This window comes from Marmota marmota, unplaced genomic scaffold, assembly GCF_001458135.2.
Source record: "Marmota marmota marmota unplaced genomic scaffold, marMar, whole genome shotgun sequence".
In the NCBI taxonomy this organism is placed as follows: domain Eukaryota; kingdom Metazoa; phylum Chordata; class Mammalia; order Rodentia; family Sciuridae; genus Marmota; species Marmota marmota.
This window is the reverse complement of record NW_026000026.1, coordinates 17942325-18081606: the sequence shown is the minus strand read 5'-3', so window position 1 is coordinate 18081606 and position 139282 is coordinate 17942325. Positions and strand designations below refer to the sequence as shown.

The window sequence follows — 139282 nt, the reverse complement described above, 5'->3', positions numbered from 1 at the left end:
GAACTCGGGCGCCCCGCGCTCGGCGTTCGCTCCGATAGGCTCAGGTTCTTAGAAGCACCCAGGCGCAGAACCCTAGCAATCTGTTTGCAAGCCACAGGCGAATTGTAGCCTGGAATTACCTGATCTATGGCTGAATGAGTTGCGGTCAGTCGAAAACAGGGGACGTGACGTCAGTTTACCAAGATGGTGGCTGCTGGCCTCCTCTGTGGACTGACCGGTGTGTAGAACCGAGCAGGACCGCTTCCTTACCCCGTCTGGAACCCAGAATTCAGCCCTGAGTACGGTGCTTGCGCGGCTGGCAGAAACTGCAGCGCTGTAACCCTGCGTCTCTATCCCAGCGCACACTGCAGACTCTAGCCGCGGGGCGATTTGCTGAATAAGCAGTTACCCTCCGTGCGACAAACCTCTCGCGTTTGAGTCCCCGTAGCCGATCCTCGTGCGATGGAAATCCTTCCTCCAGGTTCCGGAGCACCCCACTATTGCTGGAAATTCCTAACAAGATATCCTTTAGCCGTCCTGACTTGTCATACTCCCACACAGTGAAGCAGCACACGGGGGTAATGCACTCCCCTCGCCGCCATCTTCCAAATCTTGTCTACACTTTAGTTAGGATGCTTGTCTCCCTTTTACCTTTCTGCCTGCTCTGATAAACCAAGGGCCATTTCTAAAGTGCCTAGCACACTGTAGGGCCCCAGGGAATGCTGGTTGCCTCTCCTCTAGGTTTCCTTCAACCTCATCTCACCAAACGCCAGCACAGGGCATGAGACACAGAAGTGTTTTATTGAGTTGCAAGAAAGAACAAAGTGACTCTAGAAATAAAACTGCGCTCAGTGTCCACACCACAGAGGAACAAAGAGTTAGTCTAGGTCTTAGTGCACGAGAAGGAAAGAGGCAGGAAGTCAGCACCGAGATGGTGTTCTTGGCAGGGCAACTTGGTTGTCAAAGTCACAAGGAGATTCCACATGATGCATGTACAAGTGGCCAGAGAGGTAAACCCTCTGGAAGACTGTGCAAGTTCCCAAGCCATGGAATGGCACTGCCATAACACCAACGGGAAAGACTCTTCCAGAAGCTTCAACAAGCTTAGATGAGCCAACAGGACTTTGAGTGGGACAGAATGCTTCTGGCCAGAGCAAAGTCACTGAGGCTCAGACGAGCCACAGTGCTGGATTCCTGAGCAGATAACAAGCCCAAAGCTGGAGGAATTAGAACCACCTGTGAACACCCAAGACTCAGATCAGGAACCAAGGACCAGTGAAACAGGACCTCTTAACGGAGGGACAGGGAAAATCAGCTCTCTACATCAGGTCTCTCAACATGGGGTCAATGGTCCAAATCAGCTTTTTCCTAAATTTGATATCCGTAAATGGCAACATCATATCAAAAGTACTGGAAGAACACAATTTTTTTTAATAAAAGGTTACACTGACTTTATATTTTCAACAACTAGGTGTACATATATCCATTGTAGAAGATTTGGAATCTACAGGAAAACACATCAAAGGAAAAAAGATCACATAATTCTATCAGATTTTCTTCTAGTTTTAATCACCCTGAATAGCACATAAATTTTCCCTGAAAGCAGGATGATGACCCAAACAGTTTTTTTTTACTGCTTTTGCCATATAACAATATATCATAAGCATTTGTCCAGGTCACAAATTATTAGTCTATATGAATTTAATAGTTGTACCATTTCCATAATCAAATATGGTACCCATAGGGATTTTCTCAATTCCCTCTGACCAGACCTTTGGAGTATTTCCAGTTTTTCACTATTGTCATAACAGTGCAGAGTGAACATTCTTCCACACCCACAATTGTCCTTAGGATCCTTGAAAGCAAGATTACAGGGTCAAAGTGTTTGAATATTTCCAAGGTTTAGGATGATGCTTCTGAATTACCCTCCAGAAGATCCTGCCCACGTGGAACCAAGTCTTGCCCATGCTATTCAATATGGCAACCACTGGTCACATGTGACTCTTTAAATTTACCGCCTACATTTAAATTAATTAAGCTCAAATCCAACTACAGACTCAGTTCCTCAGTTTCAACTGGCCAAATGTCAAGTGTTTGCAAACCACATGTACCAGAGGCCAGTATAGGGGACAGCACAGATAGATAACATTTCCCCTACAGAAAGCAACTGGCCACATCTGCTCTAAATTACAGACAGGCAGAAAAGAGAATCTACAAGCAAGTAGGTAGATAGACATGTTAGAGGGAAACACATGTCATTGAGAAAGGTAAGGCAGAGTTAGGAGAACTGGGGTGGGGGACTTTACCATCTGGATAAGATGGAAAGGTGTCTGAGAAAGTGATATTTTAACACTGACTCACAGGAAGAAAGGAAGCAAACCATCTCTCTTCTAGCTATCCTGAAATATATAATATACCTTGAAATATATAATTGTTATAAATGATATTCTCCCTACTGTGCTCTAGAACACATGAACTTATTCTTCTTTCCTAGCTACCTTTATCCAACCTTTCTCCATCACCTGTCCCCTCTTCCCAGCCTCTGGTCTGAGAAAAGAGAGTTACAGGCAGAGGGACCCGCAATGGAAACGCCTTAAGCTAAGAGCGTGCCTGTCTGTGCTCAAGAAAGAGTATGGGGCCAGGTGCAGTGGTACACACCTGTAGTTGTCCCAGCTACTCAACAGACTGATGCAGGAGGATCACTTGAGACTCTGTCTCCAAAGAGAGAGAGAGAGAGAGAGAGAGAGAGAGAGAGAGAGAGAGAGAGAAATTTGGCTCCAGTTAGAGTAAAGTGAGAAGATTACAAAGAAATAGGAGATGAGACCCGAGAGGCGACACTATGAGATCATGTGGGACCTTATAAAAACCATTCCAAGGACTTTGGCTTTCACTCTGAGTAAAAGTTTACTCTGATGAGAAATGAGGGCAAGATTTTTTCTGATTGACACTTTTTAAAAGTACTTTGTCTTTATATGTGGAAGCTATGAAAGTAGATTTTATAGAAGCTGAGAGTATAATAGTAGTCACCAGAGACTGGAAAGAGGGGACAGGTGATAGAGTTGGATAAAGGTAGCCAAAATATGGCTGAGAAAGAAGAATATGTTCTAGTGTTCTAGAGCACAGTAGGGTGAATATAGTTTATAACAATTATATATTTCAAGATATATATTTCAGGATAGCTAGAAGAGAGAATTTTGACATGAAGAAATGATAAATGTTTGATGTAACAAGGACATTAATTACCATGATTTTATCATAACACAATATATGAATTGAAACGTCACACTGTACCCCATGAATATGTGCAATTATTATGTCGATGAAAAAAACTTTAAAATCCAGAAGAGATGATTGTGGAACTACAGAAGAAAAAGCACTTTGCTAAACTGAGGGTGGAACACAGGGAGGCTGTGGAAGATGGGCGGAAGCCTCGAGGCCAGCAAGGAGAGGGAGCAGTAATCCAGGACACAGATGTTGGAGCAGGAGCCCGTGATGGAGGCAGGGACAAGCTGCAGGGTTCAGAATGGGGATTTGCAAGTATAGATGCTAACAATTCAACTTGCTAGAAAGAAAAAGCACAGGGTTACTGTATCCCTGGTGAATCTGGAGAGGCAGCTAATGAAACCCACTTGGAGCCAAGCCCTGAGAACAGAGTAGAAGTTAATTTGGTAAAGATTCCTTATCCTGTCATCTCTGGCTGACGGTGAGAAGCGGGGAGGAAGTGCATGGGGAGGAGGAAGCTGTCTGTCTTCTCCAGGGACAGGGGGAGACTTCCCTGCAAAGAGCCTGAAGAGTCATATTCTATGTATGTATCGTCAACCCAAACAGCTTTGCTGAGATGGGCCTGTTTGTCATAGATCAGTTAGTGGGTAGATTGCTTCGGCTGCAAATGGAGATTTAGACAATGCCATAGCGGATAATGGTATCCGAACGCTGTCAGGCGCTAATCAGGACTCGGCAATGACTCTGTCGTGCAGATTGAAGTGCGAGCATTTGGAGTTATTACTCAAGGCTTGTCTCTGCAATTAGATGATTGCATAACCTTAATATGACCAATCTTGCCGGATGTGAATTGTGCAGCTGTAACCACAAAATAAGGTGGCATTTCTGTTTTCTTGTTGAACACAAACATTATATATGTGCAAGTCATAATTTTATAACAGTCGCTTTTGGCAAGAAAGAGCTTTGTTAGTCACAAGATGTAGTTGAGAAGAAAAAAATATGTACATATATATATGCAATGTAAGTGCTTAAAGAGACGGTCATAATGTCAGGCTTCGTTTGGGAAATATTGCTTTGCGGGTTTTGCTTTTTTTTTTTTTTTTTCTTCCTTCGTACACATCAATTTTGAGGCCAGGAAGTTGGGAAACTTGGAGCCCATATTGAACCCTCCCGGGACAACACAGTCTTGCTGTCACACATGCACCAAGTTGAGAGTCAGAGGGAATCAGCTTGATATTCATCAGCAACTGCACATCACACCCCGTTCATCAAGCCTCATTGTTCAGTGGGGACGTGAGCTACGACTCCGGCTCTTCAGATCCGACATCCTTGCAGAAATCTTCACCCGCCCCTCAAGGCCCGGCTTGAGGGACTCCAAGGACACAGCCCTCAAATGCCCTCTCTTGCTTCTCAGGCTCAGGGTCCCTCGAACAGGAGACAACAAAGAGATCAGGGCTAAGGAGCTGAAGTTTCTCCTCTGTCTCTGACTCAATTTTCAAGGGAATCAGAACTATGAAAAAGGGAAAAAAAAAAAAAAACTGGAAATGAGGAATTATTTTGTTATGGTCAGAGCCCACTCTCATGAAAGAGGAGGCAGGGAAAGAAGGAGGTTGGGTCAGAGGAAGGGAAAGAGATTCATTTACAAATAGCACAGAGTGATGGGGTGTCCGAAGATGGAGTCTGGGGGGGCCAAATGAGTGAATGCCTAAGATTGTGTGAGTGTGTGTGTGTGTGTGCACCAACAGCATGTAGCCAGGGCTATAATCTCATGGCTAGAAGTGAGGACAAAGCCAAGATGGCAGACAAGCTCCCCCGGAGGCAGACACCAAGGCGGAGATTGGGATGCTGGAGGTTTACTGGGGCGTGTCCTCATAGTCCACACCGTGGAGGAGGAAAGGCAGCAGGAGAGGGAGAGAGAGGCTACCCCAGCTGACCAAGTGGAACTCTGAAGCTGGGACAGCCCTTCAAGGTCAGCCCAAGTTGGAGCCGGAGGCCAGGCCTTCACACTCTGTGTTGACCGGTCATTGGATGGGGTGGGGCTGCCCTGTTGGGATGTGACCTTAGCTAAAAGGCCTCTCTTCAGCTAAGGTAGTTTCTGGAGAATGCTGACAGCTGAGAAGCAGCAGCTGACCACCCCCAAGCAGCTGATCCTGTGGTCCTGAATAAAGGGTCTAGACAGTGCACCAGAGTATCACCAACACCAAGTAAAGAATCTAAGGATGGGCTGGGGACGTAGCTCAGTGGTATATAGCATTGGTTTGGCATGCACAAGGCCCAAGTTTCAATTTCCAGTCCTGCAAAAAAAATAAATTAAATTAAAATAAGGACAAATAAAAACTAAAATTATGTGAGAGCCAGAGAATGCCCTGATATGCCGAAGAACAGGGTGTGGGCCAGAGGCAGGTATTCATGATGGGTGAGCCCTGGCTACCAGTTCCTGAGACAGAGGCAGGCTCAGTTTAAGTGCCTTCGCTCCAGCCACTATCCCTGCTCTCTGGTCATCTGTCTTAGACCTTTTCCAGAAGGTCCAGCTGCAGGAAAGCAGAAGTCTGAACACAAGGGGCCAAACACCACCAGCCATCTAACAATTCACACTTGCAGAGTGCTCAGCCAGCACCAGGCTCTGAGCTCCACACTGCAAGGGAGCTCGACTGCCAATCAGCAAGACAGGCACAGGAAGCAGAAACCCTGAGCAGGGCCCGGGAGCCAGAGGCTTGGGTGGGCCTCCCCACTAGCCTCCTTCTCCAGACCCTGCCTCTGTCCAGGAGTTCATTTTCCTGGTGGAAATCTCTGCCTGCATCTCCACAGGACTCTCAATCCATTCACATGAACTTAACCACCCTCATCATCTTCTACCCTCAAACATGGGTGTCCCCTTCTGCGGTGTATTTTGGTAAATGTTCCAGAATCCACTTAGCTGTACAGGGTGGAATATGTCATTCTTGATTCCTGGCCCCCTCCCTCACACTCCTACATCCAACCAGCTCTGTGGGTTCTGCCTCCTCAAGTCTAGAACCCATCCACCTCTCTCCTTGACTGTTAAGCCCCTCCCCTTATCTCCAGGAAGTGACTTTAAATCTTCCTACCTCCAAATTTACTCCTTCCAGTATCTTCTCTTTGTACAGCCAGAGGATCTTTCTTAAATATGAATCTGGTCAAAACTCTCCTCCACTAAAACCCTTCTACAACTGCCCTATTTTCTTCAGGGTCAAGTCCAGACACTTTCTCAACTCTCTGAAGCCTCATCTGTAGATGTTCTTTTCCTCTTTTCCTCCCTCCACCCCATACACACACACACACACACACACACACACACACATACACACACACACACTTACATGTGCATTGACTCTCTGTTTGTGTTCTTTCAGTGCTGTGACCACAGGCCACACATAGCTATTAGGCACTTTGAAATGTGTTGTGCTATTAGAATAAAATGTACACAGGATTTCCAACACTTGTCTGCAAAGACAGAATGTGAAATATCTCACTGATTTTCCTTTTATCAGTTACATATTAAAATGATCATATTTTGGCTGATTGATACTATTTAGTTAATTAGTTTCACCTAGTTCTGTTTATCTTTTTAATGGGTCCACTAGAAAATTGACAATTACATGTGTGCCCATATTTATTTCTGTTGGATGGTGCTGCCCTGGACAGTTGGGGAGGGAAGACCATTCTGCCATCCCAACAATTCCTGGGCATTGGCTTGTGTCAGGGCTCAGGGAACATGTCTTGTCCAAGAATTCCAACAGTCCTAAAGAAAATTATATTTCAGAGCATTAGCCAAGTGTGGTGCAATTAAGAGGTGGTGAGCAATGGGGACACCATTTGTTGGGTTCTGCAAGCTCTGGACAGTCAAAAAGCAGGAGTAACCAAGAGGGACAGCAAAGTTCTGCTTGACAATGTCAAGGTCCATCCCCACTGTGAGCTGGGAGGCCAGCAGGCTACAGTGGGAAAAACCAACTATTTGTGTCTCTGATGTTTGTTCAGGAGGATGAGAGTTCTGTGGGTGTGGCCTGGATTTCACAGGGAGGGGCAGGGATCAAGGAGAGATGGAGTTGCAGAAATATAGAGTATAGCAGATATAAGGTTCCACAGAGGTTTAAAGAGAATGACATTTTCTCTTAAGAAGAATAAAAAAAGGAGCAACGAAACTTAAGAGAGGGAAAAGGCTCAGAAATCCCTTCAGAGTACCTTTTTTAAATTATCCGTCTCTTTAGACAGCAAAACTTTCCAAAGTTTTAAATAGTTTCTCCTACATTGTAATTCCTATCGGGTACTATCAGTGCTTCAATAAAGTCTACTGCATTCTGAAAGCCTCGTGCAGTGGGCTGGCAGGGAATGGAGAGGTGGAGACAGGTCTGCCACTCAGGATGCGTCCAAGCAGCAGCCTCGGGTGGATGGGGCAGATCTTCAGGACTCTGGGGTGAGCGGGGGTGCAAGGTGCAGCCAGGGAAGCAGCAGAGGAAGCTCTGGGCAGGGAGCTGCAAGCTGAGGGGAGACTCAGGGGACTACTCCCAGATGTGCCCCCACTTTTCTGAGCTACCATGGTGGAAGGTGACAGGATACCAGAGTGGCTGTCCCCTGTCCTCACTGCCTCTTCTGCCCAGGCTGTCCTTGGTTCCACCACCAAACCCTCCCTAACTCATCTTCTGGATTGAGTTCAGGCATCACCTCTTCCAGGAAGTCCTCACCGATGCCCTCAGTCCCCATAATGTCCATTCCTGACTGCACACTAACCGCACTTTCTCAACAGTAGGCACCTGGAAGGTGGGAAACAGAGATGATTAACCTTCATCATCCCAGCGCCCAGCTCAGCTTTCACACACAGCAGATGCACCATAACCACATGGCGGGTAAATGAAAGATCCTAGGCGGCTCTTGAATACAAGAGAAATGCCCTACACTTGACCTCTGTTCAAGCTCCATCTGAAGTTCAGCTTATTTCTGGCTCCAAAAAAAACTTCTGGTTTCCAGCTTGATCATGTTCAGTTTCAAGAAAAAAAAAAAAAAACCCTGATCTCTCCAGAGCTTTAGGTCAGAAGGAGCTGATGGGCATATGTTTGCAAGCCCTCTGATGAGAGAGTTTTTCCTAATTCTCCCATCATTTAAACAAACCGGGATTCTGATTGATAGAAGAGCCATTTTTACAAAGACTGGGAAAAATGGCTTTTAATATCAGTTTTTAAGAAAGAAAGTATGGCCCCTATAAACTGTTAAACTTCACTTTATTGACCATAAATCTGTATTTTGCTCAATGCAAAAGTTTTTCATCTTGTACAGAAAAATGCTGAAACAGCGACAACGGCTGAAAACAAGAAGTTTTCTCTTACGGACAATTTATATGAAAAAGTTATTGAATTTCTGGTTAGGGAGGCCAGGCCAGGCATCCCGCAGCTCCCCCCGAGGGCCAGGCCAGTGGTGCCAGACGCGACCCGTTGCTGATCAATGTCAAGAGAAAATTAACCAATTGTAAGTCTATTAAGTTGTGGGCACCAGGGATTTCAGAGCTCAGAGCAAAGACATGTTTCTCCCTGGGGACCTTAAACTGAGCCTCTCTTTGCTGAAAGTGCAGCCAGTCTTGCTGCCAAGGAAAGGACAGAAAGAGCTGACTTCAGAGAGCATCTACTAGCTACTAGGTGCTTTCACAATTATTGTCTCATTTAATCCTTGCAACAGCCCCAGACAGCGGGCGCCCTAGGTCACATTTTGCAAATGAACAAATGCAAAATTAGAGAGATTAAGAATTGATCCAAAGTCTCACGGCTTGGAAATTGCTAACTTCCCTGAATCTCAGTTTCCCCTCTATTGAATAAAGCTGAAAGGACTTTAGCCCAGGCCTGGCATGAAGCAGGGGCTCAGGAACTGCTTGCTTTGTGACTGAAGTCAGAGAAGTGCCAAACAGAGATTTGGAGCAGGATATGAGTGAGTCAAAGCTCTGTACTTTTTCCCCTGCAGAAATTGTCTCCTTATCAATCTCCCTGAAACCAGTTGCCTTAAGGAGGCAGGACAGTTGGGCCTCCTGTGTGCACACGGAGCAAAGGAGAAATCTTCTGCCCAAAGAAAGTCAGCACACCATCAAGAATTTATGTTCTGACAAGGACCTGGCAGCTACTTTCAAAGTATCTCCTCCCTCTGTGCAAGTGACAGAAATTTCGCCAGTAGAGCTGAACCCTGAGTTATCAACCACATCAAAAACAAAATATTCTTGATGGGGTTACATACTTTTAAAATCATAGTATCCAAGTTGGAAAGAGTCCCCAGAAGAGTGTAGTCCAAGAAGAACACACAGGCTATGTCTAGTGAGGCAAGTCCACTGAGGGGTTTTATCTGCCTGCAGGAATGTGTTGAGAAGGATTCTGAGGTGGAGTCCAGTGTACCCTTCTATGATAAGGTCAGCTCTGGGCAGGAAAGTCAGTTGACAGAAAGGCTTATGAAAATCTCTTCAGTGGTCTCCTAGCCTCCAGCCTCCCCTTCCCTTTACCCCTCAATAAACCTGCCAGAGCAATCTTCCTAACACAGAGATCTGATCCCATTAACCCCTCAATTCAACACCCTTCAACTTGCCACTGCTTACCTCATCTATCCCTCCACTCACATGTTACACTCACATGCACTGAACCACTTTAATCCCCCCCCCCAATACTTTAAATTTTCTCTCATCACCACACTTTTCTACACCACTCTTCATGGAACAGCTTCTCTCAGTCCACTGAAACAGCAAACTCCTACGCATCCCTCAAAACCTAACTCCCGAGTCAACCTTTGAAACTTTGAGACTTAGTGGGACTGTGAGTCACTTAAGGTCATGAGCACAACATCTCATATTCTTCTGTGACCTAACCACACATCTCAGAGCCTAGCACAACAGACAGACAATAAATATTCGAATGTGTATGTGAATGAGTGGATTAATCAGCACCTCCCTCCCCAGTGCATGTGCTTATTCATTAACCTCCGAACCAGATTAACCTTTCAAATATGCACTGCCGATCAATGTTTATGGGGGCAGCGGCAGGTGCAAAGGAAGATGGAAGTCAGCACCGTCTGCGTCCTCATGGTGATGATGGTCTGCTGGAAAAGTTGGTCATACCCAGGAGAAAACTCATACACAGGAGAAAGATGGGGTGAGGAGGGACGCAGTGATGCCAACAAGGGGGACCACCTAGCTGGAAGTTTGGAGGCAATAACAAGATCAGAGTTGCAGGGTAAAAAGGAGCCAGCGGTGGAATCTAGGGGAAAGAGAATGGAAGCAGAGAGAAGAGACCTCCAGTGTTGCCAAGGCACTGAGCGCTTGATGTGTCTAAGAGGTGAAAGGAAAGTGAGAGGCTGCGGGGAGGAAAGGAAGGGAAGAGCAGCTTGAGATGAGGCTGGAGACAGAGGCAGAAGCCCGATCATTCGAGTTCTTATCAAAGTGAGGACTTTAGATTTTATGCCGAGAGCAATGGGGAGCCACGGGAGAGACGTGAGCCAGGGGGATGACAAGATCTGATTCCATTTTTGGAAGCCTTCACTCTGGCTGCTGTGTTGGGAGGCAGGAGATGGTGTTGACTTGACCATGGAAGGTGGAAAGCAGTGGGCGGATCTGCAGAAGAGTTTGGAGGAAAAGGTGAAGGGACATGGTGTTAGCTTCACAAACACCTGGAGCTCTTTAAAAGCGAATCTGAACAAAGGCCCCAAACACAGTCGTTCCTCCCTTGATTCTAAGCCTAATTGGCTCCTCTGTTCTTCTGACTCTGGTTGAGAAAATTGGCTTCACCCAGAACGGACACGAAGGCTGGAAGCATCCAACACGCCAACTGATGTGTGAGAATGTAGGGGCGAAGGTCACTCGGTTGCTGGGAATCCCTGCCCGACATGAACAAGTGACCAAGACAGAGATGGCACGATTCCAGAGTGAGCCCAAGCGACATTTGTCACCTCCCTGCTGGAAGATGTCCTCCTTTCTTCCCATACTTGCTAGAAGCTGAACTCAAATGCCAAAGATAATGTAAAGAGTGGGCTTTAAGATCTAAAGAGGATGTGCGGGGAGAGGGGGAGAGCAAAGGGAATGGGCCAAATTTGGGGTGGCCTGTGCCTCTTTCAAGACGTCAGAAAGACCTTGAGGTCTAGTTTTGAAATGGGAAGTGAGTTCATAGGTGTCCCTTTGATGATCTTGTCTTATAACTTAGTTTTACATTCATTTGTCTGTCTCAATTGAATCCTTATTGAAAACAGAAGAAAAGATAGCTCTTAAGGGGAAAAAGTAAAACTCCTTCTATCTACTCAGTATCCAATGGGCAAATGACGTAAAAGCTGGAGAAATGTTGGCAGAGGCAGGAGAGAACAAAGATTCAGATTATGTTGTAGTTTAGATGTGGAATAGCCCCCCAAAGGCCACATGCTAGCAATTTGGTCACCATCCAGTAACACTATTGGGAGAGTGTGTAACCTGCAGGAGGTGGGCCTAGTTAGAGGAAGAAGGTTACTAAGGGCAGAACTTTGGGTGGCATATTTTATCCCTGGCCCCTTTTCTCTCTCTTACTCTCTGCTTTCTGGCCACCATGAGGTGAGGAGTTTTGCCCTGTAACATCCTTCCACTGTCATGTTCTGCCTCACCAGCAGTTCATAGCAATGTAACCATGAACCATGAACTGAAACTTCTGGAATCGTGAGCCAAAATGAATCTTTCCTCTTTTACATTGATTTTCTCAAGTATTTTGTCACAGTAATGAAAAGCTGACTAACACAGATTAGAATCTCTGGTTCATTTATTTATTTAATACCATTGGTTGATCTATGCTCTGTGCTGGGAGTCGTGCTGGGAGCTGCCCTTGCAGAACTCTCAGGCCAGGGGGAAAGGCAGAGCAGAAAACCATCACTGGAGGACCTAGTGTTAAGTGCTGATTAAAGTCTATTTATTGTAAGTCAGCAGGGAGGGATTAGAGGCTTCCCAGAGCAGATGACAAAAGCCCTGGTTTTACAGAATGAGCATAAGCATTTCAAATAGACAAAGCAGTGGTAAGCTGGTGTGGTGGGCACCAGCTTGAGAGAGCCAATTATGTGTCTCTCTGCATCTCTTCTTAAGAACATCAAGTTGGTAGCTTGAAATTGACCATGGTGGGAGCATTTAACCATGGAAATTGGCAAATGCTGCAAATCAGAGTGGGTTTATTTGTTTATTGTTTGTTTTTTCCAGTATACCATGGGGGCTGAGCATGAAGGGAAGAGTTTTGATGTGCATAATACAGGGGCATTAAACAGGGTGGGGATAAAGTCAAAGGAACTAGGAATATACAGTTTGTTCCCAGCCTGTGCCAAGAAAGACCTTTTGGGTAACAGGCAGTCTGGAGTTTGAAGTTCTTCTTGGAGTATGTTGAGTTTCATGGATCTGGGGGGAAGTGTTGGTCATCATTTCCAATATTTTTTTTCCTCCTTTTGTTCCCCTGAGATTCCAGACACATACATGGAATTATGTGTCCATATATTAGAAAGGTTTTTATTGCCCCACAAGTCACTACTTATGTCCTTTTTCCCCCACTCTGCTTCATTTTGAATATTTCTAGTCTGTTTTTAAGCTAACTCACCTTTTCTTCCATGGTGTCAATTCTGCTATTAATCCTACATAGTGTGTTTTGCATTTCAGTAATCATGTGTTTCATCCCTAGAAGTTTGATTGTTATATTTTCAGGTCTTCTGTTTCTCTGTGCCTCCAATCACTTTTGACTGTTTGGGGTATATCCATAAGGGCCACCCATGGCTACCTGACCATCCATGTCTGCTAGTTTCATCAACTCTGTCATTACTGGGTCTTCTGATGATTTATTTTTCTCTTCATTATGAATACTATTTTTCTGCTTCTTTACATGCTTCAAAAGGCTTATCAGATGCTGGACATTGTGAATTTTACCTAGTTGGGTGCCTGATTTTGTTATATTCATTTGGGTGCTTTGCATATGGTCACAGTTAAATTGTATGAAATAAGTTCAATCCTTTTGTAGCATCCTTTTAAACTGCCCACACAGATCCAGGGCAACCTTTCATCTAGGGTTAATTTGGCAATAGTACATTTTGAAGATTATACCCAGTGCCCTATACATTAGGATCTCTTTTTTTTTCTACGGCTGCTCATACAATTCCCAGCCATGTATGAACTATAAAGTTTATTATACCTATTGCTCCCAACAGTTTGTTCCCAGCCACAGGGAGTTTCCTCATATGCATTTTCAGATCAATCAAATATTCAAGGAGATCCTTCTGCAATGAAAACTAATACCCCCCATCTCCCTCCCTCCCTACCTCTATTGCCCTCATTCTCCAATATTTTCTCCCTGATATTTTTAGCACACTTGGCCTCTCTGCAGAATCAACTCTTCTCCTCCACTGAGTGAGTTGGCTGGGCTCTGTCCAGGTCCCACCCCTCTGCACTCACATGGAATTCTCTCCAGAAGTGTCCTGGAGCAACTATAAGGCTCACCTCATTTGCTGCCCTGCACTATCTGACATTCAAAGTCTGAAAACTTTGGATTTATTTGGGTATTTAATTATTCAAGGCAAAAAGATAAATTCAGTCCCATAATAACCAAAAGCAAAAATCTCCAGGAGAATATTTTGAAGCTACACGAATTAAGATGAAAAATAAAGATTAAAAAAGATGAATAATGTAGAGATGAGATGCAAAGAACACAAAATAAATAACTATTAAACATGTATTGAGTTCAAAGGACCCACTCATTGACTAAAGGCAATTTAAATTTTTTATCGGAAGAGAGAGCTCTGCCGAAAACAGAACAAGAGGGGATCACAGCCATGCAGTAGGTATTGCTAAGCTTCCAAGCACATCACAGCAAGGCTGTTCAGAAGCCCATCAGCTAAGATTACAAAGAAAAGGTAAGTTAATGAGCTCCAACAATCAAAAAAAAATAGAGATGTAGGATGCTCAATTATGGGGGTGGGGGAGAAAGTAAGAAGGCAGAGAATCATGACTTAGGATAAAGTCTTTCAAGGGAAGTAGAAATGCCCCACACTTCTGAATGAAATCAAGACTCTGAGATCAGACCACAAGGTACAACCCAGTACACAATAAAGCTGGTTAAAGTGAGGAGGGAAAGCAGTGTCAATTTAAACATGTTCAGTCATCAGACTAGAGATACCAACTATGGAGCATTCTCACCCCACTTCTCTCTCCCATACTCAGGACAGATGTCACTCATCAACTATAACTCTCATATCACCAAGCCCTGAGGCTGCCCTAGACTGTCTACACAACATGACAGGCAACTTCTACCAGCCGATTATGGTTGGCATCTTCATGTAAGCCAGTTTCTTACCCATTTTAAATACTTACATGCCATTTTGAAGGCAGTCTTGATGGCTTGGTAGTGGGGAAAAAATGTAAATATAATCTGTAGGTAATGAAGCATAAGTGTGGATATTCTTCAATAGTAAATATACACACTATTTACATATGTTTGCATACATATTTATTTATACATATAAAATACTTTTTATAATTAAAAACCTATTAGGATCCCATGAGATAAGAGGTAGAAGAATGCCCTGAAAACTATAAGGTTCTATATTTTAGAAGGTGAAAGCATGAGACCTCTGTCATCTGTCCCTGGTTTCCTGTTGGGATTTGGGAAATCCATTGTCTCTGATCCAGAATTCCTGTTGAAATTTGGCATCTTCTCCATTTCTAACCCCACACACAGCGTACATAGAATAATCAATATCTCTGGGCTTCCTGGATGAGGAGTGGTGGGATGGGGGGATTTGAATGCAAACTGGGAAAATCTGGAGTAAACCAGGACAAATTGTATAACCCAATTGTGTAGATGGAACAAATCCAACCATCCTCACCTCCCTGAGGTACAGGCCGGAGAAAAGGTGGGATCTCAAAGGGCACTGATTTTTAACACTGTCCAAACCTCTACCTTGATTCATGGGGACCAGGCCCCCAGGTCCCTTTTTTTCTTACAAGATCTCAGAAGAGATTTCACACCATCCCCTCTCAACTGCTGCATCCACCCTTCTTCTCCACCCACCCAGGTCAAGAGTGTTTCCCCTCAACCTGTGAACATTGCCCTTCTCAGCCTCCAAAGTTCAGCCTGGCTCTTCCTATTTAGACAGCTCTCTTTCATTTTCTATTGACCTCTTCCTCTGCAACACTTTCATAGCAAAGCAGAGAAGAAATGAATGAAAATGTTAAACCTGAAGAACTATTTTATAACAGTTCCTGCACTTAAATGCAGAGCACAAATTACAACTCAACCCTAAGGAGCTCAGAGTTGGGAGCATAAGGGAGAGGAGAAGATGGATGGCATATAAATATTATAATATGGTATCTTAATAGCTGATGTTTATTGAGAGCACTCTGCACAATGGCTTAAATACTTGTTTTGTTTTTTTTTTTGTTTGTTTGTTTTGTTTGTTTTTTTTTTTTTTTGGTGTTGTTGTTGTTGTTTTAAGTGATTCTGGGGATTGAACCCAGAACATTCTAAGCAAGTGTTCTACCACTGAGCTATATCCACAGTCTTTAATACATCTTTTTTTTTCATCCCAAGGAGATAGGTACTACTATCATTATTTCTCATTTTCCACCTATTGTCAGTTAGGACTTAGCTAGTTAAATAATTAGTTTATCCTCAGCAATGTTAGCATGATGGCACTGGATTCAACTCAACTCATTACAAAATTCATTCTGTTAACCACTGTGTTCTACCATGATGCAATTCAAACAAACTGCTATGTAAACTCAAGGAGTTCGCTCTTCATGGGTGGGGAGTTCACCAGGTGAAAAGAGGGGGAGACAAAGGGCTCTTGAGTCACAGAAGGACTGACAACATTCAGAGTACAAGTGATTTTCTGGCATACTAGTGTTAGCTATGAATGTCTGGGGAAGACATGTGTGACAGGGCTTGGGAGGGAGACAGAAGTCAGATCCTGGGTACTGTGTTGTTAAGATGCTTACTCCGGAAGCAATGTGGGAGGCTTTGAAGGTTTTTAGGTAAAAGAGTCACATGATAAAATCTGTACTTTAGAAAAATCACTGTGTCAGTGATGGATTTGGGCTGGGGTACTCTGAAGACTGATACAGTTATCTGAGGAAGAAGAGATGGAGAATTGAACTCAGGAAAGCCCAATAAGATAAATGAGAACAAACAGATTCAAGAGAGATTTTGAAAACCATGGGACTGGCCTCATGTCTATTTGGACTTGGAGAATGAAAGGGAAGCTAGAATAGCAGACTATAGCAAATAAGAACATGCTCAGCTTAAGAAAATAAGTAGATGGTGGTGCCATTTGCTATGAGATGAAGAGAGGAGGAAAAGCCAGCTTAGAGAGAAGGGTGACCCTGGTTTGAGATACCTGTGAGCCATGTCTCTGGAGATGTCCAATAGGCAGTAGGGCGAGAGCTCGGGGGAGAGAGTGGAACTAAAAGCACCTCCTAGGTTAAGATTCCTGGGGATATTTGAGTGGTACACTCCTGTGTCCCACGTAAAAGTGCCTGTCTATGAAATAACAAGTGGGACTCCAAAAACCTGCTCTCACCACATTTTCCTCATCCTTCCAAAGGTGCATCAGAGATTGGAGTGTGTTTACTAAAGCCATAACATATTATTAAGAAATTGGTGCACCAATTTTTAAAAAATGGGAAAAAAAGAAATTGATAGAGATATAGAATTCTAGTGACTATACCTGTGTACCTTCACTTCCTTACATCCTCACACACATTTCTAGTCATTTTTTTATTAAAAAAAAAAGTCAAAGGGATTTGACTTTTTAAAGTTTATAAAGTTTACATGAATTCAGCAATATCATATGCAGGGGACCATCCTGAGCACTTTATAGGAGCTAACTCCTTCAGTCCTGACCACAGTCATGAGATCGTATTTTCTCCATTGCACAAAGGAGGACTTTAAGGCTCAGAGACATCATGAGGTCACAAAGCAACTAAACTAACTGTTCAGGATGTTTTGAATCCAGATCTACCTACTCCCCCCTCCCATGACATCATGGCTTCCAAATGTGCTGCAGATCTGTGGTGACATTTTCACTAATCCACAATGAAATGAGCCAACTGTTCTGTATCCTTGCATGCTGGTTTGCTTTTTCTTGAAATGAGCTGTTCTTTAAAATCATGCCCTTCCTACTTGCAGAGAGGTGTTAACATGATTCTACAACAAAATGATTGCTGGGTTTTTTTTTTTTTCTTGCTTTATGTGCTTATTTGGCAAAATTAAAAGTTGTCAGCCTAGTGTTGGTCCCCAAAATATTCTTTTTAACATTTCCTAGTCTATGAAATCCAAAACATTGGAAATGACTGTAGGACCCCATGCTAAAAACTTGCCTTTAAAAGGCAGATGCAGATATGATTTAGCCCACTCTCATGACTGCACATGGAAGTAGCGGAGACACATGGGGACCCTTGCTCTACCCACAAGGGCCACTTCACACCTGCCATTCCAGGACTGGCACCAGGAATGAATAAGAAAAAGCCTTTTTTAGCCCTGTAGTTTGCTGTACATCTCAAACTGGGAGAGAGGGTGGCTTATCTTCCAAAGATCATTGTGCAAACTCCATTCTTGATTGTTAAAACAGGATGGAGAGAATTAAGAGATGAATGTTAAAAATGGACTCTCAGACCTTTTATATCCTTGCTTCCCCAGACAAGTACTCTACCCAGAGCCCAGGGGAGGAGAGGTTTTCTCTAAAATCTTTGAGGTCAACACACAGGACTATTTTGGGACTCCAGGACCAAAGCCTGCTCTTCTTCCCAGTCCGTCAGGCAGGAGCCCACGATGCTCTGATTTCTTCTCCTCTGTCTGGCTGCGGCTTTCTGTGCCCCAAAGGAGGTTCTTCTTCCCCCCTCCCTCCCTAGAGAAGAGATTTACTATGTGCCAGGCACTACACTACGAAATTTTAAGCATGCCCCTTAATTTTATTTTTAATTTTTTTATTTGATTTGCTTTTCTGGTTTCAAATGTAAGACTCATTGTAACCAAAAAAGAAAGAAAAGAAACCCACCCATCACTGTCGACAAGTCTCATAACCTCTATGAGCTTCAATGTCTTTGAATATTAAATAGAGACAAGAAGTAGGTAATGCTGTGGGTGAAATGCCCTGATTACACACAAAGACCATCACTACGAACACTCTGGTATATATACTCCAGACAGCTTTCTATGTTTATTAGCATTTATTAGTCGTAATAATCTATTTCAGAAAAGGAATCACATCATACAATTGCTTTGTAGCTTGTTCTTCAGGAAATCTTTGCACATTAAGGTATATGGGCCTAAGAATCAGCTATTATAAGGAAATCTGTAGGGAGCAAAGTTAAGCAACCTGCTCTAAGTCCAGAGATTTTGATAATAGAGGCAAAACTCAAATCTCATTCCTTTTGCTACACCTCAGTTCCCTAGATAAAAAAAAAAAAATCACAGTGAGGAGAAATGTCATACTCAGACAAAATGAGATCCTAGAGGCAAACTTACACCGTGTGGGATGGCACCCTGTGGTAGCAGTGAGCTCTAGATTAAAGATTAATGTCAGAATTAGAGTCAGAAAGCCCAGGTACCCTTAGTGACTTACACTAGTTTATGGCATCAGACAGTTGAACAACCTCTCTGGCCCAGAGGGCTGTGGCAGGTAAGTGTCTAGAGGGTGGGGTAGTCAGAATTTCTAGAAATGGTTCCCAAGATTGCACACCCTCTAATCCCCAGATCCATGAGCTTGAGAGATAACTCACTGTTACATTTTATGGCACTGTTGACCTTAAAAGGGAAATCATCCAGGTGGACCTAGTTTAATTGTATAATTCCTTAAAACAGGGAATTTTCTCCAGCCAATGGCAAAAGACAAAATCAGATTTAAATTCCTTTACTGCCTTGAAAATGGAGAGGACCACAGGATAAAGAATGTGGGGAATGCTGGGAGCAGAAAGCAGACCTCAGCAGCCAGTAAAACCCAAAAGCTTCAGGCTGATACCCATAAGGAGCTGAACTTTGTCAAGAACCTAAATGACCTTGAAAACTCTTGAGATTCTCAGAGCTTTCAGATTCTTACCTGGCCCAAACCAACCCAGCCCTGTGATACCTGAGCACAGAACCCAGTCAAGGCTATATAAACCTCTCCCATAGAGAATGAAGAACTAGTAAATGGATGTTGGGATGTTGCTCTAAGCTACTAAATATGTGGTCTTTTGTTATGCAGCAATAGATGGCTGATACAGAGGGCCTCCTGTCTTCCCCATTCACCATCCATGCTGCTGCCTTGATACATAAAGCATGCTCAGAAATGCATATGAATCTTGAATAAAACCTAGGTAGTATACTCAAACGTTGTAAATGAAAGTCTATTCCCAGAGAGCTAAAACATTTATGAAATGTTGAGAGCCACAGCCGAAGGGGCCCCAGCAAACTTCCAGCTGCCAGCAAACTTCCAGCTGCCGGCTGATGATTGGCTCACAGCGGCCCCAGCAACATCTAGCTGATTGGCTCCTCTGCGGTGATGCTCATTGGGCTGTTTCCCTGCCCTTTCAGACCACGGAGCTGCTCATTGGGGGACTTTTTTGGCTCCGCCCACGTGACCCAGCCAATCAGCCTCAAGAGCAGGAGGATTGTGGGAGGGGAAGAGAAGCTTGTGTGGGAGAGAGAGGCTTGTGGAAAGCCGGTGGTGGCAGTTGAGGCTCTGAGGATTTTTCCTGAGAGGCTGTTTTGTTTGGCGTGTGTGGTTCTAAAAATAAAGTTAGTTTCTTTTGACAAGTGGCTCCTGATTGTGCCCAGCCAGACTGCGGCAATAAAATCCTAATTATACCTTACCATCAGACGTGGTCCTCAGAAATCCATTCATTCTGTGCATAGTTCTTTCATTTTTGCTCTTTTCTTTCCCATTTCAACCCACAGTCAGCCTCCCTCAGTCAAATGCACATCCAGTGAAGCTGAATATTTTGCCATTCAGCACAGGGTTAAGTTTGCGAAACCTACGTATCTTGTCTGTAGCCTCAAGTTCTCATTTTTCTATTTATTCCTATAAAGTAATAAAGACAAAATGAAAGCAATGTACAAATAATGATATAAACACTGATATGCAAAATATGGCACGATTGCGAGAACTGGAATTTCGAAGGGCAGGCAGTGCCGACACATGATAGCTCAAATGACTCGTTGGCTGGCTGACACATGGAGGTCCTACCTCAGCCTACAGCAAGCCATTGACAGGTGCCAGTGGGTGGGATTCAGAGTGAAGAGGTGCATATCAGGCTGTAGAAGCCAAAGATCCTGTGTTAGCCCAGTACTGGTCCTTTTGGGGTCCTTTTCTTTGTCTCCCTGGTTCTGCTTCCTTCCTTAACTCCTTGTCTGTGATGGTCATCTGTGTCGGGATGGTCACATTTTGGTCACCTCTGCTTATGCAAGATTTTCATCAATTACATCATCCTTAGCATTAGGCCCTGGTGTTCTCAACTTGCCAAAGTAAAGATCTACAGTGCTAGAACTTAAAAAAATTTTCTTTCCTCTGAGGTTAAATTAGTTCCCTAGGGCTGTTGTAAAAAGTGCTAGAGCCTGGCTGGCTTGAACAACAGACATTTATTTTCTCACCATTCTGGAGACCGGGAGTCTGAGATTGAGGTGTTGGCTTCTTTGGTTTGGTTCTTTCTTGGGCTTTTTTCTGCTAACCCATAGCTGGCTATTTTCTCCCTACCTCTTCCCATCATCTTCATCTTCTCTCTGCCTGTGTCTGTGTCCAAAAGTCCTCTACTAATCGTATTGGATTAAAGCCCACTCTTATGGCCTCATTTTAACTTAATTTGCTCTGTAAAAGACCCTGACTCTAATACAATTATATTCTGAGGTACTAGAAGTTAGGATACTACCATAATAATTTTGGGAGACACAATTCACCCCAACCAAAGGCACATGGCAAAGGGCTTTGGCTACGTGCCTTGGAAAATGGTCAACGCTATGGCCTTCTCTCAACCACACATCTCGCAATCTGTTGTCACCCTCTCTGCCCTCCTCTCCCAATTGAGGCAATAAAGGAATCCTTGAAGGCTTTCAATCTAGACTAGAAGGGGTCAGATTCCAGGCTCTGTATCCACCAGCTTTATGGCCCTTCCTGGGTCTTCCTAGCACACACCACAGTCAAATCCCACAAATAACTCCAGGGACTCATGTCAAGACCCCTTTTGAGGTTACACTCTCAGGCAGGAACATGGACCCAGAAAAGGCACTTCCACAGAACCAAAGAGATGCTGTAGGGGGTTCAAGAGCCCTAAAGTCAGATTCATCAGGTGAGGGATGAGGTGTCACCCCTGCCAGTAGCAGAGTCCTAAGTCTACAGGTACAGGCAAAAGCCTGCAGATGAATCCTGGCCTGACCCAAGTGGGGGAACTAAAGACAGCTGAGGAGCTGACAGCAGGCTCCAAATCTCATGCCTCCAGACCCAGCATTCTGGGGGTGGAAGGAAAGAAAGGAGGAGTCTCCAGCAGATTTTCCAAGCCCCACCTCATGTGACCCTTCCCATAGCCCCACTTATAAAGAAGGACTCAAGGAAGCCAAGGGATCTGCCCCATGTCACAAGCTTGGACATTGATGGAGCAGGACCCATATCCGTGTCTATCTGCCTTTAAAGCCTGTGCTATTTACTTTATCTTCCTTGAAGAACCCCTGTTCTTAGTCCCCAAGAGATGCAGGCGAACAGCAGAGCTTGCAGATGTCTGGTGCATGAAATTCCATGTCCTCCAAATAAGTGTAGGTTTGGAAAACTACAGACCAAAGAGTCTGGTCAATCCGTTTTGGAAAAACTCACTGAGATATTTCTGTTTTACAGCATCTTCTTGGCCACACCCCAACTAAGTCCCCAGTATTCCCTAAGACAAGGAAGTTGCAAAGACTGGCCCCATACTTCGATTAGAGGAAAGGAGAGTGCTTCATGAGCAAACACAGATGTAACAAGGGGCTTCTTAATTGGTCCCCCTATCGCTCACTCTGATGTTCCTTCTACAGAGCAGACAAGGGGTTTTTCATAAGTGTAGTTCTGAACAAGGCATAGACCAGGCTCCCTCTGCTCCCTCCTCATGCTCACCCCCAAGGCAGTGATCTTAGTCCATTGAGGCTGCCATGACAAAATATCATAAATGAGGTGGCTCATTACAGAAAATTTCTTAAGAGTCCTGGTGGCTGAGAAGTTCAAGGCACCAGCAAATTTGGTGTCTGATGAGGGTGCACTTCCTCACGGAGAACACCTTCTTGCTGTTTCTTCATGTGGTGAGAGTCAGAGTAGCTCTCTGGGGCCTCTTTTATAAAGGCACTAATATTCATGAGGGTACCACCCTGGTCACCATATCTCCTTCCAAATGTTCCCTCTTCCCCATAACCTCACCATGGCGGGGGGGCGGGGGGGTTGAGGATTGCAGCATGTGAATTTGGGAGGCACAAAGGTCCAGAGCACAGCAGCAGCTGAGAAGAGGGCTGGCCACACCAGGGAGTTCTCTGCAGCCTTCCTCACACCAAGATCCAGATGCATCACCAGATAGGCCTTGGCAGCATAGATGGGATTTTGCACAAGAATATCCATTTTCTACCAAGAAGCCCATGAGGTCGCCTGACACCCTCTCCATGTGTCCTGAGAGCCCAGCTGATAAGGGAAAGTGGAGGGACTGAAATTTCACTTTCTCAGAAACAGCAGATTCAGCAAGTGTGGCTGCGACAGGAGACACAGATCCGCACCAGCTTAATTTCTCAGCCTTCCTCACCACACACGAAGCAAGAGCCATTACACCCTGTCAGGTGGCCAAGGACTCGCCTCATCTGGCCTTGGTGAAGTGACACCCCAGCCTCCAGGGTCACCAGACTGCTCCTTTCCCCAACACTCTCATGGTTGGGATACTCACTTGCACTGGAAAGCTGTTCCTGGTCAGGACAGACACCCACAGTCCGTACCAACCAGAGCTCTAGGAAAACCAAGTCCTTTCCAGAAACTGAGTCAGGTGTGGGAACACCTGCAATGGAGTCCGAGTGTTCTGGGTACCGAAGCTCCTTCCAAATTCACCTGAGCGCTCAAAAGCACAAGAAGCCTTTTCCAGAGTCTCTGGAAAGGTTGAACCGCAGCTGAGAAGGAACAGCTGCCCTGGAGGAGGAGTGGTTGCCTTACAGAGGGAGAACCAGGCTTAAGACTTAGAATTCTTTTGTCAATGTCTGAAATTCCAGAATCCAGCCGGATCCCATTCGGAGTCTCCCATGCCCTCCTGGCCTTGCTTGGGAGCCTAAAGCTAAACCAAAAAAAGGTAATAGAAATCAGGGAAAAGGGGAAAGAGGTCCTGCCAGCCCCTCTCTCCACAGCTGGTCTCCTGGCCTCGGGACCCATCTCAGCCTAGGGTGACTTACTGGTCCCCACTGTTGGGGACCTCTGTACAGCCATATACTGGGTCTGGCTTACCTTTGCCCCAGGCCCTCTTCATCCCCATAATATGCCCTTTGCCTACTCCAGAGTTCTTCTTCAACCTAAGAAAGGACCCTCAGCTCCCCTGGGGCTAAGCATTCTCCTTCCTATAGCCCATTCTCTGTTCAACCATTTACCAAGTCCCCTGAACATTCCGGGATGTTTTTCCTTCCTGCCCATCTTTGACAAACCCTCCCTGAACTCCTTATTTGTTCACAGCCTGGTGCTTGGCTCTGGTGGTAAAATCTGACCAGCACTGGCTCTGTGACCTCCAAGAGCTCTTAAACTCAGAGAAGGGAGGTAAGTGAAAAAATGGCAGCCATGAGGAGGAAAGGTTCCATTTTTGCAGCACCTATGACATCTGAGTCCAGACCCTGTGGAATATGCACGGTAAGGGCAAATATCACCCCATACCTAGAAGAGGAAAAGAGACCAACACATTTCTCACTCTGCTTCACTATTGAGAACAAAGACCCTTGCTCCAAAATTTGGTAGATGCATTGAAAACAAGTTTTCTGAAGGTTGGGAGTTTTTAGTAGGTGTTTTCAGGGTGCCACTGTGTCTATAAACATCAAAGCACTTTAGTGCTCTCTGCAAGCATCTTCTGTGGCCCCAGGAGCCCACTGAAGCCCCTGGGCCCTGGTAGCACACCCTAGATGTAGGAAGGAATGAAAGCCCTCCCATCCTCCGAAGCCCCCAGACCATGAGGAGGGGAGATGACAGCTAGGTGCACTCCAGCTGGTGAGAGTAGAAACCCTGAGGTGAGCTCCACGTGGCTTCCCAGCAGTCCCAGTAGGATGTCCCTCCAGCGGCGCAAAGAAGCTCGCTGCTCATGAACTCAGCCTATGTTGCCTCCCAGCCAATGCTTTGGGGAGTCACTTCCCAAATAAACCACTTGCACTAGAATCCTTTCAAGAGCTGCTTTGGGAGGAGCCACATCTAAGGCAGCGTTCAAAGACCTCTCCACACCTTGATCTGCCCACAAGTTCCTCCTGCCCAAGCCACTGAATTCTCCTCCATCCAGTCAATGCCCACCCCTACCTTGGCCTCTGCTGTAGACCAGACCTGGAGCCTCCACCCACCCTAATCTCTCCCCACTCCACTCCCAAACACTGCTCCAAACAATCCTTTATGTCCTGCTCCTTGATCTGCACAAAGCCATCCCGCCATTCCTGGGCTGGAGCAGCTAATGCACGTGTGTAGTGCGTATGTGTGTCTGTCCTTCATCCCTGCCCACTGAGGACACCTGTGCCAACCAACCAGTCCTGGTCCCCAGTGTGGCCTGAGGAAGTACATGAAAGGAGGTGAAAATGCTGAGAAACCATACGACTTAGAGATGGGGTGAGGATCAGAAGGGGCTCCATTTGTGAGCACTGAGAGGCGGTGGGGATGGTGGAGTGTGTGTGTGTGTGTGTGTGTGTGTGTGTGTGAGACTAAAAGAAAGACAGAGTCAGAGAGAAAGAAGAAATGGGGCGGGGCAGGGGAAGGAGCCGGGGACCACTCTCTGCTTGAAATGATGGGGAGAAAAATGGATCATTCTTTTTTTTTTTTTAAATATTTATTTTTTAATTTTCGGCAGACACAACATCCTTATCTGCATGTGGTGCTGAGGATCGAACCCAGGCCGCACGCATGGCAGGCGAGCGAGCTACTGCTTGAGCCACATCCCCAGCCCTCATTCTTTTTTTTAAATTTTAAAGTTTCGCCTCTTGCAAAACCTTCCCTCTCTTTGTTATATTTTGAGGCTTCTATAAAAAAGATTCACATTATTTGTGGCAATAGGCAGGGCCGTGGCTACGTAATGGGCCTCTATCCCACGCCATATCTTGGAATCTTAAAAAAAGGAGGTTAAAATCTATTTTAAATCAGAGACCAAGGCCCACATCTGGGTCCTTCCCTCAGTCTCTGACGACTTCAACCACCCAACTGTCCCACCTCTCCCCGTCCCCAAATCAAGGAAGCAGAGGGGGCCGTGGGGGTGCTGGTCCTAGGGGCATGCTCCTCAGGCTGGCACAAGCAACCCCCTACCCTCAGCCCCGTGGTCCCAGCCCTCTCCCACCTCGCCCTGGGTCTGACAAGCCACCCTAATGGATCGACCGTGGCCTTTGCTGGAGGGGCTAAATATAAAACTTTCCTGCGCGCCTCTTGTCAAAGTTAAAAGCTTTTCATGTCTGTGTTAATGTTTTTTTTTCTGTCTGCGGCTCCAGTGACAGATGCAGCATCTTGTGCTGAGTAACTGGAGAGTGAATGGCTGGCAGGGGCTGGGGAGGTGGAGGCAATTTATCTCGGAGAGTTTAAGCAGGATGACATGGCTGGGAACAGGAGGGGGGTGAGGCTGTCACCTGATTACTAATTCCAAGATTTCTCCTCCGAGAGGGAGAAGGAGTGAGCGAGGATGAAAGGTACAAAAAGCAAATCAATAAACAGGTTAGCGTCCGCGTCATTATTAACTCTCAGCCTGTCAGCGCCCCATTGAAGTGATCGCTCGAGGCGCCCTCGGATTTAATGGTCAGTGCAATGGATTTACTGTAAATGTTATCAGAGACAGGGGTGGGGGCAGAGGGCGCGAGAGGCCTTCATTGACAAATTATTGGGTTGCGCCTGGATGCATGATGCCATGCGTGCATAAATAACCCTGGGCTTGGGTGCTGGGTGGCATTTCCTCCCTCTGGTTTAAATGCTGCCACCCTCCTTTCCCTACATCCTTTGCTTCCGGAAGGTTCCAGTAGCCAGCTTTCCCCTAAATCTGTCTAAGGGATCCTTCCTAATCTGGCCCTCAGCAAACCTGAAAAAGGTCAGGCAGCAGATTTGCACCAGGAGCTGGAGGTATCCAGAGAGAGTCAGAGCCAGGAAGGAGCCCAGATCCCAGGAGGTGGCTGGGAGTTCCAAGCCTGAATCCATGATGGCAGCTGAGGTTCCTCTCGAAGGTCAGTTCTATAAGGAGCATCGCTCAGCTCTGGATCTAGACACTGGACATGGCTTCTTGATGTCACTCCTGATCACTCTCCAGGACCTGCTTCTTCTGAGCCTCCCACCTCCTATGTCTATTAAGAGCAAATGCTAGTGGAAGGACTTTTCACTAAGTCTGTTCATCAGAATGTCGGCTGCTGTCCTACCGTCATCCTTCCTCAGTCATGAGAGCAAGAATCCAGAAGAAAGTAGAAAAGGTCGTCAGAGGACACAGGCAGGGAGCCTGCTGTTTTAAGAGCAAGGCCACTGTGTACGGTTGGTCAGATTGTACTCTGCACACCTTGAAGATGCCACTCACATCATGACCTACATGAATAGCATTCTCTGGAGCTGTGCAGCACAAGAATGTCACAAGCATACACAAAAGTCTCAACAAAGAGGCAGAAACAGGTGAATGATGGAGTAGAGCAGCCATCCATGTGAGTGAACACTGAGAACCTTTCCAGAAGTTCCAACCAAAATCAGAAGGGATAGCCCAACAAACCAGGCATGGGTTGTCTAAAGAGTTGGGAAGGGTTTTTAGAGGCCCCTGGGAATTTGGATCATAGAAAACTATTTCTACTGACACTTGGATGAGAAAAGCCTGTGAAGACCTCAGGGGATGCAGATTTTTTCTTAACTTCTCTGGCTATACTTCTTTTCAAATCAAGCATGCAGACTCAAGCCCTAGCAAAGGGATTTTCTTCTCCCAATGGGGATGAAAAGCTTGGATGCAAAAATATTCTGCTTTCCTGATTGTTTGGTCAGGAGTAGAGTACTTAGCATCTGGCCTCCCCAGAGTCACACAAGGAGATGGAAAGGGAGGCTCGAGGCCTGGCTCTGGTCACCTGAGACCTGTGGATCAGGTGGGTGTTAGCTGAGGTCCCCCAACTAAAGTCTCTAAGACAAGGACTTAGGTGGTCTTTTATCTGAGAAGCAAAAGAGAAGGAGACACGATGGCTAATTGCAGATCCTTGAGCAAGTTACTACAGAGGGCACCTGGGGCACAGTCTCCCCAGGGACTCTTAAGAGACCATGGAGAACATTCCTCAGAATCACCCCTCTGGAGGACAGGTTGAGGGTGGCCTGGGGCGTCATCCCGATGCACACTTTGGAGGGGTGCCTGTTGAAGCCTGAACCAATTCCTGTGGAACCAGAGAGCATCATCAGGCTTGAGAAGAAAGGAACTGGAGGCTCCAGAGACAACAGGAGCGATCTGCAGCAGCCACAGGGGTCTGGGACAGGACATCAGCAGCATCCCCTAAGGCCCAACCCCAACCCCCCACTCCCCTCCCTCTACTGCAGAAACAATGCCTCCAAAAACCACTGCAGCTGTCAGAACCCCTGGGGAGAGCCAGGTGACTCTGGAATAACAGCTGAGTGTCCCCTGAACACCTTCCACCTAAAGCAATGCTGAGGAGGTCCTTTGTCCAGAACCGGCCCAGGGTGGTAGGTTTGGGGCTCTTTCTCTGAGGCCGGGTCACCTGCCCTGCTTAAATGCAAGCACACTGAAGGCTGGTTTTGATTTTTCCCTGGGGCATCCTTGGTGGCTGGCTGAGAGAACAGATCTAAATTCTGTGCAGAGCAGACCCCATGCTGCCACTCACATTTCACCGTCACCTTTAGAGGTCAGCCTCCTGAGCCACATTTTCCCTAAAATCTTCAGTCAGATGAAAGTCATCTGCAGAGCAGGACCCTGGAAAGGCACCTGGGGGTGGCCACAGTGCTGAGCACAGCCCTCTGCACCCAGAAGCCGTGGCCATGTTCCTCCGTGGAAAACCCCCAGGGCACCCCAGCCCTTCCTTCAGTGAAACTGACTCCGGACTTAGGTTCCACTATGAGTTCTGAACCAGTGTCCAAAATAGCTGAACAGATTCTGTGCACCTGTCTGGCTCCTTGACTAAACGCTTACCCCCATGTTTCCAGCCCCACCTCCCACCTGGATTGTCCTCATACTGTCTGATTTCTCTCACTTACTGTCTATGTCCCACACTAAAACAGGACCAGGACCAGGACCACCCCCACCTCGTTGCTAAGTGCAGAACAAACCAGACCCAGGTGGGGACCAGGAACCTCCCTGTAGGTCCAGCTGCTGCCCCACTGTGCAGCCCAGCTGCCCTCTATCTGCAGCCTGGGCCCCATGCCCTGTGCCAGCATCCCTGACAGGCTCCCGAGATGGCCAATGGGCATGTGGGCCCAGAGAAGCTGGTTGCACAGTCACAAACCAGGTACACATAGGGAGACACCAGTGACCTCACCACCCTTTCCTGAAGGGACTACAAATAGTGAGGCAGAGAAGCAGGGCCTGTGAGGGAGCATCGACTGCCGATCTGCTCTGGTCCCCAAGGGGCTTGGTGTGTCAGAGGATGTACGAATCTTCCGCATATGGGTGACATACAGAATTCACATGCAGGATGTCCCACCTCTGGGTGATGGTAGTAGGAGGTGGGGCTTGTGGGCTCCACCCTCTCCAGTGGGATTAGTTTCCTGTGAAAGAAGTTTCCAAAGCTGCCTGGCCCTTCCATCTCTCTTGCCACCTGAGATGGATCACAGCATCTTTAAGAAGTGGGCCCCAACCAGACACTGGGGTTGCCTCCGCCAGCATCTTGACTTTGGATTTCCCGCCTCCAGAACTGTGATAAATAGATTTCTGTGGTTTATAAACTACACAGCCTACAGCCCATGCACACACCAACACGTGTGCCTATTCTATGCATGCACGCACTTCCATGTGTGCAATAAACACACACCTATGTGCATGTGTGTACATGGGCACATGCACACACATGCATATGTACATGCCTGCATGTGTATGTGTGTTCACTGCTACAAGTGTGCATGGTGTGTACATGGATGTAGGTACACACACGTGGATGCACACACACATGCACACACAGAAGCCTGTCAGGCTCCTTCCTCCCCACTCCCCTGCACCCCATCCCTTTGGAGGCTGAGAAGAGCTCTACCCAGCCTCCTGCTTTCATCTCGGTCTGGAGGCAGCTTGACTTCTTGTCCCCTCCCTCAGAGCGAGGGCTCTGCAGCCATCCCAGTGCTTCACCTCGTCTGCCAGAAGAAGTGTCTGTGAAGTGACACTCGCCCCAGGGGCAAGCCCACCCTCACCCAGCAGTCCTGAAAGAGTGCCAGGGGAGAGGACGAAGGAAGAGAGCTGAACCATCTCTACCCAGGCCTGTGACCTAGGGGGAGTGCTCAGAGGCAGGTGGGGACCTCTTCCTCCTCCTAGATCTGGGCCCTGCCTCTGAGGACTTCCATACTGCCTCTGGTCTGGGGCGCAGCTGTGCACACGTGTGCATACGTTTGTGTGGACACAGTGATGTGTGTGACCTGAGTTACATGGGTGACGTGTGTTGGTGTGTGTACCTAGTGTGTGTGGGCATGTGTCTGGCATGTACACGTGTGTCCCACATGTGTGATATGCATCTGAGCTTGTGTGTGAGTTTGTGTACATACGTGTAGTGTGTTGACCTGTGTCTCCTGGTGTCCATGTGTTTGTATGTGTCCAGTGTGTGTGTGTGAGTGTGAGGTAGGTGGCATGTGCGGTATGTGTGCCGTGATGTGTGTGTTTGGTCTAACACACCAATGTGCCTGCAACTCATAAAGGAAATCACAAAAAGGACTCCACCCAGCTGAGGACGGGAGTGGGTTCCAGGGCACACCCAAGTTGTTCAGTGAGGGCTGGAGCGGATCCCAGGCCATCACTGTTGGCGGAAGCTCCCAAACTCAGACTAAGGGAAATATATTCCAGGGAAGGCAACAGGGTCCCTGAAAGGTGGGCAGAAAGTCACACATGGAACCTACAAGAAGACAATCTCGGGAAGAGTTGTCAAGCCTAAAGAGGCCCACAGGGCCCTGGTCAGAGGCACTTCAAGGCCCTTCTCCAGGCAGGTGGGCACAGAGGGGCACCCAGTTAGCTGCACAGATGGGCACCTGGCTACCCTACCCACAATGCCTCTATGGAGTCTGGCCCCAAGGACAGAAAGTGGACAACACCCGCCCCCCAGGCCTCCCAGGGGAGGGGTTGGAAATGGGGTAGGAAGGCCGGCCTAGCCCTCTCCACTGGCAGGGCACCGCTTGGAGAGAGTGATATCCAGGAGGGTCACATCCAACAGACAAAGGGGGCCCATCTCAGAGCTGGGAGACTCAGGGAAGAAGCCAGACACCTGGGTAGCTGGTGGGAGACCATAAGACCCAAACTTTTGGTGGGCACATGGAGGCAAACAGGGACCTCCCGGAGGGACAGCAAACCTGACAGGAGTCCAGAAGTGTCAAACAAGGTGACCTCCCCCAGCTGGCACTGGGCTCCTCATGGGCCCATGACCCCCGCCAGCCTCCCAGCCCACGTGGGAAAGCGCTGAGCCAGGCCATCCGTGGGGGATGTGCCAAACAATTACTTTGCTTATTGAATATCTGATTAATTATTCAAGAGCCAAATCAATTATTCATATCTCATTTAAGAGAGGGGGGAAAAGCCACTGCCCCTTGACAGAAGCTTCTCAGTGCCTCCCAAGGCCCTGGGGACGGAGTCATCAGCGGGAGAAATTGTCACAGCAGGATCGCAGCACAGCCAGGCTGCGGCAGACGCCACACAGAGGCCTTCCTCAGGCACACACGCTCACGCCTGCCTGAGCTCCCACTGTCGCCAACACAGTGAGCCCCACCAGGTGCCAGCCAGGTCCAACGGGAGAGGCGGGAAGTGAAGACAGTCACACAAACACACAAATACAGAGAAGGAAAGAAGTGCACCATTACGCAGAGGAAGGAGCCCGTTCCTCAGTCACCGGGGAAGGTCCCCCATAAGCAATGACCCTGGAGTTAAGATTTGTCAGAGGAGAAGGCAGGGACTACCAGAGCAAAGGTGGGAAGGAGCCTGGGTGCTCCAGGGCATGGGGTGAGAGAAGGGTGGGAAGGGTGCAGCTGTGAGCAGAGACGGGGTGGCCTGGAGCTCAGGGCTTAGCAGGCAGGGACCCAGTGGAAGTGGGGGGTGTTTGGGGTCACCACGGCTGATATGGCATCTCACAGTCTATAAGGCTTGGACCCCACTAGGACCAGGAGTCCCCTTCCAGACCCTGGTTCACAACCCCCCACCCTGCGTCTGCCCAGGGTGCTTCAGGGACCATCTCAGCAGGACTCATGGACCAGAGGCCTTTGTAAGTGGTAGAACCTTCTTCATTTGCTCCTCCAGAATTCCTCTGTCCCATGGATGGGAGCTGGAGCTACAGGGAGTGGGCCCTACAGAGCACTTTTTATAGGTGGAGAAACTGAGTCCCAGAGAGGGAAGCTAGTTGACCCTTGGTCACCCAGAGCCAGGACTAGTCCTCAAGCTCAGCAATACAATGCAGGTTGGGAGGCTGTGGCTGCCTGTCCCTCCTCAATCCAGGCCCTCCCTGAGCCCTGGGTGGGGGACCTCCTTCTGCAGAAAGGTCTGAGCAGGGCTGAGGAGCTGAGGGCTCCCTCACTGTCCTTTGTCTCTTGTGACTTGCTATGTGCTTGTGTGTGTGTCTGGGTCTTCACTTCTCCCATCTCAATGTCTCTTTGCTCCTCTCTATATATCGCTTTCTCTCTCTCCCTCCCTTCCTCCCTCCCTCCCATTTCTCTCTCTCTCTTTTTCCCCTTCCTCTCTCCCTCTATTATTCTGTCTTCACCTACCACTCATCTTCGCCATTCTGTCTTTGAAATCTCGGTCTCTCCACTGATCTCTTTCCCTTTGCTCTCTGCCTCTCTCCCTCCCTTCTCTCTCCTCTCTCTTTCCTCTTTCTCCTTCTTCCTCTCCATCCCACAGCTGGGACCTGGCCCCTTCCTTCCCCCAGCCCCTCAGCCTGACCAGACCCCATCGCCCCACACCCACTAATCAAATCTGCGACCTGATTCAATTATACCCAGCAAAACGCAGACGTGTAACCTTGTTAATATCACGTTTATTAGAGGGAGGGGAGGAGAAAATTAAGATAGACTTCGTGTTGCTGCTAATTAGAAAAATTGAGACTTTACATCTGCGAAGCGCCGAGCAACATGTGGTGGTAACAGATGTGGGCTCATTACACAGCTGCACGGGGTGGGGGCAGGGGGGGTCGTGTGGAAAAACGTTCCCAAGCCAGCCTCATTTCCGAGCTGCAGTCCCCTCCGTACAGAGACCCAGGCCTGATGACACCCTCGGGAGCAAGAAGGCAGGACCTGGGAAGAGAGGCAGCACAGATCAGCGGCACAGGGGGTCAGACCTGAGCTCAGATCTCAGCTCTACCACATATTAGCTGTGTGATACAAGCCAGACCTTAACTCTCTGTGCCTTAGTTTCCTCATTTACAGTGAGATAGCAGAAGTGCCAACCCAAGGGCTATGGAAAGACAAAATGAAATCAAGTAAGCCAGGGGCTGAGCCCAGAGTTTGCACATGCTCAGCTCAAAGCTTTGGTCTACTGCCAGCTGCAGTATGGGAGGTCAGTGGTGCCGTCGCAGCTGTAGTCCAGCCCCACTCCACATTCCTGCACCACCTCTTGCCTTGATAAAGGACAAGGGAAGAGGCTATGGCCTGCCCACAGCACTGACCAGGCAGGTAGACTGGAGAGGGCCACTCCCACCAACAGGGCAGCCCAGCCAGCCGAGTGGACAGGCAGAGGAAGCAGGCATGCTCATGAAGGGCTGTATCCTTGTCCTCCTCCGCCTCTCCCACCTGCAAGGTGAACCCCTCTGCACTGAGTAGCTCAGTAACCCCCTGCAGGCAGCTAGGAGCACAGGTCCCACAGGAGCCCCAGTGGGACTCCCATCCCATGCACAGGTCGGCTCAGAGGAGCCTCACAAAGGCCAAGGGAAATCCCCTCAGTGCCCAGGGACTCTGAGGACAGGACAGAGGCTGGATCCGCCTGCCCCAGGCAGGGCTTCCTAGGCCTCAGCCACTGGTCCACCTCTGGTCCACAGGCGGGGTCATGGCCAAAGTGCATGAGATGGGGGACCAGGGAAGGCAGGAGAGATGGAGTAGGGCCGAGGAACACCATGAATGAATCTGATGGCTGTGTCCACCAGGGTGGGGAGGCCCAGGTGAACTTCCATGGAATGTGTCTGTGCAGTGGGCACCAGACTAGGCACCTGTCCCCCACATGGGGCCGCACCCCAGCCAGCTCCAGAAGGAGGAGCCTGGAGCTTCCCACATGGAAGGTGCTGCAGGAGTTGACTTAACATGTCTTGTACCCCCAGAGGCTAGCACAGGTTTCCTTCCTCAAACACCACGTGCAAACACTGTTCTAAGCACTTGGCAAATATCCACGCCCTCCTTCTCCTCGCTCTGCTGGTTGCCCTGGCTGGCACCTCTCCCACCCCACCCCGACCCAGATCTATTCCCTGGTCTTTTCTGACAGGTGCCATGCCCAGGAAACTGACCTCTACTTGCTGCACACCTCGATCCCCTGGCCCCCAGCTATGGGCCTCGGAAGTGAGAAGCACCAGCAAGACACGAGAGGGCCTGGCCCAACTGCACTGTGACTGCAGCTGTTTGGCTACAGAGCCAGGTGGGCAAGGAGGAGGGGCTCTAAGATGCCAACTCTCAGTCCTCTGTATATATCTTCCCCAGCCACCGTCCTGCCCCAGCCCCTTCAACCCAGTGAGGAGAAAGGATAATCATTTCCTGCTTTTGCCAGCCCAGGTGTGCCTCACAGTCCCTCTCATTCCCTTTGTCCTGGCCTAACTGTGTGAATAGTCCCTTTGGCACATCCTTTTCATAGAAGCACTTTCAGGTGGGATCCTCCCTGATCCACTGATGTAAGAATCCTGGAAGGTGGGTCATCACCATCATTCCCGTTGATGAGAAAACTGGGACACAAAGAGCTGAGAACTTGCCCAAGCACACCACGAAGTGACGTAAGGCCCAGGGCCTTCCCTCCATGCCCCCTGACACCCTCCAGACCCCAGCCTTGTTCCTGTCCCCTCAGGCCACTCTCCCACCCGCAACAGAGTGGGCTTCCAGCTGTGAGATTCAGACCTTACCTGATCACTGAATTAATGAGACCTAAATTCCTGGAGCAGGAAAGACTTTAGAGGATAGGATTCCATTGTCTCATGCAGCCATGGATAGTGAAGACCTAGGCCCCAAGCCTCAGCCTAAAGACTATAAATCCCAGGGCCAAGTCCAAGGCTGCTCACTAAGAGAGTCCTGGGAAAACCCCTGGCCAGGCATGTGTGAGCCTCAGTCATGATTTTAAACCAGTGGTTCTTACCAGGATAGTTTTACCCCCCTGAGAAATATTTGTTAAAGTCTGGAGACATTTTTATTATCAAAACTGGGAATGGGGAGTTGCTACTGGTAGCTAATGGGTAGAGGCCAGCAATGCTGCTTAATATCCTACAATGACAAGATAGTCCCCACAATAAAGAATCATCCAGCCCAATAGCACCAAAGTCGGGAAAGCCATGTTTCCTTCCTCAGACAACCACAGAATCTCAGGACTCTTAGAGGACACTGGCTCTATTATAGATGACGAGACTGAAGACCCAAGAAGACCAAGTTACAAGAAGCCAGTATCCAAGTCCAAGTGAACATTTGCCCCCAGAGTCTGACACAGCACAGAGTGGGTACTTACTGACTTGACCCAATCTCTGGCTACTCTCAGGGGGTCTTTCAGCTTGCCCATAGCTGAGGTGAGCTCTATGATGATGAACCCTAGGGAATCCCTTCCCAGAAAGATCTGGATGAGTCTTGATGAGTTCTCGTCGTCCTGGAACACACACGCGCCACACACAGCCTCCCACATTTCCAGGCAGAGCCTGAGCTGTTTCTGCTTGGTTGGTAAGCACCCCCTCGTTCATAGGTCAGCTGGCCTCAAAAGGACCCCCTCAGAAAGGCCTGAACTCATTCCGATGACACTGTTGCTGGCCCTTTGCAGAAGAGCAGGCATTGATCCTTTGCAAGGAGACGTGATTACAGAGGCAGCTCCTGGCCACTGGTGTCCATTCTGGTGTGCTCCATGGAAAACAGGCTGGATCAGGCCACGGCAGCAGAGCTGTAAGAGGGAGACACCTGTCAAAGGGGACGTTGGTGCATTGGTTCTGGCAGTGACTGGTGGGGAACCAGGGGCATTTCTGGCTGGGACCACAGACACAAGACTCCATGCTAAGGGTCAGAGACCTACAAAGGGCAGGGGACTTGGTTGACCAGAGCCATTGCCCTTTGGCTAGGGGTACAGCAAGCAAAAACCCAGCCCCCAAACTATACACTCAAGGAAAAGAAGAAGCCAGATCCATGGCTTACCCTAAGGCCGAGAGTGGGACTGGAACCTGAAGGACAAGTGCAGCTTTGGAGGCCATCCAGCATCCACTGTCCATTCTTTGTACAATGACGTCAAGACAGCCAATCAGGAAATTGTGAAAAACCTTGAATCAAAGCCCATGGCAAAAATGAAGAGTCTCTCACAGAGGGACTGCTAGCAGAGACACAGGTGAGGCACCCAAACTAACCCCAGCAGGAAGTGATGACCATGATTAGGGTTTAAGGAGGGACCGTCCAGCAGGGTACAAGGACAAAAACTGCTAGAGCTCGTACAGCACCAAAGAAGGAAGAGACCAGGGAAGAAAGACCCCAGCCTCCCTCCCCTTCCACCCTGTGTTCTCCAGTGAGAGCCTCCCATTGGTCAGACCCAAGGAGAAGCCCTAGGGAAAGCCCAGGGATCAGCCTTTCTGGGTTTAGAAAAGAACAGAAAAAGAAACTGGGAAGGAAAATGAATAATAACCAGTGTACGAGATTAACACTAACCCTGAACTACGTTAATCAGACCTTGGTTCTCCATGACTCTAAATCCCAACTAGAAAGACAGAAGAACAGGGGAGAAATCCCTTCACTCACACAGCAGTGTGGAGGGGCGTCCACCCCAAACCCCTCACACCTGCCCACCATCCTCCACCTCCAGGACCAGGTGGAGCCTGCCCGTGAGCAAAGGATGTCTCTGAGAACCTCCCAACAGGTGGCTTTATAACAGGGTCATGGAGACCCCTTAAATCACGCTAACGAACCATGAGAATCCCCTGCACAGGGTGCTAGAAGGAGAACACGCCATCACAATGGCCAGAGGGGAGACCTTTTTATTTCTTTTCCCCAGAAACTACTCGATAAATGCTTTCAGTATCTTTTTTAAATAAAAAAGGAATGAAATGTAAAGGGGCATATTAGCACTGCTCCCATTTTCAATTAGTCCAAATGATAGTGTTAAAAGCTATTAATAAACCACCATGAGTGGGGGTCACGGGTGGAGGAGGACATCAGGGAAGAACTAGCAGACCACAGCAGGCACTTCCGCCACAGCAGAGATCTCTCCTCTCTCTCCTCCCCCTGCCTTGCCTCCGCAGCTTCCACCCTGGGGCCCACCATATTTCTACAGTGTTTGCAAAAGCAGGACAACTGACTGGATGCATTTGCTAAGATTTGAGGAAAAGAAAGGCTGGTCACACCCTCCACGTCTGCTGAAATCCAGGAAGAAACAAGACCCTGATTTGGAGTTGAAATAAAGAAGTGGCTGGTTGTATTGGGGGAAATGGCCACATGGGCCAAGGCCAACTCATCCTGGTGTCATGCAATTCTGTCCCAGAAAGGGTCCTAGGATTTTTTTTATACCTCCCTGGGGAAAGTGGCTGGATTAATTAGTGATGGCTGGCAGGAAATGACTGAGAGGGTGGTGGCATGCTTGCTCTTTACCCACCATTCCTGCACTAGCCCTGTTGGGAGAGTGACTGCTCCCCTTGGTCCATTCACCACCTGGAGGTGGCTTCCATTCTGATATGACCAGGTGAGCGGAAACCCTCCTGCCTGCCTCCCTTCATCCTGAGCCAGGCTTCTGGACAGACCGAGCCCACGGGACAGGGATCTGGATGCAGCATTTACTCTCAGTGCCCAGCCCAGCACCAGGACCTGGGTTTGTTGTCCAAGGGATGAGACTTTGTTTTTCCTTTCAGAGACTTTCAGGCCACGATTGGGACTCACCCTTCCAGTTCCATTTGCTGTCATAGTCTGAGCCCTATCCCCCTGGATTCATGCAAGGGTTTCCTGTGTGCCTCCCTTCCCTGGGAGTTACCCCCACATTGTCTCAGAATGTTCTCCACAAACAACCATGAATATGTGGCTCTCCTGGTGGAAGTTCCTCCATGGCTCCCCGTTGCCCCCACAGAAGGCTTGCCTCCCAATCCTGTCTGCCACCTCTCCCTGGGCTTACTGTGTCTTTCAGCCACTCTGAACTCCTGAGTTCTCTGGCAATATTATACATGGGATACCTCCAAAATCTCTGTGTGGAGGACCCCTTTCCCTTCCACCCTGACCAATAACTCCTGCTAGTCCTGAAAGGTCCAACTCAGAGGTCACCTGCCCTCCAGGTGCAGATTGAGCTGCTCTCTGGGATCCCAAAGCCCCTTGTCCCTGGATCATCAGCATCTGTTTGCAGGTCTATCTCCACTACATGACTGTGGTCAATGACACAAACTGCCACCATTGGGAAAAAAAAAAAAAAAGGTCAGGAGATGCCCCCGTGGACCCCAGAGTCAAGGCCTGCACTGCCCCTCACCCTTTCACTTCACTGTCTCCCAAGGCTCAGACTTCCACAGCCACCGGAGGACACCAAAGAACCCAGTAGTCCAAAGAGAGATTCTAGAGATCTCCCTACCTAGGAGCACTTTATCTGTTGTCCTTTTGCTACACCCCTAAGAAGGGAGGAGTCCCTGCAATTTGAACTCAGGACTTTCTCTCCATTCTCCATCCCTCACTCTTCTCCTCAGTCCAGAAAGCTGGTTTCAAAGCTGATGGAAGAGTTGAGCATGGGCCAAGGCCTGGGGACTAGCATGGAAATAGGTGACCAAGCTGCATGACCCTGGAGAGGGACCCAACCTGGGATGAACAAGAGTCGCTCCCTCTCCCCCCAAGTTTCTAACAACTCCCACCCACCATGATTGATGGTGAGCAGATGCACTGGGCCCCTCCTTCTTTTCCCGCAGAGGTTTTTTTGTTAGGTTTTGCTAAAGCAACCTGCAAATTAATTTAATATCCTCCTTTGGTTGGGAGCTATGAAGCTGGGCTCGAGGCTGATGATGCATGAACCATCGGTGGCAAGTATTTAATCTCTGGACAATGGATAGAGATGTTAGTGCACGCCACACTAAATTCTATTTACGCTGCCTATTAAGGGCAGTCAAGCTGAAGGGAATTGGTGCACATTACAGGCCCTAATGGGAGAGGAAGCTCCACAACAGTACATTAAAGGCGGAAAATGAATTAGGAGGGGATGGCGGAGGAGAAAGCAGGCAGGCCGAGGGCCTGTCTGGAGATAACTCTTCCTGACAGCCTAGTGCACACGCCCAGCCCCACTGGTCAGATACGCCAAGGAGGGGACTTCCAGTAGTCCTCCCACAGACTTTAGCTGTGAGTTCACCCTGCCCAGAGCCCAGGAATATGGGAGCTCTCCTCCTGCAGGTAAAGAAAGCAAAAGGGCTAGAATTATCTCAGGCCTGCAACTCGGCCTCCCTACCTACTCCAGATGGGGCCATCTGAAGGTCAAGGGTGTTGTCCATTCTCCAGGCTCACCCATACTTCCACTTCTTTCACAGGAAGCAAGTGGGCAATAACCATTAAAAGTGGGTCTGTGGGCTGCTGCTGCTACTGCTGCTGCTATAACATCACTGCACAGATCTGCAGACTGTGGGTGGAGTGCAGAGGAATACAGCTACAGGGACTCTGGGCAAGTCACATGACCCCTTTAAGCCCCAATTTCTTCAACTGCAAAGTGATGATTATATTCACCTTCTCAAGGATCATGAGAGCTTAAGTCTGAGATCACACTGTCCCTCCATCCTGCTCTTTTCTGTCTATCTCCCCTCCAAGGTCTTGTTTCTCCAGAGCCCTGCATATGACTATGCACACAGAGGGCATGAACTCACACTTGCTTGTTAAAAAAAGAACCTGCCCAAGGTCACTCAGCAGGTAAGCACCTCGCCCAGGGTTAGCAGCAGATCTATCTGTCGCCCATCACACTTCCCTTCCCAACACTCTTTTTACAAATAAGTGATTCCTGGGGTACTGGGGGGAATCCAACCAGGCATTCACTCCTCAAAGCCAGACAGCAGAGTCTGGGATCTGCAGGAGGTCCCCAGCCTCCTGCTTTTTGCAAAATGGAGGGGATAGAGTACAATGTAGCAGACTGAGATGTAGAGGCTGCAGAAAGAGGTGATGCCTACAGAAAGGTGGCATGGCTGGGCTAATCAGTGAGGGGCAGCAGGGTAGAGTGGCTCAGGCTCCATCTAACAGGATGAGATGTTAGGGCAGCACCATCAGGGGAAAGTGTCCACAGCCAGCCAAGCCCTCCATCCTGGGTGCCTGCAAGATCTCCAGAAAGACTTGAGCTTCTGGGTAGAGACAATGACAATCTCAGGAAACTGCCCAAACTGTTAGAAATGAATAGTAACCATTGCCTTCAGAACTCCTTAATACATCCACATTCCCTACAGTCATGCCTGCTATCCTCTTATCACCCTCTACCATAAGATTCCAGTACACACTCTGACATTTCACACCATGCCTCTTCACTTCCTGTACCCTCTATTTGAAATATTCTTCCCCGCATCTCCTGGCCTATTATTATTTGTCCAGTAAGATTCCGCCAACTCTCTAAGAAGTCTTCCAGGAAACCAGAGGCTGTTAGGTGCTCATCATTTATTCTGCCACAATGCTCCATGCTACCTTCATCATAACACTTATTGTACTACTTATAGCCAGGGTGCATCTCTCTGGTTCATTTTACATTCCCAGTTTCTAACACAAGACAGGCACTTGGTGAAACCCAATGAATATCTGTTGAACTGAACTGAAATGATTCATTGGTTCTGGCCTGCCATTCTGTGCAGATGTTCCATCACCCCTGTCATGAAGATGACATTTATGTAACATCATCAGGTATAAAAGCTCAGAATCATGTAGGCTATTACATACCACTGTCACTAACGAGCTATACGTGTCACAAAATGAAAGCATTACATACTAACCATGGCTAATTTAGCAGTGACGCTAAAGCAGTATTCCAAGGCAAAGTTGTAGTCCTGACTGCATCTATTAGAAAACAAGAAGGACTAAAAGATAAGTATCTCAAATGATTTCTGGGTAAATCTGAAAGATTAAAAATACATATCTGGGGCTGGGGTTGTGGCTCAAGTGGTAGAGTGCTCACTTAGCACCTGTGAGGCATGAGTTCAATCCTCAGCACCTCATAAAAATAAAATAAAGATATTGTATCCTCTTAAAACTAATATATATATATATATATATATATATATATATATATATATATATATATATATATCTCCAAGATTTCAAAAATTTTTACTACTGCCTTTCCTATTCTTTTCATCTTTACAGTTACTGCTTTTAAGGAAATTCCTTTGGAGTTGTTTTCACTGTGGATTTAGGAAGAAATTAGCACACTTCCTTGAATTGAATATGCAGCTGTCCCAAGAATACATCAGTCAATCAGATCTCTAACTGCAGGGTGCTGTGCTCTGACTTCAACAATACATTCACCTATAGCCCTTGGCTAAGCATATTAAATACTAAGGCAGGCCCATTCTTGGGAGACATGAGATTCCTCTAACAGATGATTTGGCCATGAGAATCCTCCATTGGCTTTGTGGCAACTTTTTTGAAACTGCACAGCATTCTAGTACTTCTTTTCTACCCAACCTTCCTCCCTTCCTTCACCCCTCCAAAGTGGTTAGACATGCATCATGGTCTGATAGTTCTCTTAGCCCCCTCCAGTACCATTCCCATATTTTCCTAACAGGTGTTTTCACCAATATAGCTCTTGCACATTTAATCCCATCTTGCTGTCTACCTCTTAAAGGACCAAAACTAATGCACCCAAGAAAACTTGGCCTTAATCCAGCAATGAGAAGAGCAAAGAACCAACCTGATTCACTGGAATTTCCAAGGTTTAAGAATTGGGGGCATCGAGTGCCACTGTAGGGAGAGTGGGTATAAAAGATCTCAAAGAAGGAGGTTCTATCAATACTTTAGAAAAATGATTGGCACATAGCACAACCATCCCTCAGTATTGAAACCCACAGAAGCTCAAGTCCCTCATACAGAATGGCCTAGTATTTACATATCACCTACACACATCCTCTTATAAACTTTAGATCATCTCTAAATTAATCATGATCCTTAATACAAAGCAAACATTAGGTAAATAATTGTTCCATTTTGTTGTTCAAGGAAAAATGACCCCCCTAAAAAAAAAAACTTTTGTGCATGTTCAGTGCAGACAAGAAAAAAAATTTTTTTTGGTTTGGTTGACTCTGCAGATATAGAGAAATGGCTGCAGTGGTTATGTAAATGTTTGATGAATAACGTATAAACAAAATTATTTTTAAAAAATCTTTGGCACTGGGCATTGAACCCAAGGCCTCGCACATGCTAAGCACACACTCTACCATTGAGCTGTATTTTCAACCCCTAAAATATTTTAAAGAAGCAGTCAGATCCCTAGAGCTTCCCTCCTACCTGTTTACAAAGAAACAGGTGAGTGAAAATTTTTCTCCAGAGTATAAGACAAAGGATCTCTAGATAAGGATACCAGGCAGTGTTGAGAACAGGAAATCAAGTTAACTTGGACACATGGAATGAAGAGACTGACATGCCCTTCTCCCACATGGCTCTCAGATCACTGACAGCCAAAACTTCACCTCCCAGTAAGAGACTGAAAGAATCTTCTCTGGGAACCTAGCCATCCACAAAGACTTATAAATGGTGACCTCAGAGGTAGTTCTAGCAAATAAGTTGCAGATCATCCTCTGGGGAAGTTCAGAGTCAACAAGCCCCATCTGTGACACTCAGCTGGTTAATCTTCCCCTTCTACTTCAATAAGAATAAACAACCAAGGATCCCACAAACTTCTGAAAAAAAGCTTCTGACATGGAAGTTAAAGACCAAACCAAGTAACTACAGGGCCAGGAACAACTGGAGGACAGATCTGCTATTTGAGAAAAGGGATTGCATTACATAAATCTCTAGAATAGGCAAATATAGAGAAAGTAGAAGAGAGGTTGCCTGGGGGGGGTGAGAAGAGGGGAATGATGGGTGATGAAGATTTTCTAAATTCATTGTAGTGATGCTTGCACAGTTCTATGGGTGAATTGGGCGCTTCCATGGGTGAACTGCATACTGTGTGAATTATATGTCAATAAGACTACACCTCCATATAGATACATAATGTTATATATATTAAAACTACACATATATCTAAAACAACATGTACATGTAACTTATATACACACATACACACACACACACACACAGAACTACTTCATATACTTGGGAAGATATATATCTTCAGGAAAACAAGAAAAGAGACTGTATAAAATGAATGTCAAATAATATAAAAACAAACATTCAGACACATAAAAAGAGACCTTAGAAATTCAAAGTATAGCAGAGTTTAAATAAAGCACTTAAAAGAAGATTCAGAATATAAATATGTTTCCCATTAAATAAGAAAAAAATAGAAAAGTAGAAAATAGGAGAAAAATGATGAGAAAATTAGAGAGTCTGTCAGGGGTGTCCAGCATCCAAATGCTGGGAGTTAGTAAGAGAGGAGCAGAGACAATGGACAGAGAAAGACACCGAAATTACTCAAGAGAATTTCCCAGAACTGAAGAATATGAGTTTCCAGTGAAAGAATTTGTAAAGGGGATAAAAATAGTCCCACGCCAGGCATGTTATAATGAAGTATCAGGAAGATGTCAGGACTCGGGTTACAAACAGAAGATCTTACACGTCTCTAGAGAGGGGGGACAGAAATCAGTTGAAGGACCAGAAATCAGAAGTGCTTCAGACCTGTCAACTGGAAAACAGTGATACAGTATGTATTAGCTATCTATTGCTGCATAAACAAATTAACCCAAAACAGCACCTAAAGCAACAATAAACATTGACATCTCACATCATTTCTGTGAATCAGGAACTCGGGAGTGGATTAGCTGGGTGACATGGTTCAGGGTTTTCATGAGGTTAGCATCAAAATGTCAGCCAATTGCAGGCATCTGAAGGCTTGACTGGGGCGGTAGACCCACTTCTAATGTGCCTCACTCAAGCAGCCAGAAAGTTGATATTGGCTGTTGGCAGGAGGCCTCTGTTTCTCACCACATACACCTCTCCAAAAGATAGCTTGAGTGTTCTCATGACATGATGGCAGGCTTCCCTCAGAAACAGTTTTTCTAAGAGATCAAGTCAAAGCTACATATCTCTTATGGTGATCATTTCTGTAACATCCCGTTTACAAGGGAGGTCATGCCTCTTAAATATGGGAGGTGACTCTACAACGTATAAGTACCAAGAGACGAGAATTATTGGGGACTACTTTAGAAGCTGGTTACTTAAGAGTAGATTTAGAAGTATGAAGAAAAATACATCCTAAATAACAAATCTACTGCCAGGAAAAATATTCAAGCATAAGAATAAAAATGGTATTTTCACACAAGAAGTTGTTGGATTTGTTTTACCTTTTAGGCGTCTCTTCTTAAGACACAGTTAAAGAAGGTACACCATCAAAAAAAAAAAAAAAAGAGTATGTAAACCAGGAAAGAGGAAAATGAGATTGAGAAGACCAGATATCCAACTCAGGGTGAATGATGGGAAATCACCAGCAGGATGGTAGAAGGAGGGCCAAGGAAGACAGCTGGGCATTGGGCTTGGAGGAGACAACCAGGCCAGACTGGAGCAAGGCACAGCCCCTGGAAGGGTTCTCCTGGAGGAAGAGATGGTTACCGCAGCTGATGTATATCTGAGTGTCTTATTGGTGATTTGGACCACTAGCAAGGAGTTTGGGCTCCAACCAATGATAAACACATGGCAATCTATGCTTCAAAACCCAACAGGACGGATATTAACTTCAGAGAAATTACAAGTCCTGTAGAAAAAGAAAAGTCGTAATAGTTTTCTACCCGGCTCTGTTGTGAAGAGTGTTTACAAAGCTGTAACAATATAAATGTTAAACATAGATCTTCACAAAACTATGATGTAACTGTGCTTGAGGATGGGAGCAGATGAGGAAGGTGTTTGAGTGTGGTCAGGGTCAAGAAAGAAAAGAAAGCTAAACCCTCATCTTCCACACGCAATGACCACACCTAAAAAGTACAGGAAGTTCTAATACGAACACATTTCACTGAAACAGAGTTAAATACAAAACCTGCTAAAAGAGGGGGAGGCAAATGTCTCTAAAGGAGAAATGGGGAAAACACTCTTAAGGGTTTCGTAACAAATCTTGTAGAACTCTGAGCCTTTAAGATTTGAATGACAAAAAAAAAATGGGAAAAGTGAAATTGCCTTCATAAAAATAACAATAAACCATATCACAACAAACAGATACATAAAAATAAAATTTGTTTATGGATACCTCCTCTCCCTAGACCCTCCCCACAGATGTTCCTCATCTCCTCCTCCCTCAGCCAAGCTTTGCAGTGAGACAGACTGGGATTGGTAGCTTGTCTTGACCCCTGACTGGCAGGGTATATGTGGGTTTGGGAAGTCCTACTTTCTTAGCTTCGGTTACAGTATAGAGTGAAGCTGAGAGAGAGCCCTGGGGCAGCGAAGAATACGATGTCTACGTGGAAAAGGACCAGTAACAGCCTTAAATTAGAATGAAGTTATGGCCTTTATGGGTAAATGGATGGAGCTGGAGAATATCATGCTAAGTGAAATAAGCCAATCCCCAAACCAAAGGCCAAATGTTTTCTCTGATAGGTAGATGCTGATCCATTGGGGTGGCGGGGGGATGAAGGAACTTTGGATTGAGCAGTGGGGGAGGGGGAGGGGAGAAGATGGTGGAACGAGATGGACATTATCACCCCTATGTATGGGTCTGATTGCACAAATGGTGTGACTCTACATCATGTACAACCAGAGAAATGAAAAGTTGTGCTCCAAGTGTGTAAAAAGAAAATTAAATTAATTAAAAGAGGAAAAATAAAAGAAAAGGATGAGTAAGGTACCATAGTGAAAAGTGTCCAGCATACAACACATTCTCAACATGCTAACTGGTTTCTTTTGTTTTTCCCAATGTAGTTGGGAGAAATGGGGTTGAAGGAGGCGGAAAGGGAAACCTAATGGTGATGATGTTGCTGGTGGGGTGTTGTGGGGTGGGGTTGGGTAGTATCTCATTTAATCCTGCAGAAACCCTGCGGAACGGCCACTCCTATTATAGCCATTTTACAGATGGCAAAAACAGAGGCATGCAGAGGTTAAGTGAATCATTTAAGGACAAAAAAGAATGTTATCATGGAACCAAGACTGAACCCAAACATACGAACTTCAGACCCAAGGCTGTAATCCCTTTTTAACACGGCCAGATGTGCTGTAGCATGTCCTGAGCTGTGTTTTACTATTGGTGTTGCCAGCACCTGGGCCATAATTACATATATGACTAGGCAACCAACTGGTAAAACAAGTTAACAGATCACTAGGGACAGTGCTGCACCCCAGGTTCAGTGTGTCTCCACAACCAATCCTGCCATGGAACAAATCGTGCCTCCTGGAGATGGGAGCACCGAGACGGTTCCTGGTGGGAAGGACAGCCTGTGCAAAGACCCGGAGGCAAGCGAGAGTGGTGAGGTGGAGCATGGGGTCAGCGGGGTCTCACAGACCTTGGAAAGGACTGTCACCTCTATCCAAAGGAAATGGGAAACCCTCAGAGAATTTAAAGCAGAAGAGTGACATGATCAGATGGACATTTTAGGAAGCTCAGGCCCAGAGCTATGTGGAAAAAGAAAGAACAGGGCTAAGAGGGGCAGCAAGGAGACCCGAAATATGGTTATGTGGGTTTTCCAGAAAAGAGAAGAGAAGGGCCGTTGGAGGAGATGGAGAGATGCAGGCAAAGTCAAGAGAGAGAAGCCTAAAGACACCTGGGCATTAGAGATGGCGGAGATGACACGGGGGAGTCCCGGGAAGGTCAAGTGGAGGAAGGTGGAAAGTGAGGGAGACTTGAGCCCCAGGAAGATGGGGTAAGCCCTGCAAAGTACTTACGGGGAGCTAAGGTTGTGGCTCCACATTAGAGCGCTCGCCTAGAACGTGTGTGGCCCTGGGTTCTATCCTCAGCACCACATAAAAATAAATAAATAAAATAAAGATATTGAATTCATCAACAATTGAAAAAAAAATTTGTTTTTAATTATTTATGGGCATTATCTTCTCACCAAGCTGGGATGTTCCCAGGGAGGACAGAGAGCGAGGAGCCCTGGGCAGGGCTCCTGCCTTTGACACCCTCTCTTCCTTCCCTCTTGGCCTCCCCATGTCCATGGGCTATTCCTTCAAAGACAACTCTGTCACCGCTGCCCGTGACTCCCACCCACCAGCTGCAACCCCACTGCTGGAAATTAAGCTGCGGCGCTTACAGGACTTAATTAACAAAGTCTCTCCTCATCCCAGGAACTCGCAGACCAGACAACACCATTCGAAATCAATTAGCCCAGTGCCCAGCCAGGTCATCCTCACTGCAGTCTGCAGTCCGCACCTGTCCAGACCCTCTGGCTCACCTCCGGGGCCTCCCCTTCACCTCCAGTTCCCAGGAGCCCTTGCAATTAATAGCTAATTAATAAACAAAACAAACCTACCAGGTGGAACAACGGGGGGACACTCTCAGCCCACAAAAGCAAGTAATTATTTGGTGTGGGCAGGTTTGGAAAAAAATCACTTCTGAGATAAATCAGTGGCTCTCCCCCATCCTGAGGGTCTGTTGGGATAGAGGACGGCACCTCAAGATCAGACAATTGATTTAAAGGAAAAAAATTAAGCCTGGCCCATTTCCTCCATCACTAATCGCAAATGAGGGTATCGCAAAGTCTTTGTCCCAGGCTCGCTAGGTCACATTGGGGATGGACATAAAATATTAACCTCAAAGATATTTATTAAACACCTACCATGAATGAGCAGATAGAGAACCAAGCAAGACAGTCCTAACTCCCACTCCCTTGGGTCTCTATATTCCTGTGTTTGGGACAACAAGCGATAAGGGTTTAGAAGACAACTAATAGGGTAGCATCATGAGGAGAACTAGGCTGAGACCCACTTTGCAGGGAAGAGGGTAGAGGAAGGCTCTCTCCACAGATAGCATTGAAACTGAACCAGTCATGCTCAGGGTTGAAGGGAGAATGTACAAGGCAGAGGGAATGGCTGGTGCAAAAGTCCTGAGGTGGGAAAATTTAGGAAATGGGGCCTGACCTGTGTTACTGGAGAGGGGAATGAGGAGTTCCTCAGGAAGCAGGCTGAGACAGTCTCAGGTGTGCCTTACAGGCCTCTGGGAAACTGCTGGGGGTGTTAATCAGAAGCAACATGCTAGAAAGATAAATAGGCAGCAGGTTCTCAAACCTTTCATATCCCTCTGTGTCAACTCCTGCCCAACCCTGAAGTCCTAGCATGTCCCAGGCACCAACTTTTGTGAACTATGGCAAAGGATTCATCTAAAGTGATGCATTTGAAAATGGATCACTCTCACCTATTGACTTGGTATTTACTAAGGAGATGGGAAAAACTGAGACATGGGCTATTAGTGACCACCCACCCTGTATGATTATGCTTTAGGTGCATAATCTCATAGACAAACACACAAGAAAACTAAGACACAGAGAAGTTAAGTAGTTTGCCTAAAGTTGCCCAGTTAGCAAGTACTAGAGCTGGGGTTTTAGCACTGGTAGTCTCAGTAGAGTCTGTTCTTACAGGTACCTCGTGAGCCTTCGTGGTATAAATCATTTCCTGGAGATTTCAGAGTTCACTTACACCTGGAACTCAAGACTCTCCATGACCACCTGCATATACTTGTCTCAAACAAGTCTGCCACGTGTCAAGAGTTCACCTTTGGAGGTCATAGGATGGGGGTGAAATAAGCAATATATGCAAAGTCCCCAGGACACAGTGCTCACATGATGCCCAGCACTCAGCAGGAACTCAATGGGGTTTTTATTATTATTATTATTATTATTATTATTATTATTATTATTATTATTATTATAAGAAAAGAAAAAACAGTTCTATTTATGTTAAAGTGTAGCCCCTTTCTCTCTGAAGTGAGATGGAGTGGGGAAGAAGGGAGCTATTCCCCAGAGGACCAACGAGTGGACCTCATTTTTTATAAAGTTTTAAATTTTTTCATAAAAATTATTTAACCTGATTTTGAAAAAATATGCTTACTTTCATTGAAATGTGGGTCGGATGGAAGCTGATATGTTTTTTGTTGTTGTTGTTGTTTTGTTTTTCTGATACCAGGGATTGAACTCGGGGGCCCTCAACCACTGAGCCACACCCACAGCCCTCTTTTGTATTTTAGATCCTGTCTCTAAAAGACAGGATCTCACTGAGTTGCTTAGCACCTTGCCATTGCTGAGGCTGTCTTTGAACTCGCGATCCTCCTGCTTCGGGCTCCCAAGCTGCTGGGATTACAGGCATGCACCACCATGCCTGGCTGGGAGCTGATGTTTTGGTTTTGTTGTTTTAAATACTTATTTTTTAGTTGTAGTTGGACACATACCTTTATTTTATTTATTTATTTTTATGTGGTGCTGAGGTGTGAACCCATGGCCTCGCACGTGCTAGGTGGGTGCTCTACCGCTGAGTCCCAGCCCCAACCCCTGGGAGCTGATGTTTTAAAAGCTGTAAGCAGGGCTCCTTTAGTGTCTTAGCACTTCTGTGGGTCAGGCATCACAGTGTAGACAAGTAGTTGTCACCTGGGGCCAGCCTGGGGTATGCAGAGCAGAGTCCTGAACAGAAAGTAAGTGTCCTGCCTCTTCCCACCTGAGAGGTATTGCTGCTGCAGGGCCTTTGGGAGCCAGAGAGAGCAGTCCTTGGGGAACAGAGACAGTGGCTCCCTGCTCTGCCAAAGTGTCCCACGTGAGAGCCCAATAGCTCGGTAAGACTCCTGCCACCAAAGAAGTCCTCTGTGACCAAGTCAACCAGAAGGAGGGGGAGCCAGGCCTTCAGGGTTCACACCTGAGACCAGGGCAAAGTCCAGGCATGAGCTGCATCCCGAAATTCATCTGGCCCACATTGACCTGTTGAGATGCAAACCTTCCCTACCGACCTGGCAAGACAAAGAGGTCTGCTTCCTCTGCTTGAAGGCTTTTGTTCCTATGATGAGATCCCAATCATCCTGGGACATCCTTCACCTTTCCTCCTCCTCCTTGTCTCCTCGTCCTCCTCTTGACCTTCACAGCCCCGTCTCTGAGCTCCACTCCCTCACCATCCTGCCCCTACCACAGGGTCTCCTAAAAGGGCCTTCATGGTCTGAGCCAGGAGTGCCTGTGGCAGCTTCAGAAGGCACAAGAGGCCACCAGCCCAACTCCCCTACCCTGAGGACACTCGGGGACTGTCCCCGTATGCAAAACAGCAGGCGCCTGAATTCATAATTGGACGTTCCAAAATGTAATTATGAAAGATGAAATGCTCCTCTCAATGAGAAGGCTGTAAATAGAATAATTAATTTTGTGTTTGCTTGAACAATTCTGTATTATGGACCTTACAGTGGAACTGAAATTAATTAAGTGCACCAGGATTTATGGAGGAGGTGAAGAGAGAGAGAAAAAAAGAATTAATCCGAAGTAAAAGATAGATGAGTTTGGGAGTGTAATGATGTGTTAGCCTGGGGTATTCTTTAACAAATTTACCAGGCACGTTCTGGGTATAAAAGCCATGTATTGACAGAATTATCTCAACTAATACAGCTGCTGGTCAAAAAGTAAGTGAGAGGGAAGTGGATAGATTGGACCTGGAAGGTCCCTGAGGGATCTAGAGACAGGGGCTAGTTTTGAACCCGCCAGGAGGGGGTGCTACCCAGAGGAGAAAGGGAGTAGGCAGAACTGAAGCCTCCACCCCACAACAAAGCAGGTCTGAAAGGTCTGAAGAGATCCAGGAGGTAAAGCAGAAGGACCAAAAAATGAGGGCTAACCAAAGGAGACCCCCCTCAGCATTCCCAGGACCTCAACTAGGTTCATTCCTAGCCTCAGCAGTGTTTCCAGTCCCACGTGCTCAGTCTATTTCTGCTCCCCTTAAACCTGAACAGGAAGTGATGCTGCATGACTTCCAGGGTAGGATCATAAAAGGCACTGTGGCTTCTGCCTGCACCATGGAAACCCAAGCACCATGCTGGGAGGAAGCCCAAAGTAGCTCATGCAGAGAGACTGCATGGGGAGAAACTGAGGCTGCAGCCCACAGCCAGCACCAACCACCAGACTTGTTAGTAAATGACCCTTTGCATTCCAGCTCCAGTCTTCAAGTGTCCCAGCAGACCTCATGCAGCAGAGGCAGCCCACCCCACTGGGCACCATCTGAATTCCTAAGGAAAACTAGGAAGAGTCACAAATGAGTTGAATCTAAGCCACTACACTCAGACTAATTTGTTTTCAGCCACAGCCAGTAACAGAGCAGGCCCCCACTTAACCAGAGTGGCAGCCTCTTCCATCTGTTCTCTGTATTAGGACCCCATACTGGACTGATTGACTGATTGATTGGTTGGTTAGTTGGTTGGTTGGTTGGTTGAAGACAAAAAAGCCACAAACTTAGGCTGAAAAGCTTTGAAAACATACTATTCTGGTGAAGGGGGAAACCACGCAAGTTCCAAGTCACATAGTCCCATGTTGAATCCCAGCTCTGAGCTTCCTAGCTGTGTGGCCTTGTGTGACTTGTCATGTCTCTGAACCCCCTTCTCTTTATAGATTAAAGTGAGGGGAGTAACGCTGACTCACAGTTGGTAGGACTTTAAAACTGTGAGAGTGCCTAGCCTGGGAAGCCAACAAAGTGCCCCAGGTAAGAGTGAGTCTCCAGAGTCAGGTGGACCTGGGTTCAATGCCAGCACTGGGCTTCCTGGCTGTGGGACCATACACAGCTCACTTCTCTGGGTCTCAGTCTCACCCTCTGCACAGCAGAGATAATGACTGAACTTAGCTCTTGGCACAGTGCAAGCAAAGTGCACATAGTAGGTGTGCAGTAAATAAGAGCCTATAGTTTGATGCTCATCAGCTCCATTTCCCACACCTTCTCCCATGAGCCCAGACTTACAGAACAAACACAGGCATCAAAGCAGGCATGGCCAAGCGGAACTTCAGTGCATCTACTCCAGTGGGCACAGATGCCATTTGTGAGAACACAGTCTCACACACCGAGCTCTCTCACAGAGTTCCAGGGAGACCCTGCTCTGGGTTGGCATCTGGACTGCAGCTAGACTCCAGACCTCCAGGCAGGTTCCTCCCATCCCAGCGCCCTGAGCCCTGGTGAGCATCCCTGATGCAGACTCCCGCTCCCCAGGGTGGTATTAAGCAGGCATTTAGATACCTGGCATGGAGCAGGGTGATGGATGGCTTTATTAACCCACCCAGGCGAAGCCGCTGACAGTGAAGGACTCCCCTGTCAGGGGAAGCGTCCCTTGCCTGCAGGCCCCCTCACCAGCCTGCCTGACAGTCTGAGTCCCTGACAGATGGGGAGCTCCTGCAAGAATCGGAGGGCAGTGTGGGGATGGCTCGGCATCCCTCCAAAGGCCAAGTGTCCTTCAGTCCCCAACCCATAAGGCTGAGTCCCACCAGGTCACCTGGTCCTGAAGGCCAGCAGTTGCTCTTTACAGTGCAACTCAGAAGGCAGCATAAACCTTGTGGTCCTATAAAATCTTATCTCCTGGAGCAGCCCGGTGCCAAGCCCTGCTGGCAATCCCGGATGGCATCTGTGGGCCTGACTCTGTGCTAAGCATTCCACATGCACTGTCCCATCAACCTCTCCCCACCCCCTGGGAACAAGGGAGGAGACTTTGTAGAGGAGGAGGCTCAGACTCAGAGGGGTGAAATGACTGGCCCAAGGTCACACTGCAGGAATTGAGCCCCTATCCATCCCCAACACCATGCAGAAAGGGCCTTCCTTGGAGTTTCCATGGCTCCCCATCCCTCCTCCCTACTCCAGTCCTCCAATCCTTCCCACCCCCACACTGCCACAGACTACATAGGAAGCCCCCTCTGTTAGCTCCCTGGGGTCTTCCGCTCTCCCAGGCTGAGACTGGAGAGCTGAGATCAAGGGTGAGGAAGGTTCTATGGATTCCCATTTCTCCAGAGCCCCCAGAAGCACCTCGAACCTCCACAATGCCCTCGCCTCACCCCGGATGCAACCTCCTCTGTGGCTTCCTGGAGTCTGAAAGAATTTACATCTGCCTCCCCCACTGCCTGCATCCCACGACCACTGCTCCTGCCCAGGTCTTTTCCACACTCATCTCACCCCGAGCACAGTGGTCCTCCCATAAAACGCAAACTCCATCCTGCCCTGTCCCTCAGAAACATCAAGGGCTTTCCTGGCCCTCGGCGTCCAGCCCAAAGCCCTCGGTTGGGCCCAGCATCCTTTGCAAACCCCACCTGCCCCCTTTTCAGTCCAGACACGCTGACCCTCAGGGACCTCCTTGCACACACCTGGGTCACCGGATCCTTCCTTCCACTCAGAAGGCCCTCTCCTGATTCAGCCTCTGGAACCCCTGCTCCAGCTTCCTTTCCCTGGGCCCCCACTCCCTGTCCCTTCTGAAGGTCCCCCATAGGCTTGGCACTCAGCTTCAGCCCTCCAGGGACATAGTCACTTACTCACGTCACTCATTGCTCCCCTACTTTTCTGTGAGTTCTTCAAGGACACCTTCCCACCCAGCCAGGCTTGTCTCATCATAGATGCTCAATCAACTTGAGCCCTTCTGATTTCCTATGTTGGTTACTGTTTCAAATAAAATTTCTGTTCCAACAGGTCTTGCTCTTGCTCCTTAGCAAACTTGGGCTGGCCTCTGCCATCCCTCAACTAACCTCATTGCAACCCAGACTATCTCTCCAGGTCCTGCTGCCCTGGGCTTATTTCTCGATTCTATCTAATTCACTCCCACCCTGGAGCTCCGCGAGCACTCAGCCTGGAGTATTCCTCGTCTGTCTTCACAGGCTAACTCCTGCTCGCCCTGCACAGCTCAGCTGAATTGTCACGCCCTCAGAGAGGCCTCCTGCAATCATTCTTTTGAAATCAAATGCCCTCATCCACACCATCAGGGCATGCTGTCACGGATTGACACCCCAATGCTTAACTGTACCCTTCCACCCCCCATCTATACCCTTTGCCTTATGACTGAACAGTCCCTCTTACAAAGTAGGTAGCGTCCCTTTCCCCTGCCCTGACATCTCAGCTGACCTCATGGCTTGCTCTAGCAGACAGAATGAAGTAGAAGTAATGGTGTAGCTGTGCTAAGTGTGGCTCTCAAGAAGCACCATGTATTCTCCCTTGTCTCTGGCTCTTCTGCCTTTACCAGGAGAGCACCTCAGGCTGAAGAATAAGGCATGGGCACAGAGATGAGCTGCCCCACTCATGCCAGCTGAAGTTATCCCATCTGCCAACCCACACCAACCCCCAGAAATATGAGTGCCCCAGCCAAGACCAGAGTGACCACCACACTGGGCTCAACCTGAAGGGCTGACGGGCAGACTCATAAGTTAATTAAGTGTTCAGTGCTTTAAGACACCAAGTTTGGGGCTGATTTGTTACGCAGCATGTTGTGACAATCAAGAACTGATACATACCTGAAAGTTCCCTTCCTGGCAGGTCACAATTGTGGTTAGATATTTAATTATCTTATAAATATTTTCCCTCCATTAGGCTCTAAGCTTCATCTCAGCAGATTCCACACCTGTCCCTTAAGTTACTGAATTCCTTGTCCAGATACAGTGCTTGGCATGCAGGAATTTCTCCAAAAAAATACGTTGAGTGAGTGAGCCGCTGAGTGGCTGAGTAAATATATGCACTCATACACCCCTGCTACCGCCTTTTTCCTCCCACTCCCCCACAACCAGACCAGAGCTGCTTCCAAAACCACCTACAGCACAGAGATTTTCAGAGCAACCATGGCTGCAGCCCTAAGCTGAGCAGCTGCCAGAGTCTGGGGCTCTTTGTGAATGAGCTGTGTTTGTGAAAATTATATCGGCCTTTGAGAGGCTTACCTGCAGCACCCCACCCTAGTCTTGGCAGCCATCCATTTCTCCAGCCCCACTGGTCCCTTTCAACCATCAAACCAAGGGCCAATGGGAGAAGAATCTCCCTCTTCCCATGTTCCCAGAGCTGGTTGTGGGGAAGCCCTACCAGGAACACATCAGCAATGCCCTTCTGTCCTTACCACCAAAGCTCAGCTCCTTCCTTCTCCTCCCACACCCATCAAGCAGCTGGCCTTGCAACCCAACTACCCCCAGATCAAGTGAGAGAGGAGGGGTACCCCAAGGCACCTCTTCTCACTGGTATCACCCTCAGCCACATTCACTCCTTTGGCTACAGTTTTAAGATCTTTGTACAAGCCATTCTAGAAATGAACTGACCCAATATGGCTTTCCTGTTACCTATACACTCAGGCAGGGATCAGTAAAGAAGAAAGCAATTCCATGTATCCCACTTATTCGTTCATTTCTAAGTACATTAAACAAATATTTTATGAAGCACTTATGACATGCTAATTCTAGAGATGGTATGTGAGAATGACATTGGTCATCGTGAAGCTTATAAGCCACTGGAAGAGATAGGCAAGAGAAGATGAGTTAATATGAATAGAAAATACCAGAATTAAAAGAATCACCAGGAACCACTGAAGCAGAGGGTGGGGTTGGGATCCAGATAGGCTGCAGACAGAATAGCAAATCCCTAGCCCACTTGGAAGGTCTGTTTGGCAGAATCTTTTTCTCTGTAGTCCAAAGAGGCAGCCAATTTTATCAGTGACCCAGAAAATATACCATTCTTGCACTCAGCACATATTTAAAGAATGCCTACTATGTGCCCATCTGTTCTAAAGTGACAGTGTTCAAGTCTGACCTAATGTCTTCTGGCTCCAACTGAGGCAGGACGGACCAGAGTTCAGGACAACCAGCATCTCTAGAGGGCTCTCTTTGTGCCAGACACAAGCTGTTCAATTCCATGCGTACTTGTTCCCTCGGTCTTCGTGTTGCAGCCAGGAGATAGTCACTAAAGTAATTCCCATTTTAGTGCAGCTCGGGGAATCGTCACAACCCATTCAGGAAGTGGTGCAGCTGGGATTTGGACCTGTGCGCACATGTGGCTTTTATCCCTTGTCATGCTTCCTCTCCGTCTCTTGTGAATTGAACCAATAACCAGAATTTAAATCACTTTTATTTTGCAAAGATTTGAAAATGTAATTCCAAGAAGAGCGCTTGACGATAATAATAGAGGCAATTGCTCTTAAGAATTGAAGGAGCTCTCCACACCCCTCCCCATCACCCAGCTGAAATCTCCTCCACGCAGCTTCCCCTTCCCCCACCTTCTGGTGGCCCTCAGGTATGACCAAGTTTAGACCCATTCAAAGCCAAGGACCCCCCCCACCCCCGTCAAGGCACCTACATACATCTCCTCCATGACACCTGCCTGAGTCTTTGGGGCTGCTACTTTTTTCACGCAATATTCTTTCCATAAGGAAAACATGATTAAAACATCTTTTACAAAATGCATTAATTCCGAGACCAAGATAAAAATTCCATTTGACACAAATAGATTTTCCATGGTGAGTTAGCACTGCGTTGAGGGTCATGGATGGGGGAGGGGGAGGCATCCAACCCATAAATCAACAGGGGGATGGGAAGGGGGAAAGGAGTTGATGGAGAAGAGGAAGAGGCACTGGTGAAATTTCAACCTGCGAGAGTGATGCCCCCTCCCTTCCCCCAGTTCTTAATGATCTCATCAGGGGTCCAAGATCGATTCTCAGACTTGTTCATCTATCCCCTTCTGCATTCATTATTTTAATAGCATCCACATAGGACCATTTGACATTTGCATCAGGCAAGCATTAATGGTAAGTTTGTTTGGGAAGTTAGAAATCGAGGAGAAGCAGGCAACCATGTTGGAGGCCAGGGCAGTCTGAAAAGGAGAAATGCAGAGATTGGGGAACTAGGGGAGGAGGAAAACACAACCAATGGTACTGTGCAAATCAGATCCCTTCCCCTTCCAGCACCTCCTCCCTGCAATCCCAGTGCCTAGATCTCTTAGCAGTCTAATAAGCCCAAATCTTAGGCACGTGGATGGAACAAGAGGAGTCCAGAACTTTGAGCCAGACCAAATAGACAGTCATTCTAATTCATCCCATAAACACCTCCAAGATGCTCATTTGAGCTACATACTGAGCCAGGCTTGGAGGATATAGTGTGAATGAGACTCAGGACTGTCCTCAAGGAGCTTCATCTAGAAAAATGAGGAACCTAGTTTCAGCTCAGGATAACAATTGTTGTGCTAGAAAACAGCAAGAGAGGACATGGCCCATGATTTCCAGGAGTAGGAATTCTTAAAATGAAATGTTAAAATAAGCAGGAATTTTCCAAGCCCACGGGATCTAGATACATTTTGCTGGCAGGGGGAACAGTATGTGGAAAGACATGGAGCACAGAACAGACAGGAGCATTTGGTAACTACAAGAACTCGGGAGCCCTGGAGAGCACAGAACGAGCAAAGAAAGGTCCATAACTTACTGTCAAACCACTCAGACAAAAATTTTTATTATATATATATATGCATGCACACCTAACACACCCACAAAGATAATGTGGCAGTGCGTCAACTTTGAGGGGATCTGGATAGAGAGTATACAGCAATTCTTTCAATCATTTTTCTAACTTTCCTAAAAATCTGAGATCATTTCAAATTTTTTAAAAGTTTTTTAAAATTACCTACTTCCACTGGGATTCACCTGTCTCATTTTTCAAAAATGAAATAAAAAAAAATTCTAGTCCATTGCAGTGACCAAAAAAAAAGTTGGCTATTACCAGCGCAAGAAATGCCTCTAAGGAGCTTATCAGGAAAAGATCTTGGCCCTGAAGGGTTTCCTGGATATTTTCTCCTTGTCAGGATCTTGAATTCCTTTGGTACGGGACTCCTGGGAATCTGCCCCTCCTCATGTTCCTGCAGGGCATTCTGAGCCTACCAGACATAGCCACCAGAGGATGCAGCTCTTGGAATCCCATCTCCTGTGTATCTCAGAGCTTAATTTATCCTTAGGGTTCCCTACTTCAAGAGGATGCTAATGCTGAACATTGCTAATGTCAGAGCTTGGAAAAGATAGAGCAGGGAGTCATTGCTGGATGGTGTTAAGTTCAAGGCCTGGGTTCCAGCCCTGATGCCACCACCTGGATAATTCCCTCACAGACTCCAGGCCTCGTTGTCCTCTTTTCCCCTGTGACAGGTGGAAATCATTACCTATTACTGCCTGTGTTTACTCATTCACTCACCAGGCGGCCTTTACTGAAGACCCTCTGTGAGCCAGATGCTGGTGAGTCACTGGACTGGAGGAGTGAACCGAGCAGATATGATCACTCAGGCCGGGGACTGAGAAGAGTGAAGGCAGCAAATGCAAGCAGATAAGTAAATGATGCTGTGCGGACTGAGGTAAGTGTGGTAGAAGCAGAAATGGCAGACCATGATAAGAGTAAGGGTGGTATCTACTTGGTAGGGGAGGCTTCTCTGGGGCGGGGACACGTCACTGAGACCTGAAGGCTCAGAGGGGCCAGCTGGGTCAAAGGGCTTTCTTGAGATCATTCCCAGTAAAAGGCCATGAGATAACAAGTACCCTTCCTTCCTTCCTCTCCTTCCTTCTCACCTGCACCCAACGCAGGCAGCATTCACTTTTCCAGAAAGGTTAGCAGCCTCCTGGGTGGGTTGGGCTGAGTGTCCCCAAAGGGGTCCCCCACTCCATCCCAGTACACCCCTGAAGCCTTGTGCCCTCAGGGGCTACTCCAGAATTCAGAGAGAAAAATGAGAAACTCCCTCTCCAGCAGGTTGTAAGATGCTGCCAGTTTTCAGAGGTGACACCAGAGAGGGTGCCAAGCAAATTACCTTGGTGGGCACCCCCTCCCACTCCACAGCTGGGGTGGCCTCTCTGAAATGCACCCCCCTCGGAGGGCTGGCAGAAGTCATTGAGTAGACACCCCAGCCCCACACAATCCCAGGTGGAATAACTCTGAGGTTCTTATTTCTCATGAGAGTGCTTTGGGCCGAGCCCCACTGCCCTGTACTTAACACTTCCTGTAGTAACCTCCTTCTCTTCCCTGGCCCATGTCCCCAGTCCCATGACTCTTTCCTGGGATCACCTCCCAAATAAACCATTTAAATCCACATTCTTGCCTCAGAGCCTGCCAAGGGGGACTCCATCATAAGAGAGTGCTCAATGACCAGGAGCTCCTTAAAGATCGGGGTGACCTCTTTCAGCTCATTGCTGTACTCCAACCTGTCACCCAGAGTCTGGAATAGAGAAGATGCTTTATAACTGTTTGCTGAATGAGAAACTGACCTCACAGAGCTAGACAAGGACCCATGAGGGCTGAGATTGTTTCCAACCGGGCTGGGGAAAGCCCTGGGGGAGCCCTAGCCCATGCACCGAGGAAGCCAGAGGTCGGGGCCAGAGAGCCCACGTGGCCAACAACCAAGACAGAGAGGTGAACCGGCAGGCAGAGCTCCCTTCTGTGATGTAGCCTCCACTCTGCTCCACTGGGCCCCGTTCACCACGGCACGTGTGCAAACAGCCACAACGCAGGGGCCATCTCGGTTAGTTCAGGAAAGGTACAACAGCATGACAAATATATGTAATTTGTAAATTGGCCAGTCTTTTGCAATAATTTAGAGGCACTAGTTAGGAGCAATAGAAACCCCCCAATTACTGATGTTTAAGGCTGGCACTGTTGCTGGCTGAATATTTCATGCATAAATGAACTTCCACTAGGCCACCCGCTGCTTCTGATGAGGCTCTTGCGGGCTTTATTGCCCAGCGCCCAGCAGGGTCCCGCCAATGGGCCCCATGACAGATGACGCATCGTTTTACAGCTTAAATAATGCAGCGTGGGACAGGCTCGGTGCTGGTGCACTTTATTTACATATCAATTGAGTGGCCACTCTGAATATGAAGAAATATGAGAGAGGAAGTGGCTGGCACTGAATATTTCATGGCCCTGAGCCCCGCAGGAAGCAAACGTCCCCCACCCAGAGCTGGGTCTGGCCATGTGTGTTGGGGAGAACCAACACTAATAGTCCAGGGAGGGAGGCAAGGACAGTCTCCCGAGTCAGGAGGGGAGCTGCTAACTGGAATCCATGAGCCCCCCCATCATCGGGACACAGCCTGACACAGCTTTTTCAAGTCAGCAAAATATCTGCTTCCTGACTGTAGTTTCTGGTTCCCAGAAACTTGTGCAGAGAAGGGTGTCGTTCAAACTGCCACACAACGACTTCCCAGGCAGGTGGATGGAACAGAAGCTAGCAGAAGACAGAGAGTGGTAAGATCACACTGTTTCTGAGGATATGCTAGAAGATGCATCAGGAATCCTAGCCCAGCCCCTCCTCCCAAAATGCCACTGGGACTCCCACCCCTGGGTCAGTCACTGAATAATCACCTTTGATTCTCTGCCAAAGAGCTGTGAAGAAGACACAGTCCTTGTCCTCATGGAGCTCACAGCTGAGTAGAAAAGAAATTGGGAAATTGTATCAGTCCAGTGTATTTGTGCTTCACAAATTACTCTAAAGCTTAGTGGCTTCCAACAATAAACATTCATTATCTCATACATTTCCTGTGAGTCAGGAATTTAGAAGCCGTTTAGGCAGGTGGGTTTTGCTCAAGATTTCTCATAGGATGGAAGTCAAGGTGCTGGACAGGGCTGCAGTTATTAGAAGGACAGACTGGGACTGGAGGGTGTGACTCCCATGCATCTCAGTCATGGGCATGAAATGATGGCGCCGGTCGTGGGTAGGAGGCCTCTGTTCCTCGGCATACTGACACCCCACAGAGCTGCTTGGGTTCCCTCACAACATGGCAGCTGGCTTTTCTGGGCCAAGTGAGGATGGTGGATGCCTTTTATGACCTATCCACGCAAGTAGTTTAGTCACATAGAAAAATCGTGATACAATATGGGAAAAGGCTACAAGGACATGAATATCAGGAAGCAGGGATCACCGAGGGCTATTTTGGAGGATAGTTACCACAAGGGATAAGTGGAAGCATAAGGAAGGGAAGTTAGACTGGTTTAAGGGAATCTATGAAGGCTTTCTAGAGGAAATGACATATGATTAGAGACTTGAAAAATATAGCTATCTCAACAAAGAGGATGAAAGAAGAGTGTAGAAAGAAGAGCCTGGCCAAAGCCCAGAGCCCCATACCTGAGAAAGCCAGGCAACTAAAAAAGCCTTCAAAAAGGCTTTGGATACTAGACTTATTCCTGAGGGATGTGGAGAGCTTCTAAAGGGTTGAAGGAGAAGACTGCTCTGTGGGCATAGTGGACCTCAAATCTACTACCTCCCAACAATGGTGGGTGGGTCTGGGTAGGTTGGAGAGATGGAAACCAGAACCCTGAGTCAGCCCTGGTATGTGACATACTCTGTAGAAGGTTCAGTTAAGTTAGGATTAAAATCAAGCTAGGATTAAAACTGGAGAACTGGAGAGAGGTCATTACAGGAAGCAAACCTGTCTCAATGCCATTCCCTCCCCCACTCCTGGGCTGGCTATGTGTTCTTGTACAAGTCACTTACCCTCAGAGGGTCTCCATTTTCTCATCTGTAAATGGAGAATAGTGTAGGATCTGCATTATATAGTTGTTGTGGGAGTTACCTGAGATAGGCATCTAGCACTCAGTAAATTCTTCAGAAGTGAATGAGACCCTCACCTGTGTTCAGTTCTTCTGTCTGCGATCTCAACAGGTTCCCTTCCCTCTACCAGTCTTCTTCCCAGGCTTTAGACACTCCCAGAGAGTCTGCTCCTGGGAGGCTTACTACCAGCCTCCTCCACCAGATTAGAGGCCCCAGGAGTGGACAAAGTCAAGCTGATGTACCCCTTTGGACCGGCCATCCTCTGAACTTACAGTTCTTGGTGAGGGTTCTCTCTCTCATATGCTGTCAATTTTATTCACAGCAATGATTACAACCTGCTTTTTTATTATTGGATACTTGGGTTTTGTTGTTGTTTTGTCTTGATTTACATTTTTGTTCTCCTTCTTTATCTTTTCTCCAGAATGAACGCCCCACGTTCTTTACTTCTCTATAGGCCCTGCTAGAGCACAGTATTGTATAATAAAACCCAGGAGGTAAAAGTACAGTCTGGGTCAGACTGTCTAGGTTTGAATCTTAGAACAGACACTCTCTAGCTGTATAAGTTTGTAAAGGCCTTAGTTTTCTCTTCTGTAAAATCTCCTATAATAATACAGGTATCTTTAGGAGGGCTAAATGATACTTTATGTACAGCACCCAAGAACAGGGGTAGCCAGGCACCCAGATACATGCCTGTAATTCCAGTGGCTCAGGAGGCTGAGGCAGGACGTTGGTAAGTTCAAAGCTAGCCTCAGCAAAAGTGAGGTGCTAAGCAACTCAGTAAGACCCTGTCTCTAAATAAAAAACAAAATAGGGCTGGGGATGTGGCTCAGTGGTTGAGTGCCCCTGAATTCAATCCCCACTACCCAAAAAGAAAAAAAAAAAGAAGAAGAAGAGGGCTAGAACATAGTTCATGCTATACAAGGGTTTGTTTTATATATGAATAGATGTGGACATAAAGAGTTATGCTGGATAAATACTTGCTGAATTAATTGTGTGCTGGAACTAATAAAAGGGATAAAGGACTAACTGAGGCAGAGCCTAACATAGGAATGCAGGGCACACAAGGGCAAGTTCCTTGATCTGAACAAGGAAGAACCTTGAACTTGGAAACACCTTGGAAGCTGGAGGCAGCAGGGAAGTTTTGCACCTATAAGAAAAGGCCCAGAGGGATGGGACAGAGGCCAAAGCAGACCCTCTGTGGATCCCCCACCTGGGATTGCCAGCCCATGTACTAACACACACTGAACAGCTAAATCATACATTATTGATTTGTCAAACATATTTGCATATAAATAAGCATGATCATTCATGGAGACCTGAACAGAGCCGCCTCCCCTCAGTGCCATGATCACAGATGGATGGCCCCAGTTAGACACGAACCAGGGATGCTGCCACCCCAGCCGCAAAGTCAGCGGCTGATTTAAAACTACATTTATTGGAGCATGTAAGTGTGACAGCCTAGTGGTGAGTTTGGGATAATTAGTCTAAAAGACAAGATAAACGACTCCTAAAACTGGTATTGTGACGAAGATCCCACCCCGACCCCCCCTGCGTGCTCAGCCCTGATGCCAAAAATACAGCCCAGGATAATTAACTAGAAAATGTTAACAGGCAGGATTATGTTCCAATTGCATTTTCTAAAGGACTTTAGGATTTTACACCCAAGTTGATTGAGCCTCCCTCCTCCCCCGGTGATTAGGCAGGAGAGGGGGAAGCTCAGCTCGAAGCAGACACCGGGCAGGGTGAGGTGTAGGCAGGCAGACCCAGCAAGGTCTCTGAGGCCAGGAAAGCAGGTGGCTTCAGTCAGCCTTCCCCGAGTTTGAACCGAGATAGATCTGCAGGGTGAAGCATGCTGATCCGGGGAAATTATATCTGCCATGTTAATTCATTTTGTGTGGAAGATTGGCCGTGAGCTTGGAGGCTGGCATCGGCCGAGTCTGACGGATCAAGGGACCCAGCTGCTCAGTTACACACAATGCTGGAGACTCATCATCACGGGGAAACACGCTGCTTGCTAACACGTCATTCAAATTGTCCTAAATTACGCTTGAAAACTTACAGCCCAGCAGGCCCGCCAGCAAGTATCAAACGATATCTTGAGGATCAGTTTGGCCTAGAGGGGAACCCTAGGTTCTAGGGCTGGGGTCTCGGTGCTGTGCTGATACAGAAGAGGAACTCGCTGCCTTCAGTCCCACCACTGCCTCCCTGCTCCCAAGGAAGGGGTAGGGGCCTACCCCGGGACCTTCGACCCATACAACCAGTAGGTTGGAAAGTTTCTTCTCAGGGATTTAAGCCTTATGGATTCGGACAGGAAGAGGCAGAGAGCCTTTTGGGGTTTGTCTGAGATCCTCAAAGAAGAATCCAAAAAGGAGACAACCCAGTAGAGGAGTCTGTTGAATAATGCCCCCAAAGGTGTCTGCATCCTGGACCCCAAAATTTGACATGACCAAAGGGCTTTGCAAATATGACTATAAATATGACTACGGATATTGAAATGGAGACATTTTGTAAGCACAAAGTCCTTATTTTTTTAAAAAAAAGGGGGGGAGGAAGAGGCAAGAGGGGGAAAGAGAGTGAGAGAGAGAGAGAGAGAGGGAGAGAGAGAGAGAAACAGGGAGAGAGAGAGAGAGAGATGCTATTATGCTGTTGGTCCCTCAGGAAGAAACCATGAGCCAAGGAATTCAGGCAGCCTCCAGAATCTGGAAAGGGCAAGGGAAAGATCCTCCCTCAGGGCCTGCAGAAGGATCACAGCCCTGGTGATGCTATGCTGTTAATCCAGTAAGACCCATTGCAGAACTGACCTCTGTAACTGTAAGAAACTAAACTCATGTTGTTTTAAGCCACTACATAATGAGTTACAGCAGCAACAAGAACCCGATACAGTGTCCCCAATGTCCTCAGTCTGACTTACCACATCCTGACTATGTGACTTTGGCTAACTGTCTGAACTCTGAGCCCCAAAGTGCTTGTCTCTTATCTCTGAAATGGGGATAATAATGAAACCTACTTCATGGGGTCAATTGTGCACATGTAATAAGCTAATGCATATTTAATAAACTAATGCAAAATTGTATTCCTTCATCAAGTATGTATTGATTGTCTTCTGAAGACAAACTACCATGGCAGGTATTGGGAGTAAAACAGCAAGGAAAGAGACCTAGCCCCTGCCCTCATGGAACTCAGAAGGCATTTGGGGAAGTGGGCCATACTACCTAATTGTAATTATATATCATATTCATGTTAAATAATCTCCTAGCTCAATACTAAGATTGAGAGGTGCTAAAGGAGTACAAAATGGAGACAAGCATCCATGAGGACATCAGGGAAGCCTTCTTGAGGAAGTGGGTCTCTAAAGCTTGAGCACATCTGGTCCTTTGGGACCACAAGAGCATGGACACTTTTAAGCTGTGACAGGAAGGCCTCTGCTGACACCTGGGGCCATGCTTCAGCTTCTGGGGAATCTAGAAGGAACTCAGTGCCTGTGGAAAGCCCGCCGATGGCCATCATGTTGAGCCCTGGGAATGAAAAAAGGCCTTAGTCACAGGTTACCCAAACAGGAGGTGGCATGATCAAGTGTGCCCTTGAGCTGTTTAAGGTGAGTCTATCCTTGAGGTGCTCAGCCTCTATTTGGATCCAAATATCAAGCTGGAAACGGTACCTTGTACATTGTGCTTGGGCCCTGGCCCTGAATGCAGGGACCCTAACTGAGAGAGGGCAGAGGCCCTAGCTTGAACCATCAACATCTGTGGTGGTCACCTGGGAGTAACACTACCCTCCAACCCAGTCACTGGGCTCAGCCTGCCTTCAAGGAGGTCATGTCAGGGGACTTGCCTAGCTTTGCAAAGTATCCTCAATCTCCTAACACGTTGGATCTCTTGGAAATCAAAGTCCCCACCTCTTCCTCTCATAGCACAAACTAAAAGAAATAAAAATTGGTGAAACTCCCTGGCTGGTGAAGATGCTCAGAAGACAATAGGGAAGAAGGGATAGAGCCCCTCTAAACCAGGTGGGAGCACATGAGATTTGTGTAGGTGAAAGTGAGCATGGGTTACAAACATGGCACAGCTTTTGACATTGCCTGCTGCATCTGCCAGATCCTCGTGTCAGGCAGCCTTTGTTACACAACAATCTCAAAACCTCAGAAGCTACAAAAAAAAAAATGATCATTACAGGATTTGGCTGCTCTCGGCTGTGATTGGTTGGGTTAGCTCCAGGGCAGAGACTGGGCTCTGCTGGTGTTCCATTGGCAAATCCCAATGACAAGGAGTAAATGACTGTGTTTTGCCCTTCATAAGTCCAAAGCGAGGCATGAGGCAAAGTCCAATTCAATGGAGCAGAGAAGTATACTCTTATCATGGACATGGAAAGAACAGAGAGGAGAAAATACTTGCTTGACCCCTATATAAGCCATCGCATACCTTAGAACTCTGGGGATAATGAAGTCCTCCTCTCTCCTTGGGTTAGAGAGCAAGGCCTAGGGAACCTCCTTTCTATGCACAAAATTCTGTGCCTCAGATCTCCACTCTGTGTGTATATCAGCCTTACCACATGTTACCTAATTCCTGTGGTGACCCAGAGTGGCCATGCCCCTGATCAAAGCTTGTGTCCAGATTGGATACCTAAAATCCCAAGCCTGAGCTAGACTTCCAAGCACATAATAGTTATACAAGAATTCTGGGATAAACAAATGAATGAATGAATACAAAACCTACCCCTGGGACATCATTCATTGGCCTATGGAAAGCCTCCACCTAAAGTCAACCCTACCTCCTTTCCTGCTGCACGCACAGCTTGGGTAGGGATATTGTAGTGTGTTCCAAAACCCACCCACCCAAACAAGGCCGGTACAAGCTCGAGCCCCTCTCTTTCTCAGCTTTCACAACACTGGCCATGCCGTTGGCAGAAATTCCAAAACAGCCTACAAAATGTGGATGTGGGAGACTGTATCCCCAGAATGTTTTGTAAAAAGCAAATATTGTGACAAACAATTGGAAGTGTGGTGCATTTATCTGCACTTTTGATAGCTGCTCATATGTTCACATTAAAACAGTTTGAAAATGTATAATTAAAAATCTGTTCTAAAATGCAGAAAACATGTAAAAAAATAAGTTGTCCATTCTCAGATGAAAAACAAAAACAAATAAGTATGAGCCTCAGGGGAAGAAAAATAAAGCAACTCTAACAGAATGTAGGCCCAATAGAGGGTGACTGGAGCTGGTCTCACAACTGCCCACATGCCCAAGTATGGACTCCAGAGGGTCTAGGCTAAGCCTGCACCCTGTCAACCACCCAGCATGGTGCTTCAGGTTCTCTGTGTAAGAGGAATTGTGGAAATACTCATGGATCATAAGATCCAGATGAATGGAACAGATAGAGCCCTGAGGTCCATCAGCAAAGACAAACAAGTACCATGGGGGGAAAATATGAAATCATTTGTATTTACAATCACCCCACTCCCCAAGTACTAAAAACACACTGATCTTTGGTCTCTCTAGCCCTCTTTTCCCTCTGCCATCGCAGGAAAATTCTGAGTCTGCCGGAAACTGCCCTGAGATTTAACTCACATTAAAAGAAAACTACTTAGGAGAGAAAAAGGATGTGAAAAAGGAAGAGGAGTACTAAGAAGTCAAGAACCATAAGGGGTTTGGCTTTGAGAGAATTTTATTTAATTATAGGGAGGGGAAAAAAAGATAAAAGAAAAGGCTCTGAAGAGATATTAAAGAAGGAGAAGTTAAAAGCCATAGGAAGGAGGAAACAGAATTTTAAGAAGTGTGGCTGTGAACTATGACTTGGATCCTAACATTCTCTGAGAGACAACAAAAAAAAAAAAAGACTTAAAATTATTAAATACCTTTGATTGCTATATGTGATTCTTTGAATGGGATGCTGTGTCGGGCCAGGACCTCGTGGGGCTTGGGTTTTACGTGGGTTGCATGAATAAAGAAGAATTTATTCCACCCTGTGAAACATGCTCCCATAGAGATCTGGACACAGTGCTGTGAGAATATGAGAAAAGGGGAATCTCAGAGGAAAGAAGGTTTTCCAGAGGAGATACAGTTGGAGCCCAAGGGCTATGCTCACCTCCCAGGCATGAACTGTGAGAGAACCTCTGGGCCAAAGAAATGATATCTGCAAAGACATAGGGTATCCAGGGAAAAGGAAAAGCCTACTAGAGTGAAGAAGAATCCAAAAAACCTCAGGAGGGTAGACAGGAGCCACATGGGGGAAGCTTCAGATGCCATTGGGAGACCTTGGCCTTCACTGTGCAGTCAGCACTCATGGTTTGGAGCATGACACGCCCACGGTTTCATATTTATTGGACCCTCTTGCAGGGAGTTTGCAGCCATCTAGAGAAATCTGCCTTCTTCTGAATTCCTTCTTCAGGAGAGTGACCAGGAATAAAAGAGTCATGCTTGGAGCTGACTCCAGAGGTTAAAAAGGCACTTCCAAGAAGTTCCTAGCTCCCACAGGAAAATAAGAGTCATTCGTCATCCTCTGAATTCATGTGCAGAGAACCCATTTGTTTCCAATGAGTGTGTCTCACAAACTTGTTTAAATGGAAATGGACTTGATTTCAACAGCAATGCAGGCTTGGTAGCAATATGATGTTTTATTTTATTGTTTGCAATTAGTGACAAGTGAGGAAAATATCCAAATCACTCTACATCACGCAGGGTGCGTGTTATCCAAGCACTTGACTCTGAGGAGGGGATGGGGGTTGTGGGAGGCAGCCATGAAGAACTTGAATCCCCAGAAAGGACACCGACGTGCACAGAGCCTCCAAGCTCTCAGCCACAGCAGAGGCGTTCTCCCAAGACAAGACATACGCTGGCTGCTGGAACAGGGAAGAAATCAGAGAAGAGAATTCTCTCCAAAGACAGGGCAAGCTGGGGGTCAAGGGAACCCAGGACAGCCACTGAGCAGGAGCAACTCTGGGGAGGAATTTCCTGTGGCTTGTAAAAGAGAACCCTTCCTTCACCAGCTAGGAGTGTCCAGGGGTGCAGCCTCCTAACCTCAATGCCACCCATGTTTGGGACTGGGATGATTCTTTGTTTAGGTGCGGTACCCTACATCAAAGGATATTTGAAGGATAGATGTTAGTAACACTACCTGCCTGTCTCAGTGATCAAAAGTATCTTCAAACATTGCCAAATGTCCCCATATTAAAAATATCCCCCAAATTGGGACCCCCACACACACACCCGGCTAAATGCTTCAGTTATGAGTTCTAAATCTCGATACTGGAAGAAATCATGAGAAAGGTTTGTAGAGCTTAGAAGAGCTCCATTCTGAAGAACCCAAAGATCCTCAGCCCACCACAGCAAAGCCCACTTGCTCCCCACCATAACAGTTCTACGTGGTGAGGGGCACGAAATGCCTTAGCTGTCATCTGCTAGGACTTCAAGAAAGACTGAAGAAAAGCTGATCAGACGGATGGGGTCAGTTTTGGGCTCAAGCTCCTTATGTGTGGCCTGTCCTTTGCTGACCTGGATCGACACTTTCTTAGCATCCTTCAACCACAGTGGCTTGCTAACAGCTCCTCCTACATCTCACACTCAACCTCAGGGCCTTGGTGCATGCTGTCACCTCTCACTAGAGCACCACACAAAAAGAGATAGCTCACCTTGCTCTGCTTATTTTTCAGATCTCAAGTTAAATGTTGCCTCTTTACAGAAGGATGCCCTGGATTATTAGGTACCCAAGGCACACTGTACCTCTGATGATTACATAACTACTATGGGGAGAAGGGTTGAGAAAAGAGTAAGCCTAACAGAATATGCTCAAGGAAAGAAAAAAAGAGAGAGAGAAGACAAGAGAACAGTGAAAGAGAGAAAGAACTCCACAATAAATAAAAAATCGGAGATTAAAATACAACTCGGTGCCGGGTGTATTGGCACTTGCCTGTAATCCCAGCAGCTCAGAAGGACCACAAGTTCAAAGCCAGCCTCAGCAACTTAGTGAGGCTCTAAACAACTTAGCAAGACCCTATCTCAAAATTAAAAAAAAATAAAAAGGCCAGGAATGTGGCTCAGTAGTTAAATACCCTTGAGTTCAATATCTGGTACCAAAAAAAAAAAAAGCCTCAGTAATCACAGCATCTGCCAGTAGTCATATGATTGGACCTGGACCACCTTCCAGATATAACTGAAGGATAACATCTGCATCTTATCTTAAGCTTCTAACAACCCCAAGTGATATTTATTCCCATTGGGGAAAAAAATTAGGAAACTGAGGCTTGGAGATGCACATGATTTGCAGAGTGGACTGACTCGCTAGGGGCTCCAGATGCATGAGATGTGCCAGAGCCTGCATTCCTGATCCCCAAGAGGGTGAACCAAATGAACTGGGCCACCATGGAGGATTTGGTCCAATGCTGAGCCAGGGCACGAAGTTGACTTTGCAAATAAATACTTACTGAATGAGCAGGACCAGGGGTGGGGCTCACTTTGGGGAAACTTCCATCCCGCCTGTGCGCTACAGCGCTCAAGCCGGCCCACCCCATCCCACCACCACCACCCTGCCCCCGCTCACTTATCACCATGTAATTGAAATAATGCCTATCGACAGAGACTCACAAACAACTGCTCAATTTTCCTCAAAATTCAATTAAACTTCGTTTATTCTGGGGATCGATCCAATTAAAAGAAGGAAAATTTCAGATGGCCTGAGCAACACCATCCATCTTCAAACACAGTGTCTACCCCAGTGATGTAATAATTCGCCCAATCAATGCTTTAAAAGCATTTAGCAGTCTTGATAATGAACTTTTGTCAAAACAGCCTTGCAGAGCAATAAGTGCCTGCAGATTAATATGAAGTCATAAAGGGCTAATGCCTCAGGGTGGACGGGGAAGTGGATGCGAACCAGTGGGAGCCCTGGGCTGGGGCTTCGTCCTTCCGTATCTTCTCAGAACTCGGCATGGGCAGTATTAGCAGGATCCGGGAAATGCCGAACATGCTTCCCCATTTCTGCTTGGTCTGCAAGTCCTCTTCTTTCCTTCAGGGACCCCCAACACCAGCAGACCGGACTTGGGATGCTTCCAACCCTGATCACCCTCAGGACAGTCAGTACAGCCTGCTCTGCTGGAGAAAATGTCCAAGGGTGAGATGGTTTTTCTTGAAAGAAGGGCTTCCACTTGGCATCTGACCTCTGTGAATCCTCTGGCTTCAAAACTGGTCTTTTAAGTACAAGTATGAAGACACAAACGGTGTGACTCTACTGTATATACCAGAGATATGAAAAATTGTGCTCTATATGTGCATAATATGAACTGTAATGCATTCTGCTGTCATATATAACAAATTAGAATAAAAATAATACACTAAAAATTATTTTTTAGCTGTAAGAACCCCCTTTTCCTCTATAGATCTCCCTTTTTCTGGGGGTATTCATCTTCTTAGCTGTATGATCTTCAGCAAATGACTTAAGGTCTCTGAACTTACTTAGTGTTTTCATCAGTAAGTAGAAATATTAGCATTTATTGAAAGTAGGAGGAGGGAGTTTGGGTTGGATTTCTGGGTGGAAAAGATGCAAAGATTAATTAAACCCAGACTTTATTTTTAAAGACCTCAGAGGCACTGGAGAGAAACGGTACAAACAGCTACCACGCAAGAAGCTGACACTGTTAGAGATGTCTGGACCCAGTACTAGAAACACAGCACCTGACGGATCAGAGGGGACTTACGCAAAGAACAGGCAACTTCCAAGTGGGGAAGCAAAGGGAAGGGAGTCTAGGGTGAGGGACAGCGATGCAGAGACACAGCAGAGTGACAGCATGGCAGATGTGAAGTACACCGCCTGCCTGAGCTAGAGTCAGGGGATGGAGCAGGATGGTCAGCTGAGCCAGATCTTCAAAGACCTTGCTTGCCAGGCTGAGGAAACCGTCCTTTATTCTAAAGGAAATGGGGAGCCATGGAAGGTCTTAAGCAAGGGATGGATATGAGGAGAGCTGAAAGTTCAATCCAGCCTGCCGAAGAGGAGAAAGGCAGTCGGAACGATTGGGTGAAGTATGAGAGTAGCTGAGATGGGCTAACCACACAGCTTCCCCGGGAATCCTCCAAAGCACCCTCTGCCCACACAAAATACCCACCCCAATCTCCTTGTTCCCAACAGGTATCCCCATGTCCCCAGACAAGGCACCTAGGAGTCCTTCTACACACCTTCCTTTTCCAGTCCCCTAGGATTCCCTTGGATACTTTTCCTGTGTGGAGGGACATGGCATATCATCCCCCCAAAAAAATAAATTAATCTCCCTTTAGTCAAACAAGGTCCCCTTATAAAGGGAGGCCAGACAATATGTAAATCAATGGATGTGTAACTGATGTGATTCTGCAATCTGTATATGGGGTAAAAATGGGAGCTCATAACCCACTTGAATCAAAGTGTGAAATATGATATATCAAGAATTATGTAATGTTTTGAACAGCCAACAATAAAAAATTAAAAAAAATAAAAAATAAAAAATAAAGGGAGGCCAGAGTCCAAGGGCTCCTTGCAAACAGACCTGGGCATCCCCAGAGCTGTCCGTGGTGCTGGCTGCCTGGCTCCCAGCAATGGGAAGGGTCAGGTGCTCTGGAAGCAGGGGTTTGGCAAGTCACTTACTTGCCAGCCAGAGATGAGGTAGCCAGGGCAGGCTGAGCGGGGAGAGTCCTGGGCTCTGGGTGGTCCATCTCCATGGGCAGCTAGCTCTCCATCCCTCACTCCAGCCCCTCCCACTGGAGGCCACCTAGAGTGCTCTGTGCCCCCACATGGAGAACCAGGCAGCAGATTCAGCCTCAGCACAGTACCTTTGGCATCTCCTCTCCAGGCCTGAACTATCCTTTTAAAATCAGAAGAAAACCTCTGGGACTGGCTGGTACTTGAAAAACTGGGGGGTCTGGGGGGTCCAAGGACAGACACTCTTGCTCCATTTGCTGGAAGTCACTGCTCCCCTCCAGGACACCAGACCCTGACTTGCCATCACAGAGGCCCAGGGTTTGGAAGAGGAGGATTAAGGATTAAAGGAGGTTGGGGAGGGAGAGGAACTTGTGCTGCTAGATTAGGGGAAATATTAAATGATCCCAAGCCCAGAAATATCTTTTCAAAGACTTCTGCCATTAGGACTTAATATTAAATTTACTCCTTCTGTGCTTTAAAAAATAGCTAATTTTTTTTTTTTCAGAAGGTGCTTTTGATGCCAAAGGTATGGCTTAGGCTGAAAGGCACAGTCACATCAAACATCATTTGGGGGATTTCAAAGGGCTGTTTCAGTGGGCTCCTGTTCTCTCCATTCCCCTCCTCGGCTGATGAAGTTTCTGAGCCCCCTGTAGTCGGATCTTGTGTTCTTGGCTATCAAAGGCCCCAGCAACATTGCGTCCGTCCATCTGTCTGTCCCAGTGAAACTTTGGCAAAGAAAGCCTCCCTTTTACACAGAGATCTGAGGGGAGAATAAAAAGGATGCTGATTTGCGAGGAAACAGGAGGGAAGCCCTGCTGGGCCGATAGGAATCTTCTGACTTAACCGAGGCCAGATTTGAATACATTTGGGGGTGGGGGGAAAAAATCCATTACTTTGGAGAAAAGCCTCACCGGGGTTCAAAAGGAAATATGTTAATGTCGGGAGAAATCATTTGTGTGGGTTTGTGCGTGAGTGTTTCAGATGCCCCCAAGTTTAACATCTTCAACCAGGAGAAAAGGCAGAAGCAGGAATTAAGCTGCTACTACTGTGGAGGACTGAGGCAGCTGGCGGGCTGAGGCCAGCTCTGCAGCCTTCAGGGCCTCCCCCCCGTACTTCAACAGCTGGGCCTGGGGGCTGAGACTTGACAGCTGGGCCCCCAGATGCTCAGGTTTGAAGGGCCCTACTTGCCTGAAGGGCCCACTTGGGGGTCTCCAGACTAGGCTCACAGAATCTCCCAGATTATTCCCAGCACACAGATGGGAAGACTGAGACCTGGGAGGAGAATGCCGTTGACTCTTGACTCCAGTCCCCTGCGAAATGGCTTCTTTCCACAGCCCCTCCACAAACAAGGACCTGCTCTGCTCTCCGAAAACTGCACCAGGGTTGTAGTGTATACCTCTGTTTCTGGCACCCTACAGACAAGATGCCTGTCATACACAGCCCTGGAGACAGGTGTCCCTAGGGCCTGGCCTTATCCCAGGACCCTGTGAAAACTGAATAATTACTTCCAGCTAATTAGTTAGAATCTCCCCATGTGGCTTTAAAAGGCGTATGCCTGGATTCAGAGTCCTAGGTCCTAGGCTCAATTTGATCTCTCTCTTTCTGGGCCTCACTTCCTCTGTAAGATGGTGACAATTCTATCAGCCTTATCCCTACTTCATAGACCACTGTGGAATTCCCCTTAAGTCAGGAATAAAAGTAGAACATGGCCACAGGAAGTCCACAGAACAGGACCATCCTTCCAGAGGTTTCAGGCATGAGCAGGAAGAGAGTTAGGAAGGTATTTTGAAGGCTACACTGTGTGGTTGTGGCAAATGCAGCTGTTTGGGTAGAACTTGAATTCTCACCTCAATGCTGGACTTTTCACAGCCGATTCAGGACTCTCTTCTCCATTTGGAAGAGGCTGGTAGAACTTGGAGAAGAAAAGAAAAAAACTCTGGGAATTCGTGTGCTGGGGTGGAAAGGAGGGATGGAGTGGGAGTTAGGAGCTGTCTGATTCAGACCCCTATCCTGAGCTTATTATCGAATTGGGGGCCAGAAAATTCAGCACTTAAATCTGAGTGCTGTCCTCTTGCTGTGAGAGAAAAGAGAGACGATAGCTCATCATTAATGGTCCTGAATTAATATAAATTAGTTGAGCACATCCTGGTTGCTCCAGGCAGGCAGAGCTGGGGCTTCTGGGGAGGAGCGCGGGGTTCCTTTCACCTCCCATTCCCGCGGCCATCCATAAAGCCACTGCTGACCGTGCACTCTTCCCCCCTCCCTGCTCATTCCCTCCCTCTCTGTCCCCTGTGCCAGCTCCAGAGGTGTAGAATAGGATGGTAATGGGACCACAGAGACACAGGGCACACACACACACACCCAGAACCTGTGACCTTTGGAACGACCTTTGGAACATTGCTGTCTTGAGAGTCGCTGCCATTAGGAGCAGGGGGCTGTTCTGAGCTCAGCTGCGGGCCAGCCCCCACCTCTCCCATCACACTCTCTTGCCCTGAGCTGGGAGCAGCAGGCATGCGTGAATGGGCCCAGAACTGGGCTCACAAACCAGAATAATGCCTCACAGCACGAAATTCAAGTGCAACCCAGAGCTTCTAGAGTTCTGCTTGGGATTGCAGGCCGCCCAGGACTCTAGCATGTCTGTTTGAACATAGGATTGTGATTTCTCTTGCTGCAAGGAGCCCAAGTCAGGCAGGGCTCTGGGATGACCATGACAGTTCAGTTATAATTCAAGGACTACTAACTAATTGCCCATCAGGTAGCAAAGGGCTACTGAGTACCAGCAAAGAGACATGGGGCTGAGAATCTTTCAGAAACCACAGGTCTCCTGTCTCAGGATGGCCCACTTACGCATACTGGGACCCCTGCTCAGGACTGGCCCTCAGAGGCACCCTGAGCTCCCTGGCTCAGGACTGTTACACTGGGGCATGCTGGGACTTCCTGACTCAGGTCTAGCCCACTAAAGTCATGCTGGATCCCTTCACTCAGTCACAGGGCCCTAGAGCATACTGAGATATCCAGGACCAAGCAGGACATTGTCTGCTTAGCCCAAGACCCAGAAATCAAAGAGCCCTCCTAGTATCCTGGGAGGTTGGACTTTTAAATCCATTTACAGATAAGGAAACTGATACTCAGAGAGGACACGAGGCTTGCTGTACAGTCACGCAGGTGGTGAACACTTCAAGTAACGACAAGATCTTACTTCCACCAATGTGGAGATTAAAGCTTTCTAGGTGATTCCCCATATAATTCTCACAACTTCCATGACACAGGACCAGTATCTTCCCAGTGTTGCACACAGAGCAGTTGAAGCTCAAGAGGTTGAGACACTGTCCTGTCACACAATTGGTAAACAACGGCACTTACACAGCTCCAGAGCCCCAGCAGCAGGCGTGGTGGTTGGGAACCCAAACTCTGAACCAGCCTGCCTGTCTTCAAAATCCTGCCTTTTCTACTTACCAACAGTATGATAAGTTCTTCAGATTCTCAGTTTTGCTACCTATAAGATGGAAATAATCTCACTGTAACTTATTAACAATCAGGACTGTATCCTTGAGACCCATGGGAAACTGGCAACAGGCCCTGACAGGTACCAAGTGTTGTGAGTTTGCTACATGCATCTTACTTTTGCACAACTATCCTATCATCCCACTGACTATAAACCACCTGATAAAAGTTGGCAAACCAGGGCACCCGGTCCCCTGCCCTCTAGGGCTCAGGCTTGGAAGGGACACTCTCCTGACACATGCCCCAGACCCAGCATCTGTAATGCTTCTGTCACAGTAAACAAGGCCATTAACTGACGAGCTCTATGATGGGATTGTCCTGTGTAGTATTCATTATAGGGTCCTTTCCCTGACACCTCCCAGGGAGAGAATATTAAATATTTAATGCATGCAAGGCTGCTCATTTTTCATCCCCACTCAGTGCTCAAGCCAGCTCCAATCTGGGGAAGAGCCAAAGCCCACCAGGCTGGCACCCTAGTGCCTCCCCTCCTGCCTCCTGCGCCCCTTTCCCCAGGGCATCAGGCCAGACACAGTCTGGCATGAACGTGTGATGAGGTCCTTCCCTGGACACTTGGATTTGAGTCCCTAACAAACCCTCCCTCATCCATCCTCTGCTGGGGACCTGAGGACTCTTGGACCGTGTGCATCATTGGCCACGGTTGCCTGGAAGGCTCGCAGCACCCTTCTGACTCCCCTACCCACCATGAGCTTCTCTCTCATCACCTGCATTCCTGACAGATGGCTGCTTCCGGGCAGGAGTCTGCTCAGATTGCATTCAGTGAGCCTGAAGCTCCAGGGAGGAAACGCCCCTGAAGCAACCTCGAACCGTGACAGTGAGTCTCCTGTGGGAAGCCAGGCTTCCTGGAGTGGGTTGACCCACTAGGGCACGTTCTGCACGCTTTCCCACGGGTGCCCAGCAGGACGGTGCTCCAGCTACACACAGCGGTCACCTGCTCATCAACACACCCTATATTGACTTCCTTTCCTTCTCTGTTCTCACTTCCCCTCTCCTACATCTGGGGTCACCTCTGAAATAGACTTCTGCACTCAAATCCTCATCTCAGGGACTGCTTCCAAAAGAGCCAAAACGAAAATGAATGGCTTTGTCCAGTGGAGACTTATCAGAGAAGGCAGGAGGGCGAGCCTCAGGGGTTCATTTATTCTCTCATTGAGCACCTGCCCCGGATTCAGCTCCCATGCCTGTCTCCCAGCAGCACGCAGCCCAGCTGGCCACCTGGCCTCCCAGCATCTTGTTATCTTTGTTTTCTGTATCAGCACACTTGCCTGGTCCCCCTCTATCTCTCTGGCTGCTCCTTCTCGTCTTTGAAGCTCCCTCTCTTCCACCTCGCACTTTCTAAGTGTTGGAGCACCCAGGCCTTCACCTCAGACTCCCTCTTGCTCTCTTCCCTGCTAAATAATCTCATTCATTCCCACAGTTGAAATATCATCAATGCAGTCATGCACCACAGAATGACATTTTGGCCAACAGTGGACCACAGATACAACAGCACACACCATAGAGCCTAGGTGTGTAATTAGTACACCATTTGGTTTGTGTAAATACACTCTTACACAACAACAGCAAAATAATTGCCTGGTACATTTCTCAGAATGAATCCCCATCCTTAGGTGAGTATGACTATATTCTGAGAACTTCAAAGTTTTTCATCTTCAGCCCCAGTCTCTCCCTTAAACCCCAAACCCCTTCTCTATGTAGACTTCCCAAAGGCATCTCAAATGTGACATGGCCAGAGGAAATTCTTGATCTCCTCATTTCCCATTTCAGTAAGTAGCACCACTCCACCTACCATGTGCTGACATCAAACACTGAAGGAGTGGTCTTCAGTCCTCTCTCTCCTTGAACTTCACCCCTCCCATCTGCAGGTCCTCTCTGCTCTTGCTCCAGTGCCTACCTTGAATCTGGCTGTCTCTGTTTCCACTGCTTCTGTCCTGGGCCAGACTTCCATCCTTGCCTGTATTCCTGCTTCCACACCAGCTGCCCCCAATCCACTCTCCACCCACCGCCGGGCAGTCATCTAAAACTATGGGTTCCGCTGCTAGATAAAGAAACAGCATCAGTAACATATGTGCACAGAGCCCCCAGGCCCTTCAGCCCCAATGCAGGGCTTCTAAGGAGAGACCCACAAAGCACCACAGGGGCAGCCTGCCTCTTCCATGCTCCGCATGCTGAAGGGAAGAAGCTGGTGCTGCCCGAGCCTAGCACTTCCTAACTGCTGATTACCAGTGAGTTTCATTTCACTAATAACAATATAATTCTTTGCCATTTCCAGGTCATTGCTACCTAGACTCCTTCAGCAACCCCACAGAATCAAGATGATAACGCAAATTACGTGTGGAGGTCCTGGGGTGGCAGAACAAAGACTCCATACCCGGTCTTCTGAACACAGTCCTAACTACAGGTCTGAGGTCTCCCCACCTTTGCATGGTATCTGCTTACAATACGCATCTCCACCAAACCTTAAAACACTATCCCAGCTCCCAGATGACACCTTTCCAGTTAACTTAGGGAATTGGGGCAAAAATCCTTTATTGGCCACCAAGTCCCAGCTTGGATTTGGGAAAATCTTTAGCATCTATTGTTCTCCCAGTGGCCCTGCACCCAATCATTCTGTTCTGAAGAGCCTCCTCCAGCCTAAGCTTCATCTTCAGTGTTCCAGTGGGGCCCCTATTTCACTCACTGGTTCTCGTCATCCTTAATCCTGTCCACACATGACAAGCCCCTAGAGAACCAGGCTAAGAAACTAATTGTGCTGACCTTATAGTGTAGAAATTCATCAATATTTTCTAAGTCCCCCAGATGATTCATAAAAATAGCCATAGCTGAGAACCACCAATAGCTGATCCACAAACACATATGGAGCTCTGGTTGAAGACCAGTGAACAGAGATGCCTTCCAGATGCTTCTAGCTGATATGGGAAATAGAAAGGAAAAGAGATGAGCTATCTTTTAATTGTTTGTTTTTGTTTCTATTTTAATTTAACAAACATAACTACCACTGACCTGTTATGAATGTTCTAGGCACTTCACAAATTTAGCTCATTTAGACCTGAGAACAACAGGGATGTATTAGTATCCCCACTCCCTAGATTAAGAAAATAAGGTAGAGAGAACTGAAGCCACTAGTATAAAATCACATGTAATAGGTGACTGAGTGATTTCAGTCAGCTTTTTCTCCACTGTGACAAAAAGACCTGACAAGAACAAATAGAGAAAGAAAAGTTTATGTGGGGGCTCACAGTTTCAGAGGTCTCAGTCCATAGATGGCTGACTCCATTCTTTGGGGCCTGATGTGAGGCAGAATAGCATGGTGGAAGAAAGTGGCTTGGGACATGCCACCAGGAAGCAGAGTGATACTAAGCTCAGATCACAAAATATATACCCCACAGGCACACCCCCAATGACCCGCCTCCTCCAGCCACATCTGTCTGCCTACAGTCACCCTCTCATTTTACCCCTATCAGTCACCCTCTCATTTTACCCCTATCAGGGAATTAACACACTGATAAGGTTAAAGTTCTCAGAACCTAATTCTTTTACCTCTAAATACTCTTACATTTTTTCACACATGAGCTTTTGGGAGACATCTCACATAGAAATCATAATTCTGAGAATCCCATATCATGCTTCTAGTGACTGTCCTCTGAAGGCTGTTGTTCCCAAACCTTAGAGGGATTTGTACTGAAACCCAGATTCTCAGCCCCATTCACCTCCCCCACCATTAGATTCTGGCTCAACCTGCCAGTGAGACTTGAAAACTGCAGGTTTCTTTTGGACTATACTCTGAGGAGCTCTTTAATCAAACAAGGTTGGTGACTTTAAACTGTGTCCACAAATACTAAGACACTTCTACCTCTGAAAGACAGAACCTACTTTTCCTCTCCTTTAGAATAGGATAGAAACACTTAGTAAACACTTCTGACAAACAGAATGAAACAGAAATTGTGGTATGGTATGTGTGACTTCCAAGAGGAATGGGTAGGACAGGGGCAAACCCTTTGATCACCTTTGATCAGGGAACCATGAGACCCACCATCCAAGACATAGAGCACTACAGCTTCCTCCTCAATCTCTCTTAGACCACTTATTCTGAGGGAAGCTATCATGGCACAGGGACACTCAAGAATCCCCCTAGGGTGAAGCCCACATAGAGAAGAACCAAGATCACCTGCCAGTGGCCAGTGCCATCTTGCCTCCCACATGACAGCGCCATTGTGAATCAGAACCTCCAGCCTTCAGATGACACAGTCCCAGCCAACATCTTCACTGCTGCCTTCCAAGAGATCCTGAGCCATAACATCCAGTTAAGCTACTTCCAAATTCCTGACCCCAAAAAACTATTAAGTGTTTATTTTTCACATTCTACATTTTTTATTAGAGCATTATAATTATATATAGTATTTTGGTTCATTTTGACAAAATTATACATACAAGGAATTTGATTTAAATCCCCAACCCCTCAACTTTTTTTTCCCTTCTCCCTCCCCCTCTTCTCCTCCTCTACTGATTTCATTCCTTTATTTATTTTTGATTGGTACTTTCTATATATACATAAAAGTGAAATTCCCTTTTATACATGTTTATATGCATATAACATGATTTTGTTAAATTCATTCCATATTTCTTTTCTTTTCCCTTTCTTCCTCTTTCCTCTTGTTCTCTTTCTACTCTGCTGATCTTTCCTCTGTCTATGATTTTCTATCACTTCCCCCTCAGTTTCTTTCCCTTATTTTGTTCCAGCTTCCACATATGAGAGAAAAAATTCGACCCTTGATTTTCTGGGGCTGGCTTATTTCACTTAGCATAATTTTCTCCATTTCCATCTATTAACCAGAAAATATCATTGTTTCTTTCTTTATGGCTGAGTAAAACACCATTGTGTATATATACCACATTTTCTGGATCCATTCAACTATTGACAGGCATCTGGGTTGATTCCATAATTTGGCTCCTGTGAATTGTGCAGCTGTAAACACTGTAGTGGCTGTATCACTATAGCATGCTGATTTTAGATCTTTTGGATAAATACTGAACAGTGGGATAGTTGGGTCATGTGGTATACCACTACATTTTGAGGTATTCATTGTACACAAGGGGACATCTTTCACTGTCAATAGGAGTCAGAGAAAACTGAAGAAATTACCACTAACCCAGGGCTTAAAGAACCATGGCCAAAAGGGAGAAAGATAACATTCTTTCCAGGTAAAGGGAACCGTGTATGCTAAGGCACAGGTGACTGAAATGAGCCAGCATTTGAGGTTGCTGTGGGAAGCAAGCAGAGGCACCATGATAGGTGGCCAATTATGGGACAAAGGCCAGAATATTAGGGAACAGATGAGGATGGTGGGAACCTGAGGTTAAGAGAATAATTCTATAAAATGGGCCCACTGTACTGACCCCCATACACTTTCTTTTCCAAGAAGCAATTTACCTGAGGCCCTGCCTGGCCTAAATGAACAGGATATGTCACATTCCTCAGCAAACTACCTGTTAACTGCAGGAGAAATGCAGGCCCAAAATAATGTTGATAAGAAGAACCCAAGTTACCCTGAAGGGGGAGACTTTTGTGATCAGATCCTGAAACTCTGAGAGATAAAGATAGTTCCTCCTAACCATAAAATCTGTAAGAATGTATGGTTACGAATCCAGTTAGAGCCGGTCAGCATGGGCCAAAGTGACACAGAGCTGTCATGGCAGTGGGTACTTGAAAGTCTGATGTCACCGCGCTGTCAGTCAAAAGTCAAGAGGTGGGCCTGGGAGGGACTCTCTGGAAACTTCTCTGGGATCCTCAATAAAACTGGAGGGCAGGACAGGAATGTCGTCCCTCTCCTCTCTGAAAGAACTCACTCTCTCCCTTGAGATTTTCCCCTTTCCCTTTTCAGTCCCTTCAGTAACAAGAATGAGTATTCCTGTCACTCTGAGTGACATGTCTGAAATCTTTTTGACTTAATAGCAAGAATCAGAGTTTGAAGGGCAGGTCTTCATACTGCCTCAGTTTCTCAGAAGGTCCAAGATCTGTAACAAGACCACGAGTATGTCTCAGTTTGCCTGGTTTATACCTGCTGACTGGGCGTCCCATTCACTTTACAGTCTGTACTGGATAAAATTGTCCCAGTTTAGATAATAAGTTAAATGGTTACCCTATTGATGAGCCCCTGCAGGTGAAGCACTCGGACGAGGCAATAGGAGCCGGGGGAGGGTTATAAATTATGAAACGACCTGATCCAAAGTGTTTTAGAAAGATCCACTTGCAGAGAACACACCAGTGTGCAGGATGAACTGGTATGGAGCAGACTGGTTTGGAGAAGGGCTGTGGAGGCTTGACCAGGGTAGAACAAGATGACAAGTGAGGAAGGAGGTGAGTGAGTCCCTTGGTTGGAGCGTTCGGTGACCATGACAACCTGTATTCAAGCTAGAGCAGTGGAGATGGGGTCAAGGGAAGTTTAGAAAAATTTTAGGAGACATTAAACAAACTTAGTTGCAGTGAGAGATGAAGAAACAGTAGCCAGATTCTGAGGCTCTAGAGGGGTGTGGCCCCCATATTTCAGGGACCAGAGTTCTGTCTAAAAATAGTTCTCAAATGAGTCACCTCACTCGCAGCCAACAAGGATTTGGCTGGTTTGTTACTGAATTGCAGGGGATTTGGCCAAACAGACTGAAACCACGTGTAGTCTTGGCTCAAGAAGGTCCCACTGGACTTAGTCTCCGGCTAAGGGCAGTGCCATAGCCCTGATAGACGCATAATATCATTTCCCTCTCACAACAGTCCTGCAGAACACTATAATTTTTTTTTTCATTTAAGGAACCAGGTCTGAGAGACACTGCTGTTTTCATGAGAAGGCACTGCACAAATGCACACCCAGACCCCTCCAGATACTCAGTATCCATTAGAAGGACATTTTGGGGTAAAATCCTAGAAACACTCTCTCAGCCCAGTCCAGCTACGATACCTTGGCTGAACTTGAGTCACCCTCCTAATAAAAATTCCGTGTTCCATCAGCAGAATGTTTCCATCCCAATTAGATCAATTTTCTCTAAGTAGCAATAAATGTGTTTTTCTTTCAGAGGCCAACCCGACACATTAAGCAGGCTTGGGGCAGCCATTCCCCAGGCCGCTGGCTCCGAGTGCGTGGGGTCAGGGGTCACAGTGCCGCCGCCTCCAGCTCATTAGTGGGACCCATTCATCTTTGCTGGGGACACCAGCACTCAACATGGTGGCAGGCCCCAGGGTGGGGGTGTATGGGCAATTCATCAGAGACTCTGGTTCGCCGGAGACAAGAACAGAAAAGCAGGCCCGCTCTAGGTCTACAGGAGCCCCAGGACCAGTAGCGGAGGACTGCAGTTGCCTGGTTAAAGGTTAACCTGGGCAGGATGTCTGTCTGTGGGGGCCACAGCCACCATGCAGAGAATGAAGGGTCAAAACAGGCCCCTTTCAGATGCACCTGGCTCCTGTCTGCTAACAGAACTTCCCTTCCTGCCAGTTCTCTAAATCAACCCTGAAATCCATCCAAACAAGACCTATAGGGACTTCCTGTGGCCCAGGAACTCTTCTGAAATAGACCTTTGATTTGCAAATCCAGACACCAGGAATGAAAGCAAATGACATCCCTGCCCTGTCCCTTTCAGCAACAGCTTAGCCAGAGAATGAGACCTCTCCTTCTCCAGGGGTTGGGCCTCAGTCTTCACCTACCTGAGAATCCACACAAGTACATGTGCATATACACAACCATGCCACCCTGAGCCAGGCAGAGGCACCGCTCTGACACAGAATTCCCAGAGGGCGTTGTGTTAGTCTGCTAGGGCTGCTGAGATGAAGCTTCACACATGAAGTGACTTAAACAACAGATATTTATCCTCTCACAGTTCTAAGGCTGGAAGTTTGAGATGGAGGTGTGAGGCACGGCAGAGCGGGGTGGGGGTCGGGTATGTTTCCTCTGAAAGGGAGAGGGAAGGATGCGCTTCAGGCTTCTCTCCCTGGCTTCTGATAGGTCCTTGGCTTGAGGTGACATGTTTCCATCTTCACACGGTGGGCTGTGTGTGTGTGTGCCTGTGTCCAAAGTGCCCCTTTTAATATGGACATCGGTGACATTGGATGAGAGGCTCAACCTAGGTCTCAAAGACCTTATCTTGACTAATTACACCTATAACCACCTGTTTCCGAACACAGTCACTTCCTGAGGTACTGAGGGTTAGGACTCAACATGTGAATTTGAAGGGGACACAATGCAGCTTCTAACACTCCTGCTCTGGGCCACTGGAGATGCAAGCCCCTGGAAGCCAGATTCATTTGGCAAATGTATATTGAGGACCCACCAGGCCCAGTGCAAGGTAGGGGTTGAGGGATGAGTTGGCACCTGCCCCAGGAGTGTGCAGGTGACATGGGAGATTGGCACTGATCAATCACTGGAGCAAAAACCCAATTCCAAGCTGCAGAGGGTGATTTGAAGCAGAAGCATTAGCAGCTATAAGCACGCAGAACAAGGTCCCACTTCGGGTAAGAAGTCGTGCTGGGGCTGAGCGTAACAATTACATAACCATCTCAGCTCCCCTGGGCTGCTCAGCCCACCCCCACCTCAGCCCTCCTGTCCTGACCTTCGAGGCCCTTGCTATCCCCAGCCCCCTCCCGGCCTGATGCCTTTCCTGGAAGTTGAATTAATGGCATCTGAGCAACCTGGCCAGGAACCACAGCTTGGGGTAATCTTTCTGCAGAGCCCAGGAGCCTGGCAGAGGTCCCCTTGATTTATACGGCCCCTGGCCATGCTGCCCTCCCCGCCAGACAGCTCCTCCCTCAGCCTTCCTGGCTCCTGCAGCACCTCAGTCCACCCCCAGGATTCCAGGGTGAAATCTACATCCAGACAATGTCCAGCCACCCCTGGGACCCAGTGTCACCTCCTCAGGAATCTTTGCTGACCTGACTCCCCACAGTTCCCCTACCACCAAACATCTCTCAGCACCCCGACCACAACTGAAATTAATAATGGGCAATAAAATTAACTGTTCCTTCTCCCCCAGAGGCTGTGACCTTTCCAAGAACTGAAACAACTTTCTCATTCTCCTCTAAATGCCAAAATCCACCCTCTGCCTGTGGCGTAGCTGTGTTATATAAACATGTGCTGTATGGATAAACAGAATAATTGATTATTTAATCAACCTCCTACTTCTACCAAAACCACAAATTGACCCACAGGCATGATGCAAGTTGGAGCCACTCCTGAGGGTAATAGGAGAATAAAGATTGAGGGACCAGGGGGATGGTGGTCAGGGTGGAAGGAACAGCTTGGGCAAAGACACAAGAAATGCGAAGTGAGTTTGGAGAAAGAACAACGAGCATCGAGATTTGATCAAGGCCCAGCTTTGCAGGGCCTAGATGCTGGGCCCAGATGAATAGCATAGAGTGTCATTGAAGGCTCTAAGTGGTGGCATGATCAGAGCTGGTCTGTGCTGATAAGGAAAGCAGGTAGAGCCACAAAACAGTGCAAACTGTGGGACCAGAACTCCAGAAAAGCTGAAGGAAGTTTCCAGAGCTGTCTCGCAGGCAGAGCAATGGAAATCACCAAGGAAGAGTAGAAAAACAGGAAGAAATGGCACTGAAACCAGGGACAACTATAGTATAGGTAAGAGGGCTTCAAGGCTTCAGGAAAGCAGAGAAAAAGAGAAAAAAACAGAGGAAAGCCAGGCATGCCTGCAGGGAAGCGCCCCTTTGCTCACGACCGTGTTCTATCTGTTCATTATGTGAGTGGGAAAGTTCAAATTCCAAAGCCTGATCCAGCAGGGATCAGCTGCCCACCTGAGCAAGTGACTACACTTCCAGGAGTCTGTTTTCTCACCTCCAAATTGGAGTTGGAGGAAGCCTGTTGAGAAAAGAAAGGAATGCGCTCCATTGAGATATTTAGCATGGGCCCCCAAAGATGTCCATGTCCTCACACCCAGAACCCTTGAATATGTTGCCTCACATGGAAGAAGGCACTTTGCAGATGTGGTTAAGTTAAGGATCTTGAAAGGGAGAGATTATCCTAGATTATCTGGGTGGGTCCAGTACATTACAAGGGTCCTTATAAGTGTAAGAGGAAGCAAGAGGGTCAGATTCCAATGTGGTGACAGATGTAGGTAGCAGAATATTAAGGTAACCATGCTGAACTGCTTGCTCTGAAGATGGAGGAAGAGGCCATGAGCCAAGGAATGTATTAGGAGCCTCCAGAACCTGGAAAAAGAATGGATTTTCCCCTGGATCTTCCCAAATTTCTGCCACCACCTTGATTTCAACCCATTGAGATGCATTTCATACCTCTGAGCTCCAGAACTATAAATTAATAAATCCGTGCTATTTTAGGCTTATGGTACTTTATTACAGCAATTATAAAAAACTAACACACAGTTGCATAATTAAACATAGGGAGCTGTAGGATCTCAGAGAAAGGCACAGGAATGTCATGTGTGATCATCCAGGTTGCACACCACCTAAAAATAGCCAGCCAAGAAGGCTAAAATTTAGCCCACACTCCACTTGCCAAGCCACAAGCCCTTGTAAGGACTGACCGGTTCCTGGAAAAAAAAGAAAGCATTTTTCTAACGTACTCACATGCACTTTCCCTTTGCCAGAAGCTATGACCACTCAAATTGGAAAAGGGGACTTTTCTTAATTTGCACAAAGGGGCTACACAGGTAACAGTGGCCCTAGCAGGAGACTTTGACTCTTCCAGGGGAGATCAGGGATAGCAGAGGAGGTGATTTCTGAGCCAGATCTTCAGTGCAGAAGGAAGGGAGAGCTGTTGTAAAGAAAGAGGACACCACAGATGTCTGAAAAGGCCCGGCCCTTCTCCTGCGCCAGGCATGTGGGCGGGATGATGTGGAGATGCACAGTTCACCTTGAGAGGTGCAGAGCTGGGGGGCCTGTTGGTCATTCATGGGGAGGTGTCTAGGAAGTGGACAGATGCCAGTGTCTGAAGTTCTAACAAGAGGCCCAGGCTATTCAACTGGCCTCCTGAGGCCTCTCCAGGGAGTCTGGCTCCCCACAGCCCAGCACCAGAGACTTCTGCCCTGCAGCTCTGAGGGCGCCTGGCTGTTCCATGACGTGCTTTTAGGGTCTAAGAGTGAGCCTGTCCCCACAGTGGCTCCACTTCCCAGCACTTAACTCCCAGACAGGTATTGATGGTGCCCTGACCTTCCCTAATATATTGCCACAAGGTGACATGGGCCAGTCCTGCGGTCCCAGTCAGGCTACCGCCCCTCCCTGGGCCTAAGCAAAGAACAAGAAAAAACCATCAAGCTGGGCATAAGGTTTGCAATACAAATGGCAGTAAGTTGTTTTCAGGAGGCGAGTGGGCCCCCACAGACTAATGGCTTCCATGGCTTCCTCCCCTCCCTCCCTGAACCCCCCACCCCACCCAGAGCTGTCCCAGCTGGAATACTGCAGTTGCTCCAGCCACCCCCGCCCAGCCCTTTTGCTGACAGTATAACCTTCAGGAACCTGAAATTCCTGAGTGCTCCCCAGAGCTCAATGCATCTTGAAAGAAAATTTGTGTAATGTCATTTCAGGCTGTCCCTAATCCAGAATTATAGAGGGGGGGCTGGGACCTGGGAATTGCCTCTGACACTTGACAAATACTTGGCTTTGTGTAAATGGACAGGCTCCTGAAATAACTGCCTTTGGATGTCACATGAAGAGAAATTAATTCTTTATTAACTTCCGCAATGATAATCTAATAAACCCATCGGGCCTTCAGGCCCCAGCATTTAAAGAGCTTGGTGGTTTGGATGCAAATGTCTCCCGACCCCATTTTGTCGGGAATATGTTCATGCAGAGGAGGAATAATCAGCTCTAGAGGTCAGATGTCAGCTCAGGGTCAAATGAGTGACTTTCATGGCTCCACACAGACCTGAGACTCAGGAGGCTTAGCTATCTCAAGGGCCAACAGCTGTTCTGGATTTTCGGGGATGGACTTTCATTTCAGATATTATGTCCCTTTGTTCCCAAAAGAATTTTTTTCTCTCTCTCCAGATTTCCCTTCATATGAATTTCACTCAGATTGTGAGGCCACTGTAGTAGCCCTCACCCATCAGTTCCAAAGGACCAGTCACCCATTCTTTCTTCAAGTCCCAGATGCCCACCGTGTGCCAGACATGGGACAACAAGGCCTCTGTCCTCAGGGTTTCCAGTCTAATGGATTGGCAAATGACAAAATTAGTTATAGTTATAAACTAAGGGAAATGCTATGAGGACAAAGAATATCTTGGGAAGTGGATGCTGTGTGTGTCCCCAGTGTGGGCAGGCAGCCCAACCAAGAGTCCTCCAAGTCCTTGAGGCCCAGCTTTCTGATGAAGTCCAGGCTGCATCTCTGTCATCAACACTGACAGAAACAGCATCGGAACCACCCTCCCAACGTCAAGAAGAGCAGGAAAAGGAGCTGACTGTGGCCACAGAGGCCTTCCAGGGCAGGAAAATCAGAAACACCCAGAATGCCAGGGGCAAAAGATTCCTGCCTGATCTGAGGCTTGACCCCTGCTCATTCACCTCTCCAACAACAAGGCACTCACTACCACCCAAGGAGGACCCCAGGAAACCAGTGAGCACAAGTTCATCTTGAGCAGGCCACCACTTGCACGTGTGTGTACATGTATATATACACATACATAAAATTAGAGCATGATAAAGACATAGCACAGAGTAAGGAGGAAATGAAGAATTACTCAATCCACAATACTAGATCCGTGGCTTAACCATATGAGATCCCATATGGATGTGAAAATTAACCAAGAAAACTCGGGGTGGGAGGGGATGTAGATGAATGGCCTTTGAGGGAAGGGAAAGGATTTTACATGCATAAAAATGGTGGGAAAGGGCTGGGGTCGTAGCTCAGAGGCAAAGCACTTGCCCAGCTTGCATGAGGCATTGAGTTCGATCCTCAGTACCATAAGTAAATAAATAAATAAAGGTATTGTGTCCATCCACAGCTTTAAAAAAAATTAAAATTTAAAAAGACACAATGGGAAAAATCATGAAGGAAAAGATAATGAATATGACTATGTAAAATTTTTTTAAATTTTAAATAGACTCAGGCAAGATAATTAATACCACTCTTTAAAAAGGGGCAGAGATCAAAGCAGATAATTCACAAATGACAAAATACAAACTGCTAATATGCATACAAAAAAGATGTTCAATCATGCTTATAAACATAGAAAAGCAAGTTAAAGCAGCAACAAGATGTCATCATTCACCTATCAAATTGGGTTTTTTTTTGGGGGGGGGTACCAGGGATTGAACTCAGGGACCCTCGACCACTGAGCCACATCCCCAGCCCTATTTTGTATTTTCTTTAGAGACAGGATCTTACTGAGTTGCTGTGCACCTCGCTTTTGCTGAGGCTGGCTTTGAACTCGTGATCCTCCTGCCTCAGCCTCCCAAGCTGCTGGGATTACAGGCGTGCGCCACTATGCCGACTATCAAATTGATTTTTAAAAATTGTAGTGATATTTGGTCCTGAAAATCGGCTTTCTATTATGTATTGAGAACAGTAAAAGTCTTTATGCTGGATTCTTCACACCAAAAAAAATGTGGTTTATAAAAGGAGGAGAGATTTTTAAGACATATCAGCAAAATGAAAAACACGGACTTTTTGTTTGGATCCTTTTTCAAATAAGTTAGCTCTAAGAAGACAGTTTTGAGATAATTGGGAGAAAATTGAACATGGACAAATATTAGGGAATTATTGTTCTTTTCTATAGGTAATGGCATTCTGATCCTGTTTTTAAGTAATTATTTTACCCTTTTGAGAAGTAAAACAACTTTCACAGGGAAAATAATACAACATCTGGGATTTGTTTTAAGATAGTCCAACAAAAACAGAGAGAAGGCCTAACTAAAACATCATTGTCAGAATTCGAGGAATTATTAAAGCTAGTAATTATAAGGGGACAATTGTACCATTCTCTTTTGTGCATATTTGAAGGGTTTTTTTTAAATAATAAAAGGTGTTTTTGAAACATCATTTGAGCCAGTCATAGTCTTGAGATTCCATCCTGAGAAAATAATAAAAAAAAAATGTACACAAAAGACTGTGTGCAAAGATATCAATAAGAAATCTGGTCAAACAGGAAAAAAAAATCAATTGTAAGCAAAATATCCCACACAAGTTGCGGTATAGCCAAAGAATAGAATACTAGGCCACTGGTGTAAAAACATATTTTTAAAAACACACATTGACCTTTGAAAAATATTTATGTGCTAAGTGGGGGTGGGGGGGAGTAAGAAACAAAGTTGTATATCCACTATGATCCCAATTATCTTAAAAGCAGATATATTTGTGCAGAAAAGAAAGGCCAAAATGTTAACTGTGGTCATCTTCGGGAGGTATAATTACAAATTATTTCTATTTGCTTCTTTAAACTTTTCTGTATGCAAGAAGGTGGAAAAAAATGTAATTATCTTAAGGGCTAGAGCCAAAATTCCTCTTAACAAAAAAAAATCCAGCTTTGGAAAAACACCTAGACAAGTAAGATCCTTGAGGGTCAGCCCCAGGGGGAAAGAGATGCCAAGTCAGACTCCCCCGGGCAGCTGTTCAGGGCTAAGAATCAGGGAGGGTCAGCAAATGAAAGCCACTGAGGGATGCACGGTCTCCTGGGAAGAGTGAATGCTCTCCACCTACAGCACCGGAGCTCACTGCACCTGGAACTCGGACAGGTGATGTTTCTTTCCCTCACCCCAGCTGAATAATCAACCTGCATGTTCTGAGGTCCCTACAATAAACAGGAGCTGTCCTACAATCAGAAGAAAGAATTGTTTTGTTTATCTTTCCTAAGGAAAACAAAGCCTTCTTTATCTCACAACAGAAAATGCCTTTCTAGAACCCCACTCCTATCATTCCCCGCGTGAACCCATCCAGAGTCATCTCCATCTCTCACCTGCAGCAGAGGTAGTTTAAAGATGGCATTCGCTTCCTCTGTCTGTGTGGTAACTCCTTGTCCCTGATACTGTCATGGTTCTGAATCTCCTCCCCAGGTGAAGCTACCTGCTCTAGGTGGGCTCCAGGGGACGTTGATCTTGTTTAAATTATAGTACACACACCAGAATGCAATAAATCTGCCCAGTTCAAGGTAAGAGGTAACTATGACCTCCCTCCAACTAGATTCTAGACTTCTAATAATGTGGCCTTGAACATTAAATGTTTGTTGACTCATAATTGTGTCAGTTATTAAGCTATTGTCTACCAGCTCCTTCCCACCCTGCCATACTCTGCTTTTTGATGCTGGAGCTAGGGCTCTCCTGATCTCTCCCGATCAGAAGGCTCCACGTTCAGTTTTGTCAATAGGAAAGTTTCAAGGGAACCTGGAAGGCTGGAGAAAGAAGAAGGGTGTGCTCCATCGTGTTTCCTCTCTATTCTTATGTTAGTTCTTGTTCCTGGTATCATCACCCCAGCACACCACTTCACCCTGGCAGGAGCATCTGGTCCCAGTAACAGAACTAATTCTAGTCCCCAGTTTTTCCAACACTAGCAGATATAACACAGCCTTGTCATATCATCTTGGAGACACTAGCCCTTGCCAGCTGGCATTTCCTCCCCAGGGTCTGAGTCCTGGCTCCCTGGGGCTCCTTTTTCAGGTTCAACTTTAACAATCCCAACCTCTCAGCTGCAGATGGTTGCTTCCTGTAGTAACTCCCCTCACCCCACACCCTAGCTCTCTTTTTTGCCTTTGCAGTCTTCCCATGACTAATTTCCTTAGCAGGCTTCTTCCTGTTAGGACACTGGTGTGGTTTGTTGTTTGTTTGGTACCAGGGATTGAACCCAGGGGCACTTAACCACTGAGCCACATCCTCAGCCCTTTTTTATATTTTATTTTGGGACAGGGTCTCACTAAGTTGCTTAGGGCTCACTAAGTTGCTATGGCTGGCTTTGAGCTCATGATCCTCCTGCCTCAGCCTCCTGAGCCACTGGGATTACAGGAGCGCTATATGGGCCCTGGCCCTGGTGTGATTTCTGTCTCCTAATTGGACCATGGGCAGACACACTGCTGCTGAATCACATCTTCCCCTCCTGAGTATCTTCGAATGATTTTCTACAAGGATCTTAGGTTTCCTCCTATTAGGATTGAAGCAACACCACCTGTCAAGAGGGCAGCAGATCCACACTGTCTTCCAGCATGCTTCAAACATTTTTCCGTTTCCTGTCATCTACTGGTGTGATGGACTTATACTAGAGACTTCATGCAAGACATTAATGGAAACACTACTAAGGATGGAGACTCCATGAACCTCCACAGACCTCCCTACTTTTCTCCTAATGCATCACCCAAGAGGCCTTCCTCACACCTGGGTGCTCATGAATCACACCAGAGCTGAGACCTGTAGAAAGCCATACATCAATCATCTTGAAATTGCAGTCAGAGCCAGAGGGGCCTGTCTGGTGTCAGCTGGCACTGCCTGAGCTGACTGTGGACCTGAGGCATCACTTGGAGAGCTGCGATCACCAGTCCTGCTGCACTTGGAGCATGCTAACCCAGGTCCAGTGTTCATGCTATTTACAAATTTCATAACAAGGCAGCACAAATAACATCAGAGGTCTGTCTTGTAAATTGCATGCCAATTATATAATTTTCCCAGGAATTATTTTTACATCTAACTAGCACAAATTTTCTTAACCAAAAAAATAAAAATTAAAAATATGAAGTGGTGGGCTGGGGATGTGGCTCAAGCGGTAGCACGCTCGCCTGGCATGCGCAGGGGCGCTGGGTTCGATCCTCAGCACCACATAAAAATAAAGATGTTGTGTCCACCGAAAACTAAATAAATAAATAAATACATATTTAAAAAATCCTCTCTCTCTTTCTCTCTCTCTCTCTCTCTCAAAAAAAATTTTTTTAAAAAATATGAAGTGGTATCCAAAAATAGCACATGAGTTTTTGTCACCTTAATTTGAAACACCTCCTCTAAAATGGAAATAAGTAAAGTTATAGATCAAAGATGCTCCAAGGTCAGGCCTGCGGACTCAGGCAGTGGGTGGAGGACTGACCTCCTAGGGAAGAGTTGATTTAGGAAAGAAAGGATCATCCCAGGTGGTCTCACCTTTGGGGTTAGTCAACAGATCCCAGAAGGAAAAGGCATAAATAATGGGCATGCCCTCTCTACCAAGCACCTGCACTAGCTAGACCCCTGTACATGGCTCATGCAGTCTTCAAAAGACCCCCGTGTTTAAAAAAGAGGCAGCTGAGCTCCTTGAGGTTGCCATATTTGCCTATGAACATCACAGACAGGAAGACCTAGAGGAAAGTCCAGCTTTCCCCACTTCTCCCCCTCCAAATTGCTGACACAGCCCCAGAGGTCAGTGGCTCAACACAATAACCATTATTTCTCCCTCAGCAACAGGCTCCCAGGGGTATAGCTGGCTAGGCAGTTCTCCGGTGCAGCTGTCCCCAAGTAAGGACCTCAGGACCCAGGTGCCTTGATGTCAAGACTTCACCAAAAGTCCCTTCCATGTAATCAGCAGACAGAATAGGAGAGGATGTATAAAAAGGGCAGCTTCTTTTTTTATAAGCAAGAGCAGAACAGATACAAGAGGCACAGAGGACAAATTTAGACGACACTGCATATGGATCCTGAGTCTCAATAGGCCATGTGACAAGTTCTTGCCAATGGAATAAAAGCAGAAGGGTGGATACTGTGGACCCAGAAGTCTGCTCCCAAACCCACTGTGACACCCAGGTCTTACCAGTCGCCCCTCAGACTGAGGCTGTTCCCTGTCCTCTAGGCCCTGGCTGGGTACCAGGCCCAGGGCCTGGGAAGGCATGTCATCACTACTTAGGGATGCTGGCTGCTACAGGACCTGTTTACTCATGGACAAGAAGGCCTGCCACCATCTCTTGGACACTCCCAGGGCCAGGACCCTGCTTCTCACCCAGTGGCTCTCCACTCCTCCTCCTTCCTCCAGCCCGCCATTGAGGTCTCTGTTAGTTTCCTAAGGCTACTGTAGTAAAGAACTACGAATTGAGTGAAACTGAACAGAAATTCGTTGCTTCTGTTCTGGAGGCTGGAGGTCCATGATCGAGGTGTCGGTCTGATTGGTTTCTCCCAGTGACTGTGACGGGGACACTTCTCCCCTAACTTCCAGTGGTTTGTTGCCAAGCTTTGTCATTCCTTGCCCTGTAGACATGTCACCCCATCCCTGCCTGCAGCCTCCCATGGCATTTTCCTGTGTCTCTTCACAAAGTCTTCCTTCTGTGCATGTCTGTCTGTGTGCAAATTCCCCCCTTCTAGGAGGCACAGTCATGTTGGATTATGGCCCCTTTAATGACCTCATTTTAATTTGATTATCTGAAAAAAACTATTTCCAAATAAGGTCACTCCCTAGGTACTGAAAGACAAAACTTCAACAGCTTTTGAGCAGTATCACTCAACCCATAAGGTCCCATCCTGTTTTGGATCTTGACAGAAACTGCTCTGGAAATCCTGGGCTATCCCACCACCTAATAACCAGACAGCAGGGCAAGGACCCCTCTGACAGCAACACCTACCCCCTCAGACCTGGAATGTGAGTGGCTGTGGGCAGTAGGCATGTGAGAAGAGAAATGGGAACAGCCAAACTCGGAGCCCTGCAACATCAGTAGCTTCATAATGATTAATAATTATTAATAAGTGATTAATAAAGATTAATCAGGACTCTTCCCAAGAGCTGCGGAAAAGGCTGGCTAATAACACAAAACAAATGAATAGAAAACTCAGAGAAGCTACTCAGGAGACTGGAGACCAAGCGGCTTGTTCTTAACCACCTGGGCTCCAAGGCAGACCTAGGTAGGAGTCCAGCTCTGCCACTTTTTGGCTAAAGCACTTGGGGCAGTTCCTTCTTTTCACCCCAGGATGGGGAGAGCATCGCATTGGCAAAGTGCCCACACAGAACAGGTGCTCTGAGAGTATTTGTCAAAAATTACAGGAAGGGGCTGGGGATATAGCTCAGTTGGCAGAGTGCTTGCTTCACATGCCCAAGGCCCTGGGTTCAATCCCCAGCACCACACACACAAAAAAAGAAATTACAGGAAAGACCTGAGGCTGGACCTGACTGAAGCTAAGCCTCAAATCTTTGCCACCCCAGGCTCAGCTCAGCCCCACCAGCTGATCACAGGAAGTGAGAGCCAAGGCGGGGGGCAGCCTCACAGGTCCCCAGCCCTGAAAGAACCTAATAACACTATCAGACCCAAATGTTTGGCTTAGAGCAGTCACAGTGAAGGCTCATCCCTTCTTCCAAAAGCCTCCTATGTATCAGGCATTGTTGGAGACAACTACCACCCACCCTTAATGAAGAAGGAAACCGAGGCTCAGAGAGGTTAAAAGACTTCTCTTAGACCACACAGCTGGGGAATGTTAGAATCATCGTTTAAACCAAAGAGGCTGGATAAGACTTCCTTCTGCTCACTCCCAGCTATCAGGGCCTGAGCCAGTGAGTCCTACAATGGACGCTATATGGCAGTGGAGTTGATAACAGGGAAAGGAAGGGAGGGAGGGAGGGAGACAGGCAGAGGCACACACACATGCACACGTTCACACACATACACACACACATGCATTCCTATGCCTCCACAGATACTCTTACACATATGCACATATTCACACACTTATACATGTTCTCTCTCTCTCTCTCTCTCTCTCTCTCACACACACACACACACACACACACACACACACACACATACACACAGCCACTGCCCAGGCTTCTGGATACATTTAGGGTCCAAGACCACTGTTCCCACCATGCCTTATTTCACTTTTCTCCTGATGTTCCCAGAACCTCCCCTTCTGAGGTTCTCAGCAAGTTTATATTTGGGAATAATTGTAATGTAATTTGATACATAATTAGGGCAGAATAGAAGGCTGCATTTTTAACTACCCATACATCCCCATCTCATTTAAATAATTCCTAATATATCCAAGCAGGCTGCCTCGCACGGCACTGGTGTGTATTGAACTGAGGATAATGAAATAAGGGATGGGAGAGGGGAAATGCTATTTCAGAGTCTGAAGATCACCAATTAATGACATGAAAAACCGAGAGGGACTCTGTTCACTTAATGTCCCCTGTGCAGGGCACAAACACAGGCCCCTGACAGGCTCCCTGTTCGGAGCAGTTAGGACCAGGCAGAGAAAACAGGCAGGAGCAGGGCTGTAGTGCCTGACACTTGGGAAGAACTAAATAGTATTTTTTAAAATTTGTGCTGGATTCCAATGACATCACATAACAAAATATGCTTCCATTTGTCCCAGCCCAAGCCCCCGACGCCTCCCGCAGGCAGGCTCACAAGATTAATTTGGGGCCAGGCTCCTAATCTAGTGCCTAGAGAAGATCCTTCCAGACCCCTGTGTGAGGCAGACCCCTCACCCCTGCCGGCCTGGAATGCCTGAAGGGGTCCCCACACCGGGAAACATCCTGTTCCAGGGCTCCCTCCCCTATTGCCAGAATCTTTCTGCTCCAAACAGATGGGCCCCCAGGGGCCCGCCCCTGCAGCCGTGGAAGAGCCGCTGTTTGGCCAGGCCCCAACTCCTTTCACACCCAGGTAAAACTTTAACCAGAGGTCTTTGGCGGCTACGCTGGGCCCTGCGCTCCCATTCAGGGCATGATAAATGACTGCTGTCACCTCGACATGAATGCTCATATTGAAAAGCCCTGCTTTCTGTCTCCCTCCTTTCAGGCCGCCAACTTCTTCTCTCTTAAGTCACTGGGTGTCACTCACGTGTCATGCCTTCCTGAATGCCCCCCAATCACGAACCCACTACTCCCTCTGCCCCTTTCCTCCCACCTGCCCCACCCCTCCCCCTTCCCCTCAGGGCTCCTTCCTTCCCTCCTCCATCCTCCTCTCCAAATTCTCTCCTCTTCCCTGTCCATCTCTTCCTCTGGCCCTGACTTGCCCCATTGCAGTCTCTGGACTAGGGAAGCTTATACTCCTGTCCCCATCACCCACACCTGCGCACATGCACACACACACACACACACACACACAAAGTCCCCCATGCCCCTATTTCCCCATCATTGCTTATGTTAGGGTTGTGTTGGCACTGGTACTACACATGACATTCTAAAGAGGAGGAAGGTGACACTGGACAGGAACCCCTGAGAGCAAAGGAAAGGAGCAGATTCAAGTGCCCTAATACAGGAGTTTCCACCCAGCACCAGCAGTATTTTATGTTGGGTTTCTCTGGAGAGAAACCAAAGATTCCATCAGATCTCCTGAAACAGACAAAAATCACTGCTGTGCTCATCATGTGGCCTGGGGAACCCATCCACACTGGAATCCCAAGCTGACCACACCACGGTGATCAAAGCCGCGCTGTTGGGGTGCTACTCTCCCACACACACACACATCTGAAGCCTTAACCTGGGTGGCTTTCTTCCCTCACCAACAGGTTCATCGGCCATTAGAAGAGCCACACAGGGACAGCCAAAGATGAGGGGGCCAAGATCCACGGCCGAAAGGAACATCTCGCCACTTGCTGGAGGCCCGGAAAGTGCTATTTTCTTTGGGGGAGGAGAAGTGGAATTCTGAAGTGGGTATAGCTGTGCACATTCCTGTCTTCATCGGTTCTGGTTTTTTGGCCTAACATCTATCAGTCTGGCAGCCAAGGAAGCTAAAGATGGCTTTTCATGACAGGGCCTGCCGGGTAAGCTGCCTCTTTGGTGCATTAAATACCAAGGTGTCTTTTATTCGGGAATTGCTGCTCATTTAGTCACAGAGACAACTTCCAAGTGGTTTTCGGTTTTCTAGCAAATGGACCTGGAAGACACTGGGTGTGAGAAGACCACAGTGACCCTGTGGTGCACTAGGGCTCCTTAGAACTACCTCCCAGGTGCATTTGGGCCCCACCCTGGGGCCCAAATGTCTACAGCTGTGTTATGACCATTCACATGTTATGAACCCATGCATTGTGGGAAATGTGTAAGGGCATACAGGAGGCATGGCCCAGACTTCTGTTTCCCAGACTTCACTCAGTACAAGAGGAAAGAAGGAGATTCACTCACTCTGCACAAGGTCTTCCCTCTTCCCTCAAATAGGAGCTCTCCCTAAGATTAAGGAACTATGAGGACATGGGTGAGTGGCCACATCTGGCTTCCTAAATGCAAAGCTGAGACAATGAACCTAGTCCCATGAGATAACCTCAAAAATGGGATCCTGCAACCAAATATATTAAGAAAACACAGCCTGCTAATGTCACAATAAACATTATTGTTCAGAGCTTATTCAGAGTTTTGAGGAATTCTCTAGTAAATAAATCTCATTAACCCAGGGTTTCCCATCCTGACTTGATAACTGAGCTGCTTTTGTGCAGAGTGACTATCAATGTTTCTAGAAATACTGTCTCTTCCAAGGCCCGTGGACTATGTGATATCACTGCTGATAATGACTCCAGGAGGCAGGTGTAAGCCTTATTCCACTAGACAGTTGAAGCAGTGAGACTCCCGAAGGCCAGATACATTCTGTAAGTTTCCACAGCCATACCTAGCAGATCTGGAATTTGTCTGACTTCAAAGCTGGTCACCCAGTCATTTGATTCAAACACATACACACACACACACACACACACACACACACACACACATACACGTTTTAGTTGTAGATTGACACAATACCTTTATTTTATTTATTTATTTTTATGTGGTGCTGAGGATCAAATCCAGTGCCTCACATGTGCTAGGCAAGTGCTCTACCACTAAGCCACAATCCCAACGCTGGCCATTTGATTCTTGAGACATGAGAGGATGAACTTAAGAAAAGCAGATACTATCCTAAATTAAAATCAAGGAAAGGAAGGCACATTTGCTGAACTTGGTGACCTCTACAGTATAAAACAGATGTAGAATGAGCTGCACATCAGAAAAGGAGAGAATGTGAAAGAGGAAGAAAACATTTGGTGGAAAAAAAAAAAAGAAAACACTTGGTGGCTCCTGAATGCTAACATATCTTCCCCACAAAGAGTTCTGATTTCAATTGTCATTATCAACAGTTTTGGCTTCTGAGCCTCCACCCAGGTTGCTAGAGCCTAGAGGTCTGCCTAGATTGTGATCTATTTCATGTTCAGGTCTATTTTACTTCCTGATCAGCTCTGAATAGACCAGCCTCCTTTGCCGAGATCAAAGAAATAGCAGAGGAGATGTGAGATCAGAATCAAGGGGAGATAGAGCCTATCACCAAGGGGCAGAAAGGCTGGGTTGGCCCCATCTCTCTGACACTACAGCAATTGACTCTCAAGGTTTCCACCCACTAAAAGCTCCAGAAAGAGATGCTAGGTAGCCTGAGTCAATCAGTACCTGGAAGTTCATTCATATTGTTTTCCATATTTTTTATTGGTGACTCATATTTTTAAAACCACCATCTCCTCTCCCCCTTAGATGGTATCATTCAGTGTAGAGATGGAGTCTAGCTCCTTAAGACTTTTTGTTCCTAACATAATTAATTTCCCCATTGAATAAGCCAGTTTGAACATGATTATTTGTTACTTGCAGCCAAAGGCATTCTTACACAGATTTTTTTTAAGTTGTTATGACACAATATACAACATGATCGTGATGGTAGGTGCCATCATCAAAGTATTCACCTGGTTTTCCAGTAAAAATCAAAAGAGAAACTCAGTTAACTTGGTGGGAAGGACCAAGAGAATTTGTTTCTGAACAGAATCTCTGAGGAAGGTTTGTTCACCAAAGTATGAACAAAAAAGGGGAAGAAGCTTTGCTGAGCTCCTATTGTTGAGAACTTCAGGTATGTTCTTGCATTGAGGAAACAAAGAGCTTAAGAACTTTGCCCAATGCAACATCACTATTAATCAGCTCGGCCAACACGGAAACCCAAGTCCGCTTTATTGCAAAGCCACTGTGCCTACCACCATAGCATACTAGCCCACTGATGCCAACCAACCACAGAATGGACACCCTTCCAAGACCTCAAAGCTTCTGAGCCCTAAAGGAGTCTAACTCCACACCATTGTGAGCTGAGCTGAGAGCAATGGGTTGAAGGGTGGGCCCAGCTCTCAGCCACCAGGCAAAGAACTCTCCCACCTTCTGAGCCAATAGGTCTAGCAACTGGTGCTGAAGGGCTGTCCACTGCCAAGACACATGATTATGGGTGATTTTATAGGCATTGCAAGAATCCCTGCAACCAAGAACACAATTGAGGTGCTATTATTGCTGATTTTTATTTTATTTATTTTATTTTACAAGAATCAAATTCTATTTCTGGACTGTGGCCTTAAAATGAAATACTCAGGCAAGTCTCCTTATGAGTAGTTCTAAATTTCTATCACAAAAATAAATCTTGCTTCATTTTAAGAAAAAAGAAGATGGTCCACAATTCTGCTGTGTGCTCTCAGTACCACATTTCTGTGCATTGGGGAATTAGACTCTTGGGAAAATCAATGCAAAAAGGGGGAAAACTTAGTAAGCCTGGACCTAAAATGAGAAGTGCCTCATTATTATTAGTGAATAATCACCTTCACATTAGTGAATTAACTTTAAAATATCAGGCTTAACTACTAATTAACCTCCAGCCTATGCTTTAAATAAATTTTATTATAGTTACTTTCCAAAGTAAAAATATCATTAATAACATATGTTCAATGTTATATATCTTTCATGTACTGTAATTAATAGAAAGTGATGGGATTTTTTAAAATTTTCCAAACCTGCATGTTTAAAAGGGTAATCAAGAATAAGGCTGGTACCATGGGCCAGGCAGGTATCAGATCATTAATGTCCAGGCAGGAAACTGAGAGGGCAATGTCCTAGAGGTCAAGCCTGGTACACACACAAGCAGCTCCCCAGCCAGTAGAAAAAGTCTGGTTGGGACATGTGAGGTTTGGGGCCCAAGTAGGCATCCCTGAGTTCTTCCTGTTCCCAGACCCAGTTGGCCACATAGAAAGACACAGAGCCCAAAAATCAGATCCAGTGGAACCAGGCATTCAGCTTACATCCTGGTCACCAAGGAACCTGAGCAACCCAGAGCCTTCTCCCAAGGATGCGGAGGGGTCTCCCACACAGCTCCCCATTCCAGCCACTTAGTATGTCCCTGAGAGCTGAGAGCTGTGAGTACCATTATGAAGAGTTACCCAGTGCCAGACCCTCTAGGAAACCCTGTCCATGCCTTATTTTATTACAGCCTCATAATGACCCTGAAAGGTTGGTATGGCAGACAGGCAGGGCAACCAAAACCCATAATCCTCCACATTTCCCAGCATCCCTTGCAAATATTTTAGGGTCATTCAGCTGGATTGTAGCCAGTGAACTAAAAGTAAAAGCAATGGACACCACTTCCAGGCCTAAACCCTAAAATGGAGGTCAGCACACATTTCCTGTAAAATTCCAGGTGAGTGAACACTCTAGGCTTTGCAGGCCATATGGCTTCTTGTATGAAAGCATGGGTATATCTGTGTACCAATAAAACTTTATTTATAAAAAAATCAAGTGATGGATTAACAGTGTTTGTGAGTTTGCCAACCCCTAACCAAAAAACTACCAATAAATCTTTACTCTCAGGTGACTTAATACAGATGATCCAGCAGAGAACCATGAGAAGGCCTGATGGGAAGACAGGGCCACCAAATGGAAGCCTCAGAGTCACTGCTGTGAAGGAGCCACTGACCCACATTGTACTGCAACAGAAGCAAGAAATAACTTGCACTGTGCTAAGCCTTGCAGATGTGGGGATTGTTATTAGCAGCTTACATTGACGGACCTAACAAGGTAGGTTGAATGGTTCTTTTTGACAGCTATGTAAAATGAGGACCAGGGAAGGAAGGGATACAATTTACAATGCCAAGAAATAATACAGGCAGGGCTTAGGAGGCCAGCTCATCCTGGTGCACTGGCAGCCCCTCCCCTCCAACCCTGCTATCCCTCCCTCCAGGTGTGCTAGACCTGGGAGACCAGCATGGGGCCTGCCACCGCCTTCTCCCAGGCCTTAGACCTTCCCCCCAAAGGCAGTGAGTCACACGTGAATTTTAAGTATATACCAGCTTCAGTGTAGAAGTCAGTCCTGACATCTATAAAATGGCACTAAATCCTGCTTTTATGAGCTCTGGCTGCATTCTGCTGAGTGTTTTATCACACTCATTGGAAGTTTACTGAAGGGAGTTAATAACCCAAAAATGCTGGGGCCTGCCCATCTTGGGATTGAGAAGTGAAACCCCCAGCCAATGACTGTGGAGACATTAGCGTGTGCTAAAGACACCAGCCCCCTGCTCCGCTCTGCCAGTCCAGCTGCGCCTTCATTCTTCCACTCACCCACCATTCCTGCCAGCCACCAGCACCCAGGCTGGCCATCAGGTGGTTGGGGAAGGGCTCTGAGAGGGTGGCCTTTAAGCTGAAACCCAAAGGTTAAGAAGAAATTGCCTAGGCCAGAAATGGAGGGAAGGGTGTCCCAGAGAGAAGGAACAGCACAGGCAAAAGGTCTGAGTCCCATGACACCTAACCCAGACAGGAAAGGATTTCCAAGGACAAGTTCCTGAACAACCACAGGCATTCAAAAAGGACACTGCTACGGTCTGAGAATGTCCCACAAGGATTGGGAGCTTGGTCCTAGCATGGCAGTGCTGAGATGATAGGACTTTTAACAGGTGGGACCTCAGGGGAGGTCCTTAGATCACTTGGGGAACTGTCCTTGGAAAGGATTAAAGTAGATCTCACCAGACCCCTTATCTCTCACAAGAGCAAACTTTTTATGAGAGCAAGCCCAAACTCTGAATTACTCTGGCTTCCTACTTTGAGAAGTGATCTCTTCTCCCCTGACATGCTCCTGCAGGTCCTCACCAGAGCTGACTGGTGCTGACACCATACCTTTGAATCTCCAGAACTGTGAGCTTAAAAAACGTTCTTACTTTATAAAGTTAGCCTGCCTCTGGAATAGTGTAACAGTGATGAAAACCAGACTAATACAGAGACTAAGGCAGAATAGTCAGAGAGGTAGGAGGGAAAATCAGGCAGAAAGGAGCCACAGGTACTGAGAGGAACATGTCAAGGAGAAAGAGTTCAGTGGCATCAGATGCTACAGAGAAGCTAAGAAAGCAAAGAAAGAGGGCTCTTGGCTTTGGCAATGTCAAAGTCACTAATATTTATTCCCTGCCTCCTGTTGGCCAGACTCAGTGCCAAGCTTCAGAGAAGCAAAAATAAAATGCAGGGGTTTGGGGACAAAGGAAAAGACAGAAAAATATGTGAATAATCACAGTAATCGTGTTCAACACTGTGGGATCCTAGAAGATGAGCAAAGAAACTTTACCTCAGAATCAAGGCAACCGCTGAAAGGAGGGTACATCTGAGTTGGGTTGTAAAGGATGAATAGGAGCTTACTAGACAGCTGGGGAGACAGAGGAAACATCACAGGCAAAAGCATCAGAGTGATACATTCAGGAATACAAGGAAGTCCTTTAACATGGGAGAGTCGGACAACAAGGTTGAGATAAAGGGGAGAGAGTAAAGGCCTTCTAAGCCGTGCCTAGGAGTTTGGGTTTATTCTCCAGCCTGTAGAGAGGCTTGGCAGGAGATAACATCAGATTTGTACTTTAGAAAACAGTCTCTGACTCTGGGTCTCAAGTCCCTTCCATACTCTGGGCTGAATGGCCTTGGACAAGACCCTTCCATATTCTGGGCCTCAGTTTTACCCACTTTGCAGTGAGCAGATGAGACCCTCTTTGCCATGTCACACAATCTGCAAGTCTGTGGTTACCCTGCACGCGTTGGTGCTGCTCAGGGCCCCTTCGGTTTGCATGCGTCTGACACAGTAAATTCACCGAGTCCTTTCTAATGATCAGAGTCACAATTTGCCTGGAGTTTTTGTGAACGGCTAAAACCCTCTTGGGGCTCACCATTCCACCAGCATGTGAAGGGCCTTGTTCCCAGCTCCCTGGTGAGGATGAGAAGTGAGGACTCCATCGTGGCCCTGGGGAAGGGCTGACATTTGGTAAGATGTCTGTATTTAACTCCCGCAGCTTGACATCTGTTTCCAATTAATTTGTCCGGGTTAGGAGGGATGCCGGCCAGAGCACAGGATTCCAGCTCAGTCCTAGAGAAATGGAGAGAGGCAGCCACAAGGGTTAAGCTGAGCCTGGTCCCCCACTGGGTACCCCTACCCCATATCCCACCGCCAGAGTGCCTTGACCTTCAGGAACCCCCAGCCTGCAAGGCACCCAAGACCTGGTCCACGCCCACCTCTGCAGTTTTCACTTCAGCAATGCCAGGTGTCTTTTGAAGAATGTTTTAAAAATATGGATGTACTGAAAAGAGGCTGGGCACCAACATTTGCTTCAAGGACATGGCACCATTGTCCCTCCAAATTCTCAAGTCAGAACATTTGATATCTCCCTTCCCTTCACTCATTCCCAACATCCTGCAATGGGAGCAGGGACTAAGGGATAGTCTTAGTGAGACTGAGGTAGGCAGGAGCCCCATCAGACCTAGATGACAGTAGGAAGGAGTGTGTGTTTAACCAAGGTCTTGTGGGAAGTGACATGGTCTGATTTACATATTTAAAATAACTCTCTGGCTGTTCATGGAGAATGGGTTGAACAAAGGCAAGACTCGGAAAGGTCCTTGAACTCCACTGTCTATCCCAGCTTCCGCTGGCCACCAGAAGCACTTGAAATGTGGCTAGTGTGATCAAGAAACTGAATATTTTTATTTTCTTTAAATTAAACTTAAAAATCAAATACTACTTTATTCAGCTATTTAAAAACTTTTATGTATGTTTGGAACAACTTAGGTATGTGAATCTACTTTTCCAACTGTAAATTATATAACATCTAAATGCAGGCCAAGTGTTTCTGATGAAGATTTAGCATTCTCCCTGAAATGTGCTGTAGGTGTAAAGCGCATGTGAGATTTTGAAGCTTCAGACAAAAAATAAAATTAAATAAAGACGAAGGTAAGGTGTCTCGATATTGGTTTATACTGATGATGTTAAAATGAATATAATGAGTTAAATAAAAAAGACTACTCCACATTGAAGTCACATATTTTTGTTTTATTTTGTTTTATTTTTTCAATGTAGCCCCCAAGAAAATGTAAACTTTGGTGCCCAGCCCTTACTGTGCTTCCACAGGAGAGCACAGAGTTGGAAGGAATGATGGTCAGTTAGACTAGGGTAGTAGTGGTAGCTACTAAAAGGAGATGACAAATAGGAGTTTCAGAGGTTGCCTTGGCAGAGATCTGGCTGATAAACAGGATGTAGGGAATGAGTGAAGAAGGGAAGGGAGATATCAAATGTTCTGGCTTGAGAATTTGGAGGGTCAACGGTGCCATGTCCTTGAAGCAATGGCAGGGGACCTAGGGTTTCTTAGGGTCATGCCAGATGTTATATTTTGGATACAGGGTGTCCCCCCCAAATTCCTGCGTTAATATAGGAATATTCAGAGGCAAAATAATTAGATTATGAGAGCTATACCTAATTGGTCCATCCTAGTTGTAATGGAGTAACTGGGTGGTAATTATAGGCAGGTGGGACATGGCTGGAGGAGGTCACAGGGGTGTGCCCTGGAAAGGTACATCTTCCCTGCAGTCCCTTCCCCTTGTTCTCTCTGTTTTCTGGCCACCATGAGCTGAGCAGATTTCCTCCATTAAACCCTTCCACCATGATGTTCTGCTTCATCTCATGCCCAGAGCAATGGAGTCGCCAACCGTGAACTGAACCTCTGAAATAAAGTTTTCCTCCTCTTAATTTATTCTTGTCAGATATATTGGTCACAGCAACAAAAAGCTGACTAATACACCTTGCAGGTTTGAGATGCCTGCAAGGTGTCAAGCAGACAGTTGGATAGGCAGGCCTCATACCCAAAAGCGAAGTCTGGGATCTAAATTTGGAAGCAACCATTTGGGAAAACTGCATCCCTCCTCTGTGTAAGCACCTCACCACAGACAGACAGACAGACAGAGAGTTATCTCAGTTACGACAAGATATTTTGAACATGAAATGTTCTCTCTGGCGTTGCATCTTCTCTGGATACAAACAGCTCTCTCCTCTTCATTACCCTTCCCCCCACAGATGCCCCTTCCTTGGCTCACCCGCCCCCTCAAACTCACCAGGCAAAACACTGTGTCGAAGGCACCCATGGCAGGCAGTCTTCAGCAGCAAACTGTGGGTCAGGATGTTTGCACAAATGCCTCACAGCATCATTTATCTTGAGCGATGTCAACTCGAAAAATGTTAGTTCATGTCACTGTCAGAGTAAATGCCAAAAATTAGCTTTCTTTCATCAGAAAACGGAATAATTAACTTTGCAACTGTTTCCAAAACTGCTAATTAATGGGTTTTACCCACTTGATTTGTCAGGCTACACTGTGAGCTGAACAGCAGCCTCAGCCCCTGGAGGATTCCCGTTCTCCCCTTCTCTCTGTCCTCAACAAAAGTTGGAAGAAGTTATAGGTAAACAAGGGGAAGGCGAGTGAGGCCAGAGGAAAACACTGCTATTTTGGAGGAAGGAGTTTTTCTTTTTCTTTCGGTCTTCTGTCACCTTTCTCTCCTAGGTCATTGTCTCCTGTTGACCTCAAAATTGCAGGGCTCATTGTCCCTAAACTCAGAAGTCAAATCAGATTCCTGTCTGTCTCCCTCACCCAAGGTGGGAGAGCCCTAGAGGCAGACAGAGGAGGATTCAAAGGCCAGCTCTGGTCCTTATCAGCTGTGTGACCTTAAGCAAGACACTCCCTTCTCATAACCTCTCTTTCCTCTTCTATAAAATGGGATTCATGGTAGCAACACCAGGTTGCTAAGAGCTTAAAGGTAATAACAAATTAAAGCCTCAGGCACCGTAGTTCAGATACAGCAAATCCTTCAATGACAAGGCTGTTACTCCATCTTTTCCCATCTCCTCCATCCCCACGGACCTGGCCAGGCTCAGGGTGGATTTCACCTGGATTGTTGCCTCTTCGCTGAGAACCAGCTTGCCCTCTGTGGTTGCCGGAGAAATTTCCCCACTGCGCAAATCTGAGCATTGGCGAGACTGGATTATTGGTCCCAATTCTGACACAATTGTATCAGGATTATATATCCACACCCTATGCCCTGTAACTTTCCAGGGTCTCCAATTTCAGGTGGAGTGGACTTGCACACGGCACTGATTTTTTTTTTTTAATTGTGGTAAAACACCCATAATAGAAAATTTGCCATCTTCTCTTTCACCAGGCTGCTGAAATACCAGTTGCCAAGAGCATTGCCTTCTCTAGAGAATGGCCATTGGCTCACCAGATCTGTCAGATTGTAGCCAGTGGATTAACCAGGGAGGGGTGTATGAAGGGCTTTGTGGGGAGACAAATGCTAGAGCAATTTTGGCTTCAGGGCTTTCCTCAGAACCAAGCCCAAACTGACATCACATCTTTACTGAAATTCTTTCTGCTGCTTCCTTAACCTCCTGCTCCTGAGAGCTGGCCCCAGAGAAACATTGTCATGATGATGCTCATGAGCAGGAAGAAGTGGTTGTCCTGTAGGCCACTGAGATTTGGGGCACTTTGTTACATGCACTAAGAACTGATACAACTAGAATCCATAAAACACGGAACACTATCTAGCCATTAAGAATGATGGGAGTTCAATGTGTTGACTTCAAAACACATCAACAATGCGATTTTGCTTTTTAAAAAAGTTGGTCACAAAACAGCATGTATGACAGTAGTCTTTCTGCTAAAAAAAACTGACACCTGGTCCCATTTGGATTTTCATCTACAGTGAAATCTCTGGCAGGGTTTTGAAGGAGTTAACAGTGTTTATCCTGTGTGCTGGGATGATAGATAATTGTGACTTTGTCTTTGCACTTATTTTAGACCATTTGGTGTTTAAATGGAATTTTATCTTTTTATTTAAGCTTCTTAAAGCAAAAAGAAAAAATGTTACTCTCTTACTCATTTTTAAGCATATACTTCAGTAGCATGGGGTACGTTCACATTATATACTGCATCTTGGGGTCTCTCCTCACCTGCAGAACTGAAACCCTATACTCATTCACTGGTAACTTCACATCCCTTCCTCCCTGCAGCCTGGAAACCATCATTCCACATCTGTCCCCATGAATTTGATGACTCCTGGTCATTCATAGAAGTTATATCATACAGTATATGTCTCTGTGACTGGCTTTTTCACTTAACAGATGTCCTCAAGGCTCACCCTTGTCATAGCCTGGATCAGAATCTCCTTCCTCTTTAAGGCTGAATAATACTCCCATTGATGTTGGACTTGGCCACATGACTTGCTTTGGCCAATGAAATATTAGCAGAAGGACATACGGTGCACAAAGCCTTAAGTGAGCTGGTGTAGCGAGACCTGGCCTCTAAGGCTCCAGTGAAATGCCATGAGGAGACCGCGCCCCACATAGCTGCCAACTCTTCAGCCTGGATCCCCAAATGACAAATAGACTTGAGTCCCCCTGGAGGCCTGGAGTCCGGCCTGTCAGTGCAACCAAACCCAGTCAAGGTAAATGGATACTTAAATGACCCATAAGCATAAAGCATTTGGGAATTGGGTTTTAGGTGGCAAAAACTAACATGAAGCATGTTACTCTCTCTTCCTACTGCGTGCTGTTGACTGTCTCCAAGAACCCCGCCCCCCAACTCTAGCTGGGATCTGTGTTCTAGCATAAAGGGTAGAGGGTGGGCTGCAGGAGGCAGGCTATGGACAGGAAGCTGCAAAGGTGGTCTAAGCAGGACTGAAGAAGACTCAGGGCAGCGAGGGCCTGGCCAGCATGCACTGATCTAGGACTTGTTTCAGGATGTCACAGACCCACAGTGCTGGGACTAGGGCCCCTGAGGATCCCTTCCCTACAACCCCACCCCTGTCAAGTGACCTCCCAAGTTCCTCAAATATGTACTTGCAAGCAGAGAGGAAGGCTCTTGATACCCCATCTTTTTTTTTCCCAATTAAACTTCAGGTTGATACCCCATCTTGTCCCTGCTCAAGGACTGCTTTCCCATCACAGCATGTCCCAAGGGCTGCAGTGACCCAGCACAGAGTCTGCTGGTGAATTCAGTCCCTGATCAAATACCTATTGTCCATAGCAGTATACAACAGACACAGTCCCTGCCCACCTGGAACTGGCATTGTTATCAAGGAGATGGGACCTAAAACACATATAATAGAACACAAGGATAAAAGCAGACCCTACCAAGTCGTTGCTAGCTACAGTCATTATTCTAGGTGTTTTGGGTAAACTATTAGATTTAATAGTCACTACATCTCTAAGAAAGAATTAGTATTTTTTTTATTTCGTTTTTACAGAATGAAGAAAGAGAAGAAAGATTCGGTAGTTTACCACGGCTGGAGACTAGTGAAGCCGGAATTTGGGGACCAGCAGTCTGACTCTAGACTCACCTCCCTGACCATTTCCCCGCTGCCTCACACTCATTCCTTTATTTAACTGTTTGTTGAGTGTCTACTCTGTGCCAGGCCTGGAAATCTCTGTCATTGAATAAAATAGGCAAAAATCCCTGGAGCTTCCAGTTCAGTGCAAGGACAGACATTAGTAAAATTGAAAGATAAGTCCTGTCATATGTTGTAAGAGGTTATTCTGTAGAGAACAGTAAAGCAGAAGCTCAGTGATGGGGACCCTCTCTTAGATTGGTCAGATGGATACCTAGGGTGCTCCAGGAGGACACCTCTGTGGAGATGGATGTCTAAGCAGAGACTTCAAGGAGATGAAGGAATCAGTTCCATAAGTACTAAGGGAATAGCATTCCAGACAGAGGGAACAGTACATGCAAAGACCTAGGGGCAGGAATGTGCCTGCCTTCTTCCAGGAATAACAAGGAAACCAAAATGGTTGGAGCAGAGAGACCAAGAAGATGCAGGAAAGAAATGAGGCTGAAAATGGTGCAGGGGGCTGGGGTTATAGCTCAACGGTAGAGCACCTGCCTAGTATGTGTGAGGCACTGGGTTCAATCCTCAGCACCACAAAAAAAAAAAATTGATAAATAAAATTTTAAAAAGGTATTGTGTCCATCTACAACTAAAAATAAATTTTTAAAAAAACACATAGTGCAGGACCATTGATGAAGGACTTTGGGGCCATTTCAAAGGACTTTGGGACATGGAGAAGCCTTCCATACATATTGCTGAGTGAAAGAAGCCAGTCTGAAAAGCTACATACTATATGATTCCATCTCTGTGACATCCCAGGAAAGATAAAGTTACAAAGATGCTAAAATCGTCAGTGGCTGCCTGAGGTTCTGGAGGAGGCCAGCAGGGGTGACCAGGTGGAGCACAGGGGAGTTTAGGGAAACACTTCCTAGTGGAGCTGTCACAATGGTTCTGACAAACCCATACAATGCACAAAGAAAGAATGAACCCTAGTGCACATTACAGACTTTAGTCAATAACAGTGATTGGGTAGTGTTTATCAACTGTCACAAATGTGCCACACCCTGTAAGTAACAGAGAGGGGCGAGGAAGAGGGGCAATGGGGGAACTCTGTATTTTCCACTCAGTCTTCCTATAACCCTAAAATTTCCCTAAACCATGAAGACTGTTTATTTCTTAAAATAGAAAATGGACTGGCTATTGTATAGGAGATGAGGAGACATCCGAGGCCAGAGAGGACCCACATCCTCTGATTTTTTTTCCAGCAGGATCCCTTGGGCTGCTCTGCAGGGAACTAAAGGGGCCAAGGCTGAGGGTGGCAGAAAGTGAAGCCACTGAACAATCCAGGCAAGAGGCAGAGGTGTTTTAGACTGAGTGGTGGCTGTCGTGAGGTCAGAGCAGCAGAATAGAACCAACAGGATCTTCTAATGGATATGGGGTCAGAGGGTCAGGTGGAAGCCCCACCCAGCATCCTGTTGCTTACCAGTGGCAAAATAAGCACATACTCGTATGTCAGACAATGTGGAAAATAGCCATGATGATTTATCTATTATTATATAATTTTAGGAGATTATCAATATGACCCAATAATCCTAACTCTGAGTATATACCCAAAGAAATTGAAATTATGTGTTCATTTCAGTTTCTGTTTTTGTTTTTGTTTTGAGAGGGGTGGGGTGCCAGGGATTGAACCCAGGCACTTAACCACTGAGCCATATCCCCAGCCCTTTTTATGTTTTATTTTGAAACAGGGTCTCACTGAATTGCTTGGGGCCTCACTAACTTGCTGAGGCTGGCTTTGAACTTGCAATTTTCCTGCCTCGCGCTCTAGAGCTGCTAGGGTTACAGGCATGTGTCATCACACCCAGATTCATTTCAGAACTATTAACAGTAATCAAGACAAGATATGGAAACAACCAAAGTGTCCATCAAGAGAAGAGTTCATAAAGAAAATGCGGCAGGCGCGCGCACACACACACACACACACACACACAAAGGAATCGTACTCAGCCATTAAAAAGGAGGAAATTCTGTCATTCCTAACATCAATGGAACTGGAGGGACTTATGCTAAGTGAAATAAGATAAACCAGGCACAGAAAAGAAAAACATAATTTCACTTATGTGGAAGCTAAAAAAGTGGATCTCATGAAAATAGAGAGCAGAAAAGTGGCTACCAGAGGCCGAGAGGAAGAGGGGGAAATTTGGGATGGGCAGACATTGATCAAAGCCTCACTGAGATTGGTTGGCACATTTAGGATGGGGTGCAAGTGGGTGGAAGAACCAAACAATCCTGAGACCCCTGGGACCCTGGGGAATGCAACTGAGTAAAGTTCCTCTCTTCCTGTCTCTCTCTCTCTCTCTTCCTGACCAATCAGCCCTCCCTGCTGATGTGTGGTTGGGAGGACCACAGTTGAGGTTTGAGCAATGGGGGCCCAGCTATGGTTCAGATAAGGTTTGAACATGTCCCCAAAGGGTTCATGTGTTGAACTGAATCCCCATTGTGAGGTATTAAGAGGACAGAAACTTAAGCTGTGACGTTTAGAGGCAGGATCTTTGGGGGCAATTGGGATTAGAGAAGACCATGAGGGTGACGGTTTCATAGGAAGACAGAGAGAGATCAGAGGAGACACACATGTGCCCTTCCTGTCTCTTGTCATGTGATGCTCTGCATCACTTTGGGACTCTGCCAGTAAGAAGGTCACCACCAGATGCAGGGCTTCAAGCTTTTGTGGTGATGAGTTATTAGCAACAGAAAACAAGCCGACACAGGGTCCAACAGAGGAGAGGTGCCTGGGCTGGCCACACACACTCTGTTGAGAGACAGAAGCAAGTTCATAGGCTGGTGTACCTTGGCCACTGGCCTGCCAAACAGCCAGGAGCTTTTATCTGCATTTTGTAGATGTAACATACACGGGACCAGAATGAGCCCAGGGTTGGTGACATCAGTGGTTGGCCCATTAGGGATGACCTAGCTGTCAGATTAGAATGGATGCAGTTATGACTTGGTCTTGCTACCATTTTTCTGTTTATAACACTCTTGATTATTTCATCGTATAAGCCATTTAATCTATGATTAGCAAGTTGCTAAAATTCTTGCAATCTATATGTGAAACATGTCTTGTGAATTCTGCCTGAGTCTCCCAAGCTATCTCATTGTGTACATGTAACACATCCACTAAGTTTTGCCTGCCTGGTAAGCCGCCAGTTTATGTGCCAGATACTTCTATGCCAAATACTTCCTAGGAGGTTCATTCATCTTTTTGGGTTTTGTTTTTTGTTTTTTTTTTTTTTTTGTCCTTTACAGTTGAATTTCATATTCTCCTACAATGAGGCAAACACATACTACACTTTCACACCACCCACTGACTGCCCTGCAAATCCACCACCTCCACCCCACGTAAGCTGCAACCATTTTTCATGGATCAACTCTTAACTTTTCTGCTGCTGCCATACTGACCACCCCACAGCATCCAGAGGGTAGTTTCTGAAGGGGAAAGGGCTCTCGGCTCAGCCTGGGTATGAAGCCTGAACCCCTGACTGGCAGCAAGACCTATCTTGATAAGAGCCTCAACTCTCTCCCCATCACTTCAAGCCCCACCATTCCTACTCTCCCCACAATATGCTCACCATCAGCCCTGCCTTTGCCTACACCCTGCCTAGAATGAGCCCTTCCCCATGGGTCTGCTCAAATCCTACAATCTCAAGACCCAGCTCAGCATCGCTTCCCCTGGGAACCATTCTTAGATTCTCTCCCCAATAAATATTCAGGAAGGAAAGAAAGAAAAGAGAGGTGCTGGGGGAAGAGAGGATAGAGAGAGAGAAAAGGAAGAAGAGACTCACAATCAACTCAGTAGAGAAAAGAATACTGCCAGAGGTGATAATTGCCCAGCCTCTTTAGGCATGTAGACAAGGGAAAGACTGAATGGTATTTGGGGAAAACCAATCAAGGAAATGATTCAGCATTCAGCAGAACATGCAATTGGACCAGATGCAATCTACCATCTTGCCATGGAGTCTGGGTGTTCCAATTACCTCTGGATGTAAAACAAAGGGCCCCAATACTTAGTGGCTTGAAACAGCAACTGTTTTATTGGGTCTCATGATTCTGTGGGAGAGTTCACCTGGGCCTTTTTCTACTCTGTGTGGCAGTGACTATGCTTACTTGGTATTCATATGGGCTGGGCAGGGCTGGAGGGTCCACCATGGCATTTCTCAGACTTGTGGATCTCAGCAGGAACTGGAAACCTACTCCTCCCCATCTCCATGTGGATGCTGGGCCTGTCTGGTGTGTCCAGCAGTGTGGTCAGGCTTCTGACATGGCAGCTCAGACTTCAGGAGACCAAGTGGGAGCTGCCAGTGCATTTGAAAACTAGGCCCAGAACTGGCATAGTGTCATATTTTTCCCTATTCTACTGGTTAAACAGTCACAGGTCAGCCCAGATTCAAACAGGGGGTAAGTAGACTTTCCCTCTTGATGAAAGGAGAATCAAGCAAATTGCAGCCATCCCTAAAATCCTGGAGTAAAGGTAATGAACACAGCTCCAGAAAGACTGACCAGGCCTGGGAACAGAAAGCAGCTCCCAAAACCCCAGGGAACAACGACTATGAGAAATAATAGATATTTATTGTCATTCAAAACCAGGCAGTTGGGGGGGGGGGGTGTAATTTGTCACACAACAATAGACTACAAATCCACTCACCTTCTCCAAAGCTGTCCTTCTGTTCATGTCCAAGACAGGGTCCTGGGTGGTTTTGTATTTCAAGATGGAAACCTGAAGTTGGAGAACTTAAGAAATTTATGAGACCAGATCTTCAAAATCTATCCTCAGGGGCAATTCTCATTCATGTATTTATTTAACAAATATTTGTGAGTGCCTAGCCTGAACTCTGCACCAAACAAAATGCTGGAGGGAAGGAAAGTGTGTTAAAGCAGATGGAGTCCCCAAAATTATGGGCCTCTCTAAGAAGATCCTGCTCCAGGCCCTATCCTGCCCATAACCTGAAGGTTCTCCCCGTGGCATTTATTGCCAGATGAAAATGGGCCCGTGCCACTTTATTATTCACATTCTCTGCTCCAAGACCTCCCGGTCTTCTATGTCTTCATCTGTCTCCTTGGCTTCTGACCACTGGGCTCATTTCTGTTATCAACCCTCAGCCCACTGCTTGGCTTAATTCTGCCTTCTGACTTCCTCATAAGCCACAATCTCCCCAAGTTCCAAATCAGATGCAGATACCATGCCATCGCAGGGCATCAGAGCTCAGAGCCAGACCCGGAAGTCATGCCAACACTCCGGAAGTTGTTCAGGATTCATTCTTCCCTGTGCCTCCACAGGCCAGCTCCTCCCTCAGCTGACCACTGAGAGAAACATCCCTGGGTGTGTGAGGAACACAGCCCTGGCTCTCTGCTTCCCCTTGGGCCTGAGCCATTGTCCCCAGCCAGCCAGGCGCATCTCTCGGAAGCACCATCTCCTCGGGCACTTTTTCCTGCTCTGTCTGGATTGGGCTCATTTACTAAAAATTAGTTGGGAATGAAAAAAGCCCCTAGTTTATTAGTGTGCTATTATTCCCCACCCGCCATCCCCTGCAGCATGATGGATTGCCTGGTGAGGGGACACAGCCCCAGCCTGGGAGTGAGCAAGCTCTGATCGGTCCCCGGCGCAGACAGATGGGGAGGCCGAGTCCTGACCATGATTGATTAGCTCCGCAAAGCCTGTTGAGCGGAGTTCCATCAAGATTGATGCTTTCTCCTCATAACAGCATTTCCAAAAAGTTTCTATTACATTTTGATTATGTTTATAGAATCTCGCTGGTCCGGGGGAAGATGCAATCTCGTTCCTTCCCTGTGTGCATCTGCGTGGGCCGCCACAGTGCCTCGCACATCCCTGCCTGCTTGGCCTCTGCAGAGTGACCCGCACTTTCTGGGCAGTACACAAGGACTTGTGTGGCCTCCCAAGATCAAGCTGGAGGAAGCTAATGTCCATTGTCCCAGTGCCCAAAGGCCAGCTTCATGGCAGCTCTGATTTCCAAGGTCCAACTACCTCAAGGACTCTCAGGCTTGGGCCTGAAAGTAACAGTAACCCCCTAAGCAAAGGTCATTTTCTGAGATCTGCATGCTGTCTGGAAAGAGACTGGGGACCCGCATTTTTCTACCTGGTTCCCAAGGACACAATAAGACCAGGTCAAGTGTATGATAAATACCATTTTCAAACACTTACCTGAATCTGTGTGTACATGTGTCTCCCCCACTTTATTCCACAGGCATCTGAGTGATACACAGGAAATGATGAAAAAGGAATAAAGAAGAATAATTAGGAAAAAGCAAATCCGGCTAGAATGTCAAGACCAAAAGGGAAAAAAATAAATAAATGTATATGCAGCACATAAAATCCCACACAGTCTTTATGCTTGGGCCTTTAATGTGGTCTGAGTTTCCTGACAGTCCAAGTGAAAAGGAAAATAAAAATCAGTTATTTTGTTTTATTCTTGATGTCACTGTTAGGAAAAATTTTTCCAAAAAAGCCAGTTCCTTGCAGGAATCACAAGGTTTCTTCAGGTTTTATTCTAAAAGAAATCTGTACCAAAAAGTACAAGAAGACTTTCTCAGAGAGTCCAAGAGACTTTAAGAATTATGTTAAACTAGGGTTTCTCAACTTCAACACCATTAACATTATGAGATAAATAATTCCTTGTTTGAGGGCTGTCCTATGAACTATAGTGTAGTTTGTTTGTGGTCTCTACCCACTGGATGCCAGAAGCAAACCTGCCTCAAGTTATGACAGCCGAAAATGTCTCCAGGCACTGTCAAATATTCCCAGGGGTGGAGTTGCTAGAGTTCACAAATAAAAGTTCTGGATGCCCAGTTGAATTTGAATTTCAGATTTATAAAATGAATAACACTTTAGTATAAGTATGCCCCATGCAATATTTATTACATGACCTATTTATGCTAAAACAGTGTTTTTTTTCATCTGAAATTCAAATGTAACTGGCCATCCTGCATTGTATCAGTAACCCCATCTGATTGGCAACATCCTCTGATGGGAACCTTTCAAACATGATGCATTGCAAAGTACCCACTCACCACTCCCCAGGCCATATTTTTTAATGTGTTATAATGATGCAAACATATTTTTCTCCAGTGCTTCTTCTAATTCATAGATGACCAATTGCTCATCTTCTATTTTGTATCTCAGCAGTAAAACTTAATTGTGACATATCTTTAAAATAAATGACATGCTTTTTTTTTTTCCAAAACAAAATAATAGTTCAAGACTCTAGTTAAGAACAGCTGAGTTCAACAATGCCCTCCAAGTAGCCCTTTGGGTAATGCAGCCGATGGAACGGTTCCATAAGGCTGTTTTTTTAGCATCCATAGAAGAAATGGAGGGCATAACCCTAAAATGTAACTTAGGAAGAACAATTCTACAGAGTTATGAACAATATCATCTTTCCACACTTTTCTCTGACAGTCCTGCGTGATCTAGAGATAAAACTCAGAGATATTATGCTCAACCTGTCCCTAGCCTAACTGCCCAGAATTCCTCTCACAAAGGCAATGCGATGGTAGCTCCCCTGGGCCTGATGGCCCCACACTAGCTTCCTGAAGCCCCTGGGACTCTGAAGAAGGCTCAAACCATCTTTAGCAATGATCCATTCTCTCAAAATAGCTAAAAGAGAGGACTTTATTTTTACCACAAATAAATTAAAAGTATTTGAGGTAATAGATATGCTAATTAGCCTGATTTGATCATTCCACATGTATACCTATATCAAAACACCACATTGTATTAGTATGTTAATAATTTTGTGTGTGTGTGTGTGTGTGTGTGTGTGGTGCTGGGGATTGAACCCAGGGCCTTGTGCATGTGAGGCAAGCACTCTACCAACTGAGCTACATCCCCAGCCCCATAAAAAATTTTTAATTTAATTTAAAGAGAAGAAAAATCTATCCTAGGGTTACTCAATTCTAAAAATTAACTAGGCAAATTTGGGAAAATAGGGATTGGATTTTTTTCTCACTCTTTATACTAAAATAAATCTCAAATATAAAATGAAATATAAATTAAATCTCAAAAATTTTAAGAATAGGGGCTGGGGTTGTGGCTCAGAGGAAAAGCGCTCTCCTAGCATGCGTGAGGCACTGGGTTCAAAATCTATCTGTGTGTGCATGGCCTTTGCTTACGGGGTTACTTTACTTTCAGGCTCAGCACCACATAAAAACTAAATAAAGGTATTGTGTCCACCTTCTACTAAAGAATAAATGTTTTTAAAAACTTGAAGAATAAACATGAAATTGAAGGGCTGGGCTGTGGCACAGTAGTAGAGAGTTCACCTAGCATGTGTGAGGCACTGGGTTCGATCCTCAGCACCACATAAAAATAAAATAAAGGTATTGTATTCACCTACAAATATATATATATATATATANTTTTTTTTTTTTTTTTTTTAACCGTAAAGAGAAAAAGTTTATTTGAGGGCTCATGGTTTCAGAGGTCTTAGACCATAGAAGGCTGGCTCTGTTCCTTGGGGCTCCAGGTGAGGCTGAACATTGTGGTGGGAGAGTGTGGGGAAGAAGCTCATATTGAAAGCAGAGAGAAAGATTCACCTCTCCAGAAACAGATCAATACCCAAAGCCACGCCCCAATTCCTACCCCTCCAGCCACACCCTACCACTTCAGTGAATCCCATTAGGAGGGTTTAACTCACAGATAGGCTAAAGTCATAACCCAATCATTTCTCCGAACTTTCTTGTATTGTCTCACGTGTGAGCTTTCAGGGGACACCTCACATCCAAACCATAACTTTTCACCTCTGGCCCCCCAAAAGCTCACACTCCTCTGACAATGCAAAATATTTAGCCCATCCCAAGAGTCCCCATAGTCTCTAGAGTTCTGAGATAGCTCAAGTAAAATTAAAAGCAATTTGCAAGTATTTAATATAGAATGGTACAGAGTAAAAATTTCCATTCACAAAAGTAGGGACATAGGAAGAAGGGATAGGACCCAAGCAACCCCGAAATCCAGCTGAGAAAACAAGACTTGGAGCTCCAGATCCAGGATCTGGGGCACATGGCATCATGATGTTGTCTTCAAAGGGCTTGTGTAGCTCTGACCCTGTGGCCTTGTTTGTTGGAGCCCAAGTGGCCTTTCTGTTTGACTGGTCTCTGCGTTCCTAGGATAATGACCCACATTACTGGTATTTCTTAATTTGGGGGGTCTCCACTGCAGTTTTGGCTTCCTCTTCAAGCCTCCACACCTGGCCTTCTCAGGGAGTGCCCACAGGGATTCTGACCTTGCACTTTGCCTGGATTCCAAGGCCTTCCTTTGAAATCCTGGTGGAAGCCTCCACGACCCTCTTGCTCCAGTGTGCATTCCTGTACCACCAGCACTACGTGGTTGACGCCAAGATCTGCTGCTATCTTGAGTAACAGCCCAGGCTCCAGGGACCCTGGCCGCAGCAGGCTCTGTGTGTCTGGGTGGCTGAGCACTTTGAAAAAACTTCCTCGGCCCCTTTGCGCAAGAAGGGTGCCCCACAGGTCTCTTCCCCAGAGAAATTTTGCTTTTACTCCCAGGAGCCTGAGATGGGTGTGGTCTTGCCACCTTCTGAGCTGCCCTTAGGCCATCTTTCTTATTGTCTCTAGGCAAAGTCTTTAGTATTTTTTTAGTAGCAGTAATGTCTTTAACAACTGCAAGTCCCTTAGTCCCAGTTTTGCTCCCATCTTTCAAGTCCGAATTTTTCAAATCTTTCTGCTCTGCTTTCTGCTCCTGAATATCACAATAAACTTGGCTAAAAGCCGCCAGCAACATCCATGCCACCGCCTGAATGCTATGTTGCTTAGACATTTCCTCCGCCAGATTAAGAAGTCCATCACTTTTAAAATCAGTTTCATATAAAGTCTCAGGACATGGGCAAAATGCAGTCAACTTCTCAGCCAGAACATAATATGGATGGCCTCTACTCCAAATTCCAATAGAGTCCTCCTTTTCTGAACCCTCCTGAGCCCTGTCTCCACTGCTCGCGGTCCTTTTGGCTGTCTGGTCTTTTGACCTCCCACCAGAATCAGCCATGAAGCTCCGTTTACAACAATCCAAAGCATTTCCAGCTTGCTCTGCTACACATCTCAAAATTCCTCCCACCAATTCCAAGAAACTCCAAAAGCTTCTGAACCACATGGTCAGGTCTTGTCACAGCAATGACATTCCTTCTTGGTACCAATTTCGGTTTTAGTCAGCTTTTTGGCTGCTGTGAGTAAAGGATCTGACCAGAACAACTGTAAGGAGAAAAAGTTTATTTGAGGGCTCACGGTTTCAGAGGTCTTAATCCATGGAAGGCCGGCTGCATTCCTCGGGGCTCCAGGTGAGGCTGAACATCATGGTGGCAGAGTGTGTCAGAGGGAAGAACCAAAATATATATTTAAAAAAAAGAAAAGTAAAATTGAAGTAGTACTAGAAGAAGATATATAGTAGTTTTTTGGAATTTCAGGATGAGATAGGTTTTATGTGTCATCTTCTGGACTCAAGATCCAGATGAAATTGAATTTTAAAAATTTGAAGGATTTAACTACATTTAAAATTTTTAAGTCTCTGCATGACAAATGGAAAAACAAAACAGTGACAAACTCAGGGGGGAAATACCAGAAGTATGAAACAGACAGAGGACTGACTTCTGCATGACATAAAGATGAATTTACAAATAAATAAAAGTCTAAAATAGAAAATTGGTAGTGGGGAGGGACATTAATAGGGAGTTCCCAGAAAAAAGAAGCCCAATGTTTTCAAACACATGAAGAAGTCAACCTCACATTGCTACAAATTCAGATCACAATTCAAAACCTCTTTTTATCAATCATGGGTAAAAATCAAAATGTTTAATAACACGCTATGAGTAAGAGTGGAAGAAGCAGATACTAACAGCATTTAAGGTCTCTGCATGGTGCTCACCTTGGAAGGCATTTTGGTAGTATGCTTTCAAATTCTAAATGTACAAGTCCACTTCATGAATTTATTCCACAGGTATACTCATTACTGGGCACAAAGTTGTTCATACAAAGTCATTCATTAAGTATTTTTTTTTAGCAAAAGTTTGTCAATAAACTAAATGTCCACCAGTACAAAGCTTCACAGATAAATTATACTACATCCATGCAAAGAAGTGCTATCTGGCCATTTAAATATAGAATGACTATAGAACATATAGTAATGAAGAATGATCTGCAAGGGATATTGTTAAGTGAAAAAAAGAAGGGGCTGAAGATGCAGAGAGGAAAGTAAGAAAATAGAAAATTACATGCAAATATGCTTTCTATATTTGTATCTATATGCCTGGGGAGTGACATATAAGAAACTGACCATATTGATTGCCTCTAGGAAGTGAACATAAGAAACCAGAATGAAGGATGAAAACAAGGTTTACTTTTTAATGAATACTCTTTTGAACTACTTGAATTTGTTTGCTATTCTTTTGTTTTGTTTTGTCTTGTTGAAATGCTAGCAATTAAACCCAGCATCTCATTTATGCTACCCCAGCTTTTTTTTTTTTTTTTTTTTTTAATTTTAGTAGCTGGGATTTGGGCATGTTCCATCACTCCCAGATGTTTGGAGTTTTTTAACATAAAACCAACTGACCTTTGATAAGGGCATCAAGGATATACAATTGGGGGTCAAGGATATGGCACAGCAATAGACCCCTTGCCTAGCATGTGTGAGGTTGTGGGTTATATCCCCAATATCACACACACAAAAAAAAATACACAATGGGGAGAAGATAAACTCTTCAAGTGGTTTGGGCAAACTGTGTATCCATGTGCAAAAGAGTGAAATTGGACTTGGATTGAAATTGAAATTGAAGGGGCTGGGGATGTGGCTCAAGTGGTAGCGCGCTCGCCTGGCATGCGTGCGGCCCGGGTTCGATCCTCAGCACCACATACAAAGATGTTGTGTCCGCCGAGAACTAAAAAATAAATATTAAAAAATTCTCTCTCTCTCTCTCTCTCTCTCTCTCTCTCTCTCTCTCTCTCTCCCACTCTTTCTTAAAAAAAAAAAAATTGAAATTGAAATTGGATATTTTACAGAATACACAAAAATCAACTGAAAATGGATAAAAGACTTACATGTAAAACTTGAAACTGTAAAACTCCTGGAAGAAAGCATAGGATTTGAAAAGCTTCATAACATTGATCTTGGCAATGATTTTAAGGATATGACACTAAAAGCACAGGCAACAGAAAAACAAAAAATAGAGGGAACAACGTCAATCTAAAAAGTTTCTGCACAGCAAAGGAAACAATCAACAGTGAAGAGACAACCTACCGAATGGAAGAATCTATTTTCAAACCATATATTTGTAAGGGGTCAATATCCAACATATATAAAGAACTCCTACAACTCAGCAGCAAAAATAATATTAAAAATAATAGGTAAGTAAAATAATCTGATTAGAAGGTGGGCAAAGAATTTAGTCAACAGGTATACAAAAAAAAGTGCACAATATCACTAATCATCAGAAAAATGCAAACCAAAACCACAATGAGATGTCACTTATTACGATGGCTAATATCCAAAAAAAAAAAAAAAAAAACCAAGTTTCAGCAAGGTAGCAGAGAAATTAGGGCCCTTGTACACTATTGGTGTTAATGTAAACAACAATTTTTAATTTTAAAATGCCCAGTTTTACTTAAAGAAATTTGCAGACTACAGACTACACAATAGACAGGTTTTAAAATTTATGCTGTAAAATATTTATTACAAAATTATTCATAATAATGAAAAATTGGAAACTACTTCAATGTCTAAAAATAGAAGACTGACTTAAATGGATTATGGTTTTTCCATACAGTATACTATTTGACAATTACTAAAAATCACATTCCATAAAGAATGACTTAGGGCAAGAGAAAATAATTAAGTGGAAAAAATCAGGTACAAAATAGTATTGCAGTATAATCCTGATTTTTTTCAAACACATATATATTTATATTGAGAAATATTAATGGGATAGAATGATATTCCAAAAATGTTAGGAACTGTGTTCCATGGTTGGTATATTAGCAAGTTATTTATATTCTCTTCTTTATCCTTTTCTATATATTCCATGTTTCCCATGAAGAAATATTAATTTTATTATTTAAAAACATTAAATATTATATGAAAAAGAAATAAATTCCTAATAGCCCTATCCTAAGATATATGTCAAATTCCCTCAGCTCTTACTACATACAGTAGTCTTGATACTGTCATTCAAGGTGTCCCACCTGTCCTGGTCACATGACTCCACCTCACCCAATCAGGCTGATTCCCGGGACTTTGTGTTTCAATGGATGATGCAAGAACAGAAAGGACAGAGATCATAGGTCCATTACTTGATCATAGGTCCATTACTTTCTGATAAACTGAATTCTATCCCCAAACCTGTACATACTGACCTGACATGCTCCAAAAAATTACTGGTCTTGCTCGCTTTAGCTAGAGTTTGCTCAATTCAGCCTACAACCAAAAAAATATTCTAGTAGCTAGAATATATAAAGAAATCTCAAAATTCCCCAATCGAATACTAGTAAACCAAATTCTTCAACAGGTGATCATGTGTCATTTACTCCCTTAATGCAAAATTGGCTTAACATAGAAAGATCAATCAATGTAATACATCATATTAATAGCAAAAAGCTCATGATTATCTCAATAAACACAGGGAAAGCAAAATACAATGCCCCATTTTATGATTTTTTTTAATTTAGCACATTAGAAACATAAGGAAACTTTCTCAATAAAGGCCTCCTATTAAAAGAAAATATGCACAGCTAACATCATACTTAATGGTGAGAGAGTGAATGCTTCCCTCCTAGGCCCCAAAATAAGGATGTCTATTTATATTTTTGCAATGAATAATTTAAAAATGAAATTTGAAAAGCAATTCCATTTACAATAACATCACAAAGAATAAAATACTTAGGAGCAAATTTAATAAAAAAAAAGTGTAAGACTCATGAACTAGAAGCTAGAAAATATCATTGAAAGGAGTTAAAGAAAACCCAAATAAACAGAAAGATAAATGATATTCATGTATTATAAGATATAATGTTAAAATAACAATGCTCCTCATATTGATATATAGAATCAATGCAATTACCATCAAATCCCCATTGCCTTTTTGCAGAAATTGACATGCTGATTCTTAAAGTGCACATGGAAATGCAAGAATAGACCAAAAAAAATAGAATGAACAAAACAATCTTGTAAAGGTAGGACAAAAATTAGAGGACTCACAATTCCCACTTTTAAAATTCCTATTCAGCTACAATAATCAAAACATTGTATTTCTGGCATAAAGACAGAAATATAGATAAATGGGATAGAATTCAAAAATAAGCACTTATATTATGGTCAAAATATTTTCAAGACAATCCAGTGAGGAATGAAACAGTATTAATAAAACTGCTGTGAACATTCATGGGAGGTAGGGAACCAAAAATGGGGTTAGGACACCTGGACATCCATATGCAAATACATGAAGTTGGGTCCCTACCTCACACCATATGGAAATTGACTCAGTCAATGAGACCTAAGTGTAAGAGTCAAATCCATGAAAATCTTAGAAGAAAACATAAGGGATACGTTTTCAGGTCCTTGGATTAGGCAATGGTCTCTTATGCATAATATCAAATACACAAACAACAGAATAAAAAAATAAACTAGACTTCATCAAAATTAAAAACATTTGTGCATCAAAAAATATTATCAAGAAAGTAAAGACAATCCACAGGATGGAAGATCATTTTTAAATCATATATCTAATAAGGAACTTCTATCTAGATTATATAAAGACTCCTTTAACTTAAAAAACAACTCAATTTTTAAAGAGGCAAATGATTTGGATAGACATTCCCCCAATATATACAAATGGCCAATAAGTACATGAAAAGATATTCAATATCAAGCATCGATCAGGAAATGTAAATCAAATCTGCAATAATGTCCCCACTAGAATAACCATAATCAAGAATATGGCTAATAGCGAATGTTAGCAAGGGTATAGATAAATTGGAAACCTGGTGGGAATGTAAAATGGTGTAGCCCCTCAGGAAACCAGGTTGGCATTTCTTCAAAACCTAGAGGTATACCATAAAACCCAGTAATTCCATTCCTAAGTATACATGTAAGAGATTTAAAAACAAAACAAAAAAATCCAACATAAATGTTCACAGCATTATAATTCATAATAACCAAAAAGTGGAAACAACACAAATGTCCATTCTGGTTTCATTCTGGAGTCGGGTAATGCTCTGAAGTTAGAGAATGGTGATAGATGTTCAGTTCTGTGACTGTGACTGTACCAGAAATGTCTCAGTCACATACTTTAAAAAGGTGAACTTTATGGTATGTGAATCGTATCTCAATAAAGCCATTGTTGGAAAGACAATGACAACACACACACACACAAAAAAAAAGTTTAAAAAAAAAAAACCTCAATAGTGGAAAAGTAAACAACCCAATTAGAAAAATTTTCACAAGACATAAAGAGACATTTCACCAAAGATGATATACAGATGGAAATAAGCACATGAAAAGACGTTTAATATCATTAGCCATTAGGAAATTGTAGAGTTAGAGGACAATGAGATAGCACTACACACCTGTGAGAGTGACTAAAATTTAAAAGTAGTAGCAATACCAAATGTTGGAAAGAAGGCAGAGAAACGGGATCACTCATACCTTACTGGAGAAATATAAAGATGTCATACCCATTCCAGAAAACTGGCAGTATGCTATAAACACTAAGCATACAATTATCACGTACCTAGCGATTGCACACTTGGGTATCTATCCTATAGAAATGAAAATGTATATTCGCATGTAAGTGAAGCTGTATGAAAATTTGTGCACAAATATTCATAGCATTAACAATAGCCCCGGGACTGGGGTTGTGGCTCAGAGGTAGAGTGCTTGCCTAGCATGTGTGAAGCACTGGGTTCGATACTCAGCACCACATAAAGATAAATTTAAAAAGGTATTGTGTCCATCTACAACTAAAAAAACAATTAAAAATAAATAAATAAATAGCCCCAAGCTGGAAACAACCCAGGTGACCTTCAGTGGATGGATAAATTCTGGTATATTCCTACATGGAATAGTACTTAGCAAAAAAAATGAATTATTAATAAACACACATTCCATGAACCTCCAGGGTATTATGTTGAGTAAATAAGGTCCATCTCGAAGGACTACAATTGTATAATTCCATTTACACCGGGTTTCTGAAAAAGATCAAAGTTTAGAAATGGACATCAACCTAGTGGTTGTTGAAGACCAGAGTCTGGGGCTGAGGAACAGGGAGGAGAGGGACAAGGTTATAAAGGCCAGCATGAGGGATCCTTGTGGTGACAAAACTGGTATGTGTGTCTGGACCGTAGTGGTGGATACACAATCGCATGCATTTGTGAGCATAACACATGCATATTTGTATACACATAAAATTGTTCATAACTAAGTTCACACACACACACACACACACACACGTACAGGTAAAACTAGAGAAATAATAACAAGATCTGTGCATTGTGTCAATGTCAATATCCTGCCTGGGATACCATACTATAGTCCTATAAGATGTTCCCCCCTGGGGAATTTGGGTACAGGATCACTCTTGTTGTTTTGTTTGCTTGTTTGTTTTGTTTGTTTGTTCGTTGTTTTTTATAATTGCATATGAATCAATAATTTTCTTAAAATTAAAAGTTTATTTTTAAAAAAAAACTCTGCCTGGTATGAAAGGAAGAGAAGAAGAAAAGGAAAAAGGGAAGTAGGGAAAAGGGGAATAGGGGAATGATGGGTAAAGAAAAAAGGGAGGACATGAAAGGAGGCAGGGTTGGAAGGAAAGTAACATGTACTATGGATGCACCATGTTCCAGAATCCAAGTTCTTTAATATTTGGTGGGAGATAAGTATGATTATCCCCATTTCACAGATGAAGAAAACTGAGGCTCAGAGAATAACTGTCCTGTTCTCCAAGACACACTTTGAGGAGTCAGAATTCAGGCTCTGCTCTCTAACTTTCCATCTGTCCGCCTTCATCCTTTGGCCAAACACAGCTATCCATCAAATGTCGGCAGCGGCTGCATTACTCAAGAGGAAATTGAAACCAGACTGTAAGATGCAGTCCACAAAATTCATGATTTCTTCCCCCCACCCTCGCTCCTTCTACTGGGTCCCTTTTTCTTATGGATTGGGTTTTTATTTCTGCATTTATTGCACACGCAAATTACAGATGAGAGCATCAACTACACAAGCCATTACTCAGAGTAGCATCTCCCCAACTGCCACCGGATGAGGACCGAACAGCTTGTGGTTAATTTGCTATATAATCACTGCCTGTGACAGGGGGGCAGGGCTGTGCTAATATTAGGAAAGGGGAAACTGAGCAGAGAGGACCCCTGGTTCGTGGGGAGGAAGGGTGGTATTGAACCAGGGAGAAACCAAGAGAGCTGGGGAGGGGACTGCCCCACTCAGAAGCTTCTGGGAGGGTGTGCTCTGCTGCCAAGGCGTGAAAGGGTTCCATCCCATTAGTCCTGTCTCCATGGGAGAGCTCACCAGAATCCTTGTTCTCTTAACCTCTGCTATTTCCCACCATTGCCATTGCCACTGCCACTGCCACTGCCACCTACTCTCAGAGAAGGAGTGTTTGCATCTGTATGCCACATGTGTTGGAATGGGCACCCGCGGAACGGGTGAAGGAAACTGACCAGCAGGCATGAGTTACAGCCACCATAATAGTGTGCTAATAATTCAATAAGAAGAAAGTCTGACAATCCAATAAAAAAAAAAATGGGCAAAGGATCTGAACAAGAAGATCACAGATCAGGAAACGTAAATAGCCTCTAAACAGACAAAAAGATGCTCAAATGCCATCTTAATAAAAAGGAAATGTCCATTTAACCCACAATGAGATATCATTTTTTTAGCCTATCAGATTGACAAAGCACCGTAAAGGTTAGTGGGAGTGTGAATTGGCACAGTTTCCACGGATGGCAATTCGGCGCTCTCTATCAAAATTTCTGATACACATACCCATTGATCCATAAATTCCGCCTCTCTGGAATGTATTCCACAGACACACTTGCATATATGTATGCAAAGTTGGATGTACAAGGCTATTCACTGCAGCACGGCTTATAATAACAGAAGATTGGAGACAGCCTGAATGTCCATCAAGAGGGGACTGCTTAAATAAATTGCAATACATCCTCACGATGGAAATCTTTATGGCTGTTAAAAAAGAATGAGGCAGCTCTTTATGTACGGATATGAAACAATCTCCAAGATATATTGTTAAGTGAAAAAACCAAAGTGCTGAACAGTGTGATTAGATGCTGCTATTTGTGAGAGTTTTTTAAGGATATATACACATATACATCTAGGCTTATACATGCATAGGATCCTTCTGGAAGAATAGCAGATATTTGATTCTGTAGAGGGGGAAGGGTTCTGAGGGCTGAGAACAAAAAGGGAAGGTTTGTTGTTCATTGTGCATTGTGTACCCTGTTTACCATTCGGTTTATGGCACCTATGTATATATGGCTCATTCTAACTGATTAGTAATAGGGTTTTTTTTTTTTTTTAAGCCCTCTAATGGCTCCTTTTGCCCAGGAATCAAACAGACCTTGACCTGACATCCAAGGCCCTTCAAAGTGTAACTTGAGCCTATTCCCTATTCCCCTGTGTGTCCTGACATGCCATCCCTGTCATGCTCCTCTCCAAGCAAACTGAATTTCTCCCATCTTCCAAATGCACAGTGTTTTTTCATACCTCAGGACACTTGCACCTGCTGTTTTCTTTATCTGGAATGCTGTTCCCAGCCTTCATCTGCTTTGTGTACTCCTGTTCATCTTTCAAGGTCCAAAACAAACATGACCCCCAAGGTTTGGCCTTCCTTTACCTCCTCCAAGAAAGTGAATCCCCCTCCTCCATGTTTCCAAGGCACCCTCGACAGGCCTCCATATTCCTATACCTGAGATGGCACCTGGACAAGAATAAATCTGCCTCTGTCCACTTTCAAACGAGGCTACTGATTTGGCCTGTCCCCACTGGGCACCAGCATCTTCCAGCAAGGGTCTACCCAGTGTATGCAATGTGCCCACCTCCCCAAATAGTGGGAAACAGCGGATTCTCACAGCATGGTTCAAGAATAAGTGATCCCATGGACCCATAAGTGGAGATTTCAATGCACATCCACATATTGAAGACTCTGAGCTGATGTAACAAAGTACCACAGACTAGGAGGCAATACAAACACAGAAATGTATTTTCACTACTATGGAGGGTGGAAGTTTGAGATCAGGATGCCTATAGCAATGCCCAGAAGGATTCTCTAATTCAGAGCTTTATGTGGACAGTAAAGCAATTTGGAATGTCTCATCCTGAATGAGACCTCCAACTAGTCTGCTAGCCAGTTAAATTAGATTTTAAACCCTACAGCTTTAATAAATACAGTGTTTCAGGTTTAATAGCCCATTTGCTCCCTTCTAAGGGATTAGTGACTTCACAAAAAGTAGTTGTGAAAAGTCTCCACCCTGGCTCAGGACTTTAGTTTGGCAACATGGGTTCTCAGGACCCTGTATTCCTTGGCAGGTGTCCCATCCCACCTGCTGCATGGGAACAGTCTCTATGGCTTTTAACTCCAACTGCAGAAAATTCTCAGACTCAGCTGCAACTGCAGAAGTGCCCCTGATTTTGTATATTGATTTTGCACCTTGCAGCTTTTTGAAATTTATTTGTTAGTTTTAATAGATTATTTGTGAAGTCTTTAGTGTTTTCTTCATATAGGACCATGTCAGTTGCAAACAGAAAAAATGTTTACTTCTGCATTTCTGATTTGGATGCATTTTATTTCTTTTTCTTGTCTGATTGCTCTTGCTAATAATCCTAGTACTATGTTCAATAAAACTGGTGAGAATATGCATCCTCACCTTGCACATGATCTTAGAGGAAAAGCTTTCTGATTTTGCCCATTGATTATGATTTTAGCTGTATGCCTTTCATACATGTCCATAATTATGTTGTTATAAGGAGACCGCTCAGAAAACAATCAAACTGGAGAGCTTTATTACCTGGTCAGGGACGCTTCTGCCATTCCCAAAAGGCCTTCTGACAGAAGCACGCCAGGCTATCTGTGGTTCCAATATTTAAGGAAGAAAACCACATTCTATGGAATCTGCAAATTGCAAGCAAGCAGGATACAAGGCCTGAAAAAAGCAGCTAGCAGAGCCGAGTCAGACAACCACATCCTGGGTTCGAGCACAGCTGTGGTTGTACATACATTTGCAGATGTATGGAGCACAGAAAAACAATTTTTTAAATAATTTTTAAAAACAGCTTATATAACAGTTTCACATGGTAACCATAAAAATGGAGTCACTATGGCTATACTTACTATTTTATTAATCTATATTTTTCAATCCATAACTTATTAATTGTATTGATTAGTTCAGACCATAATAATGTTAAGGAAATTTCCCCCCATGCCTGTGGTCTTAAAGTCCTCCATTTCTACATAGAAGGTGGAGGAAGAAAGAGTGGAAAAGGTAGACTGACCCACTTTAAACCTCCCTGGCCTAAAATCGATTCAGAGTGTTTCTGCTCCTGGTGCACTAATGAGAACTAATCATGTGCTCCCCCAGATGCAAAGGAGTCTGGGAAATGTACTTCCTGCAGCTGCCCCCAAGCACTAACTCTATCCTACAAAGGGGGAGCATAAACTGCAAGAGGTTAGCTAGCCATCTCTACCTCATCTTGCCACCCCTAACAATGATGATAGAAATAATAATAAGAACCAGTGCCGATGGTAACAATAACAACAACTAGAGTTCATCAAGCACTTCCTCTGACCCAATCATTATGCTGAGCACTTTCCATGCATCCTGTGATTCCACCTTCCATCCTATGAGTTCAGCAGATTTCTGCTCTGAGGTCAGCACCTGCTCCACTCCTGCCCCCTGTAGACACCCTCATTGCCAATGTCTGCTCCCCCATCTATACCATTCACGTGGTCATGACTCCTGCCTCCCTGGATCCGATAGGGAAAATGCAGAGACCCCCAGAAGGGAGGTTGAGTTTATTTTCATCATACATCACAGAGACCAAGACCCATCAGGATGACAGGCTAGGCCCAGGCTCAGGGTCTCTCCAAAGCCCCCAGTGCATCTTAGCCCCTATCAAGGGCCCCCTGTAGATAGGGGAGACCCAACTGGGAAAGCTATTACCATCTTCATTCTCTGTGGCTCCCTCTTCCAACATTAGAAAGCCCCCAAATGATGATTGTATGAATACTTCTCCCCTCTTTCTATAACTTATCATTAGTGGAATGAATGATGGACCCATGAGTTCCAAAGACCTGAAGACAGGTGGAGGTTTGGCTTTATGCTGAAAGGCAAGAACTGCTCCCTACGTCTGAGCTCTCTGGTCCCATGATACAAATAAAACCCCATTTTATAGATGGAGAAAGTAAGGCTTGACTATATCAAGAGGATGTGGTTACTATTCATAATAGCCAAGATATGGAATCAACTGGGTATCCATAGACAGATGAATAGATTTTTTAAAAATGTGATATACATATACAAGGAATGTAGGTCAGCCATGCAAGAAGAGTAAAATCCCATCCTTTGCAGCAACATGGATGGAACTAAAGGATAGCATGCTGAGTAAAATAAGCCAGGCACAGAAAGACAAATCCGGCGTGATGTCACTAATGTGTGGAAGCTTTAAAAGTCAATGTCATAAAAGAGAGTCAAACAGTGCACTAGAAGCCGGGAGCATAGGTCAGAGATGGACGCTGGATAACAGGTACCAAAAAACAGACAGGAGGAACAATTCCTAACGTTCTACAGCGCAGGAAGCTGACTACAGTTTACAACAATGTATTGTATATTTTCTGAAGAACTGGAAAAGAGGTGGAGCACACCTGTCATCCCAGCAACTTGGGAGAAAGGAAGGAGAATTGCAGAAGTTCAGGGCAGCCTCAGCAACTTAGCAAGGCCCTGTCTCAAAATAAAAAATACAAAGGTCTGAGGATGTAGTTCAGGGGTAAAGCGCCCCTGGGTTCAGTCCCTAGTTTCAAAAAATAAAAACTAGGAGAGAGGAGTTCAAGGACACCTCACACAAAGACATGAAAAAAGTTGGGGGAGCTAGAAATGCTAATTGGCCTGATTTGATCATTAAGCATTATGTACATGGCTTGAATTATCATACTGTACCCCATAAATACATACATGTATTATGTGTCAACTAAAATGAAAAAATTCAACAAATGAATGGATAAAGAAAATGTGGTATATACACACAATGGAATATTACTCAGCTGTAAAGAAGAATGTAATGATGGCATTTGCTGGCAAATGGAAGGAAACTAGAGAATATCATGCTAAGTGAAATAAGCCAATCCCAAAGAACCAAAGGCCAAATGTTTTCTCTGATATGCAGATGCTAATTCACAATAAGGGGGATGGTTAAGGAAAAATAGAATACTTTGGATTGGTCAAAAAGGAATGAAGGGAAGGGAGAGGGAATGGGAATAGGAAAGTTAGTAGAATGAATTGACATTACTATCCTATGTGCATATATGATTACATGACCAATGTAATTCTACATCAGGTACAACCAGAAGAGTGAGAAGTTCATATGCTCCACATATGTATAGTATGTCAAAATACATTCTACTATTATGTATAACTAATTAGAAAAAATAAAAATTTTTAAAAATGAAAAACTAATAGTCATAAGAGTGCAGTTGTGGATCTAGGAAAGATGGCTAGCAGGTGGGTTTGTCTCAAGCGGGGGACTCTCCAGGCACCTTACTACTCAGAAACCCAGGTACTCCTCCAACAAGCCAGTCTTGGGCTCCTGGCGCTCCGGCTTGCTCAGGAGGAGGGGAGCACCCCACAACCTGGAGGCAGCTGTACAAATAGCAGATGGTAACGGATGCCTCTCAGATGGCTTTTTATCACGTCGCTTTTTTCCTTTCACATTATGAAATTTTTCTAAAATCCTCTAAAAGCTTGGGTTTTATAGCAACCGAGGTGGCCGGGTGTTACTGAGAGGTCCAGACGCCACACAGAGTCTGTGACACATGAAGAGAATCAGTTGGAGCCACTGCCAGGAAGCCCCTGGAGGTGGACTGCCTCCTCCTCTCAGTAGTTAAAGGAGCTGTGGGATTCTGGAAAACGCTTCCCAGGACCATCTTGTCCCAAGCCCCCAAGATAGTGGGCAGCAAGCCCAGGACAACAAGGACCCAGAAGGACCCCGTCCCTAGCATGAGGGAGAGTTCTGGTCTCCACCTGTGTGTGAGTCTCCATGGGAAGGAACCAAGAGCGACATAATCTCCAACCAGTGACACTTAACTTCCCTACGTCGTCGTTTCCTCATATTTAAAATGGAGATAATAATGCCATCTACCTCCTGAGTTGGCTGTAGACTTGTAAACGGACCAGCACGGGGCCTCACTCTCACTACATCCCCAATTCATGTTGATTTTGATTATTTTTTTAAGACACAGAAAATATTTTTTTTTAATAATGCAAAAGTCAGAGAAAGTGAGACACTCAAACCCAGAAGGAGGGGTTCAGAGTGGGCTGGCTGAGTCAGAGAGACCCTCGACCTTACCGAACAGGAAGAACTGTTCCCAGGTGAACCTGACCTAGGGAAAGGTTTTGGCAACAAAGCCCCCGTCCCCAGCCTGGTTCCTGCCTCGCCTCTGTCTCCCACTGCGAAGGGTTTTCCTTGTAGTCTAGTAGGTTACACTTGTCAATGGGGCAAACATTGCAAGACATCCACCTAGGTGTGACATTTCTTGTCCTATAAATATGTCCTTTACTCAGACAGATCCAGGTGACACTGAGAAAGACAGTCTTTGTGCTCCTGCAGGGCACACCTGCCGCCAATACAGAAGGAGCCCTTCGGGCCCCACTGAGACATGGGAGCTGGCTTCAAGAGCAGATACTCCTCATGGGCGTCAAGATGTCAGCTTTTCAGGGGGACTGAAAGGCACTCAGACTGGGGATGCTCACTTCCAAGAGCCTGGATGAAATTTGCTGACCAACAGAGGAGGGGGGATGGGGCTGGGCTTAGCAGTCCCCTGGGTCAGGATAGGATTTTCGGCTTGAGCTGGATCTTGAACTACCAAATCCAGTGGGCTTTCCAGATGCCAAAGCCTGACTTGAACAAAATCCTCCCAACAGCCCAGTAGTCTGAACAGTATGATCCCCATTTTACGGAGAAGAAAAAGAGGCTGAGAAAAAGGAAGAACAACTCTTTCCTTGATTCAGTGATTCAGTCATCCAAGGAATCATCTCAATATTGATCACCTACCATGTGTCCCACACAGGACTAAGCATAGAGGAAGAAAGATGTCAATTGAGAGGGAAAAAAATTAACAAATAATCAAATGAAGAAATATGTTGTTATGAACTATCCAATGTAAGCAAGAGAAATATGTAGAAGAGATTGAATGATTGCCTCCAATTCCCCATCCCTCACTATCAAATCCTTGCCATATAAAACTGCAGTCCCTCCCACTCCTGGGCTTTGGGCAATTTTGCATTTCTTTAGCCAAAGGAATATGAATAGTCATAATGTAAGCAGGCATCTGAAATGTGCTTGCACAGTGAGCTTGTCCTCCTACAGTCAAGTCATAGCATGGTCCATACCATGCCCTTGCTAGCCTGCTGATGCCAAGAGACTGGAAAGGTACAGATGAGGAGTGGAGGAGAGCTGAGCCACCAACTCATAAATGAAATGAATGTTTACCATTGAATGTCATTGAGAGTCTGTGATTATTGTTGTTGTTACACAGCAGTAGCTGGCCAATACAGAGCACGATGCCAGATAATGAAGTAGAAAGGTAGTAAAGACTGGATTTAGATGGAGGAGGAAAGAAGGATCAATTTCCTTCCTACAAAAGTAGAGGAAGAGACAACAGTATAGGAGGTGAGAAGAAGAATGCATTTCCAGAATTCAAAAAGACCAAAGAGCAAGAAGTTGATGGCAAAGGAAGAAAAATCATGCAGACATGTGGCTGTGGAAAACAAAAATTGCATTTCAGGGATAGAAAGGAAGTCAATGAAAGGTATCGAGCATGACAGTAACCTTCTTGCTACTGAATAGAGAGTGAAAGGAGGCCAGGAATGGGGAGAGGGAATCAAGGAGGAGTCACCCAAAGGCAAACGGTACCCCACACTAGGGATGTGACTATGGAGACAGAAAAGGAGACACAGTTGAGAGGTATTTTGAAAGTAAATTAATAGGATTTGTTTTAAAATAGGCTCATAGGTATATAATATTTGGTTTGCAGCAAAAGGGCCAAGGCAATTCAGTGGAGAAAAGTAGAGTGAAAAAACAGGAAAAAAAATTTAAACCTAATCCAAAATTAACTCAGAAGGTGCAGTGGTGCACACCTGTAATCCCAGCAACCCAGGAGGCTGAAGCAGGAGGATCGCAAGTTCCAGGTCTGTATCAGCAATTTAGCAAGACCCTAAGCAACTCAGCAAAACCCTGTCTCAAAATAAAAAACAAAAAGGGCTGGGGATGTAGCTCAGTGGTAAAGCATGCACAAAGATCTGGGTTCTATCCCCAACACCGAAAAAAAAAATAGGAATAGCTGTAATCAAGAAGATGAACAAGTGTTGGTGAGGATGTGCAGAAATCAGAACCCTCACACACTACTGAGCAAGCTGCTGTGGACAACAGTTTGGCAGTTTCTCAAAAAAATTAAACCTATTTGACCCAGTTATCCCACTCCTTGGTCTATATCCAAAGGACTTAAGATCAGCATACTATAGTAACACAGTCACATCAATGCTCACAGGAGCTAAATTCACAATAACTAAACTGTGGACACAACCTAGAAACCCTTCGATAAATAAATGGATAAAGAAATTGTGGTATATATACACAATGGAATATTATGCTAAGTGAAGAAAACCAATCCCAAAAACCAAAGGCCAAAGCCAATATGGAAAGCAGTATGGAGAATCCTTGGAAAACTGGGAATGGAACCACCATTTGATCCAGCTATCCCACTCCTCGGTCTATACACAAAGGACTTAAAAACAGCATAATACAGGGACGCAGACACATCAATGTTTATAGCAGCACAATTCACAATAGCTAAACTGTGGAACCAACTAGATGCCCTTCAGTAGATGAATGGTTAAAGAAAATGTGGTATATTTTATATATACAATGGAATATTATTCAGCAATAAAAGATAATAAAATCAGGGCATTTGTAGGTAAATGGATGGAGTTGGGACACAAGAAATGAAGGAGTCCCCTTCAGAGCAGCTATACCCTGGTGCAGACAAGACCGGGCAGCTGGATCCTTGGATTGGGTGACCAAGGAGAGATCAATCTGCAAAGAGGGACTCGGCTTTCCGTGTGTGTGTGTGTGTGTGTGTGTGTGTAAAAGAGAGACCAGCAGAAGAACTCAGAGACAGCCCCAGGAGAGCAAGTGAGGATGGAGACAGGGTCAGGGCAGAGATGTGCCAAGTCCTTAGAAACCTTGCGGGAATTTCTCAGGCCATAGTCCTAGAGCAGTGTGGGCCTGGGGCTGGTCACCGGCATTGAGTAGGAAGCCATGTGTGGAAGGGCACAGGCATGAAGGGCATGTGCTGTTGCTCACCAGGCCCTGGCACACACACCTCATTGTGTGCTCACAACTCCACTGGAGATGGGTGTAATGATCCCCACTCAACAAACAAGAAAACCAAGAATCAGAAAGGCTAGGAGACTCCTCCCAAGGTCACTGAGCTGGTGTCTAGACCATACCTAGTGACTCAAGTGCTCTTTTTAAGCAATGAAGGGCCCAGAGTAAGGTTCACAGGGACAAGGTTTGAACCGAGAATCCACTAATGACCCCAGGGTGGCTGTACACAGCACATCTGAGGCAGTTAGCATGAAGGAGGAAGCGCAGCTAATTGCCTGTACAAATTAACTCTAATGTGGTCGGCATCGACATACTTATCTTTCTTTAATTACATTAATCAATTAATGAAGAAGATGGCTTCCTCTTATTATGACTTCCAAGGCCCATATGTTCTTGGGAGTCCAGCTGGAGCTTGGCTTTCCTCTGCCCCCTGGCTTGAACAGGGGACAGCATAGGCATCAACAGGAGATAATGTCCCCTAGACCTTCTGCACCCTGAAGCTGATCTGAGAGAAGGAAGAGGTGAGAAAGCAAAAGCAATGGTCCCAGAAGAGCTAACCAGCAGCAGAAGCCCAGCCACCTCCACTCAGCATTCAAAGCCCCTTTCAATGTAGTTCATCACTCTCTAGACCCATGAGGATCAGCCTGGGCAGAATGATCTTCTCTGAGCCACCTCTGCATGCTTCAGCCCCCACGACACATGTATGCCAATCCCCTCCACCCCCACCCCAAGGAAGACCTGCTCCTATCAGTCTGGGTCCAGGCAGGCTAACAGGTTCCAGCTGTCTCACCAGCTCCCTCTAGAAGACCGGACCCACAACAGTCTCCATTCACTCTGGTTTTTTCAGCTGTATTGAGGTATAATTGACAAAAAACTGCATCCATTTAAGTTCTACAACTTGATGTTCTCTGTTATATGTATACATTTGGATGATCACCACCATTGAGCTAATTAACATACCCATCATTAAACTTCTCTGTTCACAAGCTGTTTAGTTCTGTTGCTGTCGCACAAGCTGACTTAGAAAACAGCCTTCGCTCCTGCTTTTGAGGGGTAGAAGATGTGGACGATCAGAACTCTCCCTCATTCGTGCTCCTCTATACCCCCAGTTGCTCTCCCAGCCCCCGTGCTTCAAAGGGCAGGGCAGCCTCTCTTCCTTCTCCAACGGCCACTTTTGTCTGACAGCCAGTTCTAGCCGCATCACCTGGGAACTGGGTGGACATGCCAATTCCCAGGCCCACTGAATCAGAAACGGGGTGGTGGAGTCCAACATTCTGTGGACCACTGAACCATCCAGGTGATTCTGATGAGATTTCAAATTTGAGAATGGGCTGCTTAGAGAAAAGGTGCTAACCTACCCTTTGAATTCTTCAGGTTCCTATTCTGATTTACTTGTATTTTTTTCACAAAAATAATAATAATTAGCTTCCGTTTGTCGAGCTTTCTTCTATGCCAGAGACTGTGCTAAGTATATTGCCTTAAAGATCTTGTTTGATTCTTGGAATATAACACTCATTGTAGCTATTTTATAGATTAAAGAAACTGGGACTTGGAGAGGTTGAGGAATTTTGTCTACCTGTTAAGTGGCAAACCCAGGAAAACAGTGATCTCTGCTCCATCCAGGTCTGCCTCTTCCAAACAAGACACTGTGTACCCATCACACCTGTGTGGCTGTGGTTTATATCTCCATGATATTGCTTTCCTTCCATTGTAAGATTTTCCTAATACCCCCCTCCTTTTTCCTACCCAGATGCCTGCTTTTCAAAACTAGTGTTCACTTTTTTAAATCAGATTTTTTTTAAGAGAGAGAGAGAGAGAGAGAGAGAATGAATGAGAATTTCAATATTTATTTTTCAGTTTTTGGCGGATACAACATCTTTGTATGTGGTGCTGAGGATCGAACCCGGGCAGCACGCATGCCAGGCGAGCACGCTACCGCTTGAGCCACATCCCCAGCCCAAATCAGATTTTTTGAACTGCTTTAAATCTTCTATTAATCACCTATCAGACATTGTGCCCTTTTATGAAAATTATGAAAGTCGGCTGAATTTCAAATGTAAAAAGCAGACACACAAGTTTCCTGCCAGCAATGAAAATTCAGATGGAAAGTGAAACTTCACAGGTACAATTAGCTTCAGGTCCATATTGCTTAAAAGAGTGGAACGCCAACTGAAAAGAATGTGACTTCAAGTTCAAACAGCAATTCTCCAATACCTTTGGAAACCCATGACTCACATCCAAAGGTGTTTTAATCAGTCAATCAACCCATCCCTCCCAAGCGGCTGAACAGGTCAAGTTGGCTTCTCTGGAAACGTGCCCCGAGTTAGATGCCATTCAAAGACAAGGCGATAACTCGTCGGTATCTTCCACAGGAAAAAAAATGTTCAACTGCTCTATGTTAAAGTCACACACAGACAACCTGAAGTGACTAACAGACCCAGTTCACCCAGGACAGTCCCAATCTGGCGACTGAAAGTCCCGCATCCCAGGGAGCAGCTCTCACACTGAGAGCACCGTGCTTGGCTTGCAGTCAGCAATGGCGCAGGTCCAGGACGCTGAGAGATGGTCCATGGCTCCCACAGGGCAGGACACCCTGGCTGAGACCAGTGTCAAACAGCTGCCTTGAAAAAGGAGTAGGACTAAGGGCTTCTATAACAGAATACCACAGACTAAACTGCTTAAACAAGGAACATTTATTCCTCACAGCTCTGGGGGCTGGAAATATGACATCAGGGTGCTGTCATGGTTGGTTCTTTAGGAGGGCCATCTTCTCAGGCTGTAGCCTAACATGGTGGAAAGTCTTTTCATCCCCTTCCCAAGGGTCCCACCCCCCAATTACTGCCCAAAGGTTCCACCCCAAATACCATCACTTTGGGGTTAGGATCAATATACAACTTTGGGGGAGGGGGAAACACAAACATTCCATCCACAGCAGGGCACTTGGGGACAGAAGAGAAACTAGCCTGAGCAGAGACCAGTCTCCTGCTGACTGTCCTCCCCTCACCCAGATAAACTGCAGATGATTCTAGAGCAAGAACACCCCCCCATACTCACCTCCTCCTCAGATAGAAACAAAGTCCAGGTCTGCCCTTGGGTTTGGGGGAGGGGAGGGACAAAGCAAGAGAGGACAGGGACAACTGAATCCTGAGGCTCAGTCCCCAGCTTCTTCCCTCAGCCACAAATCCCATCTGTTCTTTTCCACTAGGCACAGTAGCAGTGTTGGAGTCACTATATTTTAGATACCCACCCAAAAGTCTTCATTTCCTCCCAAATCAGAAACAAATAAATTCTTAAGGTAGACAATGATGTTTCACCTTTTATTTTTTTTTTCATCAGAAACAAATGAAATTTTTAGAACCCACAAAAATCCATTCTTGGGGGAGCCCATGAAGACAGTGCCCTGAATGCAGGACCCACAAAGGTCACCACACAGCCTGCTCAGAAAGACACTTTCATCTGCCTTTTTCATCCCTACTGTCTCTGACCCACTTCAGGCCAAGTCCCCCTCTCACCTGGACAGCACAAGAGGTCTGTGGCCTATTCTCTCAAATTGATTCTGCCCTGCACTGAGCAGCCACTGCCATCTGTCAACATCACAAAACCCTCAATGGCCCCCAACTGTCCTCAGGACAAACTCCTCACCTGGCACACAGGCCCTAGGGGATGGTCACGCACGCCTCCCAACACACTTCTTGCTTTCACACCTCCACACCCTGGCACTTGCAATGCCCTGTACCCCAGATACCCAACCTCCAAAAAACTCCTGGCCATCCTTCAAAGCCCAGCCCTTCTAAGAGAAACCCCACACACCCATCACTTTGGGATCTTGCATAAATGTCTCCTCCAGGTCAGATACTCTTCGTCCTCATCCCCTCCACCAATACCCCAGTGCTTAGCTGAAAACAGCTGTCCAACTGGGCCTCTAACGCCCCCCCCCCCCCC

The 139282-nt window shown here is 45.9% G+C and overlaps 2 long non-coding RNA genes and 1 other non-coding gene across 3 annotated transcripts; all 3 read right to left on the bottom strand.

The window, feature by feature from the left end:
• Positions 1–32493: 32493 nt before the first annotated feature.
• On the bottom strand, positions 32494–115354 carry LOC125618987. The gene is made up of 5 exons (XR_007350440.1): positions 114872–115354; positions 113357–113442; positions 105396–105532; positions 103187–103383; positions 32494–35584 (listed from the first exon to the last, which is right to left on the bottom strand). It is a non-coding gene; the product is annotated as an uncharacterized LOC125618987 (long non-coding RNA).
• LOC125618988 lies at positions 37329–45569 on the bottom strand. Its single transcript, XR_007350441.1, has 3 exons — positions 45430–45569; positions 37433–37438; positions 37329–37339 (listed from the first exon to the last, which is right to left on the bottom strand). It is a non-coding gene; the product is annotated as an uncharacterized LOC125618988 (long non-coding RNA).
• Positions 115355–116483: 1129 nt separating the features above from the next.
• On the bottom strand, positions 116484–116557 carry Trnav-cac. Its single transcript has one exon. It is a non-coding gene; the product is annotated as a tRNA-Val (tRNA).
• Positions 116558–139282: the final 22725 nt, after the last annotated feature.